Source organism: Cyprinus carpio, chromosome B15 (genome assembly GCF_018340385.1).
Source record: "Cyprinus carpio isolate SPL01 chromosome B15, ASM1834038v1, whole genome shotgun sequence".
NCBI lineage: Eukaryota > Metazoa > Chordata > Actinopteri > Cypriniformes > Cyprinidae > Cyprinus > Cyprinus carpio.
Genome location: NC_056611.1, coordinates 12,328,143 through 12,452,027, shown reverse-complemented (window position 1 = coordinate 12,452,027; position 123,885 = coordinate 12,328,143). Strand labels below are relative to the sequence as shown.

Sequence of the window (123,885 nt, the reverse complement as noted above, 5' to 3'; positions counted from 1 at the left end):
AAGGGCCATGAACATGCATGCATAATGAGGATACACTGATGTGTTTTAAGTGCACGCAAATAATTTTCTGACCATTTTGATGTTCAGGGGGTCAGTTTGACCCACTTTTTTTCAACACAACTGTACAGACCCAAATTAAATATATTTCTTGGGTATATGTTGTTCTGTTGGTGTTTTGCTACCTTGGAAAGGGAAAAAAATAGCTTTTTCTCATTATTTTCAGTGCTGAAAAAGACTTTCTCAGACTCAGATGGTAAGAGAGTTATTATTTCTATTTTCAATGTAGGCTATGAAATATTATTTAACATACCCTTTTCTTCCAGAAATTTTGTAACTTTTTCTCATGAAAGCGCCATAAACATGTCTAAATAAGTTGTGTTCCAAATTTGAAGTTAATATATAATATATTAATATATATAAAGAGGTTCCTATGCAGTTTTGTTTAGGAGTTATACTAAAACTAGCCATCGGGTGCCATTAAAACTCCATTGATTTAATTTTATTTTATTTTTTTATTTTTTTGATGCAATTTTTCTCTCACAAATGTAAACATGTTTCCCTCAATATTACTTCTTTCACAAGATACCACCAAATCTGGAATCTTGAGACTCAGACCTTTCCAACAATCTTTTGTCAAGATTATAAAATGTTTTGATTTTAAAAGGCCATAGTAAATTTTGTAAAATGACACCCACCACTAAGGGGAGGAGCCTGCTAAAAGATAAAAGAAGTACCATTTCCATGGTAACACAATGTCCGATTTCAAAATAATATATAATTTATGATGATGACTAAAACATGTGACAGGAAAAAATGAAACAAAAAAGAATTTTTGTGACAAAGGTTATAATATCTATTATGATGTAGTATATGCACTCTTTTCATTAATTAATCTTTTACTGTTCCTACATAATTTATAACAAAAACAGTGATAAAATATCTATTTAGGAGTCTTAGACCTTTTCAATGATATATAGTTTGTCATAATTAGATTTAACAGTAATTTAATATTTAACTGTAATATAGAAGACTAGTATAGAATATAGTAAGAAGTAAACTTCTACCAGCAGGATGGTAACAGTTAAGGGGTTAAAAATGTGGTTAAACACATTTTTAAAAATCATACCTTTTTATATTAATTCTTTGCACTGTGTAACAAATACTGAAATTAAAATATTTCTGTTCATACCTGATTCCTTCTTGTTTTTAATAATGTGATATTTAGAGAATTGCATTGAAGGCAATAAGGGTCAATTTGACCAGCTCCATCAAAATCGTCACCAGAAATCGAACATAATACAATTATTAAAAATCTTAAATGTATATAAATATAAATGCAAATTTAGGACGTAAACTAATTAACTGTATAAAAAGTGCATATTTATTAAAAACATATCCATTATTAAAAAACCGTCCATACAAAGGCAATAACTGGACTCCTGGTAACGAAAGGTTGCAGAGAGTTATTTGTAAGGCAAACGACTCCCTCTATCGGTGAGAAGCTCACGCGATACGTGCAAGAGCAGACATAACGTCAACAACAACAGCACAAAAGATAGAATTAGAGTTAAATAGTTTATTAGAGTTAGAATATTTTATAGTTCGGCTTCATTTAAACATATGAAACTCTCGTCAGTGTTAAATATGTTCTGCATGGAAAAGCGTGCGCTGCATTAGTGACACGTTGTGAGCATCACGTATTGCAAAAGAATTACATCATAGCATGATGGACGCATGAGCTCTGTGCATCCTGCCATGTTGATGACGGTATTCATCTGAGGATAAAACATGAGTATGCTTTTTGATATGCATTAATATTAATATTTATTGTGATTGTGCTTCTCGCTATAAAATAGTACAGTGGTTACACTGTTTAAGGTCCTTGTTAATTTTGCGTAAGCGCTGAGTAATATAATTAACAATGTATTTAGGATTAGTTGCACGTAATTATGCATAATTTACTGTTATTACCACAGTAAATGTGTGACAGGGAGATTGTAAAATAAGTGTAATAGTCAATGATTCTCAGTGATTATAATTCCATTAACAATTAAACTATTATTTTTATTAGTAGCAGTGGTGATATAAATTTACATTTACATTTAGTCATTTAGCAGATGTTTTTATCCAAAGCGACTTACAAATGAGGACAATGGAAGCAATCAAAATCAACAAAAGAGCAATGATATGCAAGTGCTATGACAAGTCTCAGTTAGCTTAACACAGTACATGTAGCAAGTGTTTTATTAATATTATATAATAAAAAGAAAACAGATAGAATTATTACTTTTTAAGAAAAGTCATAGCATTATTTACAGTGCTACATATTATTATTAATAATAATAATAATAACAACAACATGAAAAATATTTTTTTTCCAATTTTATTCTGAATAACACTCAATTAGGCATTATTTACAATGCTACATATTAGTATTAGCAATATGGTGAATATATTATCTAGACAATGAATACATATTGATTACCAAAGCTTTTTTAAATCATTTATTTTTGTCCACAATTAAGAATGTTTACATAGGATCTGTCATAATGTTGAGGCACATGTTTATGATACACTTTGGAATTTATGTTTCAGCTTTAAGTTATGTGGAAACATAAGCAGCACTTTGTTATCTTCTTTAAAAAAATTTTTTTATATTTTCTTCCAGACAGTCTGATCTCAGTGAGGCATTATTTACAATGCTACATATTATTATTATTATTATGAATAATAATAATGACATAATTCAGTCAAAAAAAAAAAAAGATGTAATACTGCAAATACAGAATTTGAACAATTCTGTTGTCATAAGTTAACAGGCACATACATTTGGTCAAAAAAGCTTTACATATCTGGAAATCATGTTACATTATAAATGCAACTGCATGAGTTAAATTTCTCAGTGAACACACTAGTGTCATGTATAAGAGCTGAGCGGCTCTTCTGCTGAGTGTGTGCAGTAATTTGGGCAGTGATGTCACTTCGAAACCGGCTCTTCAAAAAATGCTGAGGAGAGAAATGATAAGCGAGAATATAGTCAATGTGTTTTAACAACGACAACAACCTTTGTAATGCCAGATCAACAATATATAATTACAATAAATACATTAGATTAACATTCGTAAAAGAAATTATAGCTGCACATTACGTTTCACAGCCAACAGTGTGTTTCCATGGCAACAAGCCACTGACGTGACAGTGTAAGGGTGGCTCTCATCGAGCTGCACTGCCTTTGGTTTCCCAGAATCCTCTTCTTTCCGTCCAAGCCGACCACGTGCGCCTTTACCCCAGGTGTACACTTCCCCCTCTGCCGAATCAAGGAACAGAACATTTACTTACAATTCTGAACATCATTTGGCTGAATAACATCTTTGTGCTTCTGTTTCTTTGCATGTCAGATCCTGTGAGAATCATGAATGAACAAAGACAATATGAAACAATAAAGGTCTTCAGAGTCTTCTAAGTCTCTAGGACACAGTCGGGGTTTCATGCTGACCTTTAGCCACATGTCACATTAATTAACCCACCTGCCCCCACTAAAGCACATTCTGTGACTGAAGCAGTTAATGGCGTGATAGCAGCCTTGTCTGAACTGCATTGCCATTCATTTGAGTGCTGCTGTTTGTTATAGTTTGGTTGCCAGATCAAATTTCATCCCAAAATGTAAAGAAAGAAGAAGAAGAAGAAGAAAAGCAATACATAAGCTATTTTCATGCGTAGACATAAAATAGTATCTTAAATACTTTTTTGCCTATTTTTTAAGACATTACATTTCTTTGTATTGTGATGTAATTTTCCACCAATTGTCATTAAGATATACATTTATTATATTATACTATATTATATTACATTATACTTTGTTTTTGCCTATTTTTAGGACCATTACATTTGTATTTTATGAAATTTGTAGTGTGACATTATTTTCCTCTAGTTTCCGTTAACATAATGCAAAAGAATTTAGTATTTTTTCAAGGTAATTGCTTTTTTAATGTAATCTTATCAAGTAAGCTAAAACAAGAACAGAATAAATTCTCAATTTTCTTATTTCCCCTCTAAATCATGTAGGCCTAATTATATATTAATTTAGTTACTGCAATATATAATCGTAAATAGTACAGACGTGCAGTACCTGGTTAATTTTTGCCAGGTTTTTGTTATATGTATACTGTTAGTAATAAAAAAACAAAGCAATATAGAGACTAGAGTCATGAAGAATGACAGGTAGAGGTTAAAATAACACTGTATTTTGTAGATTTGTTTTTACAATTTTCTTTTTTGCTATTTGTTTTTACTATAATAAAATAAAACACTATATTACAATAATTACAATAAACAAAATCAGGACCATCATGAATGCAATGCAATAATGATATACTTTATTGTCATGAAAATAATTTTACACTACTAAAAAAAAAAAAAAAAAAAAAAATTAAAAATAGGCTTAATTTAATTTCTTTTGATTTTGGAATGAAATGTGACCTGTTTTGTGAGATTCACTTGTACACATGTCTTGTTTACCTGCTCCGATAGCCAGAGTGAACGCATCACCACACGCAGCCATGGTGATCCCCTGCAGTCCTGACACTTGATAGGGCACTCGACTGCTTCGGCGGGAACTGCAGCCAAGCTGCCCGTGCTGGTTACTGCCGAAGGTGAAACACTGACCTTTCTCTGCATTTAGGGCACATATTCATAGTCTGTGAGTCGGTCCTCAGATTAAACCAAAAACAGCACACTGAACTCTAAACAGTGTAAATTAAGTTCTCTGACCTGTGACTGCAACAGAGTGTGCTGTGCCGATGTCTATATACACAATCTTCTCAACATTGAGAGGAGCGGACTGGACGGGCTTGAACATGTGGACCTCCTCCACCTGACAGTGAGACGGGGGCTCCTCTGTACCAGAGACCTTATCCAAACCCAGCTTGTTAAACCTACATTTAAGATGGTTATTTATTCATTCAAATATCACTTTAGCAGCCCTATGTGAAAAAGAAGTGCACTTAATTGTAATGAATGTGCACTTGTAATGTACATCAATTCATAAAAGTATACATTTGAGCGAAAATTTATAAGTATAAAAGTATAAAACTGTACTTGCAGATGATTTAATATTAATAATGAAATAAAAGGATGCTTAAGTGCACTGAAAGAGAGTACAATTTCATGACTATTTGTACACTTCAGCCAAAAATGAAAACTGTCATTAATTACTCACCCTTGTGTCGTTCCAAACTGTAAGACTTTCGTTCATCTTCGGAACACAAATGAAGATATTTTTGATGAAATCCAAGAGCTCTCTGACCCTGCACAGACAGCAAGGGAACTACCATGGTCAAGGTCCAGAAAGCTAGTAAGGACATCGTTACAATAGTCCATGTGACATCAGTGGTTCAACCATAATGTTATGAAACCACAAGATACTTTTTTGTGTGCAAAGAAAACAAAAATAACTTAATTTAACAATTTCTTCTCTTCCGTGTCAGTCAGAATCACTGTTGTCACATGGACTATTTTGACAGTGTCCTTACTACCTTTCTGGGCCTTGAACATGTCAGTTGCATTGCTGTCTAAGCAGGGTCAGAAAGCTCTCGGATTTCATCAAAAATATCTTCATTTGTTTTCCGAAGATATGAACAAAGGTCTTACGAGTTTGAAATGGCATGAGGGTGAGTAATTAATGACAGAATTTTCATTTTTGGGTGAACTATCCTTTTAAGTACTTTTTTTAATGCACTTTGTAATAATGTTAAATAAATAAAAAAAATTAAAGTACATTTTAAATCATTGTTTTAATATTTTTTTGCTTTGATTTAAAGTACATTTCTTTTGATGTGTTGACTAAGATCTTAAGTATAATTTTATTACATTTAAAGGTAATATATTTTAAATTAAATTGCAATGTAATTACAAATTTATATACATGACATAAAAGTTTCAATAGAAATTAGAATTAGGAAATTACATATAAAGATGTACTTAAGTCCTACTTAAGTGGGTCAAAAGGCTAAAGTTCATTCCAATTAAGTGTCTGCAAACATTACATTCAGTTTGCATTTAAAGGAATAGTTCATTAATTCTGTCAACTTGTCGTTCCAAACCTGTATCCATTTCCTTCTTCCGCTGAGCACAAAAGAAGATATTTTTGAAGAATGTGAGTAACCAAACAGATTCTGGTCCCCACTGACTTTCATTGTATTTTTCCATTCTATGCAAGTCAATGGGGACCAGCAACTGGTTGTTTCCCAACATTCTTCAAAATATCTTCTTTTATGAGGTTGAGTAAAAGCTGACATAATTTTCATTCTTATTATATTCACATATTTATTTCTATAATAAATACTATTTTATATGCTAAAGTGTACTTCTTTTTTACAACCACATCTGGTAAGTCTGTAAGAATGATAAAAAAAAAAGATATTTAACACTCAGTAGGATGGTGTGACTGACAGGGTGTGGCTGTTATTCAAAATATGGACATTGTGTTGGTCATTTCCTGTGATGAAATATCTTCAGCATTCAAAGTCCTTTCAAATGCTAGAGCAGGAATGAGGAGTGTGAACTCCCTAAACTGGTTTGGCAATCTGTGAAAAACTGTCTAGACAGCTAAGAAAGTATTTCATTGAGATATTGTTACATTTTGGGATTCATTATTATTTATAATTGTGATTAGATTCAGCGCAGGTTTAAAAATCCACTTTGAGGCTCATTAACCAGCAACACATGTCAAAATTCAGCCTCGTTTGGAAATCTGTGACAGTCAGCCACATGCTCTCTGAAGTTTCTGTAAATTATGCTGCCTTGTCATCATTACAAATCTGGGTTTTCTGTGAGCCCTGTTTTTCCGAGCAGTTCATAATGAACTGTGAGAGTTTTCCGAGCAGTTCATAATGAACTGTGAGAGAACATTTTGAGTACCTGTTGTTCCCACAGGCCAGAATCTGGTGCTGTGTGCTGATGATCATGGAGCAGTCGATCCCACACAGCACACGCTGGGCTTCAAAATCAGCTGGCAAACTCACCTGCTGTGGGCAGTTGTGGCAGTCATGAGTGGCCAATCCCAGCCGGCCTGTCGGACAGAGAGATAACAGAGAGTGAGTGTGATAGAGAGAGAGAAAGAGAGGGAGAGGAGGATGACGGAGCGCAAAATGCCAGGTCTGCCTGGAGGCGATGCTGCTGTCTACAAGAGTACAAAGAGAAACCCAAAGAAACACAGTGTTCGAGTGACGAGTGATGTTGTTCATTTACCGTTGTCTCCTCGCCCCCAGGAGAAAACCTCTCGCTCATTGGTGACTGCCAGGACGTGGGATGCTCCACAAGACACTTGAACCAGTTCATAACCCAGCAGAGCCTCCACTATCTTGGGCTGAATACAAAGACAGGAACATGAAGAACCACGAATACAATTAAAACTAGATTTGTACATATTGTAAAGAAAATGAGCGGTGTCTGTACAAACTTGATTAGACGTTGCTAAATTAATAAATATACATCTAGTATAATTCTAACATCAAATATTTAATATGTATTTGAAATTAATACTAATTATTTATTTATTTACTGTTATGCTTTTTAAATATATAAGTTCATAGTTCATCTTTCTTTACGAATAAAATGTGCAAAGCTGTAAATTATACAGTTAACCATACAGAAAGCTGCAAAACAGCAATAAATGAATGGGTAAGTTTGCTGGAAAATGATGTCACACATGGCAAAACATAGGGTGGGTGATATGAACAAAATCTTATATCACGGTATAATTATTTTTGCTTTACATAAGGTCTTTATGGTATCAAAATTCAATATCACAAAAAACTACTACTAGCTTAAATAAATAATTTTAAAAAATCAAGCTCACTGAGGACAAGTCTTGATTAAATAAGAATAAATATCTAACTACAAGCAATAAGACAAAATATCTACTGAAGAACAAATAAATTATAAATGCTACATACATTGTATAAAGTAATCAAATGTATAAAAACACTGCATATTCTTTGCTGTGTAAAGTTTCAAAAGTGATTTAGTCAAGAGCAGTGAGAGATTTTCTATCTTTTGTAATTTGATTAACATGAATAACAGAGAGCAGTAATATTAGACTGCTGTCACTTTAAGAACTGCCCGGATCCAGTATACACTTACACGTTTTCTTTCTCAGCTGTTTGCTTTCACTTAAGTCCTAAATTACTGTGTTTACGAGGATACTTGCAAAGACAGGCATCTTGACACATACAAGTGTGTGTATTTAACTGTTCAAGGGCTATAAAGCGGCAAAAATAACTCCGTTCAATACTCCTGCTCCCACGCATACAGCAAAATTAGTTCTCTTTCGCTGCTGATTGCGTTTCAACAGCTTAAAAACACTTGTTTTTTAAACGGCAATGCAAATGATACATTTTTGTGACCACGTAGTTTATCAATGTCATGTGACCATGTAACCACAATACAAACGATTTTCCAAAATCTCTTCCAGTTGACAAATTTCTACCAATTATTCGTGTCTACCGGTATATCGCCCACACCTAATTGATTTCTTCTTGATTAATTTCCAACCTATTCACAAGTCATCCTTGCAATGTCGTAAAAACTTTATCAGTATTTCCCAACTACCAAATTTCAGTATTTAAGAGCTTAAGAAAAGCATAAATTGCTTGTACATCAAACAATGTAAGACCCTAATGGTCAAGTGAAAGCTCTGTTAACTGGCCCGAAACTCTGCTGTCTTTTATTATTATTATTATTATTATTATTATTACTACTATTATTAATTTTATATTATTAAAGTATATTGATATTTTAAATTTGCCTTTATTTTATATTTTCAGTTTACTTTTTTTTAGGTTTTAGTTTTAGTTTTTTATGTAAATATTTTTAGCTTTTGTAATATATATGTTTTCCTTAAATATTTCTATTTATGCGGCACAACTCCTTGTTCAAGCTCTTGTTCTGTCCAGGCTAGACTATTGCAACGCTCTCTTGGCAGGTCTTCCAGCCAATTCTATCAAGCCTTTACAATTAATCCAGAACGCGGCAGCAAGATTAATTTTTAATGAGCCGAAAATAATACACGTCACACCTCTATTTATCAATTTGCACTGGCTACCAATAGCTGCTCGCATAAAATTCAAGGCATTGATGTTTTGCATACAAAACCACCACTGGATCTGCACCCCTTTACCTAAATTCATTACTTCAGACTTATGTGCCCTCTAGAAGCTTGCGTTCTGCAAGTGAACATCGCTTGATTGTGCCATCCCAAAGAAGCACAAAGTCACTTTTTCCGGACTTTTTAAATTAAATGTTCCCTCCTGGTGGAATGACCTTCCCAACTCAATCCGAGCAGCTGAGTCCTTAGCCATCTTTAAGAATCGGCTTAAAACACATCTCTTCCATCTTTATTTGACCCTCTAACTTTTTCACTCACTATTCTAATTCTATATAAAAAAAAAAAATAAAAAAAATAACTACCTCTTTAATCTTTTTTGTATTCTATCTATTTTCTTTTCATTTATTATACTATTATAAAAAAGACCTCTAACACTAGCTTACTCTATTCTTTTTCTATTCTATCTGTTTTCTTTTTATTTATTATATTATTTAAAAGTCCTTGCTACGTATACTGTGTTTAGGCTAACTGAGACTTGTTATAGCACTTATATATCATTGCTCTTTTGTTGTTTTTGATTGCTTCCATTGTCCTCATTTGTAAGTCGCTTTGGATAAAAGCGTCTGCTAAATGACTAAATGTAAATGTAAAATGTAGCTTTAATTTGTTTTTATTTAAGTTTTAGTAATTGCAGTACTGCAACATTTCTAATTTTGTTATTCATCTAATATTCATAACTTTTTCCTGCTTTATTTTAGTTAACAAAAACCATTTAAAAAAAAAATAGTTTTAGTTAACAATACCAACATCATAGTGATCCCAGGCCAGCAGGTCATCAGGTCATCTTTAGTGTTGAGCCCTGATGTCAAAGCTTGAGACTAGTTTGTTTAAATCCTTAGCCTGCTTATCAAGCATACAAAATACACCACTGTAAAACAATAGACCTCTATATATTAGATCATCTAAAAACCTACCTGTGTCACATCGTTGAAGTTCCCATGTCCAAGACAACCATTGCTTCCACTTCCAAATGTCATGATTATACCTCTGTCTGCAAAACCGAAAGCAAATTAAGCAGATTATGGTGGCTATAGCTGATAAACAAAGAATTAAACAACAACTGTTCCTCCGTCAGTGCAAACCGCTGGACGAGAAAAGCAACTGAGCCGGAAGTGAGGACCTTTAATCCTCTGTATCTGCTGGTGACTAATGATTCCCCCAAAGAGGCGAATGCTAACAGCATATCTTTTACTTTAGAGCAGACAAATGTACACCGCTGTGCTACAGTGTCAGAGGACAAGAGATTAGCATTTGCAGTGTGAACAATGGTGCTTAATGAGCTCTGTAGGAACGATAGTAAAAGGGATGATTACATCTTCCTTTCATCCTTTTTAAGCTTTATTGCAAATGTTTAAATTACTCATAGACAGGTCCACTTTGCAGCTTCAGGCCAAGAATTGCCTACTTAGGCAGGAAAAGGGCATCTGATGGACGTGTCAACTTTTGTTTTGGTTTTGTGGTGTTAGGGATGAAAAATCTCACGCCTCGACAATATGCTGAGACCTGCATGGAAAATTCTGGATGGTAAGAAGCATACCTGTTAGACAGGTGGTGAAGAGATCACCACATGAGACCGATTTGATCGTGACACCAGACTGTCCCTCCAGGAAGCGGGAGATAAACTGGGGCTGCATCTGCTCAACGGCACCAGGCAGAGTGGGCTCACCGGATCCAACCGAGGGGGCCTGGCATGGAGTCAAATCGAAATAAACACTGAAAACTGAAATAAAATATCAGTGATATTCAATTAGGATGAAGAAAAATGATCATCACACCTCCCATGTGATTAGCTTCCCAGATTTGGTGACGCCCATCTTCTGGGTGCGGCCCAGGGACACTTGAATAACCTCTGTGTTTAACATGGGCAGACGCAGAGGAGTGGAGATGCCACTGCCCCAGGTGTACACGGACGATAACGGCAATGGGTGCATCATCTTTGTTGAAGTTAGACCGGACAGCCCTCCTAATGGAACAAACCACACCAGAAAAGCTTCATGCAGACAGTGAAAACAAAAGAGCTAAATAAAAACTGACATTTAATATGCTATTAACTCAAAGGCTGTATTAACAAAAAAAGTATGGTGCTTTAAAACTTATAAATAGTAAATAAAAAACTACATAAGAAAAAAACATCTCACCTCTTGTTCTGGTACCGGTTACACGCCCACCAGGTCTTCCATGAGGGCCTGTTTGTACAGTAGAAAGTGGCTTTTCTATTCTAAAAAAATAGAACAATTTAATAAAAAAAAGGAAGACCAGCAAAATACATATAAATTGTTTAGCATTATAGATACATAAACAAAAATAGTATCTATTTAGCGGCTAAACAAAATGTATTTGCAATACATAACACGACCAAAAACAATACAGTTAAATACAGTACAAAACAAAAAGTGGGCAAACAAAGTGCATTTCTAATGCTTAACACAAGTCCTAAACAGGACAATTAAATGTGGTAGGAATAAAAATAAAAATAAAATAAACAGTTCTAAAAACAGTTCTATTTAATAAAATACACAAATCTGAAACAGTTCTATTAAATAAGGTAGAAAAATAAAAAAATTAATTAAATAAAATTAATGGGCAAACAAAATGCATTTGCAATAATTAACACAAGTCCAAAAATAATAGTACTATTAAATGCAGTGAAAAGAAAAGAAAAGAAAAGAAAAGAAAAAATACAAAAGTCTAAAAAACAGTTCTTTTAAATAAGGTAGAAAAATAATCAAATAAAACTAAATAAAATAAAATAAAATAAAATAAAATAAGTCTGAAAACAGTTCTATTAAATAAGATAAAAAAATAAAATAAACAAGTCTGAAAACAGTTCTATTAAACAAGGTAGAAAAAATTAAATATAAAATAAAATAATTAGTGGCCAAAATAAAATAAATAAAAGCATTTACAGTACTTAACACAAGTTACAAACAGTACAATTAAATGCAATCAAAAATTAAATAAGACAAAATAGTCGTGCCTGCGCATTTTGACGTTGCCTATGTCAGTGTAGAGATTGAGCAATGGCCTGATGCAGATGGGATGAGCCATTATCTCATTGAGTTGGGGTCTTTTGGATGGGTCCAGATTCAGCATGTTGAGAATGAGTTGTCTCAGTTCTGGGCTGTAACGGTCTGAAATGGGGGCAAATGTGCCACTCATGATCTTCAGCACCAATGCTGGCAGGTTCTGATAACAGAGAAGCAGCTTTGCTTGTCATTCAATATTAATTTAAAGAAAAACTGAATTTGTGATGTTCAGGTTCTTTAAGATCAAGAGTCAAATCAATAAGAAGATTCATCTTACTGCTGCCTCAAAAGCTCTTTTGAGACTAGCAAGCTCATAAAGCACACAGCCCAGGGCCCAAATATCACTCTTCTGGTTGTATGGCTTTCCTTCACACAATTCTGGAGAGATATAACAAGGTGTCCCCACAACCTGTCATGAAAAAGAGAATCTGAACTGTAACGAAATCCCATGCTGTCAAATTCAAATAATTGCTGCAGTACTTACAGTATAAGCTTTGCTCTTGCTGACAAGAATTTTTGAGATTCCAAAGTCTCCTATTTTTACTATCATCTGGTGCTTGTCTAGGAGTATGTTCTGGGTTTTGAGGTCCCGATGTAGGATGAGTTTATTGTGCACATGATAAAGAGCCAATAAGATCTGAACAAAGAAGTGTAATATGGTGTCTTCATCTAACAGGGAGTTGCAGCGCTTCTGTATGTAATCAGCCAGGGTTCCACCTACAATAATCATAAAAAGATAAATGATTACAGATCCTAAGATTACTGAATACATGAGAACATTGTTCCAAATCATTATTCAAAGTGCTTACAAATTAAATTCTGTACAACAACTGCGACCACCTTATAATTTAAATAATACATAATTATTTTTGCATCACAATTTTGTTCCTGATTAAACTGTAGGAACACATTAAGTGACCATCTAAAATGAGTGAAGAAAGTCCATGCCTGGAGCGTATTCCATTGCGATCATTAGTGCCTTGTCCTCAAGGAAGTTTTCATAATACTCGATTATGTTGGGGTGGCTGAGTAACTTGAGGACTTGGCATTCATTCTGAGCCGCGAGGCGTTCATCACGCGTCATCTGCTCAACTGGGATTTCCTTCAAGATCACCAGCGCGCCATCATTGCGTCTGCGACAAAGGTGCACTATCCTGTGACAGATACAGAAATCAGGATACAAGTGGATTTGTTCCATTCACAAAATGTTAAGAGTTTCAAGTTTAACAGCTGAATTTAAAGTTTTACGCATTCAGTTCTTCACTGTCTATTTGATCATACTTTTAAAATGAGCACTTTTTGTGGAAAAAGCCTAATATAGACTACTTTAAAACAATTATTTTAAGTATAAACTGAATACAATTTTCCAGACATGTAATTGCAAGTCAGTTGCAAATGAATGAAAATGTATTGTAGTTTAAACTGACAGTAAACGCAATTAGATCAACTTTAGTGTGCTTTTTGACCGACTTAAGTAGGTCTTAATTACATCTTTACATGGAATTTCATAATTATTTCTATTGCCTTTGAAAAACGTTAAAGCCTACTGCTGAATATACTTATAAGTAGGCTATTTATGTGCTTGAAATATGTCATAATAACATTACTATTGAAACTTGCACGTCATAAATGTACAAATATTTGTAATTACACTAATAAAATGAAAAAACAATATAAAAAATTAAAATCAAATATAAATACAAGCTACTTAATAATAAACAAAACAAAAAAAAATATAATTAAGAACATTACAAAACACTATTAAAAATTAAAAACATCAAAATAAGTGTACTTCTTTAAATCACGACAAAATATTAATAAAACGTAAAGATTTAAAATGTACTTTAGAGTAAAGCTTTTAATTTGACGTTATAAGTCCTTAAAGTGTACTCTCGTGACTCTTATAGTATTTTAAGCTTGAAACTTTGAATTTTGAGTAAACATTTCACACAGAACCCATACTTTAACTTACAAGCCAACGTGAGAAAGCTTCATTTCTCAGTATTTTTTTTTACACCATCTGGACATTCCGGTTAAGGTTTCAAATTTCGACAGAAATTCCAATGAGAACGTTGTAAACATTGCTGTTTTGACAGGCAAATTTAAAAAGAGTAGGGCGAGCTTTTCCCTTTGAAAGGAACAGTGTCGAACTCTTATTCGAACTCTTAATGCAACTGTAACTCGTTGATAATGGCTCTGTAACAACTATACTGATGGAATGCGGAAACGCGAGAAAGTGATGCTCCGTGTGTTCCGTTAGCTCGCGCTCTGATTCTCAGAGGAGCGTTGCTGTTCTTCAGAGTTCCTCAAGTAAAACTTTTACCGAGTTCAAACGCGTCAAAAGTTATTTTGTAAAGCAGCTAGCTCAAACAAACAGGTACACGTTACTAAAACAATTTCTCGAACTAAACAACGCGTTTGTAATTGTATTTACCCGAATGCTCCTCTCCCGACCACTTTTATCTTCTCGTACTTCTCCATGTTTGCTGGATTCTAAACGCGCCCCGTCACTAGGCAACACTTCCTTCACCTCTACAGAGTTCTAGAGGGGACAAAATACAGCAAGTAAGAAGAACTGACTCTGACCCCATCATTTTGTCAAGGGTTATGCTATAATCAAGGATGTGAACACCTGAGGGACGAGATATAGTTATTTATTATCGAACTACTGAAAGTGAAGTATTGAACGAACTCCTCAAAGTGTGTGTGTGTGTGTGTGTGTGTGTGTGTGTGTGTGTGTGTGTGTGTGTGTGTGTGTGTATTTTACAGCTGACAAAGTAGGCATTGACAGAGAGTATCTTAATAGTGAAGTTTGTAATAAGTTGTTGTTTATCTGTGATGCTGAATGGACTATTTTGAATGCTGTCTCTCAAAGCTAGAGATAAGTAATCTTAAAGACAAATCGTGTCAGGGAATCTTTCCTCAGCGTCTGCACTATTAATAGGCTTCATTTTATGCTTTGTAAGCCTATCTAGACCAGATATTTAAAGTGGGTTGAATCACAGATTCTTTTCAACACCATAATACAGGTAAAACCAGTAACTGTGAGCTTGGACTAAAGTTTAGACTGCCTCTCCACCACCTGATTATTATGATGTCAACTTCATTCTCAGTAAGATTGGTCAGTGGTGATTTGATGGCCTACATCTGAGACAAAATATTTAAAGTATGTTTTTGGTGATCTAATGACCTGATTAGACCTTAGCTAGATGAGAGGTTTAAATTTCAGAAACACATAAAGGGCCCTTGTTTGCAAAATGTTTCTTGTTTCTTTTTTAATTAAATTTTGAAATAATTTAATATAATAATTTAATATAATATTTTGTTTGACAATTTTGTTGGATGAAACAATGGATGAAATTTTAAAGTGATAGTGTTTTTTTATTATTATTTGAAGAAATAATTGACGCTAAAATTTTACTTCTTTTAAGGTCTTTGTAAACTGGTGTGACTGACTGAAAATTAGGTATTTATAGCAAAAGACCAAAAAGTATCAAAAAAAATTCCTTTAAATAAAACAATTATTTCTGACACATTTCACAGCTGTTCACACTTTTCATGCTGACAAAGTTCAGTGTTATTTTAGACTCATTTATATACTATTATAGTTTTTGTTTATATTTTTAATGATTTTCATATTTTCTGTTTTCATTTTAGATAAAGTTTTAGTAATTTTGTTTTGTTTTTGTCTTTTTTATTTGTCTATAGTTTTTGTATTATTTAATTTCAAGTAATTAATTTTTAATGGTTTTAGTTAGCTAGTCAGCTTTTAGTTAGTCATGGTTTTGAATTTTTTCAATTCAATATATATTTTTAAACAACCCAAAAGCACTTCATAAAGTTCCTGTAATAGTATCAGAACAGTAGAAAAGTAGTAGTAGTAGAACAGTAGCAGTAACAGTAAAATGACAGTAGCTACAGATATTAATAGCTATGTTAAAAAGAATCAGTTTCTGTGAGAATAAGTTTCGACAGTGCCCTTTCGGCTCATATTGTTCTCTTTAATTATAAACAGTTCCGGTGAGTGCGAACATTGAACATTCCTGATCACTGACTGTCACATTCTAAGACAAGAAACATTTCAAACACGGATTACACTGTAGTTTATGGGATGAACCAAATATGCAACCAAGCTGGTTCTAGAAAACTAAAATCAGTGTTTCAGAGCAGTGCAGACAGCAATAAAATAGGTAACAGCCTAAGGTTCTTTTGTTTATAAAGTTCATAATTTTGCTGTATTATATGACTCATATTTTCAGAAATCCATGTATACAAATAACTCAGGCTGGTCACCACTGACCAGAATGATTGCATGGAGGAGGACTACAAAATACATTGACTGATGTGAAGCAGCCTTAGAGGTTTGTGTTGTCATGCAAATTACTGGTTCGTTTCTATGAGAATTTCTGTAGTATCAGCCCTGAGCAGTTTCTCAGTTCTCACGCTTCAGTGAGAATCAATCAGACTTAACAAATTCAAAGACATACAAGTTTGCTATACAGACTGTGGTTAATCTGAATGAATTAGACTGAATTAACACCATCATTCTGAATCAGACGTAATATCTTTAATAAACCTTTCAAATAGAGTATTCATCATACTAACACTTGTTTGTAACATAAAGTATAAATCTGAATAAATTTGCATGTATTGATGTAGCATATTAATTCATAAACATGGCAATAACTAAACAGAACAATGAGACTGTGATTTAACAGAATAAGAAGTTGTTTAAAAGGTGAGAAGTTCACAAAATGATCTTTTCAAATTGGCTGAAGCCTGACATATTAAAGTGCATTTTTATGTGCTACACATCTTGGCATTTAAATATTAAATTATTATTTAAAAATCTTAGCTTCAGGCTGCCAGAATATTAGAAACTGCAAATGCAAGTGGCTGAATAATGAAATAGCTGCATATAAAAAATACGACATTATGTAAAATAATATTCATTGTTTTGAAGAAACAATGATCAGTTACACAGAAAGAGGAATTACTTATAAACCTGTATGTTGACTGAATATGAACTGCAAGTCCTATTTTTTGCAGAGTCATCATGATTGATAGCCCATTGCAGCACATACTCCTACATTATATCTCATAACACACAGATATCAAATTTCATGTGATATTAAGAAGGAACTAAGAGGTTACTGAGAATATTTCAACTATATCTTTCAGTAACTGAGCAGGTTATTGTAGATGTAATGACAAGCGACTGGTATTTCCTCCAGTTCCGAAGCACTGATTACTCAACATCCTTCATTCAGCTCAAGCTAACCTTGAGATTTGTTAAAAGACTAAGGTTTGGGACACCTACGCATAAAGACTGCTCTATACACCAAGACAAAGAATCTAAGAATTACATAGGAGAGATGTGACCTTCACTGATTGTTCATTTGATTGTTCAGATGTGTGTACAATAAAGAGAGAAAAAGGACAATCTGATGTTATTTCACCACACTGTAACTGATTTGGTCTGTTAGAGCTTAAAAGAGCTCCTACCATGACGGGTCATTTCAGGATATTATTATTTTTATTTTATTTTTTCTGTGGGTTTCTGAGGGTGTGCTGCCCTCTTGTGACTGTTAAGGGGAAAATTGAATGAAATTCAGTTTTTACCACGACACAAGATTACAGAATGATATTGTTAGGGTAAACAATTCTGAATGGTTTCGTTACTCTTTTAGAATGTGTGAAAAGTTTTTGCAGTTTCACTTAAACTCATTGGACTGTTCTTAAAGGTGCGCTTACTTAAGTTACTTAAGTGCACATGTTGAAATAAGATGGGCTGAAAGTGTGTGTTGCTCGTGGGAAACACGGTATAGTTCAGGGGTAAAGTAATCATAAAAGCACCGACTCTGGTGGGACTCGAACCCACAACCTTTGAATTGCCCCATTCATTAATCTAGAAGTCCAATGCGCTATCCGTTGCGCCACAGAGCCCTGCGACACAGTTGCTTGGAACTCGTAATAGCTTTTGGCGTCTAATTGGCAAACCAGGCCCAATAGTTTCTGTGCAATGCCCGGTTAAAAATGCGGAGGTACTGTCACTTCTGTCCAAGAACGAGCCTAGCGAGCAGAGAAGACCAGACCACACCACAGTCAGAGAGGAAGACTGACTGAAACCCCAGAAGAACTTTACGTCTGTCGAAATGGAGGGCAACAGGTGGCTGTCGTTTTTTGATTGCTGTTCACTCCCAGAAAAGCACACATTACATAAGGCACCGCTGGGATTCGAACCCAGGATCTCCTGTTTACTAGACAGGCGCTTTAACCAACTAAGCCACGGCGCCAACCTGCGCGTACTTTAGCAGGGGAACTCCTTGATACAATCTTGGGATACAATCTCAGCGCTTGAACATGGTCATTGTAAAAGAGAATGACAATGAAAGAAATGGCATCCCTCGATTGCTCTTTCCCTTTTCACCTTCATTGTAATCACATGGTAATCACATGGGCATTAAATCTATTGTATACATTTATAATATTCTATCAATTAAATATGTCATATAAATTATATAAAATTAATAAATTAATAAAAAAATATATTCTATAAATGATTTCTATATTTTATAATTCAAATCTATAGTCAATAGTGTTTCCAAACAGACTATTCTCTTTCCATTCCTCTTCTCCTTAACTGTTCTACTTTTCTTTACACTTCAACTAATTCACACTGACAGTGGTTGTCCAGCAACCGCATGTTCAAAGAATAGAACTGAAAATACTGGTGGAATTGAAATGGGTCATGCCAGAGAGTGAAGCTCCTTCACCACTCAGTAATGCGAAAAAAACTCTCTACTGTTGACAATCAATGCAATGAGTGAGGAAGACCACACAACAGATGTTTTCTGCCAATAGTATAATTTTAAACATTGACCAGTTTAGACCATTACTAGCAGGCTACAAGCAAACAAACACTTATTACAAAAAGGGACATAAACCCAGAAGGATGGATGGATGGAATGGAGTATGCTTTGCAGTGGTACCCTGCAGTCAATGTGCTTTCTCTTTCTCCTTCACATTGACATTAGTTCATGGATTGGTTCAGATCATACTTCTGCCCAAAGTGGTGAAACATGATGACTTCCACTCCTGGAAGTGGAGGAACCTCTGTCTCTGCTGGAGGACAGCTTCTCACTGCTTGGTTCATTCTTGAAAGGTGTGCAGAGCCAGTAAGTTTTGCAATTAAGGACAATATCTACATACATTTGTGGAGAAGATGCAACAGAGATTCACAAAAAGACAATACAAAAGATTTACAGAGCTTTGACATATCAAATGTGCAACAACATATCAGCGGCACTTTTCACAAAATAGAAAAATAGAAATAGGCCTACAATAAGGTAATATAAACTACTCTAACTCAAACTTTCAAACTTGTAGATTTTAAGTAAAGACTGAAAGTATTGTAGGCAGCTTGTGATATCGTCAGGGTGAAGCTATAACTTCCAGACTGGCCAACAAAAATGTCAGCCCTGAAGCACTTTATTACCTGAATATAAACCTCCTTGTCAGCCTTGTTCATGCTTTGAGGAAAACTCCTGACAATTTCTTCTAATTTCTTATGTGACTGTGACAAATGCCTAATCTAGTGTGTGTGTGTGTGTGTTGTGTGAAGCTTACTATTAAGCAAACTATCTGCAGAAAAGTGGAGAAGAACTGCTGACGTCTCAATCTGGCGCCCTCTGGTGTCTGAGAAGAAACAACATGTTTTCATAGATAGAACTTTGACAGAACTTTGAATAGTTGCCATATTCTTGTCTAAATCAACTCTGAACAATGAAAAGAGAGGTTAAGAACCAGCAAACTTTTGCTTATGAATGTGAAATTTAGCTAGCAGGAAACACAAATGTATTATGCAAACCTTCCCTCTATTCTTTTTTGACTAATTCAACAATCCCAAGAAAGCATCTTTATAACAAAAAGAAAAGTCATTTAATAAATAGGCTGGATGCACAGCTCTACACTAGAAAAATTGCTAATTGCATGCTAGTTATGAACATATAGTGTTTTATTTACAACCTTTTATTTTAACTGATAAGGTCTGAGACTTAAGGTTTAAGAAAAAGTTAATATTGTTAAGCGTTTGATCTTACAGTAAATTAACCTACTGCAGTATGGCACTAAGATGAAATTAGTAATAAAAGCTATTTTCTGTAGTTATTTTATTTTATTTTTTTAAACTTATGATAAGGATTACACTCAAAACAAAGCATGACAAACATGCATTAATGCTGAAAAGTTTGGGGTCATCTATTTTTTTATGTTTTTAAAGAAATCTCTTAAGCTCACCAAGGCTGCATTTGTTTATTTTTTTTATAGACAAACAGTAAAAGCTGTGACATTATTAAGTATTATTAGACCTACAATTTAAAATAAATTTATGTTTTCTATATTAATATAGCCTATTTTAAATTTTCAATTTCATCAGCCATTACTCCACTCTTCAGTGTCATCATTCAGAAATCGTTCTACTGATTTGCTGCCTAGCAATCATTTCATATTATCATTAATGCAAACAGTTAATATTCGTGTGGAGACATTTTTGGTTCAGGAGACTTTGTCAAACAGAGATCAAAAGAACAGCATTATAATTTTAATATAAATGTCTTCACCGTCACGTGCATCCTTCCTGAATAAAAGTATTAATTAATGTCTCATATTTATGTAATAATATAATAATTATTATTTAATAATAATAATAGTAAATTTAAGCAGCCAATACTGAGCACAATTTTTCTAAATTCATTTCGAAACACAATATGCTATATAGCCTATAGCCTATTCATGACTTAAAAATCTATATTCTTGCTAAATCTGCAGCGTTTGCGAGTTTTAGTCCTACCAACAAACCCGGGCATAACATCAGTAATACCATTTAGTACTGTAACAACCGTATTATATCTGCTGTGAACGGTCGAGACGCTGGGGGCTGTAGGGGGCGTTTACTATCCCTCTTTCCTGGTTTTTGTCGGGAGAGACGTGGGATTGGACTGGAGACGAATCCATCTGTATGCAGTTCACAGCGCTTCCGTCTGTCGGAGTATCCTGCCGTTTCCTTCAGAAACTTGGAAACTGCACGCGATGGATGAATGCTAAAAGCGCCTCATACCCCCTCCTTTTTTGCTTTTCCTTTATATTCTCCTTTCCTTAAAGGCGTTTCAAACGTCTCTGTCTCGGGGAAACTATAGCGCTTTATATTTGAGGTAAGAAGCACACGTTTGTTTGTTTGTAGCAACAGAGTTCCAGTGTTACGAAGCACGGGTTGAGATCGACTAGAAAGGATGAGCTGTCGTTTGTTCTTAAAATGTGCTTTTGAAATGTTTATATAGCCTACTAATCATAAAACTACTATACTTAATACTGTTAATGTAATCATGCACGCGTATAAGACGCACACATTATTGCACCAAAAGTAGATAAAAAGAGGCATCACAAAAAGGTTTAACCACAAATTAGGGGGTTTTCTTTGTTCTCAGATTTACTTTGGGATTAACAGATACAGATTAGTGAGTCATCCATCACCCATGCCGCTCTAGTGACCAAGTAGGCAACTATTTAAACTAACCCGTTCCTACATGTTCATGATCGTTGCATTAACACACAAGTAACATGCTAAAGTGAAAAACAGGCCATTATTTTAAGTCTCTAGCTAGAGCCTCATCCTGATCAGACCTTATTCATTCCTTCCTGGTGTGCTATGTTACAAAATGCCAAGCTGTGATTCATAACTTTGTGTTTTTCCTGTAGAAGCATCATCATGAGCGTACTGCCCCCTGTACGGAAAGACCGCATAATCGGCCAGCTTCCTAAGGTACATGTTTTACACACAATGCATTGATGCTCAAGGTATTGTTTGTTCTGAAACCCATCCAAACCAAACCATCTGAAATCCATTTCCTCAATTGAGTGTTAATATTCGCTCCTTTTGTAGTGCTTCAACAGAGGTGCTGCTTTGAACACAGACGATGAATTCCACAGCAAGGTGAAGACAGCCTGTCAGCAGCAGAGGACAGGAACTGTGGGGTGAGATGTTCGCTTTTGATGAATCAGTGGTTTCGAGAGATTTTCAGAACTGTTTGGATGGATTATCCAGCATTGTTTTATCCAGTGCTTTTTCTCATTGTTGTCCAGTAGGTTTAAGATCTCCAAGGTCATTGTAGTGGGTGATCTGGCAGTGGGGAAAACCTGTTTGATTAATAGGTGAGCAAATCTGCAAAGTTTACCAGTTAATTTTTAATACCTGTATTAAAGAATTCAGCTTGCTTTTTAGTTATTGTTTGGCTTAATATAGTAATTTATTCTGTTGAAACTTTTTTATTTTTTAGATTTTGTAAAGATGTCTTTGACAAAAATTACAAGGCCACCATTGGTGTGGACTTTGAAATGGAGAGGTTTGAAGTTCTTGGGGTCCCTTTCAGTTTACAGCTGTAAGTGAATTCTATGACAGTCCAGCTTTCTATAAACGAGCCATTTCTATAGTTATTTCAAATACGTTTTTGTTTTAATTGTTCAGGTGGGACACTGCAGGACAGGAGAGATTTAAATGCATTGCCTCAACATACTACAGAGGAGCTCAAGGTATACGACTCACCAGAAAATAATATTAAATAATGCAAATAAATATGTAGTTTTTAGTATATTGTACAAGTTGTGTCTAACAATAGTGTACTATAATGTATAAACTATGGTAATAGTAATAAAAGTATAATTATTGAGTAATTAGATCATTAAATTGAATGTCTTTTAATTATTATTTAAAAAAAATGATTTGTAATTATTACTTTTTTTAAAGTACATATTTTTACCATTTATTTATTTATTTATTTTTTTACATATTCTTTTCCCATTCCTGTTTTACAGCTGTAATCATTGTGTTTGATTTGACTGATGTGGCTTCACTGGAGCATACAAGGTAAATGACATCATCACTGTAATTCAATACACAGCGTGCTTCACACATTGAAATGTATCGTCCTCTTCTAAAGGCAATGGCTGGAGGACGCAATGAAAGAGAATGATCCTACCAGTGTATTACTCTTCTTGGTTGGCACAAAGAAAGATCTGAGTGTGAGTAACCATTTTTATTCTTTTTAATTGACATTATACTTACAATCAAGCATAATCCAGTACAATCTCCCTCCATATTTATATATGTCCTACCAATGTGTCTTTCCTCCAGTCTCCTGCACAGTATACACTAATTGAGCAGGACGCCATTAAACTGGCAGATCAGATGAAAGCAGAGTACTGGGCTTTGTCAGCCTTGTCTGGTGAGTTGCTGACTAGAGAGATTGGTATAGTGTGTTAGTGAAAGTGAAAGTGACGTGACATACAGCCAAGTATGATAAACAAAACATTGAACACACACACACCCTTAAAACCATCCAAACATCTAACACACAGCAGTGAACACACACACACCCGGAGCAGTGGGCAGCCATTTATGCTGCGGCGCCCAGGGAGCAGTTGGGGGTTCGGTGCCTTGCTCAAAAGCACTTAAGTCGTGGTATTGAGGGTGGGGAGAGTGCTGTACATTCACTCCCCCCACCTACAATTCCTGCCAGCCCAAGACTGGAACTCACAACCCTTGGATTGCAAGTCCGACTCTCTAACCATTAGGCCACGACTTCCCCCCATATGTTTAATATGTTAATGGGTTTTGTAGCAATTTTGTGTAGTGTATTACAAAGTCATTTTGTGAACCCTAGATAGAAGTTGCTACTGTTTATGTTGTTTATGGACTCTTTTTGTCACTGTAGGGGAGAATGTGAGAGAGTTCTTCTTCAGAGTGGCATCTTTAACATTTGAGGCCAATGTACTGGCAGAACTGGAGAAAAGTGGATCCAGACGTATTGGGGAAGTTGTTCGTAAGTACATTAAAGATCACCCAAAAATGAAAGTTTTTGTACTGACAGATTTGGAGAAATTAAGCATTACGTCACTTGCTCATCAATGGATCCTCTGCAATGAATGGGTGCCGTCAGAATGAGAGTCCAAACAGCTGATAAAAACATCACAGTAATCCACATATAAACATCATAAATCCAGTCCATCAATTAATGTCTTGTAAATGAAAAGCTGTGTGTCTGTAAGAAACAAATCCATCATTATGGCATTTTAACTTGAATTCAAAATGTCAATCCATAATCTACAACAATGCATCCTCTAATGAAAATGTTCATCCCTAGTTATTCTCTTACATCACCAGTTTTTTCATGTAAATGGTGCTTGTTCTGTGCATATTTCTTAAAATGTTTTTCTTTTGCTGGAGAAAGCCATATTACGGAGGGATGACTTATAGATAGAGGATGTGTATTTTAGTCAGAAGCTAAACATGTTTTAATAATGGATTTGTTTCTTACGAACACACAGCTTTTCACTTCACAAGACATTAATTAATAAACTAGAGTAGTGTGGGTTGTGGATTATTGTGAGGTTTTTATCAGCTGTTTGGACTCTCATTCTGACGGCACCCATTCACTGCAATGGATCCATGTTGGTGAGTAACTAATGTAATGCTAAATTTCTCCGAATCTGTTCCAATGAAAAAAACTCATCTACATCTTGGATGGCCTGAGGGTGAATATATTTTCAGCCAGATTTCATTTTTTGAGTGAACTATTCCTTCAACAACATTATTTAATCCGCTGGGATTTTATTGCATCATGAAAAGAAGGTAATTATATTATTATCTGAGTGACCTGAATTCATTAATAGAGAAAAGTCATTTCAGAGTTAGGAGTTATCACAAATAAAAGATCACGAAGCAGTGATTTTCTGTAAAATAAGATACACTGATGAACAGTATATATATATGATGTTGTCTTTGAATTTAAATGAAACTTTTTTTCTCCACACAGAAATCAACAGCAACTCAAATAACCTGTATGCAACTTCCAAGAAGAAACAGACCAACTGTTGTCAGTAAAGACTGGCCATGTAAAAATGCAATCATTTGCACCAACATATAATGGTACCAAAGCAAAACATACACACAAATGTACATGCACAAACATAGGGAGAATTTACTAGATAAGAAAAGTAGGATGGACAATATTCCAATGTGACTGTACAGAGAGCAGCGTGGTTTGTTATTAATAAGGTGTAACTGAATATCTGCTGGATGAAGGAAAACATTCCTTTGTTGGAAAACTTGAGGTTTGCATTTTTGTGGCAAAGCCTTACTCTGTTTTCCCAAGAGTTCTATGCACAATTTATGCACAATCATTATCAGTGATTATTACATTGTGTTGATTAAAAATACATTTTGTTTCACATTTTGCTTAGTTTACATTCAGTAGTGATTTTAAAAGGTACACAGGAGGATCATGCATGAGTTGCACAAAAAGCAATAAACAGTGATAAATATATTTTTCTATATCAAAAGTCCTGTTTATTAAAAGGGTCATTTTCCTTGTAGTTTTTTGATTAAGGTTCAAATTCTTCCTGTAAAGATTTTAAAATAATTAGGGCTTATATACTTCATTATCTGTGATTGCCATTTTTATTCTAAATAAAATGTTTTTCCTTAATTGAGCCATTCAATTATTTTAAAACCTCTCACAATAAATATAAATAGGTATTTTTCCCAAATGTGTTGATATATCATAGTATATTATTATTTTGTTATTTTGATTAAATACTGATTTTAATACTGTTAATGTTTTGATTAAATCTTTCATTTACATGAAATTCATCATTATTGATTATTTGTGACCCTGGACCACAAAACCAGTCCGCTGGGATATATTTGTAGCAATAGCCAAAAATACATAATATGGGTCAAAATCATTGATTTTTCTTTTATGCAAAAAAATCATTAGAATATTAAGTAAAGATCATGTTCCATGAAAATATTATGTAACTTTCCTACCATAATTATCTAAAAACATTTTTGATTAGTGATATGCATTGCTAGGTATTCATTTGGACAACTTTAAAGGCGATTTTCTCAATATTTAGATTTTTTTGCACCCTCAGATTCCAGATTTTCAAATAGTTGTATCTCGGTCAAGTTTGTCCTATCCCAACAAACCATACATCAGTGGAAAGCTAATTAATTCAGCTTTATTTCAGATGATGTATAAATCTCAATTTTGAAAAATTGACACTTAAGACACTTAAGTCCAGGGTCACATTTGAGCATTTTCATGTTAGTAATAAGTTAGAAATCTGAGCTACAACCTGATAGTGACCTCTATTGGTATTTTAGTGTAACAACAACAACAACAGACGTATTTATGACCAATATGACAAATGCTTAGAACATGCATCAAATTCATTCAAGCTTCAAGAGATCAGTCCTCACAAGATTCATACCTCTTCACATACAATAATACATGTCACAAACTGCAAATGATTCAAGGGCCGATTCACCTACTATTTTTTTCCCCTGATTTCTTAATGTTTAGCCACTAAAGTTCTTAAAAGACTCCAAGTATTGACTGTCTATCTGAGACTGCATCTCATTTGGAATGCAGTGGGAATATTTATAGTTTTCCTTTAGCCACTTTCCTCCCTCACTGTTTTCAATGGCCACAGCGGCAATGCCTACAAAGAACAGAGAAATAATAGCACTGATTTTACCATCTTAAAGGGATACTCCACCCCAAAATGTAAATTTTGTCATTAATCATTTACCCCCATGTCGTTCCTAACCCGTAAAAGCTCCTTCTTGTCTCCTCTGTGTTTCTCCATATCACCGTATGCTGCGTATGCTCTTCTGTATCATCGGCGCCACAAGGGTGCACTGTTTTCTTTCAACTCACAGCTAAATACATGTACAGCGCATCCTTGTGGTGCAGATGATACAGAAGAGCATACGCAGCATATGGTGATATGGAGAGACACAGAGGAGACTGTTTACAAAGGAATTGTTGAATAAAGTCGTTATTTTTGTTTTCTTCGCTTACAAAAAGTGTTCCCGTTGCTTCATATAACCCAGATTGCACGTCTGATGGCAGATGGAGTATTCTGACGATGACTTTCATACCTTTTAAGTCATTATTTTTGTTTTCTTCGCTTACAAAAAGTGTTCCCGTCGCTTCATATAACACAGATTGCATGTCTGATGGCAGATGGAGTATTCTGATCATGACTTTCATACCTTTTATGGACCTTGACACTGTTATTTACTTGGCAGTCTATGGGACAGTCACAAGCCTCCCGGTTTTCATCCAAAATATCTTAAACTGTGTTCCATAGACGAATGGAGCTTTTACGGGTTTGGAACGACATGGGGGTAAGTGATTAATGACAAAATTTTCATTTTGGTGTGGAGTATCTCTTTAATCAAGTCTACTGATAAGTTAACTAGAGCTATTAAACCCTCTCACAGAAAGAAGCTGTCCAAATCCCTTGTTTTCGATCTTGCAACAACAAATATAACAAGAATGTCAATAAACTCTCACCAGTCATATTTCAGTGACATCATTTATTTTAACCTTTTCAGTGGTGAGTTTAAAATATTCTAGCGGTCCCCCCAGTTTTTTTAAGACGACCGTTATTTTAGACCGTTCCCCTTACTGTTTCCATGGCGACGCGTCAGGCTTGTCACGTGACACACCGCGTCTACGATAACACTGTATGACAGATGGATCGCTTTTATTTCGTTTTTCCTTTTTTTAATTTCAAATATTCACAAACTTGCATACCATGTCATGAACAATCTGATATTCCGATTCATAAATATGTGTAAATGAGTGTGTTTGGTCGTTTAAAAACCTTTCTAAATGATCTTGATCTGTAATGTGAGACGGGCGCCGCCATGTTTGTTCGCGCTGCAGTTCAGAGAGTCCTGTCAGTCGGATTTACAGCACGTGAATTCATTAATTTCTCCCGAAATACAGGTAATAAGTGTCCGCTGAACTGGGTGAAGAATAGAGTGATCTTTATAGTTACTTACAATATGTGTATCTGATATGAATAAAAAACATCTGCAAATTAAATTTGAATGGATTATCATTGTTGCTTCCATAGACATATGCGTGTATTTTTCAAACTCTAAATGTATTGTTTTACTAGTATTTATGTGTATTTAAATCTCTGAAACCTAAAATATGCATTATGTGGTTAATAATACTGCATAGTTCTGATAATATGACAAGAGCACTGCACGTCTCTCTCTGGCTCAGCGCCAGCCAACGCGCGAAAACGCAGTTTGAATTAGGCAGTTATGCGACGTCACCGAACGTTCTAAATCCCATATGTGGGACCATACGCCCAGGGGCACGGAAATAAGAATCCCATATGTGGGACCGTACCACTCAAAAGGTTAATAGCTCCCTAAAGGGAGAATAAACATCGAAGAAAGATATAAAGGTTTTGGGTGGAGAGGGGCAGTGAATAAATAAAAAAAAATCTCTCAAAACATTTCTTTGCTTTTATTATTTTAGCTGTTTTATGCTTACCTACAACAGTAGCTCCTTGATTCTCCACCAGTTTGATAGCTGCTCTCATAGTTCCTCCAGTCTCAATCCACTGGTCTACTATAAGAACCCGCAGACCTGAAGTACATCATAACATACCTATAATTTCCCATTTTGTGTTACTAAGAAGTAGATGTGTTATTAAAAACATTTGAATACACATGGCTCTGGTCATTATGTAATACAGTGGGATTATGTAGTAAGACTGGACACCTGAGCTGATTGTAAAAATCACTGCAAACTTTATAAGTAAAAATTTATTTGATTGAGGTGTCTTTTAACTTTCAACTTGCCCTTTTCCATTTTAATATAGCCCTCAACAACATTATCAACCATTATAGTGACAATATACGAGTTTACATACATCAGAAGGCCCACCTGGCTTTAACACATCAACGCGCACTTCCATTAGTTTCTCTCGTCCAGAGTAGTCGCTGTAGTCTTGAGTACGAGTTTGAACACATAAGTGTCCTGCTTTTCGAATGGCCAAAAATCCTTTTCCTAAAGTTATGGCCACAGCTGACCCTGAAATTGCAGGAGAAAGTACAAATAAAATCCCCAATACAATCTATTTTTCACATGGAACAGAAAATTACATTTAAATTTATACTTTTCATTAAATCAGGCTTTAGAGATAGTCCCTAAGTTTATATCCCACTCTATATTTAGCCTGTTTGCAGAGGTGTTATATATAGGTGCAACATGTGAACTGAGCTGAAAAAAACTCTTGAGTTCAGACTGTCTTGCTCCACACCAGCTACAAAAGAGAAAGTTTTATACCAAGGATGAAGCCCATGGCATCTATTCCAGCCACCAGGTCAATGGTCTCATTCTGGAATGGTTTGAGAAGATCTTTTACGCAATCTAACAGTGCCTGGATCAGTCAAGAGTGACAGAAAACAGTGAGCAGAGACTATAAACTAGAAAAGCCATGGCAGTCAAACACATTCTAACATGTCTTTATTATTCAGACATCGTAGACACAGGTTATTTAAAAACGTACTGGGTCAAGTTTGACGTGCAACAAGAGCGATTGTTTACCTGTGAATTGCAATAGAGTCTTGATGGATCAAGCCATGCAAAATTTGGACCCTTTGTGTTTGGTGCCATAAGATACAAGTACCAACCCTCTTCTCTCTTTTGGGGAACTGCTAAAACATCCATTCTGGAAAGACCGTTAGACTTCTGAAAACTCACCCCGGTAACGGTGGGTAGCCTATTTGGTGTCGAGTTCAAGTAGTGGGCGTTTCCATGTCTCTCCCAGACTAATCGGTTAACCATTAGCCACAAACCAGAGCTCTGGAGACTCTTTGCTTTTACTCAGTAAGACTGTCACAGATTTTAAACACAAGCATGTTTTGGTGTTTTTCTCCCCTTATAAACGTTTAAAGGGATATCCTAATGCGAACAAAACTGTAACTGTTACTAATGTTTGATAACGCCCAACAACGCACTTACAGCCTACTCCGTTATATTTGTATGGACTGAAGCAGCCTAGTTCCAGGGATGACAAAAATATTCTAAAAAGTTTTTCTCGATTCTAAAAACGTTTATGTTCGATTGTCTGCACCACTTTTCAGGTTTGAGATAACCAGTAAAATCAAAGAAGGGTTGAGCTGTCTAGTTTGGCAGCAACTATGTTCTGCGAGATGTTTTTTAGGCTAGGAAATAAATAAAGAAAGAAAGAAAGGACCCATAATTTTGGTCATTGAGACGAAATGGTGTTTAAATTGTATTTTATATCCCCGTACCTTACTCTAACCCTACACATCATCAGTGTTGGGGAAGGTTACTTTTAAAAGTAATACATAACAGTATTGCATTGCTCCTTAAGAAGTAACTAAATACGTTACTTAGTTACTTTTTATGGAAAGTAATGCGTAATTACATTACTTTTGCGTTACTTTTAAAATATGAGCAGAGCTTGATTGTTTTTAATATAAGAAGTTCTATTTATAGCAAATGTAAAAGCCCTTTGACACCAAAAGTGTAATGAATAAACCTTAAGCTTAAGGAAAAATAAATTCACGTCTGTGCTGTAGAACACAGGAGAAGAAGATTCAACACTCTTCAGCAATTAATAAAAAACAATGAAGCACAATTGTTAGTTTATCTAAAGTCATTTTTGCTTATTAGTATGGCTAAATTGGATCATCAAAGGTCAGCAGCAGAGACACTGGTTAATAAAATGGGATTAGATACATTTGTGTTATTTAACATATTTAATGATTGCAGGTTGGCGTCATGTTCTGAATTTGCATTTCAGTTTTAATTGATTTTGATGAATACTAAATCTGTTTTTTGAGAGTGGGGTGAATTAATGCACATTCACATTTATTTTTTGAAAAAGTAACTCAGATATTTTCTTTTAAATTAAAAAGTAATGTGTTACTTTACTAGTTATTTGAAAAAAAAAGTAATCTGATTACTTAACTCGCGTTACTTGTAATGCGTTACCCCCAAGACTGCCATCACAGAAAACTTTCTGCTATTTTATATTTTCTAAACAATTCGTTCTATATGATTTATAAGTTGTCTTCCTCATGGGGACAAAAAAAAAAGTTCCCATGATGTCAAAATTTACTGGTATTAGGCTACCATACTTGTGCATGGGGACATTTGGTCCCCATAATGTATAGGGAATCGTAGGGAATACACACACACACACACACACACACACACACACACAAACCTAAATTTATTTGTGGGGCCAAAATAAGGTCTTGTTATAATTTCATTGCATTTTTTCAAACATTTTTTATTTACCTGTGATAAAGAAAACCAAGAGAACTTAAACATGCTGTTACAAATTCTTATAGAAATCACGTATATTGGAATACTGAATTTGATTTTGGAAGAATTCACTATGATGTTTTATCTTTACCGTAAAAATGCATTTCGATAAAAATAGCTAGCCTATATTATACGGTCGTCATTACAAATAAGGTTAAGAAAGCATCTACACACTTTTAAGATGGAAGCATATTAATAGATATTTTATAATTGCTGAATGAACGGCGGTAACTATACCATGGAAAATATATAGGGAAACCAAGAAAAAAAAAAAAGCCTAAGCAGACGACTATAAGCATCTTTATGTGCAAGAAGTAGGAGCCCGTTTCCACTGAATTGCGCCTTATTATGCAGGACTCGCCTACGCATCCATAAAATCCACAAAAGATCGAAATTATGATGCTATGGACCATTTTATTATTGAATCTTCTGGTATTTTAACCTACGTTTTATTTTCTGTAGAGATTTCTCATAGTGACATCTTGATTGAGCAGCTCATTTATTTCATTGTTTAATATAATACGGAATTAGTGTTCCTTTTTGACCTATATCCGAAAATCATTTGAAATTAAGGGTAATGGATTCCTCTGTACATCAGATATGAGCAGTCATGCAACGTTTTATGTTTTCATACCTCCGGCTGTAGTATTTCAGATTTATGCTCCAAGAACTGTACTATTGTAGATCATAAACATTTTAAAGAAAAGGCAGTGTTTCTAAATTACAGTATGTTGTGATGAAGTAACAGTTCGTCAAGTATGTGGATCACGCAGTGATTAATATCCTGGCAAAAGCTTTTAATGAGAAGCGTATTAAATTAATACTACATCGGATTGATTTTCCAACAATGTCGCATGTTGCCTCTGGTGATTTTACATCATTTGTTTCCTCCCCCACCAATCCGATTTCTTTGCCAAAGCCCACTGTTGGACTCAGTGGGGGCTCTTTGAAAGCCGACCATAAATATTTTGCTTTTGGACTTGCACATACCCAATTCCTGATTTATCTGGTTATTTTGTTAGTTCGTTGTTTTATACCCTTTTCAGCAATGTTGTGCCAATTGTTAAATAGTCTAAATGAGTTAAAATAAATTTACTCTGGGATGGACAATTTTAATCATATGATATTTTTCTTAGAAATAGGCTACAGCACTGGAAAGGAACATATTTAATAGCTTGAAAGCAACAGCCACGAACAATTGCAAATTTATTTACATATGGACAAGGACAAACGTGCGTTCTCTTCTCAAATTACTCTTTTTCACTTTACTGGCGCCTGCGTCTGTTAAAGTCCCAAAGTTAAGACCCATGTTACCATAGGAAAAGACACTGATGTTCATTAACTGCATGGATATCTTCATTGGTCTGCATTGAAAAAACCCACTGTTCCAAATTAGGTCACTACCCATTCCTTTTGTGAAATTAGAATGCCCAATCTCGTTGGGTCGGAAGAATCACCCCATCTCTTGTTACTATGGAAAGCGCCAAAGGAACCTCCTCCTTGCTGCGTCACCCAAGTAAATCTCGAGGTGTGGGGAGAGATGGGGTTACTTGCGGTCAAAACACACATATCCATTACACCCTACATTCATTATTACAAATTCCGATGCGCGTGCACACAACAAACACAGCTTGATTAAAATAACCTGCATTTAAAATAGCCTATAGTCCTATTGTATTTGTAGAGATGATTGTTTTTACTCTGAGGTTTTAGGGGGTCGAAAGTCATTTATTTAAATATATATTCTGTAAGTATGTTCTGATTCAACGCCCCTAGTGTATTAAGCTTAACTCAAATAGGTTTTAAACAAAATACAAACGTTTGTGATATATTTGTGACGTGTAGGCTAAATAAATAACAAATTGATAAATAATTACTAATTCTGACGTAAAGCTATCAAACAGCGTTATATTGCGATCCTTGGGCTACCTCAGAAATCAGTTGTAGGCTAATCTTTTGTTTAGAAGGTCTTTGTAGAATTCATACCTAAATTTGCCTTAAATAGCCTACTTGTAGCCTAATTCTGTCTTATGCTTTAATGCCATGCTTCATTTTGTCATATAATGTAATAAAATAAATAACAATAATACAAAATGTGGTTTCAACAAAGCATTGATTTACTTTTAAAAATAAATAAAATAAGAATTCACTTTTGCCTTGCAAAATTTCCCTCTCGCAAATCAGAGAAATACGAATTTGCCTTTTGCAAATATATAAGGTCCATTGGAAATGAGAATCCATTGGAAATCATTGCACATTGTTCGCTTGCCACAGGGACGCCTGGAGGAGGAAACAGATGCACATTAGGGTATTCAAGTTCATTGGAGGAGGAAAGGGTTAATTAAATGACAGACCCCTCCCATTATTGACCGGCGATATATTAATACCCACGGCAGCCGGTGAGATAATCCGGTACTCGTTGGACAGGAGAGGTTGAGGTGCTGTCTGAGACTCCGTGGTGCTGAAAGTGCCGCCCGCCGCGATGTGGTCCGTGTTTTTCGTGTTTCTGTCTTATTTAGACAGGAACTTTGTTAAAGGCGAATTCTTAAGCCAAGCTTTAGATGCAGAAAAAGAGAGCAAAGAGCTCTTTTACATGCTCAACAACACTCTTTGCGCCAAAAGTTCGGTTGTGGGACAGCATCACCTCCATCAGGTCACCGATGGGGCTGAAGAGATTCGCTCTGTGCATGACTCTGAGGGCCGCCTGGTCGACTGCTCTGTGATCCAAAACGAAATGCAAGTTAAATCCTTCATGCACGTGTGCAGACTTGGGCTAAGAAACCAAATGAGCTCCGATTTGAAGATGAGTTTGACTGGGGTGTCCGAAGCGAAGGCGAACTGTGACAAGCTGAAATCAAAAGGCGACAGGAATGTGATCACGACAACAAAACAAGCAAAAGAGCCGAACTCTGATGTTGCGAACAATAAAAAGACGCGAACCAAGCGAGGCTTCACGTATCCCGGGACACTTTGGTGTGGTGCAGGAAACATCGCAGATCATTATGATCAGTTAGGTCAGTTGATTTTAATTTACTGACTTTAGTAGCCTATTATTTTTCATTTTCATACTGTAGCAGGTGTGTTTAGGCATTTTGTGCATGTGATTTTTTCCCCCTCAGGCGAATTCGAAGAGACCGACAAATGTTGCCGCGTTCACGATCACTGCCCATATGTCATCCATGCGTTCTCCTCCAATTACGGATACACCAACTTTAAATGGCACTCCCTTAGCCACTGCGACTGCGACAATGCGTAAGTTTGATGTGGTCCAGATTTGAAAATATGATAGATGATAGCAGCCTGACATGCAATACTTCATTTAAAGCTACTTTAAACACTTTTTAAAAATCCTACCTTTGTTTATATGCCGTTTTTACAACTTTATATTAATTGTGAGACAGTTATGAGAATTTTAGTGTTTTTTATTTTATTCTATTCATTTTGAAATGTGACTAAAATGATGGGAAAATTTGAAAATTATGAAAAAAAAAAAAAATGTAACCTGCAAAATTTCGATATTTGTCAGCTACCTACAAAACATTAACATGTGCTTCATTTGGAGAGGTTACAACAATCAACACCAATTCATTTTACTGAAAATTATTTTTTATATAGAACCATCATGAGGATAAAAAAAAATCAAGTTAATGTCTGCAGCAGGTTACGAATTTTTGCAGTGTATGTTTTCAAACGTTTTTCTCAACTGATGTTAGACCTGCAGTCAAATGTAAATGCTGAAAAAAATAGACATTTTGAAATCATCTCCAAATCTATTTAAGCTAACGAACATTTATACGCTTACATCTGCATCTTACAGCTTAAAGGAATGCCTGAGACTTGTCAATGACACTTCATCCCGAGTGGTTGGACAAGCCTTCTTTAATGTGATCGAAGTTCCTTGCTTTGAGTTTTCATTTGAAGAGCAGTGTGTTGAGCGTCACTGGTATGGGGTGTAAGTATCTAATTCTATCCTTATACTCTGGCGTACAGTCTACAGTAGCCAAATTAATAACCAAATTAATGCAGTTTTTACTCTTCTCTCCATCATAAAGGTGTAAAAAGTATGACAGAGTTCCTGTCGCAGTGATTAAAGAATCAATCCCTTATGACTTTGGAGGCGTTGATGTCATTGATGTATTGACTATCGCTCCTCCTAAGAAGAAACAATCAGATGAAGAAAAGCAGAACACAACAACCTCTGAAAGCACAACGCAGTCATCATTCTCTGAATCAAAGACCGCCGCCCCTGAAGAGCCCTCGCTCACAAACGTGGTGACGGCTGCAGAGGATTTCATTAAAGTGCTCGCCACAGTCTCCACCTCTCAAAGCTCATCCACAGACACAGGTAAAGGAGAAACTCAGACGTCAGAGAAGAAGAGGAAGAAAAATTCCAGCAAGAAGAAAAAAGAGAACAAGAAGAAAAGAGGAAAGGGTAAAGGCAGGAAGAAGAATAAAAAACTTGGAGCTGTGTTAAAGGTCGACGAAGGAACGACCGGAGCACCGTCGACCAGTCAGACCGAGGAGGTCATGGGTAAGAACAACTTTGCAGAGGAAGCAGCGAAGATGAATCAGTTTAGAATAAAAGAAAACAATTTCATGAACATCGAGCTAGACTCTGAAGGAAATTCTAATAAGATGATGAGAGACGATCCTCAGAGGACGGTGAATGATAATCAGGATGTTGTTACCATTACCACCTCAATAAAGACAGATAAAGAACCAGAGATTCTAGAGCATAGACAAGCAAACCACACAGAGTTAGTCTCCACCTCGCCTACAGCTCACATTACCCCAGCTGTCCGTGATAAGACCAGAGCTAAGCTGAGACAAAGAGCTGGAAAGAAAAATCAAAGAAAAAACAACCCTTCCACGGAAGCCAAGGAAGAAACTCTCTCGACTAGTCCGTCTGAAGGTGTCAGCCTTGTAACCTCAAAACCTGAGCGTCCAGCTGCCGCTGTAAGAAACGAGGTGATGCAAAGTACAATACACACAGAAGAAAAGGGACCTGTAGTCACTACTACACAAAAGACACCCATTGTTAGAACCAAAAGGCCAAGTTCGAGACAGAGAGAAGGAAGAAAGAGAATGAGGAAAATCATTGCTTCCTCTACAGAAGAACCTCCTCGTGATAACCGCTCTCAGGAGCCACTGTTGTTCACAGGTTCTGCAACTGTCAGCCCAACCGATGTACTAGAGCGACTGGGATTGGACCGACTTGAAAACCCAACAGAAAGTTTGAAGGACACCAATGGTAGGAAGAAAAAAGGAAGGCGTGTAATCAAAATCTGCTATGAAGCCGTTTTGCCTGACGTTGCAGACACCACACCCCTCCCGACTCTGATCGAAAAGGACACTGAGTTTCAGTTGAAGGATCCTGAGATGAACACAGCACCAATGTTTCCTCTCCTACAGACTAACACTGCATCCACGGCAACCCGCAGGAACACGAAAATGAAGAGAAGCAGGGAGCGAGGAAATCGAGAAAAGCGTGGAAAAGTTAAGAGAGAATGAAACTCAAGAAGCTCCGCATGGTGCGACCAAATGGTTTTTTATCTTCTAGGCTGCCATAAGATATTGTTTTAATAAGCAGCATGTTTTTACCTACTCTGTTTTTATAGCTCTGTTGATGGTAGACTGACAGATCAGATCAATTTTATGAAGCATGTGTTTCTCAACGTGATTGCTGAATAAAGTATATAAGAGCACTGGTGTTCTTTCCAATAGCATGGTTTGAGAAAACATTCCTCTTCTTCACAGTATGGGTTTTGTTTTTAATAAATGAAAAGTTAAGTGTTCCTCCAGGTAACCTGATTATTTACAGCATTTGCCCTTCTGTATAACCCTGGGGGGGCCATGTTTCTGCAGTGCACTGAGTCCATTTATGATAGTCTTTGTTCTTGCACAGACTTTGGCCTTTTAAGGCCTTTGCCAGTGGACTTAAGCAGAAAGGGTCACATTCTTCTCAAAGGATAATCTGCTTTAGGTACCTCACCCTCTGTCCGACATTAAATGAGTGTTGTAACACTGGACTCAAATCTCCTATCAGCTGACCCTCACATGCTCTTGTTAGAAAGCAAGGCCTTAGTTTGCTGAATCGCTTGTCTGAAGTTCTGATTCAAGCCACAGTGTTACAATAACACATATGAAGTAGGAATTATTTAGGTTTGGACATGCATAATTGGGGGATCTGACCTCCTAATCAGAACTATTAAAGTTTCAACAGGGTTTTCAAACATGTTCTCTTGGAACATACACTACTCAAGGGAGCCTAATGTGACATTTCCTTTATTCAAGTGAGGGACCGCCCAAATTTATTCATATTATGGCCTGAGCAAAAATCACACCATTTTGCATCACACCAACTTCCTCATCCACGACCCCGCTGTACTCAGCAGTTTCAGAACGAGTGTGTGAAAACAATGTGGAGTCTTATACCAGCTCCCTGGTTCCCAGACATGGAATTATAATCCAGCATTCAGAGGGTGTAGACGTTATGAAATGATATACATTCCAAAAACAGTACAATAGTATCATTTTACAAAGCATAAAAGACAATTCATGATTGGTTCTGCAGCGTTTCGTGCTGTTACGGTCATGGAAATGGGGTTAAGAGGGCGGGACCGTGTTCCCATGAGAACAAGAGGCTTTTGCTGAGTAACTGCACACACGTTCTGTCTGTATGCTGAGACGAGACGTGACAGGTCATCTAAGACCACAGAGGAACTCCAATGAATGTCAAGCGGGTAAAAAGTATGAAAAGTGGCTAAATAACTAATCTGACTATGTTTGGTTTAAAGTTTATGAGCTTTACATTTTTAAGCAGAATATTTTATTGGCAAAACAATGCTTCCCTCACAGCATTAACATGTTTTATACTCAGGGCTGAACATTTCTGGTTGCTAGGCATTTTATCTTGAGTTGCCAATCATGCATGAGGAGGAAACACTGGACCGTGAGCAGCTATAGAGTCTAAAACTGAAAGCAAGTGGAAAAATCAATTGAATGATTGTCATTTACACTATAAATACACAGAAAAGTAACACTTGTTTTTATAAAACGTTTCAGTACTACACTATGTTTCTAGAGGAAAACAAGGCGTCAAGACTGTTTTACTAACCTCAACCATGTTTGACAAGATAATTTAAGTTATTGTTTTCCACTCTTGGCATGAAACGCTGGCAGTAGTTTACTTTTCAACTTTCAATAGATGTCATCCTTGGTTTCAGAGAGAACCAGAAGAGCTATTTGGTAATAATTTCCTCACACACCCACACTTTAGGAATAAAAACACAATTTATCAAAAGTGAAAACTGGGTCTAGTTATGGATATACTCAGTTTAAATGCACATGATTTTCTTTTATCCATGAAACCGAGGTAAATGTTTGAATAATATCCTTGCTGTTCTTATAATTAAAGTGAATTAGGATTGAAGCAGTCAGGCTCCAAAATAACACGAAAGCATCATAAACTTATGTCATGAAACACTGCACTATAGTTAGTCTTTAGAAATAAATGTGCTAAGTCAATAACTTACTTAATCGTGAAGTTTGATCAAAGCCATTGAAGCCATGTAAACCATTAATGCTGTGCTGCAAATTCAGAGCTTAAGTCAGCACTGATTCTTTGTAAATGTTTATCAATGTCAAGCAAAATAAATGACAGTAATTCTACATTTTGCAGACTGAATTTTTATTTTTAAGTAAAACAAAAACAAGAGTATTTAGAACTTTTTAAAAAAATCTTTATTTTTGTATGTCTTGTAACTTTTACAATAAATATAGTACAGTTAATGTACTATTATTTGTAAATGTACTTGTAAATTGAGCAATAATTATTTTATAGATTTATTTCATTTTGTACTTCAAATTCTGTACTGCATCACCGTCACAGTGTGTCGATATGCTTGATCCCATTTATCTTGAGCCTGTTACATCGACTGCTCCACTGGTGTGATCTCAATGTCACCAATCTACACAAAAGGAAGGAAAAACTATTATATTAAACAATTCAGCCATTAAATCAAGATATTACCTAGAAAATACAATGCAGAAATTTTCCAGTGCTCCTCAAATTGATTCTACAGCAGTATAAACCAACAAAGAACAGCAATTATTCTAATTTCTGACTAATTCTCATCACCAAAATATCCCATTCATCTCATAATCAGAATATTGATTAAGTGATAGCAAACATTAACAGCACAAACAGTTTCTCCAGTGATGGATGATGCTTACTTGAACATGAGGAGGAGCACTCAGGACATACACCACTGAGTTTGCGATGTCAACTGCTTGTAGGCACTGTAAATATGATACTTAAACACATAAATGATGACCTTCAACATATTGTATAGTAAGGAATCAGAATTTGTCTATACCTTTACACTTGTGTAGGTAGCAACAGCTATTTCTGGGTTTTCGCTAAAGAGTCGGTAGGCAAATTCTGTCTCCACTAAGCCAGGAGAAATACACTGTTAAAGAAAAAGCACACTTAATACCAACAAGTCTTGCAAGAGGACATGCAGTAATCATATTACATAAATCAAGTGTTCAACAGAAGCATATCTTGATCGTTCTGCTCTTACTGTGGCACGTATGTGGGTTTTGGCCTCTCGTAACTCTTGCCTCAAACCTTCTGTGAGAGCCGTCACTGCATATTTGCTGGCACTGTAGAAGTGTGCATCAGCATGGTTGACGACCCGGTGTCCACAAATACTAAAACATGTATTTTAAGACACTGAATGCTTTTGAGTCTGAACATAGACAGGAAAATGAGTACACAGAACAAAGGTGCAATAAAATACACCGGTACCTGTTGATATTAATGATATGACCATCATCAATTTTTCTTTCTTTCATGGACTGGTAAGCCTCACGGGTGCACACTGACAGGGCAATTACATTCACCTGCAAAATGTGAACATTTGGCCATGACTAGCATGACTATGCATGTTAGATAAGGAAAACTGCTTATTTGAGTTACATACATCCATCATAGTCCTCCAGCCACTAGTTTTGCCACTCAGTAGAGGCTCTGGGAGAGCCAAACCAGCATTATTAATGCACACGTCAATGCCCTGATGTTGAACTTTGATCCAGGAGAACATGGATATCATGTCGTCCTCTACAGACAGATCACATTTGTACGGGAACAGAGTGCCGCTGAATCCACTACTAACACATTCTGCTGCCAGTTTCTGTGAAAGGAAAGAACACTTTGAAATTCACATTTCACAAAGCTCAAAAACCATTGGCAGAGGGATAAAAACTTATTATTGCTACTGCTCTTGTATCATGATTTGTCAGAATGCTATATACACTGCATTATTCTTGTTAACAGGGATAGTTCACCACAACATGAAAATACTCCCCTTCAAGTTGAAACTAAGTCTGTCTTCTGTTGAACATATTTTGAAAAATGTAACCAAACAGTTGATGAACCATTTGACTTCCAAAGTTTTTTTTCTTCTTACAATAAAGTCAATGGGGTCCATCAAACAACTCATATTCTTCAATAAATAAATAAATATATATATGTTCAACAAAAGAAGGTTAGGAACAACTTTCTACAGAGGGATAGACGCTTCGTTCACAGCTTGAAGAGATATATATAAATGCTGATTTATTCCTCATAGCTGTATAATTACCTGAATTGTTCATATATATATATAGATATATATATATATATATATATCCTTCATGCCATGCTGGAATATATATAAATGCTGATTTATTCCTCATAGCTGTATAATTACCTGAATTTGCTCCACATTTCTGGCGCAGCCGATCACCTTCATGCCATGCTGGACAAGAGACTTTGCGATTGCAGCTCCGATTCCCACTGAAGCTCCAGTGACAAGAGCAACCCTACCTTTCCAGCGATCCATGTTACAAGTTCCCAAAACTCCTACAGAAAATCTGCTGCCAGTGATCTTCACTGCAATCCCCTTTGTAAACGAACACTCCCTGACAAACTGGCCAATAGCAATGCACTTCCTATTCTACTAGCTATGATGCATTTTTATTCCAAGATTTCGCAGTCGCATTTAATCCAACGACCCCGCAATATTTGCAAGAGCTTTAATTTTGTCTTATCACGAAACAAAATAAAAAATAAGAGCAAATCAAAATAAAACACTTCTTGCGTGTTTAGATATTCTTGCAGTGAATAGTGACAGCGGTTAGGCTACTTCTGTTTGAAATGACCCTTAAACGTCCGGTCTCCACTTTCCCTCTAGGTCAGTACTTAAGAACTCTTGAAAGGGACAGTTCACCTCAAAATAAAAATTCTGTCATCATTTACTTACCATCCACTTGTTTCTGCCAATTTCTGTGAAAGGAAAGAACACTTTGAGATTTGCATTTCATGAAGGGTGCAAAGCTCCAAAAAAAAAAAAAAAAAAAAAAAAAATTGGGCAGCAGGACAGCAAGTAATGGCTGCTGACCAAGTACAACTTGTGAAACTGGCACTTGCTCATTGTTAATTATTATACCAACATTTAGAACTTTGTCCTCATTAACTCATTGTTCCCTGTGACATGAAGAAAGATGAAATTGTAAGGCATTTCAAACATTAAAACTACATTATTAATATGTGATCTAACAAAGATCTCAATAACTGGTGTGTAAATGATGACAGTAATTTCTGACACCATTTACTTACCCTTATGTTCTTCCAAACCTTTATAACTTTTTATTCCTTGACACATTAAGTGAGAATTAATGTGCATGCTGCCTTTTTCCTCAATATTTAAAGCATTACAATGGCACTGTCAAACTTGATAAAAGTAAATAGAACTTCAATAGACAAAATAATTAGAAGTATGGGGCATTTCACAAGGTGCAGTCAAGTAAAGCAGCTTATATAATGAATCAATGGTGACCAACACAAACTTTAGACTATCTTTAGACAGATATTTCACGTTGTCTGACCGTGTTTTGTTCTATGCTCATTCATTTTTTCTTTTTCTGCAGCATAATATTCTGATTTATTCCTATTAGCTGTATAATTAGCTGAATTTGCAACATTTCTGTCACAGCCGACCACATTTATGCCATGCTGCTGGACAAGAGACTTTGCGATTGCAACTCCGATTCCCACTGAAGCTCCAGTGACAAGAGCAACCCTGCCTTTCCAGCGATACAAGTTCACACACCTCATACAGAAGAGCTTCTCCAGTTTGCATTCTTCTCTCAGGCACAATGACAGCAATAACGGGAACTATGTAAGGCTGCTATTTGTCGTCTATAGCTCAGCTTTCAATACTATAGTCCCCATAAAGCTAACTTCTAAACTCACAGACCTCTGCCTGAATTCTTCACACTGCAACTGGATTCAAGACTTCCTCACTGGCAGACCTCAAGTGGTGAAAGTAGGCCAGTTCACCTCTATCTTCATCACCCTGAACAATTATTCAAATAAACTGTAAATCAAATGTAAAATATTGCTACTTTTCATTACCGAATGGGCTCAAATGTAAAATATGCCATACTTTGAAGCTCAATAGCATTTGAACAGAATGATTTACATGTGACTTACAGTTTATTTGAATAATTATGAAAAATATGAACGGTGTGCGTTATAGTTGACACCTAGATGAACACTTTACAGTATGTTTTATGAAAGTCAGTCATTCTGTTCAAATGCTATTGAGCTTCAAATTATGGCCTATTTTACATGCCCCATCGGTAATGAAAAGTAGCATTTTTTTACATATGATTTACAGTTTATTTGAATAATTATGAAAAATATGCATGGTGTGCATTACACCTAGATGAACACTTTACAGTATGTTTTATGAATGTGAGTCATTCTGTTCAAATGCTATTGAGCTTTAAATTTGTGTTTAAATCCATTCGGTAATGAAAAGTAGCAATTGATTTCCATATGATTTACAGTTTATTTGAATGATTATCAAAAAATATAAAAGGTGTGCATTATAGCTGACACCTGGATGAACAGTTAACAGTTGTTTTCATGGCTGTTAGTCATTCTCCTTGCATGCTATTGACGTTAGAGAAGTGTACAGTAGTTTCGCATGTAACTTTAGAGACGGCCCCTAGATTTGCGAATGTCTAATGTCCAACGTCAAGCCAACTTTATGCCAGTGAGCTGACTCACATTTCACTGCTGGTTATATATGCTCTATATAATCGTGTATGTTACGAATAAAAATCTTGAATCTTGAATCTCTTGAATCCCCTTCTGTCAATTTATAGCTACTCATCTAGCCAATAGCAATGCACGCCCGATTCTGTTACTGTGCTACATCAGCGCACCTGTATCCTGTCAATTCCTCCGAGATTTTTGCGGGTTTGCAGTGAGAAGAAATTATTGTAATTCAAACATTGCAACAGCTTGCTATTATGTACTACTTCCGTATTTTCCAGTGTAACAGTAAAATTCAGTTCAGTAAAACGTGTTTAACCGTTAGGAGTGTTGCTGCGAAAAGCACGTCTGCATACTCCCTTGAGTTTCGAAGCGTCACGTTCCTAAAATGCTCTTCGAAATGCATGTAAATTAAACATAAATATCAATACTCAATGCAGAATATGGAAATGATATAATTTTGCCTGAAACATTCATGCTAACTGTATTCAATTTCTATGCACTAAAATATTTAGAGGTTCCTGTAATGTCACTATACTACATTATTGGTGGGCTTCACTGCAAAAGAAGAAAAACATTCATACATCTCCTTGACTTGAAAAAGAGCTGATTTGATAGTTTCATCACAAACACCTCAAGAAGATAAGTGCAACATTATTATTTATTAGTTAATACCTCATTTAAAACATCACAGTTAAAAAAAAATGCAGGCACAGCACTGAAGATAAACTAATAAAGAAGTATCAAATTTCCTTAACATTCAACAAAATATTTATGTTTATCTGTACATTCATTCATTATGATGTCAAGCAAAATAAATTACTCTGATTCTGCCTTAATACTTAATGCAAAGTACCATTGGTGCTTATTACATTATTTCTGTAATACTATTTTTTTTTTTTACAACATACGCAATAATATTCATTATAATAATTATAAAAATTTAACAAAACTTCATGATCAGACAGAGCAGTGTTCTGTGTTCTTGCTATTTGCATTTCAAAGATTTGGAGTGCAGAAATTGTTTATGAGACATTCTTGTGGCTTTTGTCGGCTCTACAGTTCATTTTTTATACCATTCATGGGCTATTAAGAATAAGATGATAAAGATGTCAGAGATTCTTCATCCTGTTTGTTTGCTGTTTATGTCAGCTGCTCCACAGGCCTCATCTGAATGTCACCAATCTAGAAGTGGGAACGGAAAACCATTAAGAATTTAATCAAGAAATCTTTTAGTAAATTCCTACCATACACTGCTCAAACTGATTGTAAACTGCCTGTATAAATGAACAATGTTAGCAAACACTATCACCACAATATTTTCTTCTCCAGTGATGGACGACATTTACTTAAACATGAGGAGGAACACTCAGGACATACACCACTGCATTTGTGATGTCAACTGCTTGTAGGCACTGTAAATATGATATTTAAATATTTAAACATTAAATGATGATCTACAACAATGTATAGAAAGGATTCAGAATTTGTCTATACCTTTATACTTTTATAAGCAGCAGCAGCCTTTTCTGGGTTTTCGCTAAAGAGTCGGTAGGCAAATTCTGTCTCCACTAAGCCAGGAGAAATGCACTGTTTAAGAAAAAGCACACTTAGTACCAACAAGGCTTTGGACATTCAATAATCATATTACATAAATAAAGTGTTCAACAGAAGCACATCTTGATCGTTCTGCTCTTACTGTGGCACGTATGTGGGTTTTGGCCTCTCGTAACTCTTGCCTCAAACCTTCTGTGAGAGCCGTCACTGCGTATTTGCTGGCACTGTAGAAGTGTGCATCAGCATGATTGACGACTCATTGTCCACTCATGCTAAAACACACAAATATATGAAAATGTTTTGTTTGAAATCTGAATACAGGCTAAAAAGTCTAATAAAACATTCCTATACCTGTTAATGTTAATGATAAGATCATCATCAATATTCCTTTCTTTTATGGACTGGTAAGCCTCACAAGTGCACACTGATTTATTTCATAAATTGTTTAGTCTGAGCAGTTTCAACAACTCAGACTCACTGAACTCAAGATCAATTTCTTTTAAAAACCAATAAGTGAACTGTGAATAAGAAATTATAGAGCATTGGAGTAAACTTAGTTCTTTACTGATAAAGTGAAAAGTTATGTTATTTTTCAACAGTGTTATCAATACACATACAAATACATATATTTACTTATTTATCACACATATTTGGGTTGTCTTTTTTATAAATTTAACAAACTGAAATGCAATGACAAAAAAAAGAAAAAGAAAAAAACCCTTATTTAAAAATCTCTAACAAAAAACAGCAACGTAATATGCACGTCTTGATGTCAGAGAGTGATGACTAATTAAATGAATCACTGACTCGGCTGATGGCAGTAACGAACCTCTGTCTAAGCTTAGAATCAATTTGCTTCGCAAAATGATTAACTGTTTTGACGCGCTGGTCAACATATGCATAAAACAGCTTTTACAAAGCCACTGCAAATGATTTTTTGAAAGTATAATTAATGCAAATTAACAGATCATCAAATACCATTAAATAAGAGTCTGTCTATACCCTATGTGTTCTTCATTTGCGGGGATAGTTTTGTTTTATGGATGCTCGTCTACGAGGTCGCCGCTAGGGGGCGATCTCATTCATGGGTTCACAGACCTCTTGCAGAACTCGCCCCCCAACGGCAAACCATTGAACTTTTGAAACATTTCAGAGCACTCCTTACTGAAATCATGTGATTTTGACAGTTGCTACGCGCACCGAACCATTGGTTCGAAACAAATGATTTCCAAAAGTTTCGAAGCTTCGCGAAACAGGGATTCGAAAACAGCCATCACAGATTGAAATGAGCTATTGGAAAGAACCGATTCACAAAAATGAATCGATGGCTTGCGTCGCTAGAGTGTTACTTACGTCCATCATAGTTTTTCAGCCACTGGGTTTGCCGCTCAGTAGAGGCTCTGGAGGAACCCAACGCGCATTATTAATGCACACAACAACGCCTTAATGTTGAACTTTGATCCAGTTGAACATGGATAACATGTCGTCCTCTACAGACAGATCACATTTATATGGAGTGCTGGACAGCTGAATGTGTGGTTGCATTGATCAGGGTTGCCAGGTCCAGCTAAATTTTCCAGTCCAAAGCAGTTTTAAAGGGGTCATTTGATGCGATTTCAAGTTTTCCTTTCTCTTTGGGGTGTTACAAGCTGTTTGTGCATAGATAAGATCACTAAAGTTGCAAAGACTAAAGTCTCTTACCCTAAGAGATATTTTTTATAAAAGTTAAGACTCTCCAAGCCCTCCTAAAACGCCTCATTTAAATACGCCCCCACATGTCTAGTCATAATCATTGAGATTTGCATAACCCCACCCAAATGTTCATGCAAAGAAAGAAGGCGTAACTTTGATTATCGCTGTAGTATTGTTGCTGCCGGCACCATGTCGTGGAGACGCTGTGTGTTTCTTTGCGAAAGCGAAAATACTCTGTTTAGCCTTCCAAAAGAGGACACAACTAGAAATCAGTGGTTAAGTTGTATCTACAACACTGTTCCAGAACAGTTCAACCCAAATATCTGAGTGCGTGCACCTCGGAGAGTAGCCTACAATGCCAGCTGTTCTGGCTCACAGTCATTTTCATATTTAAAGAATTTGCCACTGATGATTCCACTGTGGAGTAACTGTTAGCGCTTGTTGTTTGTCGTTTCTCCAATCACAAATGCAGACATGGTTTTATGTTTACGTGGCTCAATATGCAACACAACGCGTAAAAAGACAGTATAAGTCATTATAATCAGTAATTATGTCCTCACTGGATGCAACAAATGCCTAGTTTGTAAAGGATTTTATTGGTTTAGTCTCGTCGCACCGGGACACAGCATCACAGTATGGCAAGGGGTGTAACATTTCTGTCACACGCTTGAGGTATTCAGCCAATCACAACACACTGGATAGCTAGCTAATCAGAGCACACCTTGCTTTTCAGAACGATGAGCTTTGTAAAAATCAACGTGTTTCAGAAAGGCGGGGCAAATAGGAGAAACAATAATGTACAGTATGTGGAAAAAAATGTTTTTTTTTTTAAACCGCATAAATACATATAATTACACCAAATACACAAAATAGTGTTATTTTTTAGCAACGTCATATGACCCCTTTAAAACCAGCTCACTGGTAAACGCACCCTCTCAAAATAAAGTTTTTATTCTTTGAATTTAAAATTCTTATCCACCTTTTTCTTGTCGTAAAAATGGGCGTGGCCATTTGTAAATTCTATGGATGTGGCTTCCGGTCTCAAAGTTGGTGTGTCTTATCATATTATTTTCATGTATTATTTTAATTATGAACACACTGGTTTGTAGTGCAAACAGTTTTACCGTTTATTGCACATTGTAATTCTCCTCGTTATTCACCTATAGTGGCTAATGAACCGGAAGTCTCACCCATAGACTTACTTCTACGTTGAAGAAAAAGGTGGATAGTTCCCTTTTCCTTCTCTCCATCTCAGTTCTCCTTTCGGTTGCCATATATTTTGATACCAATAAGAAATCGCCCAACTTGTTATGTCATTGAACAATCTGTCTTCTGAGAATTTGGCCAATGAGAACACACTTCCTTCTTATCCCATAAGGCTGTAACAGGTGCAATAAATAAAAAAAAAATGTTCAGCCTGTAAAATTTTGCAGGGTAGTTATTCATTACAATCATTGCATGACTGTGTGTGTGTTTGTTTGTTTGTCAAATTTCTTTTTATTGTTTTATAATTTGGATTGAACGTTTACAAATACAGAAAAACAAGAATACAGTAATTAAAATGATAAAAATCACCAAGACCAGTTCTCAAAGTATTGTCTAATAATATCACATGTGCAGCCATGTATGCTGTATAATGTTATACAATGTTGTTTTGTGCTTGTTAATTTATACTTTCCACAAATCAAGCATTCCACATTCTTGTAACAGGGAATATTGCGCAGTAACAGTTACACGCACAATTTGGGACAGAGTTAAAAAAAATAATTTTTCACAACATTTCATTCAGTATTTTTTATAGAATTAATTTTCATTAGGTACAGATAGAGAAATTTGAGAAGACCTCAGACGTTGGATGTGGAGAGGGTGCATATGTTTGACTACCTGCATGCCTTTCATACTAGATCATTTTATGTTACATACATTTTGATGGCACATATGGCTAAACAATTATAAAGTTTGATTTGCCATGAATTATTGATGAATGATAAATAACTTGCTTTATAACTATAAATTAGACAGTGAGAACATAGAGGGATGTAAAAACAGAGCTGACCAATAAGGCAGTGCTAACACAAAAAACATAACTCCTAGAATAATACACTTCACGTCCAGACCGCAGCTGAATGGGCCGGTATGTGTTTACCATGGCAGTCCCATCAGAAAACATCAGGTTTGAAAATGCAGAAAGCTGCGAGACAAAGATAAATGCATGGTTTTCTTTTATTCTTATGATGTGTTAAACTTTCATTTGTTTATACACAAAACAAATTACCTGTTCCTTGCTGAGCGGTATTGCTTTCTCAAATATTGTCCAGACCACAGCTTCAGAGCAGCCTGGTGTGGTGAGGGACCCCTGGTAGCGGAAGTACCTCTCCAATTCATTATGGGGGAGAATGAGCATGTCTAATGATACAGCTGGCAGTGTTACATTGGTGCCTAAAAAAGATGTTTTACAAGTTGTCATGAAGTTCCTGTTCTTTGTTCTAAGTATAGCCTGTCAGAATAATAAAACATTATCAAACAGGTTCCTCCCATATTAGAGATATTGCGACCTTGCGTGACTATGTTTAACACTGCTGTATATCAAACGAAAAGCAATAAATTAACATATTTATTAAACCTTAAAGGTATATGAAATAACCTTACCAGGATGTGTAATATTTTTCAGAGAATTTATGATGCCATCATATTTTTTATTGGCACTTTGTGACTCCTGTAAGATAAGATGCATGTGATAAAATGCTGTTTTATTACCTGCAAGTTACAAACATTTAGAAAATGTGGTTTTACCTCATAAAAAAATCCAAGAACAGCAACTCCAGACGGGTCAACAATGGCCTGTTCCACAGAGTTGTAGTTTTCTTTTATATGTACAATATGAAGCTGTTAAAGATACAAAATGCATTCTTAGTTTCTTATCGATTCACAGATAAGTGTACGAATAACACCTGTCTGTCCACCTTATTTTGCAATGTGGAAAACGCTATTTTCTGTGTGAATTTGCACGATTTCTGATTCATTAACCACTGACGAGTAGAAGAATCGCAAAGTGCAGTAACTGGTAACTATTTGTGGTATAAACCAGAGTGTTTATGAATATGTTAATAAGTTAAAATAGTATGATAACAAATAGCACTTTGCAATATCAAGCAGCATAACAGATTATTTTTGTATAGGTAAAACGACTGAAAGCAGATGATACCGGAAGCCATGCACACTCAATTACCAAATGGACATCCCTGCCCTTACATTAAAAATAAGATGGATATCTCAATAGCTTGTTACCTCCATAGGATATTTCTCTCCATCTATAGTATGTTCTGATCCGGGTCCACCGTTCTTGCCCCAGTGCAGGTGAAGCTGCTGAGCTTTGTAATTTGCTTCTAAACTGGCTCCACTTATTGTTGCTCTGTCTGGCAGATTAACTTGCACTACAGATAATAAAATATATGGCAAAAATGGTTTATAAAGTGAAATCGATATACAGTTGCCAATAATTGGTAAAGGATATAAAAAATTTAAATGTAGGCTATGCTTAAGAGTAACTCACCTGTGTGGCCATTGTTTGTAATGACAGTAGTGATTGTATCTTGGTAGCCTTTAAACTGCACTGGGCTTAGAAGACTGTCAAAGACAGTTTTCTTTGTTACAATGTTAATGGGTGACTGTTTTGTATTTCCACAGTCTGTGGCTACTAATGCCCAGTCATCCGGTCCTATAAAAAAAGTCATGCTATATTAATATAAATCATACAATTGTTCAAAAGTTTGGACTGTTTAATGTCTTTCAAAGAAGTCTCTTTTGCTCATCAAGGATGCATTTTAAAAAAAAAATCAAAAGTATAGTAGAAACAGAAATTAAATTAAAATAACTGTTTTCAATTTGAATATATTTTAAAATGGCATTTATTTCTGTGATGTTAAAGCTGAATTTTCAGCATAATACTCCAGTCTTCAGTGTCACATGATCCTTCAGAAATCATTCTATACGCTGATTTGCTGCTCAATAAACATTTCTTATTATCAGTGTTGACAACAGTTGTGCTGATTATTTATTTATTATTATTCAAAGACCCCACTGTCAATTTTGAGCAATTTAATGCATCCTTTTTGAATAGAAGTGTTTAATTAAAAAATATATAACCCACACTTTTTGAAAAAAAAAAAAAAAAATTCTCTAATAATAAAATAAACACTGAACAAGGCACATGCTCACCTATGCATGACTGATTGTTGCAAGATACTTGAGATTGATAGCACCAATCTGAAAGGAAACAAAGTTGACTTATTGCAAACTAATTTATATGTAGTGTAATATATTGATAATGAAATCTAATCACATTTAATTGATTGCACTTACATGTACATGAAAACAGACAATAGCCAATGTGTGTTTTCTATATTTAAGTCAGTCAGTTAAGAAGATTTTAACTGGTCATCTAAACCCTTCAAAGGTGTTTAATCAATGTGTTTTAAATCTGCTTATCCACAAATGTATGCAGTAATGTTGTATTAATTTCAGTCTTACAAATCAAAAATCAACAACTCTCATTATAAGATTCTCATAAATCTTGATGCACTTCGTAAACGTATCATTCTTGCAGGTCTTCCACTATATACAGTACTAAAATTATTATCTAAAATGATATATTGATGGACTACCTAAATTCAGCAGCATCAGGTTTAACAGTAAATCTGTTTTTATGATAAATAAGATGACATTTACTCAATTTAACATACTTACCTGCACTTGAAGCAAACCTGCATAAAATAGCAAGTAGAGAAAAACAGAGCACATTCATCCTTAGTATTTGGATCGGAAAAAAATCCACCTGAATGATCAATCCAGCTAAGGAACAGGGGAATGTATTTTATGATAGGATACTTTGGAGGTGCATTTTATAACAGCGCAATGACCCTCCCTTTCACGTTTTACTGTACAAAACCCAGTGACCATAAAGCTCATTTCTATTAGAATGTATCATATATTCTTCTTACTTATGAGTAATTTAGTGTGTCCAATCTACTCTTATCTAGTCATGATTACAAAGATCTTCTCCACCCATAACAAACTTTCACTTATCAGTTATTATCAGTTATCACTAACTAATGAATACTAAAGTCTCTCCCTTTGGAGCAGCAAGCAAACATGACAACAGTTAAATGAAGTGACTGACAACATAACAAAAAAGTTACATTTCATCACATGGATATACAGCACAATGTAACTTTTAAATACACCTGTGAATAAAATGTATCCCAGATCGCTAGTTACAGACTCTGATCTGAAATAGTCACGCCATCTAGTGGTGACTCTGAGACTGCATATTTGGGGTCATAAAACATTTAGACCAGTGGTTCCCAACCACGTTCCTGGAGGCCCCCCAACACTGCACATTTTGCATCTCTCCTTTCTCTGACACACCCAGTTTAGGTCTTGGAGTCTCTACTAATGAGCTGATGATCTGAATCAGGTGTGTTTGATTAAGGTGACATGGAAAACATGCAGTGTTGGGGGGTTCGGGGGCTCCAGGAACGTGGTTGGGAACCACTGATTTAGACTCTACGTAAAATCCTGACTTGGCCGGGATTTCCATATTGCCCTAAAACATTTATTTATTTATTTATTCATATTGCAGTTCTCATACTGTAGGAGTATTTATAATGGTTTGACTGAAGGTAGATTCCACATTCTCACACGCCACAATAGGTTGATTATATACAATACCTGCACGCTATTGGTCAAAACAACTTTTTAGTCATTACTATCACCAAGCATGAAAAAGATAGGAAAACAAAGCCAAAACCGGACTTTTCAACCAGTTTTGAAATCCTGGTCAAGTCATGTAGGCCTACTGAAAACAAGGATATATGGCAACCCTATAAAAAAATACAGCAACAAACAGAAATATAAAGATTAAGCTAATAGTGATGTAAAAGTTTTCTGTTCAAACATAATTTATGGGAACTTAAATGACAATTTATTAATCAATGTTGATGTTGATTGTATTTTAACTGTCTGAAATCTTTGACTGAATCTTCATAAATTAAAATAAAAAATAAAAAATGCAGCAACAGTAAAGGCATTTAGCTTGTCTTACAAACTAAAGGCAAAGATTTTAATTGAATTAACCCTAATCTAAACCTGTCTGGACAATACCCATCTTTTCATGCAATTAGTTAAAAGACGCTATCTATGTCATGGTATTTATTTCAGGACTTAATCTTGTTTTGTACAGAAATAGGTGTAGAAAGCATGTCCTCAGCCCCTCTTGCTTGAACAGTGAGAATAGATTTTATTGGACGCAGTTGTTAGCACAGAAACAGCTGTAAAACACTATAAAGTTCATGGTGGAGGTGATAACAGATCCACTGGTCTCAGTGGATTGCATAATGAGTGATTTGTGTGTCTGATAAAAGGGAGGCAAACAATGTCCTCTAGATTTGACCTTTAGATGCAACCTTCAGCTTTCATAAGCTCTGACGTTAGTGTATCACACACACACACGCTGGATATGCAAGCCGCTGCAAATGTTTTGAAATAAAGTGCTTTACTTTTTTTCAGCTTCAGGAACTTTTATGTCTCAGGTATAGGTTTTTATTACAACTGACAGATCTTCAAATTACAACTCTTTTCTTTTTGATAGATGAAGGTCACATATAAAAAAAAAACTGGCTTCAACTTGTAATTATGCCACTATCACTGAGGTGCCCAAACTTTGCATTATGAAGGGCCAAACATTAAAATGTTGCTTTATATCCAAATATATCCAAAATTCAAAACATCTAATTCACTTCCGGTAAATTCTCTAAAGTTCAATGCAAAAATAAAACAAAAAGTGCTAAAACACAAAGAAAAATTAGAAATGAAGATGGCATTGTCCTCCCTATTTATTTATTTATTTTTTTTAAATGACAAAGTGACTTTTATGGCATAAAATGGCATGGAGAGTCAAATCAAAGATCATCTTGGTCCAACTTTGGTCCGCAGGCCCTAGTTTAGGCATATCTGCACTCATTTTTTTACTATGTTTGCATGCCTTTTATGTGTAGATTTTATTGTCTTACCCTTGGAACAGACACGAATGTGCAATCATAAAATATTATATAATTTAATAGTTTAAAAAAATATGAATTTATGACTTTTTCAGTAAACTGCTAATTTGCTGCTCATTAATAGTTAGCAAGATAGTTGTTAAGTTTTGGTATTGGGTAGGATTAGGGATGTAGAACATGATTATGCAGAATATGTGCTTTATAAGTACTAATAAACAGCCAATATGTTAATAATAGGCATGCTAATAAGCAACTAGTTAATAGCGAATACTGGTCCCTATACTAAAGTGTTACTGTGAACTGCCAGCCACGGAATAAGCAAGCAGGAAAAAGGCCATTTTGCTCCAAAAATGTTTGAAAATGTTTTTCATAACAGTCATTAAGAACACTATTGAACATAAAACATTACATGAGATGAGCTGGACACAGTGAAAATGATCATGACTAGATTAAACTAAACTAAACTAAACTAAACTAAAATAAAGACAGAATTCTATTGTGGTTCATGTATTGGACATCATTATCAGGCAAATTAAATGAACTAGTAAAAATGTAAAAAAAAAAAAAAAAAAAAAAAAAAAAAAAAAAGGATGTGTACTTTCTAAACTTCACCAGAGCTAAAACTGCCAATATTTGAATTATCACCCAGTTACATATCATGGGATGTCTGTAAATCATGTTTGACTTGTTTTTTTACAACACTAGGTACATTGTACATCACAGAGAAGTGTCTGCACATCCCCCACTTCCTTCTGTGTGTGTCAAACGAGAGTTTGAGGTTTGGGTTGTCTAGACAACAAGTCCATCTCGTGTACATCATGTTCAGGAGAATAAGAGAGCGGCCTCCTGTTTATCAAACTACCGCGTACTCAGGGGAGACTGAGACAAAAGTGTTTCATTCAAGCATCGGAGGAAAGTGACACAGAAGTACATTGTATTCGCTAATCTCATTTCAGGTTATGCATATAATATTTCAAAAGATCTATAATTGTTTTACTTATCAGTATCTTAATGTACAATTAGCAATCCATGCTTTTGAATTTAACTCGTGTGACATTTATATGACACACAATACCACACCCTCATATTGGACTCAAATGATATGTAATATGCTGATGAAACAGTGTGGTTTTGCACAACATAGCAACCACCCCTCCCCCTCAGGAAAGAGCTCGACAAGTGCTGCAAACAAGATTATGCTTCAGATATTCAAGTTAATATGAAGCTACTCATAAACACACACACAAAACAAGTGTAACATCTTCCACCGTTGATATTTTGTCACCGACCAGCACCGCTGTTTTAAAAATGATGGAATATCATGTTTTTAAAGCCTCACTGTCAGACTATGTGGAAGCCTGATGCAATCTGATCACATGTTAACTAGACTTCCTCTTTATTTCTTTGTGTGATTTTTATGTATGCTAAAGACCAAGGGCTTTTTCTCTCATTTCTGATCTGTCTTTTATCGGTTAAAATGCCCTTAAAAGGAATTGATTCGAGTCCGTCTTCGAACGAAACTCGCTGTAGTCCAATAGGCGTGCATTCGTGCTTCTTCAAGACAGCGACTGCAGGGCCTCTTCCTGTGGTTTGCACCATGTGGCCTAAAAAGTGTTAAAAGGCGACAACTTCTTTCTCTTTTCGCTGTTGTTTCCGGGATCAAGCAGGCGGAGAACTGGTAAGTCACTGCTCTTCTGTTTAATCTAAAATACTGGATAAATGTGACTATTTTTCTGGTTTTATCAACTTGGTTAAACGGTAAATGATGGTAAACTGCTTGATGTAAGTGAATGTAATTAGGTGAATTTGCTAGAACTTACTAATAGAAATTAATCATTGCAAAAGTGAATACACTCATTTTTTTTAATTAAAACATCAGTTCTTTTTTTTTTTACTAGATCAAGCTTTAATAGTAAATTCCAATTGTTCACACTGAATCCATTTCACATACATTTTTTATACAAAGCAGCAAAAGTGGATGCATTATACGCACATTTTTATTTTTATTTTTTATTTTTTTAGATTAGTTAATTACACGTGTAATATCTAATTTTTAACTACAGCACAGGCAGAAAATAATGATTCTAAACTTCCTCATGATGTACAGTGACTCACTATGAACAACTGAAGCTGATGCAGCTGAACATCCAACCGCATTAAAACATGACCTGACTTATTTAATTACATCATTTTAATCTAATTTTCATTTTAGGTTTAACAAAAAGCTGTAAAATGAACATTCGGAGCACATGGAGATAAGAGGAAGCGTGCAAAGAAAGGATTGGAGCGCGAAGAGAAGAGGCGGGAACATCAGTGCAGTCACTCATAAAGTAGACAGCACTACTAAAGGTCTCTACACAGTGTAGTGTTTCCTACTTTATGGATGAGTGTACTGTTTGCTGCGAAGGATGATCTTATGGAGAACCAAATGATGCTGGATCTGAATGCCTTGTTTATTAATTATGAATAAAGATGGTGTTTCAAGACTGATTGTAATGCAATAATGTTTTTAAGTGCATTTGTCTTTATATGTGCATGTCAACTTTGAATTCATGAAACAGTAATAAAATGAAGCTGAACTGCGTAACTGTGTGTAAAACATTTTGTGCTGTTGTTAAACTAACTGCGTACAGGAAGGACATTACAAAAATAGCTCAAATCATATAAAGACATCAGTATTGAAAAGAAGACACATAAATCAATATAAAACAATAATTCTTAACTTACCATTATCAGTCTTTTAAGGCTATGATGCACTAGCTGCTTCCAAAAGCTCTTTTATAAATCAGAAATTAATTTCCTTTTATGTATTTAATTGATGCTAAGCATAGTGCATACGTAGTGGAAAGGTCAAGTGCATTTAGAGACATGATACATCATGTACATTACAGGAAACAAGATATGTTATATGGTAAAAAATTAAAAAAAAAAAAACTGGAGCTGGAGTTGAATTCAGTAAAGTGGGTTCTATTCACAATCTGAGGTCATGCTCCTGTTCCTGATTTTTGATTGCTCAGTTCCTTTAGTCCCAAGGCAGGGGTTGCAAAAAGTTTGATGGCACAAGACCTCGGTAACCATGTAGATCTCCCTGGATCAATATAAAACAGTCATTCTTTAACTTACAACCTTAATAAAACTCATGCATGGTAGACAGAGTCATAATACTTACATAATAAAATCCATCACTGTCCATTTCTCCAAAAACATATATAATGTCTCCTGCACGAAAAGGAAGCTCATCCTAAAGAAGAAAACAACCAAAACACACAGATTTAAAATGCTATATGATATTTTAAAATTCAATTATTGTATATGGATTTAATAGTCTCATAGTTCAAGCGACTTGCTATCAATAAATCAATACATAGCTAAGATGTGTGAATGAATAAATGATAGATAGATAGATAGATAGATAGATGGATAGATGGATAGATAGATGGATAGATAGATAGATAGATAGATAGATAGATAGATAGATAGATAGATAGATAGATAGATAGATAGATAGATATTATCAAACAATTTTGGTTTTACAATTTGATTCTATTTCAAAAGGTCTATAATTGAACTTTTATCAGTGTGTATTAATTTGCTAACTATTAATAAGCAGCAAATTAGTAGTTCATTGAGGCAAAAGTTGTAGTTAATGGTTTGTTGATAGCGCAAATTGGACCTTAAATTAAAGTGTGACTATACTTGTATAATATATTATTTAATTTAATAAATTATTTATAAAATATTAATACATATTGTTTGTATTATATTATAATATGCTGCCAATTAACAAACTAGATTTTTTTCGCATTTTGTATGCATTTATTGGAAAATGCAATAACCTCAATATCCATGTTTGGAGAACTCTCCCATGGGTCATAATCAAAAACGGCCACCATCCTGTGGACCTTCACATCATCCGGCACACTAGACGTTTCACTGGGTGCTAAAATTAAAAGTACAAAGTAGTCACGCCTCAATCCCTAAATCCATACAAGTGTACTATTTTTTTTTAATGTATTAAATATATGGCTAGTTTAATCACACAAACAGAAAGAGATATAAATGTAAATGCTTGCCTATGGAAGGCGTCTCCTCTGGTAAAAACCCCTGCTGGAACAGACGAAGTTTGAGCTCTCCGTCTTCCACAGGAATCTCAGAAACCATGTTGCTTGGCACAAAACCGAAGCGACCACCCGTCTCTCCGCTATAGAAGCCGTCCGCATCTTTATCTCCATATACCTACAAAAGAGCACATCACAGCATGAGCTAAGTAGGACAGAAATTATCTAAAGGTCATGCGTTTCATTTTTAGTAGATTCATCGAAGATGTGAAAGTTATATTTGACTTGTGGCGTTCTGAATAATTGTTAATCAAGATACGAGAAGATCCCAAAAAACAAAAATCTTTACTTTAATGATCTGTCCTTGTTCAAAAGGCAGTTCCTCCTCCATTGTTTCAGGGTTTGGTGACATTACCGCAGGGTTATATGAGAACAGAGCCACAAAGAGACGCACATTCGGTTCAAACATTTCTCTCTCGGATTCCCACTTCTCTATATCTTCTGATGTAGCAACCCTAAGACCATCTGGATACAGATAGACATCCAGCCCAATCATTCCAGTCTTCTTCCTCTATGCCTGCGGCTGTCCAACTGAAGTCCCCTCAGTAGGCAGACAGGTGGTTAGCAAACACCCATATGCTCACTATAGCTTTAGCATTAAGAGCGGTAGCCAGGCTAATCGGCCTCAGACTAATCCTCTTGGAGGAAATGAATCAGTTTTACCTGAGACATCCCCAACTAAAAACCTGACACTTCAAATGGTTATCAAGTCCATCTTTTTTTTTAAGACAGTCTACAAACCTCTTTAGTGAATGAACAGATTTCACATCATGGTGTGAAAGGGACTTGAAGCATTGAGGAACTGGAATAACACTCTGCCAGTGGATTTGGCCCAGTCCTGCTGCGCACAGTCCTGCCGATTAGCTGAGCCATCCGTTTTGAACTGTGCCAAGTAGAGCTAGTTGTTAACCACATTATCATCACGGAAGTAACCCTGCAAGTCCCTTTCACCTTTTCAGGACAATCCTTCGCAGTCAACAAAAGGTTTGCATGGGTCAACCTAAGGAAATAAAAAAAATAAAAAAAATAAAAAACACTGTGGAGATATTGTATAAATGCTATTCTATTGTATTCTGGAATTCTCTATCGGTATTTACTATATTCTTCACTATTCCATATTCTGACACTTATTGAAGTGTTCATAACACTAGCTAATAGTTTATTAAAAATTTAATTACTCCAAACATTTTTTAGTACTGTTTCCAAAAGGAAGTGTATGGTAGTTCCAAATGTTTGCCAGTTTTACTTTTATCTATGACGCTTATTAAATAGTTATAGAAAACATTGAAAAAGAAAAAAACTATATAAGGGATACAAATTGCTAGTTTTGTAAAATGACTCATATGAAGATCCTAGTTGCTTGTCTGCTCCATAAGTCTGATATCTATAACCTTTCTAAGCATAGACAAAACATGAGACACATTATCCTAAATGTTACAATAATTGTGTCATCCCCAAAATCCACCACTCCATACAAGAGGGGTGCTAGATATGGTAATAGGGGTGACTCATTCTCCCATATTGCATTTGTTCTTAGAAGACCTCTGATGTGCCATCAACATCACTCCTGATATGTGGCCTCTTGACTCCCATATAAGGACTAACACAACAAGAGAGACACACACATATCAAAACACATTAAAATCAATAACACCTACTATATTATGTTACTAGTTAGTAGTATCTACTGATAGTTTTACTAGTACTTTTACTGCAAGTTATTTAATAGTACTAGGATTAGACAAATATATATTTATGTGACACTCATAAAAGTATATATTTCAATTGTTACTATAAGCATTTAGAGAAAAGTAAACACATATAAGATGACAAGACATTGACAATAAACATCTCCCACTCCAACTTAAAGATTCAATACAACTAGGTGGACTTAGACCCAATACAATTTCTTATACTGTATGTACGTTTTTATATGTAACATTTTATTATTATATGCAATCACTAATAAAAATTTTACTTTGTCTTTCTAGTTTGAACAGTTTTCTTATAGTAAGATTTCAAATGTAAACAGATTTGCATTATCTAATACTGTAAATATGTTGCAGTGTCTATTAACACAAGAATAAAGAGTATAAATACTCATTACAATTTCAAGTAACATATATATTACAAGTAATATTATTATTATTATTATTATTATTATTATTATTATTATTTTATTATTACAAATAATTAACAACACTTACTAAAGGAAATATATTCTCACCAGTGTACCATACCAAATTCTATTTTAAAAAATATTTAATAATTTAAATGAATTCTTTATGTAATATATATATATTGAAATAAATATATTAAGTTTAGTCCAGAGTTTTTGATTCTCTTGAATGAATGATTCAGACATTTAAAAGTCACTGTTCACCACCTACTGGCATAATGTAACAATCTTTATTACCTTAAAAAGTGCTAGTAATGTACCAATAAAAAGGCCTAGTTAGTTTTAAGGAATAAATGTTGTCCCAGCTTGCCATAGCACCCACGTTTAGAACCCTGACGTAGCCCTCCAGCGTGTGAGGAGGGGTGAGGGTGGCCCGTCGGCACGAGCGCAGACAGCAAGGAACAGCTGCAGAGAGGCTCTCGTTCATTGAATTACACCGCATAGCTCATACAATATTACTGTTTTTCCCCAAAAAACAAATAATATCGTCCAAACCATAACCATCCAACATGGTTGACCGCGAGCAGCTGGTTCAAAAAGCCAGGCTGGCTGAGCAGGCAGAAAGATATGATGATATGGCAGCAGCCATGAAATCGGTAAGTCATTCTTTCAATTTACCCTTGGGGTTTTATTTGTTTGATGATTTAGTTTGACCAACGATCACTAAATCTATCTATCTATCTATCTATCTATCTATCTATCTATCTATCTATCTATCTATCTATCTATCTATCTATCTATCTATCTATCTATCTATCTATCTATCTATCTATTTAACAAAATACATAATTTAAAAAGATGATATAATTTTTGTATTATGCATAGCCTACTATACGCTCGTAGGCTAATTGTGAATGATCATATAGGTTGAGTTGCAGTAAAATATGGCATTTAACGGGAGCCTTTAATATAGTGTCGTAATAATTAATTAAAAAATAAATAATTTTTGGGGTGATGATCTATGATAAATCAGTTCTTTATTAATGAGAGTGCAGTGGATCGGGTGTAGACTGTCTGGATCTTGGGCGGTGCCTCCTGTCTTACCAGAGCCCACAATCAAATGAATGAGACAACACATGACAAATGAATAAAGATGTTTCAACATAGCTTTCAGCATTAATAAAAAAAAAAAAAAAAAAAAAAAAAAAAAAGGTTAGGAAATCAATATTTTTTCACAGTATTCTTTTTCAGATTGTTGCTTTGTGTAACATACTGCATATGCATGCTCATAACGCAGTGTATAGTATTTGATTTTACACTAGAAACAGGCGTTTTGTCATTGCTGTTCATCACCTAAGCATAGTATTGTCATAAATGCATTAGATATTCACCTTCCATCATCAGCATATATAAATTCCAACTGCCTTTGTTTTTTTTTTCTCTCGCATCCTCACAATTTAGTTAAGCCTTCCCATATACATTTCCCACATATGGGAGTTATTAAGATATTTCCTCTAAACCAACGTTAGAGGCAGCAGCATTCCTTCTAGAATCTTCCATCCTTGTCATATTGCAGTAAGGTCCATGATTCAGATTGGATATTCCTTCTTGTTTCAGACCCATCGATTTATATATAAATAAAGGCAGTGTATCTCTTGTACAGTGTTAATTCGTAGTGAATATTATTTCTGTGAATATTTTAACAGTATTTGAGAAGATGAGCATACAGGGCAACATAATGAATTCAGTCAAGGCCTTAGGGCTTCTCGGGGTGGGGAGAAGGGGAACATCTGCATCTCTAACGCTTCTTCACCGTCAGCATCCTGACTATATTCCCATCTGAGTGAGGGCATTTAGGAGACTAGTCTTACACAGGCTTATGGAGATTGAGGAGGACCCCTCCGTTTCTGCTTTGTCAAGGGTTGACATCATGCTTTTTTTCTGGAGGGGTGTCATCTAGCATCTCTTATTTCTTGAGTGACTGAATGGTTCTTACCCCTGGTAATACGTTTCTGAATTAATTAAAAATGACCCGTAGATGTATCTGCCTTAATAGTCTTTATTCTTAGACCGCCAATAAATCATCTTCATATTGAGCAACTGGGTGCAAAATATGTTAATTTACAATCTAGACTGGATGTGTTGGCACTCATTAGAAGTGTTTTACAATAAAGTCTTGATTTAATACCAAAATGTGCAGTATAAGATTAAGTGCATAGATTGAAAAACAGAGTAGTGACAGACAAGATCCACCTGATCAGTTTTGCCAAAATGGTTGTATTATCTTACCGCCATATTACCTTGGTCTAAATCCCAAATGGCTGTTAAAAGGGAAGGTTCCCATCCTTGCAATGATTGTTGTGTATGCCAGACAGGCAATTTTAGCTTCATGGATCAGTGGGGGAGATTTAAAAGCAGTTTGACTCTAAAGTTACTTCAGTCCTTTAGATAAAAGCCCATTTAGCCACAGACCTGATGGGAAAGTGCCCACAGGCCTCCATTATCTTGATGCGTCCGGCCAAAGAGACAAGCAGCAATAGGCCAAGCTTCAAACTTCACATTGGAGTGAGATTCTCTAGTTCTAAATTTAAATTTGTGAAAGGCTTCCTTCCATGTAAATATTTGCATGCGATTGCAACATAGCTACCTAGGTAACAAGGTTACCCATCACCCACCACAAATATCTGTTACTATCTGTGAAAGGCATGCCAAATTAATATTGCAAAGAACCTGTGTACCCGGACGTAAATAGCAATAAGTTTGTTTAAATAAAACCCTTTCATATCCTCCTGCCTCTGTTTCGTTATGAGTCCCATCTTCCTGTCTGAGCCAGTGTTCCTGTTTCCTACTCTGAACTTTATGGATCTGTCTAAGATGTCTTTGAATTCAGTTCTCTTTGTATTCTGAGGACTTTGAGGGAATAATTTTAGCTTTTGTGGCTGGTAGCTAAAATCATACACCTTGATCTGAAGCACATGCCATCTGAAAAGTGGTACACTTACAAAAATAAAGGTCCTTATTGGCTTTGATGGTCCACAAAGAACCTTTAAAATTCATGGAACCATTCCATTCCGAAAAAGGTTCTCTATAGTGGAAAATGTTCTTCACACAAAGACTCTAAAAAGTTCTTTGAGGAACCCAAAATGTGCTAAAATGTGCAAACAGTTTTGAAACCTTTATTTTCAAGAGAGTACAGAAAACAATTTAACCCATGATATTATGTAATTGCACCACAAAGAGGTTCTGACATTTTGACTAGAAGGAGATCTGTAGTTGACATGAGTGATTTATGACTTACCCTCTTGAAAATATGGAATCAAACTCATTTTACATACGTAGTATAGCCGTCCCAGTTTGGCAAGAGAAAAGGTCAGCGAGAAGGTCACTGTAACACATGAACTGCTGCACAGCGATCATGTTAACTTACACTGCAGCTGCCCTGGAGGTTATGTGGGAACATTTTGCCTCCCGCCCCTGTCCCCTATCCTCTCCCTGCCCCCACTCTCGGCTGAAGTGACTTCACCTCTAGTGTATTGTGTAGCGCTAGCGCTCTGTCATCTCACTAGATAGAGTTGGACTACTGTACAAAATGAGACGATTGCCATGGAAACTGCACTTGGCATATAGCTCGAGCTCATGGCTGCACAATGCATTCTGCCAGCTGATGAAGCTCTCTGTGGAAATTATCATTATGCAACTGAAAAATTAGCTGTTGCACATTCATTTTATCGCTTAGATAAATTAGTTGCGTAACAAGAAAAGCTTGTTATTACCTTGCTGGATGATGTACGTCTCTTTCCTCAAACAGCGTTCTATTTCCTTCCTTTGTAGGTAACCGAGTTGAACGAGGCCTTGTCCAACGAAGAGAGGAACCTCTTGTCTGTCGCCTACAAAAACGTCGTAGGCGCTCGGCGCTCATCCTGGAGGGTCATCTCCAGCATCGAGCAGAAGACGTCCGCGGATGGCAATGAGAAGAAAATTGAGATGGTGAGGGCCTACCGCGAGAAGATTGAAAAGGAGCTGGAGGCCGTGTGCCAAGACGTGCTCAACCTGTTGGATAACTTCCTGATCAAGAACTGCAGCGACACCCAGCACGAGAGCAAGGTCTTCTACCTGAAGATGAAGGGAGACTATTACCGTTACTTGGCCGAGGTGGCCACGGGCGAGAAGCGCTCCACCGTGGTGGAATCCTCCGAGAAGGCCTACAATGAGGCTCACGAGATCAGCAAAGAGCACATGCAGCCCACTCACCCCATCCGGCTGGGATTGGCCCTCAACTACTCGGTCTTCTACTACGAGATCCAGAACGCTCCGGAGCAGGCCTGTCATCTCGCCAAGACGGCCTTCGATGATGCCATCGCCGAGCTCGACACCCTCAATGAGGACTCCTACAAAGACTCAACCCTCATCATGCAGCTCCTCCGAGACAACTTAACACTGTGGACGAGTGACCAGCAAGATGACGAGGGTGGGGAGGGCAACAATTAAAAGTAGACAAGTTCTCGATCTAGAAACATAAAAATGGCTGGTGGACTTTGGCAGCAGCTTTTGCCATGGTTTCCTCTGCAGCAGCAGTTCTTTATTTTTCCACGAGTTAAAAGAAAAAAATATCAAGGGTGGTAAAGGGGGGGCTGAAGTCCTAGTTTGAATATATACAGAAATATATATAGTTGAATGAGCCTCCCTCTTCTTGGTTCTCTTTGACATTTGCCAAAACCACTGAAATGTCAGTCAATCAGCCGGAAACGGTCGTTGTTGGTTGGGAATGGCAGCCTCACACTGGCATATGGACTGATGTATTTCAAAGGGATGCTGCTTATATATGTTTTGGGTAGTAGAAAAGCATTTCAAAAAGAGGGTGTGGTGGCGTTCGAAGAGTAAAAATAGTATTAAATGGTTCCAGTATTAGTCACGAGTTGATCTGTTTGAATCGTCCTGTATGAGCTCAATTAACTGAACTGGAAATTCGATTTAAATATTTATTAGATGGAAGTGCGTTGAATAAAATTGTGTTCTTTTGAATGCACCAAAACAGGGAAAGTTTAGTCATTGTCATATATTCATCACAGTCTGACACTACTGGAACCATTGATTTTTTTGAAGGACAGGTTGGGGAAAAGGCAGAGACTGATCTGGTTTAAAAAAAAAAAAAAGGAAAAAAAAGAAAACAGGAAAATATTGCAGCTTCAAAGTTTGTGGTTTACTTCTGTGTTTAATTTATTTTTGCACTTGCCAAGTATACTGTTTTGTCAGTGTAAGATAATTACAAAGATACTATCAATGATTCAATATTGTGCATGCTGGTGATGTATTTATACAATAGCTTGACTTTATTAACTTATATCTTGGATGTTATGTATTCCTATAATTGAAAAGTAAACTGGCTTCATATTGTTTATTTATAATTGATCAGTTTTCGTTTTGATTTGCTATTCCAAAATTGTGATTGTTAACAATAAATCAATCTGTTATGGGCGTTGCCGTTGTGACATGGAATGTTTTTTTCTTTAGCTAGGCTGACTTTCGAAAAACACTACTGATCACTTAAATGTACCGGTGTGTTTCTTGGTAAATTGTAACCATGACATTGTTAAGCAATGTTTTGCTCTTCGAACAATATATGAGTGTCATATTATGCACATTGAACGTGTGGTTTAAACAACAGTGGCGTTACCGAATCAGTGTTTCCGTGACCGATTCAGAACATGGACCATAAATTGTCTTTGGCAGTAATTGGCAGTATTTTTAAATTAATTTCTTTGCCTTTTCCTTTCTTTTTCTTTTTACTTTTAGCTGTATCCTGAGTGACGATATCTTGAATGTGAATAACTATGTAGCAGTTGCACAAGAGCCAAAATAATTATAACAATAAAAAGACAGAAAAAAGAATTCAAGTAGTCATAGATGCATCATGTCAATCAATGCTGGTCGTGTGTATTGTTTTTCCATTATTAACTCATCCAAAAACATGAAAGCAAACAATCACATAAAATACTGAATTACAGCACGAAATTTGCAATGTGCGCTCAAATCCAAGTCCTGTTGTTCTTGTCAACCAATCTAGAGTTATATATAAAATCATTATATGTTTTAAAGCACAAGATGCCAACAGGTTCAAACACTGTGGTCAATCCATAACTGAATTTAAGAAGACCAAAAGGTTCTTCTCTGCATTGCACCTACTCTCCATGATTAGTGCTCAGCACTGCATTGCAGAGCTCACCTCTCCACAATATAACAATGTGCTTGACATACGAATGTGCCTTGATAAGGACCATATTACTGGCTTTAGTTACAGCATGCCTGCATTAAAAATTCTGTGATGATTGATGAGGGTAGAAACTGCAAAGAAATGGCTTACTTTTTGTCATTTGAAGGTCACATGACAAAGCTGCATGCCTGTAGACATTTCCAATTGAATTCATTATCAGCATGACTAATTATTCAAATAATTATCTCACTGATGCTAAACTCGGATCTCTTCTGCTGTCTGAAATGTATGTGATGTGTGACTGCCACCTAAAATGCACGAGCACCATCTAAACTCACGCTTCATTCTAGTACCTTTTGCGTTTGTCTCTATTTCATTTTCATATTATGGAGGTAAAACAAACTTACACACTGAATTGTAAGCTCTTTCGGCATTCTGCTGCAGCCTCCTACAGCAACCCACACCCAGTAGAGCAAGAGATGAATTTCTCTGCTCAAAATGGTCCACAATAACAGCCAATCGCAGGCACAGTGAGCTGTCATATCCACCAATCCAGTGCATGTTGCTAGGGCTGGAGAAAAAAAACATCCCCTTTCCCATTGGCACTGTTCAGACATCTAGAACAACCTGCAAAGAGATAAACATCAGAACATCTGAGACACCATTAAAATTCAAGGGAAACCTGTCTCCCCTCGTTCACACCGAGACTGTCATGTAGACAAAAAGAGCAAGCCACCATTTTCTGCTGCATTATGATCAGATGCAAGATAAAAAGATCTGAATATGTTTGCCCTGGTTAAACTGTTCAGATAAGGCTCCTCAGCTGAATATTTGTCATCTCAAATATATGTGCTGCATTATTTCTTTCTGTTCTATTGTGAGGCTTGTTTAATTGATTTCATACTTGATCGTCTGATAAACAGGGACATTCTGTCTTACGTACAATTGCTGCCCCTTAAGGGTGTTCACATTAAAAGCTTAATCTGGAGAAAAATAAAAGGAGAAAATTCATTAACACATTGTACCATCTGTATAAAGCCGAATGCCAAGGATTTGTGATGTGCCTTGGTCTAAGATCCCATCTGCTTAAAATTACTTCCAAATCAATAACAAAAATATGCCGAGATATACGTCATTAAAAACCACTGGTAAATGAATTGTGCCTCTTGCGGTTACAGATGTACAAGTAAACCTATAGACATATTCAGATGGATAATTCACCCCAAAATTAAAATTCAGTCATTTTTTACTCACACATGTTGTTCTAAAGCTGTATGACTTTATGTCTTCTGTGGAACACAAAGAAAGAAGTATGAAGAATTCTGGCTAACAAACAGATTTAGTGTACATTAACTTCATTGTATTGGCCCATTGTATTCACTGTATTTTTTAATTAAATTAATTAAATAAATGAAAATAAATAATACATCTAACAGTTCGGCACTATAGTAAGTAGATTTTTTATTTGACATAATAGAAACTAAATATTTTCCAAATTATATTTAATGCATATTTGAAAAATATTTTTTATATTTGATTTTTTATTTTTTTCACAGTATACATTTGGTCTGGGCATAAACTGGGTAGAAATAGCTAATTTTAGGATAGGGGTCCATCACACCAGGATGATCAATATGTATGCGGCAGCTAACAACTAACTTACTTATTAAAAACATTAAAAACAGTAATGACGTTGTAAATTAATTGAAGGTAATGTCCTATTGCCATATCACTGATCCCTTAAAAATGCTATGTTAACGCAATAAGGCATTAGAGACGATTTGACCTTCTGTAAAGTTGCTTTTAAATTATTTGTATTGTGAAAAGCACTATACAAATAAATCTGACTTTTGATTTGACTTGATATGACTGTGGCTCGTGTAGGCCTATACCTGTTCAAACAGTCACCAAAGGACATAAATTTCACTCGAGGCCACAATTAGCATTTGAATATTTCACACTTACGATGAGATAATGATCTGAATTTGTTACAGATGCAGCAAATATGATCGGATATGAGAGATTACAGTAACAAAAAGAGATAATTCTGTACAAATGAGAAAACAATTAAACCACATGTTTACATTTTAGGAACTTCATTTAAATAAAAAGGGGTCTTTTAAGTTTACTTATACATTTAGTTATTTTTGTAACAGCTTTTACATTGAAACGTTGAAATAAGTGCAGTGGTAATATTAGCAGGAGTGTCTCTGAATAGTCCAGAGGGAAAAGGGACACTTCAACACTTCCTTCATTACGTAACAAAGTCTATAAAGAGCACTCACCAATGGTTTTGATCTCTCCATCCACGGTTTTCACAAACTGCCTGTCTAGTGAAAATATACCAACCTGGAATGAGTGCAGTTCTAATTCTGTAAAGAAATATGACACTGGTGATTTGAACATTGTGTTTTCTGAATGAGGAATTACGTTGTTTTTGATTGTATCCACTGTTCATCCAAAGCAGAAGTTATTTGAATATATGAGACTCGCAATTCAAGAATAACAAAGTACAGTAAACAGTACAACTATTTCTGCTACAAACTAGTGTTTAGAATTACAGCAATACATAAAAATAGTTTGTTAAGAATTACCAGTGATTTCAAGGTAATATAATTTGCTCAATGGGCTCTTACACTGTCAACAAATGTAAATTGTACAAGCAGTGATCTGTGAACAGTGACTAACATTATGTTGAGTACAGGCACCAGCAGGCAAACACATGGATGCTTACCATATGTTGAGTAAGTAATCTGAACATTGATAATGTGAACTGAGTCAACGGACCGCTGTCTGATCATTACGTGGTTGAGAACATGAATAATAATTATAATGGTGAACCCTGTTCATGTGTTTTGTCCTGAATAGCTCATGTGACAAACAACAGATTAATTATGAAAACTGAGTGTGGATTTGAAGGCTGAAGGTTTTGTAATGTTAAGTGCCTTCTAAGGATTACCAAGCAGAAAACCATTGTGTTGCACAGTTCTGTTATCACAATCTTTACTACATATTTATGCTGTGTCCCTTTTTTGCAAAACATTTAATTGCTGCTGAATACCATGAACAAAAATCAGCTGGCTACATAAAAACTGGACTCAATTAAGAGAAGTTTATGTGCAAAATAGAGCTGCATGATAAATTCTGGATAAATTGAATGAATCTCTTGAATGAATGATTCAAAGACAAATACATTTTTAACAGCCCCCTTTTGCCACCTAAAAAAAAGAGAATTGCACACAGGAATTGATAGGTGGAATTTAAATTTAAATTTTACAACAAGTATCCGATTCTGGAATTGGAATTGATTTTCAATTCCCAACCCTACTCTTATAAGAGTTATTTAATGCATTACAAAATATGCAGTAATTACAAATATTGGGAATTTGAGAGAGGAGCTTGATTTTGTTAAATATAATTTAAAATGGGGTGAAATGTGTGTAGGTCTTGGACACATTTTGTGAGATTTACCCTAGAGAGCTAAGGCAAAATAAAAGCTTCTCCAAAAAATTGAACACACTGGGATTATCTGTTCTTTACTTTTCTATGATAATTACACTATTTTAATGTTTGCCAGGTTTTTGCAGAATACTTTGGAGAGACACCACAAAGTGGGAGTCTAAATATGAATCAAATTAATATGCTCGCATCCTGTGTCCTGAATTACCCATGAGGCTGAAGCTCTGATATAAAAAGCCACATTGTAAAATCCAGTGGCCCATTTTCCTTCATTATCCACCGCAATCCCAAACCTCCTTACAGCTGCCAACAGCTTCCCAGCACCGCAGATACCAGCCTACAGACATACACTCAATTGTAGTAAGACAAAATGATGTTTTCATTTCATTTCATTTAATTTTGTTTTCTCTTCAATGTTATGGACTGACAATGTACAGATAATAAAGATAAGAACCACGTCCTTTTATTTGAGGACTAAACTGTTGTACTGTTAAGAAGATAAAGGATAAACATCCTGGAATGTCCTGCAAAGCCAATAAATGTGACACACATCAACTATACGTCAGTGTTTGTTTAGACCCCTTGAAACTGCATAGCAAAGGACAGTAGTTAAACACCATTCACATTTTTGTCAGAAAAAGTACTTATTTAGATAAAATGAATGTTCTTTGACAGATAAAAATACACTTATGCCATATATGTAATTAAACTCTATAATACATAATGAAAGTGCATTTGTAATGAAATAAAAATGATCGTTCCTTTGTGGACTGTCATCATAATTTTAAAGAGAAACAGCAGTGACGTTCACTGTGTTGACACTTGTGTCTGGGCCATAATGGAGCTCTTATCCTGACATACTATCTCCCTTAGACGGTTATTTTTAAAAAGAGTGGCATACAGAGTCCCTAGGGTTTGTGTTGCTAATCAGAGAACAACCTCACAGAGGCACTAAAGTACATCCGTAGTGATTAATAATAGTGCACACTAAAGGAACCCAAGGGGCTATATTCAGAATGCAATATGTTCTTAATATTCTTATTTTTATATGATCACAAATACTTAATTACAACAGATGTTTAGCCAGTGACTATTATTAAAATATATATTAAATATAAAAAATTATTTATTTATTCATAACATTTTTATCCCATCAATTTAAGTCTATCACTAAAAAATAAATATATAAATAAATTAAATATATATTATTAAAATGTCACATAAAATAAATTCTTTTTATTTTACATTTTATATTTGTGTGTTTCCACAGATGAAATGCACTATACAATATCAAAACCTCAAAAGGACGATGAAACGGCAAACAGACCTTTGATAATACATGGACTTCTAATACATCTCATCAAAATGATCACATACTTATCTGTCAAATGCACCGATGCACTCTTTTTATACATGCAATTAAATCTAAATTTCATTGTTTTACTTTAAATTTGGCACGTAAATGCAATGAAACACAAATATTACTCTAATATAAAGCAGTAGTTCCCAAACCTGGTCCTTGAGGCACCCCAACAGTTTTGCATTTCTCCTTAATCAGGTCCACTGATATAAAGTATTACCAGATTCTGCATTATATGTTAAAGGTACCTCCAAATCTAACCTTTCATCATGCAGTTTGTACAGTATACAGAAGTTAAAATGTAACACATCATGGTGATGCTCAAAATACTCTAGTGCAGATGGGAAAAAATGTCTAATCCAACAACTTGGCCAGTCTGAAAAAATGATTTTTTCAAATTTAAGGAGAAGTTTCATCCTCGATAAGGTTTTCCAGCTCCCCCTCTCTGCTTCCGTTACTGTTACTCCCTCTGCTGTTGGAGACACAGACCATCAAAATATGAATATGTATTGAACACACACACATACACTGAAACATATGCACTGAGTTGAAATACTAAATTTAGCTGATTATCATGGCAGTGAGGTCTATTGCGAGATACCTTAGAGGGCGAAATAGCGACATATCCCTGCAGAAATTATTGAGAGAAAGAAGAACAAAATATCAGTGTCAGTGAAATCACAGGTATTATGAGCATCAGTATTGAGTACGATGCAGTGATGTGCATTCTGGACTTACACAGTCAGACCTCCAGGGGCAGACATGGACCTGCCCTGCCTGCGGCTGGGACACTCGAACGGGTTACTGAAGGAGCGCTTTCGCAGCATGGACTTCACCAGGATCTTAAAATACAGCGCAAAACACAAATTCACTCTATTTAACTTCTCGATCCACAACATGGGACTTTTTTTTGTGCCACATAAATTAAATAATTGACGGTAGCCACTGACATTTATTGTATTATTGTTTTAATACTATGGAAGTTAATGGTTACTATGAACTGTTTGGTTAATGATATTCTTCAGAGTTTCTTTTTTTGTTTTCAGTAGAAGAAAGAAATGCATACAGGTTTGGAATAAATTGGGGTTGATCAAACATTGACAAAATGTTCATTTTTTGGGGGGAAATACATTAAAATAAAAGATAAAAATTTAAATTAATTAGCATTTTTAAATTAAGTAGCATTTTTGTGACTAATTGTGTCTGTGTGTCGCATAGTGAAACTAAGGGAGAACTATTCCTAGTGAAAAAAAAATAAAAAATCACAATGCACTGTGTTTTTTTCCCCTTTCATATGTACTCACCACAGCTGAAAGGCTAGGAACTACTTTGACAGAGTTCTGCACCTCCTCCTCAGTGACCTCCACCACGGTGCAGTGCTCCTCCTCCAGAGGCAGAAGATCCTTGCCATCAAGTGTGACCCATGGGTGCAGCTGCCCACAGACTCAATATTAAACACACACCCAGAGCAACACTACCATCTACACTTAAAAATACTTCTCAGCAATCTTTCAGTATGATTTCACCTTGATTTCTGGTAACATGATTCTAGTGTCAGGAACTTTGTCCAGCATTCTGATGATGAGATCCTTCAGCCCATCACTGATCACAGGCCTGTGCAAACAACACAATAACAATTACACCACCTATCTATCTATCTATCTATCTATCTATCTATCTATCTATCTATCTATCTATCTATCTATCTATCTATCTATCTAATCTATCTATCTATATCTATCTATCTATCTATCTATCTATCTATCTATCTATCTATCTGTCTGTCTGTCTGTCTGTCTGTCTGTCTGTCTGTCTGTCTATCTATCTGTCTATCTGTCTATCTGTCTGTCTGTCTGTAATATAGTAGAACTCCAGGTTTGTTTTGTTTTTTATAAATTAGTTACAATATGATGAAAATATTAATATTACTTTATTTGAATAAGAATATTCATTAAGTGCCATTTTCCACTAGGAGATACAGTTCCTATGTCAGTTTCAATCCCTCTAAATATTATACAATTTAATGAATACTATTAATTAATATATAATTTAATATTATAGCGTTTATTTCTGTTTTCCCATCATGGTTTAGTACAGCGCTTGCGACTCACATGTCTGGGAACTCCACTGGCGCAGTCCTGATCTTTTCATGCAGGCCTAAGATATATTCATCATGAAAAGGACACTGTACAAAGAAATACGAAGAGATTAGTATTATATCCACAGATGCTCTTAACCAAATTCATATTTTAAAAGGGCAATGTCTTACCCTTCCAAAGACAAAACAAAACAGCGTCACTCCCATTGCCCATATGTCCACAGCCTGAATCCAACAAGAGTCGTTTGTAAATAATAAGGAATCAGTGTCTTCACTGTATGGAATATTCTATAAGTCTCCTTACCTTTCCGCTGAATCTCAGGTCCTGGTCAGTCAGAGTTTCAGGTGCCATGAAAGCTGGTGTTCCTGCACTGTTTGATAGGAGAGCATCATTCCCCTCAAACTCATAACTGACACCAAAATCTGCGATCTTGATGTGTCCGTCATCCCCCAGCAGCAGATTGGAGGGTTTGATGTCTCTATGTATGATTTTCTGATAGTGCACTAAAAATAAAACATGAAACAAAAACTAGCGCCAAATCCTAAAGTTTATAAATGACATTGACAAATACAAAACAACTTAAAATACCCTAGACTAGGAAAACGTACAGTATTCAATTCCTAGGATGACATCTCTGAAGTAGAATCGGGCCATTTCTTCTGATAGAGGACTGTCTGTAGGGATCTCCATCACTGGACTAGTACCGGGTGAAAATTAGAGAGATAAAAACAAACTAAAGAAACATCCAATCTGTATATGTGGTAATGACCTATAGTTATAAATACTCACCCTTTAGGTACCAACTCAAAGACTATGAAAGGGACACACGGAATAAATAGAAAAAAAAAATAGATCAAAGAGTAAAAAGCAAAGTGTTTATATCACAGATTGCTGACTAACAGAATTTCTTACCCATGTGCAAGTTATCCTCAGCCGGATCATCAAGAACTCAGTTAAATATCACAGGAAAGATGCGTTTTAGTTAGTTATGGCAGAGTTGTTATTTAAATTAAAAATGGCTTGATAAAATAATAACATAAAATAAAATAGATTAAAAAACTAAATAAAGAAAATGTAAGCTAATTGCAGAATAATAATAAAACAACACAGGGTTATAATTTATAGTATAACATATTTGACTTGTATGGTAATAAATCGAATAAAATCTAAGACACAGTGTTTGACTCACCTCAACTAAATTAACAACATTAAGATGGTCAAGTTTCTTCAAAATAGCGATTTCCTGATAAACTCGGTCCAACAGGCCAGAATGCTTTAAAAGATTCTCTTGTGATCCATTGGATTCTCTGGAAGGAGGTCGCCCTACACAACCATCACAACATTAATATTAATATTCTGCAGACAAACTTCACAAGAGAAAGTCACAAGCCTAAAATGTACATTTTTATTTCTTACGTGGGAATCCACACTGCTTCATTAACTTCTTTTTGGATACCAACTTCATAGCCTGCAATAATAAAAATAATAATTATAATATATTTTTTTTAATAATAACTAAATGTTAAAAATGATCAATATATGGCTAAATCCTTACAGAAGGTAAATATAATTTTACAAAACATATATGCTTACATAATACTGGTCATCATCTTCATTATATGCTAATTTGACCACTCCATATGAACCCTGGGTAAAAACCAGAAGATTACCAGACATAGCCAATCAATCATAAACATGGAAAACAAATTAAGATATTTAAGTAGAATTACCAACCTTTCCTATCTCACTCTTTAACTTGTACTGGTTCAGCTGGACACAGTCCTGTGGGGAGAAATGGGAATGTATTATTGTATGTATAAGAAATATGGCAATATTTTAAAAAAATACATATTGACATTTTATTACACTTATATTTTGTGTGTGACTCAGTTGCCAAAATCATAAAATAAACATATATATAAAACCTTTTTTTGCAAGAAAATATTTCAGTGTTTACTTCAAAATTTCATATTTAATGTAATGTCTTTCTTGACATTTCTTTATAATAATTTGTGAAATTTACAAGCAATTGTGTCAAAATGGTAAATCCCACACCTAATTCATGAATTCTTTTGGTCTTGAGAACCCTGCATTCTACAGTCTGATATTGTGACAGCTCTAAAGAATTCCACGTTAATTTTTGTGAACATACTCCACTGATGCTCAACAATCCGAGGAAACACTGCTGCAAAAGAATAAAATCTCCTGCCCAACTCACATCCCCATCAGAGATGGACACCCGCTTCGATTCAATAGTGGGTCTTCTGGCTGTTCGTGGGGTGACGCCATTCTGGTAACTGGATCGCTCCTGCAGTGACAGCTTGCGATCGGAGAGATTGAGGCGATGTGGGGTGGTCCTGTATCCATTAGGAGGGGTCAGTCTGTTGGCAGCCATGTTCATAGCTGCTACCATGTCGGCCAGTTCAGAATGGTAATCAGGGTCTAGATCCACCCTGTTGGCTGTGTCAGCACTCATGACTGTCCTGCTTCAGTCTGAGCTGCTTAGAACAAAGTACTCATCTCAGTGAACACTGCAGAGCCCGGTGTTCTTCAGAAGCTCCATAGGAACATCAAACTGTAAAAGCAGAATTGCATAGTTGAGTTTGACAGCAGTAAGAAGCACACATTACTGACATAAGTTCAAACATTTAAGTGATGCATTGTTCTCTTTAGACTCTAGAACTTTTCACGTTTCAGGTTCAATATGGTTTTATTACTGCTATTATGAAAGCACACAAAATGGACCACAGATAAAGAGAACAACTCATAAACCATCTGTACTAACATGCATCAACAGAGAAAATAATGGCTTCATAATGGCTTAATTAACAGGGAAGCACAAAAATAAAAGCTAAAATGGTTCAAAATTATAATTCAGTTTATGGCCCTGACTGATGCAAGGTTTAATATCATTAACTAAAACCATTAAAAACCACACAATTTCATTATTTGAAATAAAATAAACATTAACTAAAAAAAAAAACTTAATTTATTCATTACACATTTGTTATTATTGTTTAGTTTAATCTGAAGAATAGCATTAGAGAATAATTCAAATAGCTAAAACTAAATCTTTATAAAAATATCTATATAGACATTAAACACAACAAACTAATAAAAATAATATATCACAGCAAAAATACAAAATTATTGGTAAACAGTATCAAATCATTAATCTAAATTTACTGAAATAAAATCTAAAAACTTATTTTAGCAAGTTGCTGAGGCAACATTTGTCAGTTAATTAAAATATGAAGCAGTATTAAAATAACAAACTAAAACTTAATGAAAACTATTTGTACAAACCTATAAAAATGACTAAATGAAATTGCTAAAACTTTAATTATAATTACAATAAAATCTAATAAACATGAACTGAAATAAAATAAAATATGAAAAACTTTTTAAATTGAAGTATTAAAACTAAAACTGAAAGTTTACTATAAATGTAATAACTATACACTATAAACTTAACTATACAGATGTATAAAAAATACGAATGAAAAATGCATAACAAAATTACTAAAACTTTAACAAAAATTACAATAAAAAAATCAAATTCAAAATAATAATAAAAACTAATAGTATCTCAGTTATACTAAATAACACTGGTCGGATTTTCACTATGAAAAAATCATTAAAAAACATTCTGGGATAAAAAAAAATCAGTCTAACCTCAGACATCATATACCGTCTGAGTTATATCAAATAGGATGTGAAATATTGATATCTAATTTAAAACATACAAAGCATTTGACGTGTTAAAAATCATTGCATAAGTGCATGGCCTCAATCAAAAAAGATTTCTAGTTTTTGCTATAGTATACATAGTTGTTATTACTTACAGCAGCAGCAAGAGATTGAATTGCCAGCCATAGTGTTGCATGGTCTTCCACTCATCAGGCAGAAAACACTGTTGTGCCTCTGAAGCCCAGAGGACTCCAGACTCTTTGGGATCACTGAAGCAAAGAGGATTAGCTAGCATAGTCACATTTAGTCCAGCGTGGCTATATCTGTTCCAAAAGACTGTTTACGTGAACGGACTGCAGTCAGTGAAAGGACATGAACAGTGATCAATGAGTGATACGACGTCATTCTGAGGGCAAGTGCTGTAAGGCACCTATGGTGTGAACACACACAGTATGACAAGTTAGTCCTGTTGCAGGGTGGAAAGGAAATCATGGCTAAGTGGCTAAGTTCTTGAACCTTGAAGTCAAAGTATAACAGGATAACACTTTAGAGTTAAAGTAACATGCTCTTGAGACAATTTATCAGGAGGGAAAGAAGATCAATTGTTACGTAACCTTATAGGACATGCTACTTGACAGCAACATTGGATTTAATCCAAAATAAAGATACTTTTATAGAATGTCAAGCTATTTATAATAGGTGCATTGTCAGTTTTGTCATATTCTTGGAACTGTTCGGAAAATAATCAGAAGGGTCATGTCTCAGATGTCCTTTCCATTTTAAAATGATATATTTTAATGGTATGTTAATATATTGATAAACAACATGTTTGAATATGACAATGTAATGTAACAGGGTTGATGATAGCATGTTGACAGTTTTATAATTCATTTGGCCATGTTCATGATATTATTAGAAAGAGTTTAATGCTGATACTTCTAAAAATATCTCATTTTAAAAGACAGGTTTTTTCTAGAAAATCACAGTAACAGGGTTGACAATTTATTGCCATACTGTTTTTCTAAGATACACAACATTAAATAAGTGCAAAAATGAGGACATGATAACTTGTTCTTGGAGCATTCACTTCCTGCAAGGGAGATGATGTCATTTTGAGTACCTTATTTTTCCCATAAGAGCGGGCGTGGCCATTTGTAAATTTTATGGGTCTGGCTTCCGGTGTTATCAGCTTCCAGCTATTTTTAGTTGTACAAAACAACTTGGTTTTACTGTTTCCTGCACATTGTTATTCTTGTCTTTATTTTCTTAAGTTTTTCTAAGGTTATTGTAACTATTCTAGAGCTGTCCAAGGTGCTGAAGACCCTCATACATTTTGACTCATGTTTTTGTGCTTGTCCTTGTCTACATTTATTAAGGGTGTTGGTAGAGAATGTGTAGTTCTTTGTTGGTATGCTGGCTCCAATGAAAGCTCTGAAATCCCTAGTAACCAACCTCTCTGGAGCTTGTGATCATGTTACAAGATGCACAAATGCAGCATGTTCTCACAGCATCAAGTCCTGGGTGAGAGACAGTGTTTTCATAAATGGGCTGCAATGCCTCTCGAAGGGGATTCAGTGCTAAATTTGGACTATCTCAAACGTTTGAACACTGCTCAACTTCTGGAGCTCCTGGAAGACGAGGAAAGGATGCGAGAAACAGTCAGACACAATTCAAAGGTACTGTTCCAACACCTAACTACACAGTCACGAATGACAAAAAATGAAGACAAAAAAATTCTGGTTGTCAAAAATGTTAGTTAAACTAAAAATGATATTAAGATTAGCTGATTGCAAAAAATGCTCAGAAAAGTTCTAGTTCTGAGAAAATGTCAGGTAGCATTTGTTTGCAAAATGTCTAAATACTTTTATAGTGTAAAATGGGTCTCGCCTTCAGTTACAGCATCTTCAGAGGTGTGAAAAGATCTTGACGGCCTCCAATTGTTGGCTTGCAGAGCAGAACTTAGCACATCAGCCACATCTGAACAACTCTAAAAAGCTTTTAGCTGAAAAGTACCAGATTCTTGGTCAAATGGTGTCTTCAGTGCGACGCAAACAGAGAAAGCTGGGTAAGTTCTTGGTTGGCTTATAATATAATGCTTTTTTCTAATGTGCGTCACTGTATAACTGATCTAATGCTTTTGCAGAAACTTTGCAGCAGGAACTCAGCCTTCGAACGATTCATAAGCTTCTTAAGGAGAAGACCAATCATTTCTTGAGTCAGTCTGAGGTACAGCTGATATATAGGTTTCATGAAATGCAGATTCAGATTTCAAAGACTTGAACGACTGGTTTCAAAGTTTTGACTTAGATTTCTGTATTTCACTCTCCAGAATCTCTGGCAGAAGTTCATAGAAGGAAAGCTTCTGCTGTCAGATTTTGTGGAATCACTTCAAAGCTCTCAGATGTTGTGTCATCGACGCCTTTATCAAGCTGAAAAGATCCATAACCTCATCATACATGCACAAATATACAACCAAGATGCTGATTTTTACCGTTTTGGGTATCATCCAAACTTCCTGCACTCATTAACCACAATCAATGTTTTCAGTGGCACGGCTCCTGTTATCTTGCTGCCTGGTTTCCAGTATCCTGATTTATCTCCAATATCAAATCTTCCTCCTCTTAAGCATCATGGCTGTGTTGCCACATGCTCGACTTTGATATCCAAAAATGAATCGAGCACTGAGACTCGCCGATGGTCTCAAAGACATGCTGCTTTACATCCACTTAACAAGATTCAACCTAACATTTACCAGACTCCCAAGTAAAGGTGTGCTGCTGATCTGGGAACTTTAATTATAACTTGTAATAATACAATTGTAATTATAACAATTTTATCATTAAAGCCTCCTCCTCCACTCTATGTAGTAAAATGGTTAATAATTGGTGATGGTTCATGGTTTTCATCTATTATATTTAGCTTAATTTGCTGCCATCTTCTATAGCTCAGAAGCTGTCAGTTGATTCATCTGGTTTAGAAGAAGGTCAACACGAGGACCAGTTGCTTGATCGGACTCATCTCTCTAATTAGAGCTCATTAAACAGGCTGAGAGGGTAAAGGAGAGCTTTTGTCAGGCCGTTGGCTTCTTTTGTCTCTGGATAATACTTTGGTTACATCACTGTCAGTATGTGCCATTGTCTGCAGCAGCTCAAATTGGGCAATTTTCTCATCTGTCAGCTAAATGCTTCTAGCCTTTGAGCAGCTCAGCCTGACAGACATTAACTGCCCCAGACAACTGACAATGTTTATAAGAGGTAAAACTAAATAGTGAGAACAGGACCTTCAAAAACATTTAAGCGTAGATGATGGAAATACAAAATTCTTTATTACAAAAATAAATTCATTACTGTAAATAAACAACTTTTTTAATGCTCACATTATTACAATTACTGTTAAAAAGTATATACCATATTGCATCATGTAAGAAATAAATAAGGATCCCAATCACATACCTTAAACATAAAAAAAAATTAAACCTAACACAGAAATCTTGAATGAATGTATTAACTTTCTTCTGTAAATTTTGAGGCAAATATTTTTGCAATTCTTCTAGTCTCTTCACTTCTCTGTGATGGAGGGATGCTTGGTCTTGATCGAGGCATTCTTCTATATAGATTTCCAGGATTTCCAGTCTCCTAAATGAATGAATTTTAATAGATAAATCATGACAGGCTTAAAAACAAAGAAATAATTTTACAAATAAGAAAGCGTACCACGATTCATGAACTTTGTAGATTGTGCTTACAAAAATGAGTCAATATGGACCACATTTAAAAATGTAGTCACTCATATCTTCTGAATAACGCCAATAGACTAGGATAAGGTTAAAAAGTAGGTTTTTCCAAAAATAAAATAAAAAAATAAATAAAACCAGGTGTTAAAGGAATATATATGATTACCAGATCTGAGAGGAGGCTTCAGGAGGAACTGACAGACAGAACAATAGAATGATATATAAGAACAACAGATACAAGGGTAGATAGATAGAACGATCTTCAGTGTTTTAACTATAACTGAAAATGTTTTTATATATAAAGTTATATTTATTTTTAAGGGTGCAGTATGTAATATTGACACAGCTAACAGTTGAAATGGATAGTGCGGGCCAAATTCAAAATACAGTATTAAGAGTTTTTCTCCCACCACTCCTTCTCAGACTCAACGCTCACATGGGTTGCCAGATTGAAAACGTGAAATAGGAATGAGCGCACTGAAAATGGAAGGACATGAGCCTTACACTCTAAGTTGGTGAGGTGATTTATCCGTGTTTTAATATGCGCTGGTCATAGAGCTTTTTAAATGGATTTTGAGGCTTTTAAGGTCGGGTAGAATCTGCGATCCCTGACCCAGCTCATTTCTTGGCTTCCATGGCTGCAATACACAGTGTTTTCCGAACAACTTGCAGCCAAAGGTGTTAAAATACTATTGGGTAAGCTGGCAGTGGGCGGGGTTACACAGACCAAAACAAAAACAGACATTCTGACACAGAACACACATTTCAAGGTCAAATAACTGGCTGTAGCATTGTTTTTCAGAGAAACAAGTATGTGAACTTAGCATGTTTCCTAAATATCTGCAAACATATTACAGTATTTTTATGCTTTAGTACAGTCAAAAAAAATACATACAGCACTTTTAACTTTTTCAAGATTACCAAACAGTAGCAGCAGCTTTCTTATAGTTTAAAAAAATTGGAGAGTACTCACAGATTCAGTTGTTGCCGATGGAAAGACAGGTGCCATCCTCAAAGACCTCATGGATGCCTCCAGATGGTGAGCCGACAGGAAGAAATTTGGAATCGCTACAGATTCCAAACTGCACAGGGGTGTTTAGATAAAAATAACCCAGATATGGTTTAATAAAAGCAGAAGTTTAAAACATCTGTCCCACATACTTCCATTTATAATTGACGGCTATGGGGGAAGTGTCAAAGTTTTTTGTTGGTTTTTACAAACTGAGGCAGATAATTATTTTATTTTTTTTTGGTAATCAATAGCATGCCACATATTCTGTCAAAAGAACTAGAGATAAAAACTGACATTTTCGGGTCATACAAAGCTTGGAAGGATACGGTTTTGCTGTCCTCTCATCACTTTTTTCATCTGTTTCAGAACCAGACTCTGCAGAGGCTTTCTGCAGATCGCCTTCTTCAGGTGCACTATTACTCTGTTCATAATCTTCCACCTCACTAATACTAGAAAAAGCTCCATCTCCATCCAGACCATCCAGAGAAGGTTGCTGTTCCCGATGATTTGTGGCAATAGCACCGTCACTCCTACATGTATCAAGATCAGTTTCAGATCTTTCACTGATATCTGAATCAGAATCAACAGCTTGTGATTCTGCAGTCAATGACTGCGGGTTAAAGTCTGGAAGAATTTCTCTGCTGTTTCTTTCCTCTCCTTGAATGTGGATGGTGTCATCATGAGCGTGATGCTGCACTAACTCCAGACTCTCCAGAGATCCCATATCTGGGTCAGACAGTAGGCTGGTCCAAGGGCTGGTTCTGTCTGTGACTGAAGTGACCTCATTGAGTGTTCGAGGCTGTATTAAAGTTTCCTCAAAGTCTTCATGCTCATCCTCATCTTTACACTCCTCTTCCTCAGATGAGTGATCGCTGGAGCGGTGGTGGAGCTTTTCATCTTCAGCAGCAGCTGGTGACTGTCTGATCTCTGCAGGAGCAGGAGAGCTGATGGGCGAGACTTCATCTTCATCCTCCGACATCATGTGTGATTCTTTATGAAAGCGTGGCTCTATCTCACAGCTATCAGACTCTGATAATATCAGCTGATCTACTCCTGATGTTAAGTGCTCCTCAACCACATCAAGAGTAGCAGAGCTTTTATGGCTAGTTGTAGCCTCTTCTGTTTGGGGTTCACTTAAGCCTGATTTAAAATAAAGAGTTAAAAATGGCTTTAAATAAACAGGAATCACACTAACAGTTACCAGCTGACTCACCTTTTATGATGTTATTGACCTCTCCCACCAGCTGACTGGACTTCAGTAGCAGTTCAGTGGTGTCTGTCTCTGAGTCTCTATGCTCGTCCAGCCTGGAGGTTCCTCTCAGCTCACTCAGCTTTGGGAAGGATGGAGTGGACAACTTTCGGCTGAAATACCTTTGAATATCATCCAGCTCACTGAGGTTTTTCCTAAAAATGCAACAAAAAAAATTCCATTGACAATAAAAAATGAAAGCCAAAGTGGAACAAACTGTCAATCCACATAAATACCTAAATCTAGAAAAAAACTAAAAAACATATCAGATTGTGTTGAATCTAGGGATGGGCAATATGGGGTTAAAAATACATCATGATATTTCTGGTGTAATAACGATATCAATGACGATAATTCAGGGAATCCTGTTTCTTTAGAGAAAAGTATTGTCTTTCCTATTTTTACTCATAATAATTTGCGCAGAAACTTCACACGTGCATCGCAGAAATAATACGATAACTTTTGACAAGTGACTCAAATGATAAAAAGAGCACACAATTTACAAATAAAAATTACACAAAATGAGAAAACCAAAGACACCTAGCAGTACACATCACAACACAACACAAAATACAATGGGTAATTTAAAATGCAGGTAAAAAAACATAAAAAAAAATAAAAACGGAAAATTCCTTCAAATTAACATAGTAGATTGTGGCATATTTTTACAGAGTTTTCTTAGAGTGTAGCATACTAACTAACCATTAATACACCGCTTAAAACTATAATTGTTCAGAATGTGTAGTTTTATTAGTTTATTAGCTAATAAAAAAAAATTTAATAATTGTAATAGTTTAAAAAATGTGTAAGTGTTCAATAATTCCATGTTGTATTTAAAAAATAGTTACTTATATTTTGATATTATATAGTTTCTTTATATTATTTAACGAACAAATCTAAATTAACATATAAAATATATTTTTTGCGGAGATTTGATGCGTTTTTGGGTCTTAATTCCATAATTATGTCATCGCGCAATGACATCACAACGTCATTTAGCAACTTTTAGCCACAAATCGACCTTCCTTTAGCAACTTCCCCTGAAAATTAGTTGGCAACACTGGTTTCACGTCTGCCTTCTGTGATGTCACTCCGCACTGTCGCACATAGAAATATGTCAACAACTAGACTTTATCTTTATTATCGCGGGAAGACTAATTCTTATCATGGGAATAATTTTCACCGGTATATCGCAAACGATAAGATATCGCCCATCCCTAACTGAATCCATAATATTTGTTATCTTAAATAATCTTTTAAATAACAAAGTAAAGTAAACATTAAATCTGACAAATAAACTAATGTTCTACTGTTCAGGTCTGATTTGTAATGTTTTTGAAAGAAGTCTCTTATGCTCATCAGGGCTGCATTTATTTAATCAAAAATACAGTAAAAATGTGAACAATTGTGAAATATTATTACAGTTTAAAATAACTGTTTTCTATTTTAATACATTTTAAAATGTAATTTATTCCTGTGATGGCAAAGCTGAATTTTCAGCAGCCATTACTCCAGTCTTTTGTGTCACATAGTCCTTCAGAATTCATTCTAATGCTGATTTGCTGCTCAAGAAACATTTCTTATTATTATCAATCTTGAAAACACTGTTGATATTGTTTGTGGAAGCTGTGATAGAAGACTAGAAAGTTCGAAAGAACTGCATTTATTTGAAACAGAAATCTATTGTAACATTATAAATGCCTTTACTTTCACTTTTGTTAAGGAATAGTATTTGCATATGCAGAAGTTCTATTTGGAATACATGTGAAGAACAATACTTTGGATTTCGTATGGAATCTGATCATAATCTGATGTTACATCTTAATCTTTCATCCAGTGTGGGTACCTGAGGGCAGAGAAGAGTGCCGAACTGGATGGGTGGGAATCTCCAGCTACGGAGGACTGGGACGCTTTCTCTTCCTCATGCAAACTCTGATGGAACATTCTTATGTTGTCCATGTGCTCATCGTGGCGATCCGTCACACCGTACCTGAACACACATCCTCACAGTTATTACTTCAGACAGTAAATCTGACAATAAGGCAGGGTTTTTTTTCCCTAAATAGATACCTGTCAGAGAGCAGTCTTTCAAACTGATCAGGAGGTGTGCTGTTCCTCTGCTCTGAGAATCGAGTGATGTGGCTTGGGAAGCTGCTGTACGAAGCTGTCGTTTGATAGCAAAGTGGAAGTGCGCTAAAGAGAGCCTGCAAAAGACACATAATCATCACCACAGGTGACAACTGTGTAGACATTATTAGGTTTTTTTATACACTACCAGCCAAAAGTTAATAAAGAAATATAAACAAAACACCAATACTTCATTAACATTATAAAAAACACATTAAAAACATTAATACAAAGCTGAATTAATGCAATTTAAAATAACTGTTTTTATTTTAATGTATTTTAAAATGTGATGGCAAAGTTGAATTTTCAGCATCATTACTCCAGTCTTCAGAAATCATTAATATGTTGATTTGCTGCTCAGTTCGGCCTCAGTTCGTAATATTTTTGTGGAAATCAGGATCAATCTTTTCAGAATACTTCAGTTCTTTTGTATGGTAGCATATGGTTTCCAAAAAACATAAACATGTACACAACATAAACTTTTTCAACATTGAAAATAATAAGAAAGGTTTATCTGTAAATGGCTTACACTTGAGTCTGGAGCAGCAGGCTCGTGGGCAGGCAGTCTTTGTGTCCGGAATTCCTGCACTGCCCTCAGAGGAGACACAGACACCTTGAGCTGCCCCTGACACTGCCCGCTGAAATCAGTGATGTTATACCAGCCACAAACTGACTGAAATCCTGACAGAAGTGGTGACAGGTCAACAGACACGAATCCAATCACCCGCTCAACTTCTGCAAACCAAAACATAATGCAAAACTTATCTTTTATACTTTCTGGTGAACATATGACGGAATATGGTGCGAGGGTGTCATTACCTCCTTTATGCCAAACTTTGAAAACCAAGGACTGCTGGGGATCCAGAAGTAGCTCCTTCGACAGTCTGAAAACAAAAAACAGCCACGAGTTTAACATGGGTCCTGTTTCCACCTTGTATGACCACTTCCATCTGGTCTTTACATACATCTCCTGTGACCACTTGTGATCGGATTTCATCGAGATCCTCCCTTCTTTAGTATAATCTGTCACAATTCACTTTCTGTGAAAGGGGCCCAATGGAAAAGTATGATGAATGTCAAATGGGTTTACCTGCATTCTTGCTGGTGGTCCCACACGGGGCAGTCACTGTCTTTGATGAGTGCGGTGGTCACTGTGCCCGGGGCATCGGCGATGGCGTAAGAAACACAGCAACTAGGCAATCCTCCACCACGCTCAGCGAGAGGACAACCTGAGGATAACAACAGCGTTAAAACATCATAAATGAGAATGAAGTCAAATCAGTAATCCCTGTCCTTGTATTTTACCCTTCAGGCTCAGATGCATGGCTCTGTCCACAGTTATGTTGGCTATGAAGGTGTCTTCATTGTTGATTTCTTTGGATGGTGGAGCTTCAGTGGTCATGGTTGATTTGATCTGCTGTTTGCTGGGGGACTGAAATGGTCTTGACAGCACTGTGGTGGGGAGGCCTCCATCCTCCTCATCTTCTACTGAGCTGTTGAGTTCCTCAGTGGCTTGAGGCTCATGTGGTTCAGAGTCTGTTGTGACTGTGATATGGACTCTGAGAGCAGCGCCACTCAGGTTTACAGCAGAGCGCTTGAACAAAGGATACACGCCTACCATGAGAGAGAACCATGTGTTAGTTCTATTAGTAATGAGCAGAGGACACATCATTGGAAAGTAAACTAAAAATGTGGTTCAGAATAGGGAATGAAATTTATTAAATTAAATCAGATTTCTGTTCTTCAACAAAATGGCAATGAAAGGAAATGCTTAACCTTCGGAAATCAAAAAAATCTCAAACTAAACTATAAATATACATATTATTTTATTTTACATTTATTTGATATACAGTTAGCAGTTTTTTCAACCCCACTGCCAAATATTTCTCTATAAATAAAGTCTTAATAGATTATTAATAATAAAAAAGTGCCTTAAGTTCGGCTCAAAATATTGGTTAGTAATTATATAAACTTTAAATTAAATGAAACTAAATTAAAATATACACTATCATTTAAATGGTCTGTAATAACATTAATGCTATAGAAGATTTCTATTTAAAAAAATGGTGTTCTTTTGAATTTCTATTTATCAAATGCAGCCTTGGTGAAGATAAAAAAAAAACGTTTAAAAAACATAAAAAATAAAAATAAATCTTACCAAGCCCATACTTTTGACCGGTAGTACATATAGAGTATGCACTTGTCTTGCAATATTCAGTTTAATAAGGGTGAAATTATCATGTGGTTGTTGCATAACGATTATTAAAATGAAAATATTATATTAAAATAAAAATCTAAAGTGCACAAATAAGCCCTTCACAGATAAATAAAGAGAGCAAATATCTACCGCTGATTGTTTGATGGTGCTTCAAGGTCCCAGCAAGAGCAGAGAGATCCACAAAAGCAGAGCCCACCAGACGGTCAGCGTTATGAGGCCGGACTCTCTTCTCCTTCCCAAAGGCCACCCACACCTGCACCTCCAGCTTCTCCTCCCTCAGGAACCAGCGCAGGGGTTGAGTCCTCCTCAGCACCACTCTTTTGCTCCCCTGAAATGCCACGGTGGCTAAACCTTCTTCTCCTTCACTCTCGTCTGGAACGGGGTGTCTCAGTTCAGAGCAGAAGGTCTGCTGGTTGTAGAGTTTGTATCTGTAGTAGCAGTAGGTGGAACGCTGTAAGTCTTCATGTCCTGGAAGCAGCAGGCAACGGATGGGCAGCCACGCTCTAGGCATGGATAGTGATAATGCCAGAGACTTTGCGCTTTCTTCCAAAGTGTCTTCTTCCTCTGTATCTGCCTCATCTTGACTGTCTTGCCCCATTTCCCATCCCAGTCCACGGGCTGAACTTACGACTCGCTCTCTATCTGCATGATGGGAAAAACTGATGGAGACTTCAAGTCCTCCTGCTGAGGTCAGACTGTGAGATGAAGTTGTGCTCTGAGGTAGAGAGAGACTGTACCAGCCAGATATGCCTTTAAAAAAGATAAGCAATTGTTATATTTCTATTAATTTTAAATACTTTCATACCCCAAATAAATAAATACAGAAATAAAACTAAATACTAAAACATAGCCAAATAGAAGACAAAAGTTTTTTAAAAGTTAAAATGTAAAAAAACAAAAACAAAAAAACAACGTAAATAATAAAAAATAAATAAAAATAAATTACGTAATTAATTTTAAAAAAATTACGTAAATTAAATTTTTATATGTATAAACTAACAACACTATATATATATATATATATATATATATATATATATATATATCTATATATATATATATATATATATATATATATATATATAGTACACACACTTTTATTTTGGATAAAACAAATACAACCTTGCTATTCATTAAATTCATTAATTATATATATATATATATATTAATGTTTTTTTTGAAAAAAAAAAAAAAAAAAGACAAATATATATATATATATATATATATATATATATATATATTCTGATATATATATATATATATATATATATATATATATATATATATATATATATAATAATATATATAACAATATATAATATATATATATATATATATATATATATATATATATATATATATACACAAATAATGTAATAAAATTAACAAAACATTTCCAAGTAAAATAAACAAGTTTTTAAATTCTGAAAAGTAAATATTGTAAAGATAAATAAATAATAATATAATTATATATCAATTAACACTACAACATACAAAATAAATAAAAAACTTAAATCCTATTAATATTCAAGACTTTCATACCGCTTCTTTTATGAATCAGATCTGCAAGTCTAATTTTCACAGTGCCCAAGACAGTGTCCTTCGATCTTATGGTATCAGCCACTACAATGAGATAAACAAAACACGCAGTATATAGTATTTATAATGCTGGAATGGAGTGATAATACTTAAAACTAACAAGTAAATATTAAATGATTCTAAACAGTAAGTGTAAAGACATAAAAATACACAAAAAAGTAAAAAAAAAATATCGTTTTTGTGTCTGAAAATACGTACAGTAAACAGGTAAAACATACTTTTCAAACAGAACTAAAAATAAAATAATAAAAATAATAATCTGAACCACTTATGTAATGTAATAATACTGAATCAGCAGACAAAACTTAATCTACCCACTCATTAAAAGCCCTTTTTTATTCCTTACAACACAGATCTACACCTACACACATTTTTGGATCTTTAGCACGATGGGATTATGCAATAAAGGGCTGCATGTTTTTGTGGAGTCATTTGTAAACCAAAGATATCCAAACATCCTTTACAGAAGTGTGTCATGTGAAAAAAATTCAAATCTCCACATGTCTGTCTACCTTTCCAAGTCGGGTAACTCACTTTTGCGTGTGTCTCTGTTGTAAATGGTGAAGACGGCCACTGCCTCCTGCAAGAGTTCAGCCAGACTGACGCTCTCCCCGCTGTCTCTCTGCACCAGCAGGTTACAGCAGAACTCAGCGTGATGTTCAAACTCTGGGCAGAAACTGCGGGCCACCACACGTGTGCTTCGAACTTCACTGTCCGGCAGGAAGGACAACTGCATAGTGATGAAGGAGTTAAGCCCCACTTCAGAGTAATACAGCAGTGAGCTGTCTGCATCTGCAAGAGCTCTGAGAAACAAAAAGATGGCAAATAAAAATACAATTTAGATGCCAAAATTATACTCCATGTAATGTTAAATCAGTTTAATCAAGCTAGATTGCTGTTGGGGTAATAGGTTGAAAGCTAAAGGCAGATTTGAGGCAGATTGACTTACTTGGCTGCAGCTTGTAGCCCGGCTGCTCTGTGCACCTGCACAACCAGCATCACTCTGCGGGACGGCACAACCCCACTCTTCACTCCCACACTCCTCATTGGTCGAGACTTGTATTGAACGCTCACTTCAAGCAGCCCTACAGGTAAGCACAGATGAAAACAGGTTTTACTTTATTACACTGGTTTAATATCCATAAAACACTGTATATGTTATCTGCAGTTTTAAGATAATTAGATATGCAACTACCTGAGGGCTGAGGCTGGTCGGTTCTTGGTACCAGAGGAAGGGAGAAAAGCTGTGCATCGGTTTGACCCTGTTTCTGCATGGTTACCATGGCACACAGTTTGGACATAGGCAGCAGTCCTCTGGCTACTAGCTGATCTCTAACATTTGGATAATAATACCTGCAAATGTTTCAATAGCGTTGTAAAGAAGTCATATTTTCCCAAAACAAATATTAAAATATTACTAAATATGAGACATGTTTTTCAATTATACAAATAAAATGAAATAATAATAATATTGCCAAATAAAATATTGCTAAAATAAAATAATGCTTTAAACTTTTAAACATAAAAAGCAAATAAATAAAAATATTTCCAAATTAGACACAAATAGGTATATAAATAAAAAAAATGTTAAAGAACAAGCTTTTAAATGCTAAAATGTAACAAAATAAATTAAAATAAAAAATTTTAATGCTAAAAAGTAAACAGCAAATAAATAAATAAACAGACATGTTTTTTAATGCTACAATGTAAAATTAATTAAACAAACAAACAAACAAACATTGGCAAACAAAAAAAAAGACACATTTTAAATGCTAAAACGTAAATAAATAAAATATTGCCAAAAAAATGTAAAAAAAAAAAAAAAAAAGTAAAAAAATGAATAAAAACATTTAAAATATTGCTCTCAATATAAAAAGAAACTAACTAACTAAATAAATAAATAAAATGTGTCTCTTTTACTTGGTAACATTTCTAAGCACTAAAATATAGTAATAAAAAAACATACATACATACACACATATAAATGAAATGATTGCCACACAAAAGAAATACATTTTAAATGCTAAAATATAATAAATAAAATTCAGGACTTAACTACAATTTCTGCATTTACTGTACCTGCACCAAACCTCAAACTGCACCCCTCCTCCGTTCCTCAGCCCTTGTCTGGCCAGTGAGCTCAGCAGTATTCTTTGCACTGGGACGTCAGGAGGAGCCAGCAGGACATGAGTCTCATTATGTCCAAACACAGGGTCAGGCACACAGAGAGTGGTCTCAGTGCGGTAGGCCTTGAGCTCCACATCTGTGGAACAGAACAGTAGTTGAGCTGAACAGAAAAAAAAAGACTTTTAATACAGTCTTTTAATACAGAAAACAGCTTACTGCTCTCAACGACATGTGGGTCTGTGTCCTCTCTCGACTCATTTTGTGCAGGGAAGGAGTACTGGATGTAACAGTCAGCTTCTCCCCACACCGTGAACTGCAGAGGCGTCAGACCCTTTACTCGCTCTACACGGACCATGAAGACATGCTCACGCAGAACATCCACAGTGGTACTGGCCTACAAGAACATTGATTCAGAAACAAATTAAGCTTCATTCTTTAAGCATCAGGGCTGCTTTTGGGAGTTTTAAAGAGAACTAGCCTTGGTTTCTACATGTGGCCGGTGGTCTAACATGTGCGCCGGTCGATGCAGTGGTGATCCGTGGGTCAGCTCATCATCCCTCATTCGCTGCAGTGCAGTAATCTGCTGTGCTAGACCCATTGCTAGACACACCCTGAGGTGTCCACGAGTGCTGCCGCTGAACACATCAACCACAGGCATAAAACTGTCCACTCCAACCACTGGATACTGAGACTGCAAGAGCAGCTCTGTGATCTTGGGGTCTCTGGAGACAAAGTAAAAAGAAAAACAAATTGTTAAGCTTACACGTTCCAGTGTTATTTTACTATTCTTTTATTTACTATTAGAGTACTTATTAATGTATTTAATTACTTTTATTTTTATTTCAGTTTGATTTTTACAATTTTAAGTTTCAGTCTTTTTTATGCAATATTGTCCTTTTTTTAAATAAAAATATATTTATATATTATACATTTCTTTTTATTTTCTATTTCAGTTTTTCATCCCAACTCAATCTGAGCAACTGAATCCTTAGCCATCTTCAAGAATCGGCTTCAATCTTTAATTGACCCTCTAACTCTAGCACTCTCTATTCAAATTCTATTCTTAAAAAAAAGACTTTTACTAACTGCTTGTTTTCTTAAAAAAAATTAACACTAGCTTCTTTATTCTTTTTGTATTCTGTCTATTTATTTTCTTTTTATTCATTATACAATTAACAAAAGCAAAATAAGCCTCTAATACTAGCTTGCTCTATTCTTTTCTTTTTATTTATTATATAATTAAAAAAAACCTTGCTATGTGTACTACGTTAAAGCTAACTTAGACTTGTCATTACACTTGTATATCATTGCTCTTTTGTTGATTTTGATTGCTTCCACTGTCCTCATTTGTAAGTCGCTTTGAATAAAAGCATCTGCTAAATGACTAAATGTAAATGTCATCTAATATTTACCCGCAACTCTACAGAGAATAAGCAGTTATGGATTTAATATTTACATTTTATCTTTTAGATTTATTTCAATTAATAAAAGCACTTTTGAATAATTTTTGATATATTTAATGATAACTACACTGATATACTTGATATAAAGTAATTCATTATATAGTGTTACTATTAATATAAAACTTATACTCATTAATATACATTACTAATATATTACAATACAATATAATATAACATAATATAATGTTAATATTAATATATATTGTTGCTATTATGCTATTCATTATTATCATTGCATAATATAAGAAATACGATTTTATTTATAACAATAAATATTTAATTCTATGCATATTTAACATTTATTTTAATAGGAAATGCATAATAATAAATAAAATATACTGCAACTACAAAAATACCACAAAATTAATATACTGCACATAGAGTTACTAATGTTATATTTATGTTATAACATGCATACATACATACTGTATACATTACATTGACAGACAGACAGACAGACAGACAGACAGATAGACAGATAGATAGATAGATAGATAGATAGAAAGATAGATAGATCTACCTGAAGGACATGTAGAACTGGTGAAGAGGTAGTTTTACCAAACCAAGAAGTTTATCATGGTCTGAACTACTGGCCCTCAACCAAACTTCAACGACCATCATGTTGTTCTTCATTCTCTCCAACAGTTTGCCAGTCAGTGTGACTGGAGCCACCTATATCATATTAGAAATTAGATTAAAAACAAATAATAAACTATTATTGTATTGTATTACTAGTATTGTGGGAACCCTGACGATTTCCACCACAGAGTAATATGGGTAAAGCTTGTGAACTTTCCTCAATTCTATATTCAGCACCAACCTGAATAAAGCCGAACGATGGATGTTTTTGACCCCAGCTCACTGTCGATCGAGCAGTTTCATCGGATCCGAGGAGCTTACAGTTCAAGTAGATGTTGGGCTGCATGGGTGCACAGTTAAAATCTTTCCCATCAGGCACCATGAGCAACATATGCAACAAAATCTCAGTGTCCTCCACTTCCTGCTGCAGAGGCTCGTGAAGAGAGCTCTGGTATCTGACGTGTGGTGATGTGGATCGTGATCTGGTTGGAGGTATCAGGATACTCTGGACTTGATGAACACTTGCACTAGGAGACGGGTCTCTCCTGTGGTCAGTCACACATAAACCCTTTGGCCCATCATACTCTTCAGTCAAACGGGAAGGAGGAGGTCTTGCTGGACTCAGCATTCGTTTCGCAGCTCTCTTTTTGTTGGAGAAATCATTTTTGTCTGCTGCTAATTCAAATGAAACTTAAAAAACATAATGGACAAAGAATGAATCACTTAGATCAATAAAATCTCCCAAATTTGGTTCTTATGATCGATTCTTTACCTTCAGAGGACCAGCTGCTTGTTTATCAATGTTTCCATCCGGTCTTTGAACAGGAAGGGCTGCAGAAATGCTTAGCGATTCACTCTGCATCAGGGAGCTCAGTGGAAACATTGCTGATCCAATGAGAACGGGCTAAACAACAAATGAAAAGATCAGGTCTCTAACAGATAAAACCAAAATTTGTTTGATTTTGTGATTGGAACACACTGCACTTACTGTCTTTTGAAGGCTATTTCTGGAGTAGATCTTGAATGTGACGTTCATCTCCCACCATTGTTTAATAGATGACCTACTGAACCTCACTGGAAACAAACTTTGGTGCTGAAACATCACGACTGAAACAAAAATGAGTCACCAGATTATTACACTACTTCTAGTTTCTCGTAATTCTCTAAAACAAATGCACTCACCGCCCTCTGTTACTTTACTAGAGACAACTTTAGTAATCTCCGAAGGCACACGTTGAACATCCTCAAACCCAGCAGAGACCAGTGGAAAAAGGTACTCTACGATATAAAAGCTAGATAGACAAAATATTTACATCAGGTTGGTTTTTAAAAAATGGACCACCACCATCTATGAATATTATCAGATGTGAAATATCATGAATGTCACACCATTTCTTTGTGGTGAGGGGACGAGGTGGTCTTCCTTTTTTAGAGAGACTTCTTGAAATACTCTCAGTGGAAACTTTGAACTCACTGATGGTGACCCTGGCAAAACGAATATCTCCAAGCAAAGCTATTTTATCCATGCTAAGTCCAGAGAAATCATCTCCTGCTTCTGAATGCTGCACAACTTCAGAATCAAGTTCAAAAAAACAAAAAAGGCAGTTTACACAACAGCAGATTTGAAAAATGTATTTCAAAATGGAACTATTTTTTATTTCTCTGTACCTTTACACATATGTGAAAACATTTACATATATGTTTGTTTATTTATTTATTAATACATTTTTAATTTTTAATCTATTTATCTTAAGCATTTCTTCTTGCATTAGTGTAACTGACTGGGCATTTTTAGTTGGCCTTGTGTGTACTGGCTTCTCTGCTGGATCTTTCTTTTGATGCTCCTCTTCCAAACATTCATCTGATATCTAAAAAAAAGGGGAAAAATGATTTACAAAGTTATATGTTCAAGGAAACTAACCTACATATAACAGTCTGCTGTGTTACACTATATGACTTACAGGAGCTTTGTAGAAAAGGTTCTCCAGAAGACTCTGATCATATTGAGGATCGTTGAGCTCACTGTCCATGAGCACACTACTGTGATCAGAAAGAGAATCTGGGAAAGAACCCTCTCCATCCCAGAACTGCAGCACAGATCCATTAACACTGAGGAACAGAGCCATTACAAACATTAAAGCATATAGATTCCAAACACAGACAAAATCATTCTTTCCACATTTCCATCAAGTATTTATGAGCAAAGTTCCATTTTCTTCACTTAATCTGAAGCTATCAGTAGCCTTGACTACCTTCCCAGCAGCAGATCCACAGCCATGTCCTCTGGGTTGACTCTATTCTGACTTGGTTCTTCAAGGTAGTGAACAGGACGTTGGTGTTCTGCTTGAAGGATGTTCTCCAGAAACTGTCCTGAGGAGGGCCTGGCTGGCCTTTAGGAGGAAGATGTTGTTTAACACTATTTATAATCATCAACATTCTGCCATTGTATCTGTCTATTTTGACCCCTCATAGGTATGTGAAAGAATAAGTAGAGTTCATACAAGGCATCAGTGTTGTCTTTGGAGAGAGGCAGGGGAATGTCCTTCAGAGGAACATCTGACTCCACATCAGATTTTAAGGCTGAAACCACCATGGCATTTCTCAGTTTGCTGCCACGCTCCAGAAGAACTGGAAAAATACAAAAAACACAAGTAATATATAATTGAAATAAGTTACTAAATAATGGACAATATAAGTGAAGAATAAATAAACACTTGACATATGCATCACTGAATAGTGTTACATGAGTGTAAAGAGCTGTCTGGTCTTTTTGTCTACAGATCTGCCAACAGAACTTCCACAATGACCTCAAACATCTTTAACGAAAAATGTGTAATTTGTATAGTGCTGTAGAGCCATACCAGCCGAGCCCATCTTTTTTTTCTTTTCATTCAGTTTATTACTACTGTTTCAGCTATTAAATTAGTTCACTTTTGTATGTAATGGCAAACAACTTAAAATACACCGTCATTTTTGGTCATAAAGGTTAGAGTAATACATCATTCGGAATGGTAAAGGGTCTACTTTTATTTGTGTGCACTCACAATATCAACAAAACTTTGTGCTTTTATAAAATAAAGAAAACACATGATGTGCTTTCTGCCGTCTCGGTCTTCAACAGGAGCGCTTCACAAAAATGAACTTAAAAAATAAACTCAAACTCAGCGAATACATGCCTCACAGACATGATAAATATATCTATAGAAAGCTTTAAATTTCTGCTTAACGAAATAAAAACTGACCACCTCAGTCGTGGTATTGCTGGCCCGAGACTCGAACCCACAAACTTAGGGTTAGGAGTCAAACTCTCTAACCACTAGGCCACGACTTCCCCACTTGTTTCCACCAGCGCAATTTTTTTTTCAGCACTAATTGATAGAGGTCTAAAATATAAAAAAAATGGAGAAGCCTACAACAGGCCCGAGGCCCAGCCTGGCCCGCGTCTGAACTATAACATGAAAATTGGCCCAAGGCCCGGGCCTCATGGTGTAAAAAAGTCGGGGCCTGGGCTGAAATGCAGGGCTCTATAGTGCTGTACTGACACAAAATAAGGTTTTAAAACTAACAGAATATACTAAAGTTTAAAAAGAACTCAAGATCAATAAGCAGATTTTGGCAATATACAGATTGTGATTGGCAGACAGTTCTTTAATTTGACCAGTTCTTAAAAATCATAGATGACACAAAGTATTTCAGCCAAAATGTTGCGGTGTTCATCAATAAAGTCAATATAATGAATTCAGTAAATAAAGTTAATGAGGTTTACCTGACAAAAGGTCAACAGGTGCGCGGCTATTTGCTGAAAGAGTTTGGGTGGTAGCAGGTTTATGTTTTCCAGTAGAAGAATCTGGTATGACGTTATTGTTTTCTTGAAAATACAAGTAATCCTTCCCTCTAAAACAAGAATATTGGACAAAAACAATGTTTTATTTTTGATGTTTATTGAATTAAAATGAAAAATAGAGCCTTTAGAACTTAAATAGAAACTAAAAGAATGTAACTTAAAGTTACAGTACTAAAATTACTACAATTGAAAATGCTTTAAAATTAAAGTAAAGCTAAATAAAAGTATTGAAATAATACAAATGACAAGCACATAACTTCACTTGAACTAAAATTAAAATGAAAACTGAAAACATAAGTTAATTTAAACATTAAGAAATATTACTAATAAATAGCATATAATAATAAACAACTATTATTATTATTATAAAGGAGATATTAATATTAAAATAATAATATTAGAAAGTTAATAACATAGTAAGTTAATAGATAATTAATAGATAAAAATAATAATAAATATTATATAAATAATACTAAAATAACACTAGGGAAGAAGTATGAACATTTTTCAACTAAAACAAAAATTTTAATAAGACCACTTAAGACATTTTATCCAAAATCTTTAGTAATTTAATTTAACTTGTCCGTTCATAGACCACAGTCAAATCTGCAACTAATTACAAGATCAGTCATAAGGATGAGTGTTGTGAACTTTATGCTCTAATGAGTTTGTTTCACATTACTCATTCAACACTCAAACTATCCAAAATATAAAAACAAACCTGGGCATGTGGCCAGAGCTGCTGCCAGCTGTCTCCTTCACACTCGGGAAAGCCTGATCCAGGGATGAATGTGCGGGCATGTTCTGGTCAGTTGTTACTCCAGGAGCCTGTGCGTCGAGGCTCATATCAGTCGTGGGTACTGAACTACTGCTGTCATATCCCTCTGTTAACGCTTCCAGGGCAAGTGTGACCTACGGTACATGTGAAAAAACACATAATTAACCCTTGTGCTGTGCTTGGTGTTCCCAGCCAAATTCGCAGAACTTATGTACCTCAGTTTTTGAGTGGGGAAAAAAATGATTTGTGGATAATTACGGCAATGTTCTCTCACAAACGGAAGTGAATAAGCTCAGATAAATAAGTCCAATGATCACTCAGTTCCAAAACGAAATACAAAACACAGTGCTAATTGAAAGAAAACAAGATGACAAAGAGATTGAATACAATATTTGGTTATAATATAGCATTATGAGAGATTTAGAAGCACGTTTTTGCAGCCAATTTTGCTTTTGACCGGGAACTCCATAAATGTAACAAGGTGGGGAAAAAATAAGTACAAAAATTAAACCGTTATTTTTGGATTGTTGCTATACCCTGTGTGCGGTAAGTCTGATTCCAGTGCGATAACATTAACTAAGGTTTTCAAAAAAAAAAGAAATTCCTCTCTGGGTCAGAATGAACAGAATACAGTTAAACTGAGAACTTAAAACCTGAGAAAAACAAAAACAAAAAAAACATTTTCACAGTAAATTTGATCAGCTGAATAAATGTGAATTCTGCTGAGCATCTCACCAACCTGTAGCTCTCCAAGTTTTTCTGATAACGGGGAAACAAGAGTGAAATATCCATTTATGGAGTGAGACAAAGAAAGCCGGGCAATCCCAGGGATTTGAGCTCGAGCTATAGGCAAATGATCAACCTTTGTAAGCACATCCAGCACCAATGAGCCCATATCTGTGAACAAAGAAATATTATATTCAGTTATGCAACACATGAATAAATCTAGAAACCCTGAAATCCATGCATACAGTATGTAAGGTTAAATATGCCTCTCTAAAAAGGAATTGCCAATAATCAGGCATCACCTACATAGCCATCTAACCTGTCAAATATGAAGTCAGCTGTTTGGGTCCACATCGAACTGGAAAGCGGGCAGTCGATTTGACCCCTTTCTGTTCAACATGTCCCTCTCTAGGCCCGAAGAAGGTGCCACTGGAAGACTCCCCCCACCATCTGAGCCTGATCAGAGTCACAGGAGGAGGTCTGGTGATGGTCCACAGCACTTTACTCACGGTCACTCTCAGAAAACATCTCAGCTGACCCTCCACCAGAGGAGGAATACTGGTGGATGGAGACACATCGCTGAGCACTGCAGAATGTGGACAATAAGAAAGACACGAGATCAAACAGCGTTTACTAACTTTCAATACTTGGAATACAGCTGTTTATTTATTTTCACCTAATAACCCAAGCGCAGCCAACAACAATTTACCATTAGTCTTCGCTTCGCCTGTCTTAAAATACCGTGAGCCCTAAAATGCTTTCTAGGTAACGTAGGTAGACTAGGTTTTGTCCTCGCAAAGGTTACGAGATTTTAAATCTCTTTAAAAGACTCTCGGATTTGCGACGAATACAAGCTCCAAACAAATGTAACTTACCTCTTTTTCTGTTGTTTACACCCTTTGAGGGTTTCACCTTTTTATTCTTCATTCCTCACATCGAGAGTGTACTAAATAATGTTATTAATGAAACAAAGCTATCATACTTTGTTGACAGTTGCATTAACAAACATAATACCGCTGAGCAACGGCTCGACCAATCAGAGCCCGGAATGACTTCTTCTCTTAGCTTTGATAAGTAGTGTGAGGGGTTTCTAGCGCCTCCCAAGGAAAGATATGAAATTACAAGGGAACGAATTGATACTACGAACGTTTTACTACGAAAGGATTACTTATTATACAGATTATACTTTTCTTCTTCCAATTTTAGTGAGCCCTTAAGAGTGCAGGTCATCAATGAAAAGAGGCTGCTTCATGATAAGTGATCGATTGAACTGTATAATCCACTCAAAAGTAAATTTGTGTCAAATGATCTCTATTCACATATTTATTGGAGAAGAAAAATGCAGATTTTACAGATCTTAAAAGAGAAGCATGAATGGAGTACAGTAAAAGTGCTAACCCGTAAAAAAAGAGTGTGGTTAATGCTGAAATGTAAATCATTCAAAATAATTTCCCTTGATTCAAATAAAGTGGAAATTAAATATAATCATTGGATAGAAAATGCTTAGATATAATGCCTTGGCAAATGACTGAAATAAAATAAAAGTTGAAATGCTAAATACTACAACAAAAATTTTAATAAAATGTAGTTAAAGCTAATCAGAATATTAAAAAAAAAATCTAATAAAAATGACAAGACATAAAATTACACACACAAAAAGAAGAAAATAAAAGCCAATTATAAATATGAATAAATACTACTGAATAATATTAACCATAGTATATAAATAATACTAAAATATATTTTGCAATAGAGTAGAGAGAACCCTTAAGTAGCTTGTTAGATAAAAAAAAAGTATATTATAACACACACACAAATTTATTTTCAAGAATATATAAATTTAATTGCACGAGTAAATTTTTTCACAAAAGTAAACAGACAAAATATATATATTCCTCAATCAGCATCAAAGCTATGTAAAATAAAAATAAAAAAGCAAACTAAATACAGTTGGCAGCTACTAATTACAAGCTCCTTGAACCTTCCCAGCAATCTTTTTTGAACACTCTAAGAGAGCATTATGAATGTCTTTAGCACATGAGATCTGTGATTTTATCATACTGAGATACTGGGAGTAAGACAGAGACTCTGTTTGCACAGTGTCCGGCTTGGTGGCTGTGGGTACGAGATTCGGAGAGTGCTTTGTGCTGTCGATGCTCTGAGACAGGCACTCGTGAGCCAGCCGCTGAAAAAATGAAATGTCAATGTTAATCGAAATCAAACAAGATCTTTCAATAACATTTTTTTTATCAGAATCACAGCAGGTGCTTACCAGGCAAAGCTCCAGTTGATCACAGAGAGCATAAAACTCCTCTAAACTTTTGTCAAATCGCTGAACTGCAGCATCATTACCTTTCCTATATTTAGAGAGGGGAGATATATATATATATATATATATATATATATATATATATATATATATATATATATATATATTTTTAAATATTATTTCTTGGTTTAAGCATTCAGAAATCTTTCTACTGAAGCTTATTTCTGTCTCAGTATTAAAATTGAGACATTTTATCTCACAATTCTGAGAAAAAAATAAATAAATAAAAACCTTGGAATTGTGAGAGAAAAAAATTACATTTTTTTTTTCATTCAGTGGAGGAAATAAAAACAGAATTGTGAGATTAAAAAGTCTGCAATTATCTGATTTTTTTCCCCGTGGCAAAAACAGCCTTCCATATATTTCCATACATTTATGTACATTAATAGACAGCACAGACAGACATGTACATACACACAGCATACAAACATACAATTTGTGCTAATTACATATTCATCATGTACCATGTTATTTACATAATAATAAGGGAATCTTACTCTGTTGTGTTTAAGCCGTTGTCAATAGCTGCATTGTGTCCAAAATTTAGCGAAGCAATGGTCATTACGTTCTGAAACCATAAAATAGTAAATTAATGTTAGTATTGATTTCAAACCCGTCCCTTCAGCTCCCATTTTCAATGAAAGGCACCAAAATACACCTGTAAACTATCTTTGAGCAGAGGAATCAGCATTTTGAATCTGTGAACGGGATCAAAATCTTGTTGTTGACTGAGCTGTTGTTGAGCTTGCTGTTGAGCTTGCTGTAAAACCGCCGCTTGCTGAACGCCCATCTGAGCACTGCTCGCGACCATCTGCTGCGACGCCATCGTTGACGCAGAAGAGTACAGACCACTTCCGCTAGAGGCTAGCAAACGCTGCTAGCTAGTAGTCAGTGATCATGAGACAAAAATATCGTCTTCCTACAGAGGGAGCTAGAAGACGGAGAGCTGAGAAGAGTAACAGGAGCATCATTGCACTACTTTGTAACTTAACGTTACTTTAAAAACGGGCAAACTTAAGCAAATAGGGTCCAATGATCAAAATCAAAATAAACATTTAATTATGTAGTTATGTAACCACATACGTATTTTTTTGTGTTGAGGGACTTTGGTCAAAACTATAGGCTACTTAATTTTCTTTACATAAAATATCCCTCAAAATAATTCTCATAATCATTAAAATTACAACCGGCCTGTAACTATTTTAAACATCACAAGCGTAAGGTAGCTGATATTAGTATCGAGCATGACGAAAGAAATAATTGAAAGAATATTTGAGGATGTAGTCATTCGTTCAGGAATCATATTGGTCTAGTTCAGAGTGTATAGGCTGTCAAATTTTGATTTCTCACAATAAGTAATAAAACTAATGTAATCAGAATCTGATAAATTGCAGTTTTAGATCCGAGTGGGAGGTTGAAATGAAAACAAATGGCGCCATCTAGAGGAATATTTGTGGCACTGCGAGCTATGTTATAGGCCTAAACTTTCTCTGAGAATCGAGGCTACACAATCTGCCTGAAATAATTAATCAATAAACGAGTTCATTATTATTTAAGTTTATTATTTGTATCTAACATAGCAATGCAATACGCCTAATGCTTTAAGAGATGTACAAATCAACATTCCTCAAAAGCCTGCCCTGCTGTATCATGTTTTATATTCATATCTGAACAAAAAGACGTATGGATAATCAAGTAAATCTAAGTTGCTTCAGTCCAATAAATATTAATCTTAGAATATTACCAACAATATAAAAGTTATTCTTACATTTATTTCATAAAAATCTGTAAAGAAAAAAAGATTAAGCACAACCTGAAGTGGGACATTTTTACATAAATACCAAAAGGACTTTTTAGATCAGATGGCCTAGTCTAAAAGTTTTTTAAAAAGGGTATAACAATGTCTGGAGCTCCAGAGATCCAAGATTTTTCATGTCACATGATAATACATTTTGATAATATTTTTACGCTTTACAGTAGTTGTGTAGTATTTGGGTATTTATGGTATTTTTAATGTTTGTATATAACTGGGCTTATTAAAAATAGCAAAATTTTATGTAAAACCAGAGACAATTTATAAATTAAATATAAATAATTTAAATATAATATAATATAAATAATTTTGTTTAAATAATTTAAACAATAAAAAAACAGTCATTACATTCAGTTTGCACACACATAAATATATTATTTCTGTGATAAATACTCCTTTTAAATATATGTTACTTCTTTTTCACCAGGGTCAATAAATAAATAAACCTAGACTATTAAAAATGGTTCAAACAATCATTCATGCCTAAGAATAAAAACACACGATATTAATATCCAGGGGAAATTTTAACTTAGAAGTTTGAACAAAATGACTAGTAGTGTAACTTATATCGTAATCGTTAATATACGAACCGATTAGCGAAAACGAGTCGTACTTTTCATCACTACAATAAACACTGTAGGCATCTAAGTGTTAAAACGGTCATGAATTCCATTTAAAGAACCATTTGTCTTTCACAATGTAATACATATTTGAGCCTAATAAATAAGCTTTATTCAAATAAATATTTGGAGAACCCAGAATCCGAGTAGTTCGGAAAGGAAGTTGTCACGGTAACCCGGATGTACACAAAACCACGTGACGGTTCTTTCTTCGCACGTGTAGGAGAGCGAGAAAAATGTAAGTACGCTGTACATTAATTTGAAACGCGGATACTGTAATATGCTTCTAGGGGATGTAAACACTAATTTCTGTCAGCACTATGATCAGTTTTCTCATCTGACAAGATATGCAAGCACATAATAGTTAGCTTTTCGTATAACTCACTGTGACGATTTACAGTGTTTATCCAAAATTAACAGCGGTTCCAAACATGTTTGCTGAAGAGGAATGGACTGATTCTCCATTACCAGATGGATCTTCTCGCTCTGTTAAGATGTCTCCTGGCTCTGGCAAGGTATTATGATTCCCCCCCCCCCCCCATTAATTGAATTTTTCATCTAGCGTTTTCTCCCAACAGGATAAGGTTGTGGGTAAACGAAGTCTTTTGAGAACCTTGCAAACACTGGGTTCAGTTCCAGACTGGGGAGCTGGGAATGTGTTCGAGGATAGTGAAGAGGAGAAAGACACCTCCACTACAGTCAAGACAGCAAAAAAGAAAAGGTGCAAAAAGCGTAAAAGAGCGTCTAATGCTGAAAATGAAGCGAAGCAGCAGGATAAAGGGGATTCTTCTGAACCACCTGTGAACAAGAAGAAGAAGACCGTAAAGAAGACCATTAAAGAAACAAGTGAGAACATGTTCTAGTCATTTTATGTCTACACTCTTAAACATTATTAACCTTTTTTTTTTTTTACATCAATTTGTGTTTGCAGATTCTAAGGTGTCACAAGAGTCCAGAAAAGATAAGATTGACAAAGGAGTCGGACCTCAATTGGAGAAAAATGAAAGTCAAGCAGACAACAAGCTAAGCAGAAAGCAGTGGAAGAACAAGATGAAAAACAAAAGAAGGTCCAAGAACAAATATCTTCCAAAAACGACAGGTGTTGATCATGCCATTGCAAATGAGGAACCATTAGTTCAAACACAGGATGTCAAAGAATCCAAGAAAGTGGAGAAACATGACAAGGCATCCAAAAAAACGAAGAAAGCTCATAAAAAGAATGGTGTTTCTTCCATCACGGACAATGCTCGAAATTGCAAAGAGTTTAAAACAGATGAAAGGCCTAGCACAGGAACTAGAATAGTAGATGACTCCCTAAGTAACAACACAGTCTCACTTAAAGTGGAAGAGAAAGGGAAACCTTCAAAAATGATGAATAAATCGCAGGCAGAAAAATTGCGTCGCATTTTAAAGTCGCAGCTTCCTGATGACAGCAATAAAGCCTCAGAGGAACTAGAAGAACCCAAAGGTACAACAGTAAGCTTGAAGGGCGATGAAGAGCAAGTGGCTCCTGACCCCTCGACTGCTTTAAGGACAAAGATGGAGAAGCAGTTAGAAGCCGCTAGATTCCGCTACATCAATGAGCAGCTTTACACGTCCACCAGCGGTGAGGCCATACGCATGTTTCAGCAGGACCCAGAGGCCATTGCAATTTACCACAAGGGCTACACGGCACAAGTTCAGCACTGGCCTACAAACCCTGTGGATTCAATCATTTCCTATATTTGTAAAAAGTGAGATGACCTTCCTTTTGCAGTTTCCTTTATGCAATGTTTTGTTGTTGTTGTTTTGTTTTGTTTGTGGGTATGCAAGCACACATTACTTTTAGACACACAAACACACACACCTATATATATAAATAAATATATATATATATATATATAGATAGATAGATAGATAGATAGATATATTGCTTTTAACTTTATGTATTTATTTATTTAAAAAAATATATTACAACATGCTTTTATTTATTTATTTTTATCTTTATTTTAAAAAGACCTGATTAAGAAATTTGGCACAATAATAACAACAACAACAGTAATAATAATAATAAATTATCAATAATAATTCATTAAAGTAATAATAATTTTCCATCCAGTTTTGACATGGCTGTAGTTTCCTGAACTACAATTTAATTTGTTAATTTTTTTTAAAGATATATATATATATATAAAAAAATTAACTGGCTTGTCTTTATTAAATAACAGTGGTCATGCACACAATAATCTTCCATGAATGAATTACAGAAATACAGCATTTTTGGAAGGCACTGAAAGTTAATGATTTTCTATTTCCTTTTTTTTCCAGACCAGCTTCTTTAGTTGTTGCTGACTTCGGCTGTGGAGACTGTAAAATTGCTCGGAGTGTAAAGAATAAAGTACATTCTTTTGATTTGGCTCCGGTTTGTGATCTTGCCACTAAATGTGACATGGCAAAAGTAAGTTATGGTTGTTATAAAGCTATAATTTGTAATGCAGCCGAAAGACTCAAGGCAGCACTGTTTGTGACTTTTACACAGGTGCCGCTTCGTGATTCTACTGTAGATATTGCTGTTTTCTGTCTTTCTTTGATGGGGACAAATCTCGGAGACTTTTTGGCAGAAGCAAACAGAGTCCTGGTGATGGGGTAACTGCCACCTTCTTCTTCTTCTTCTTTTTTTTTTTTTTTTTTTTTTTTTTTTACAGTTGGCATTATTTTAATATTTTTTTTTTGCAGGGGTGTTCTCAAAATTGCTGAAGTGGCCAGCAGATTTGAAAATGAGCGTTCGTTTTTTAGTGCATTGTCAAGTCTGGGCTTCAAGTTAGTCCATAAGGTAATGTGCCATTCATTCCAGTGAACATACACTAACATTCAAATGTTTAGATATATATCACCTCAAAAAGCTGATGATTGTGCAAAACTCACTGAAACATTTTCTGCAGACTTGCTGTTAAAAACTGACAAACATGCAAGTAATAGAGGACTGCTATCATAAATCTATTAATCATTAGAATAATCTCCTCCTTAATTCTCATAAATGATTGTTAGTTGCAGGTCTAATGCTGTACTAGAGATGGAAAGTCAGGACAAGTGTGCAGTGTTGCAGATTAGAATTGTGCTGTTCTGCAAGTATGGAGATCAATAATTGTATATATTAACAGCACAAACAGAAAATGTTCTTCATTCTCAGTTTTTCAGTTAAATGGGTCATAATTTAGTAATCAAAATGTAGTTTAATTTACTATTTAAGGATCAATATCGCCATAGAGTGCATTTCAACACTCACAATACTCCAAGATTTTGGTTTTAATTTCCCATCTGCTTTGTCATGTCATAAATAGTAGACACTCAAGTACTATAGAAACATATTAGCTGAGCTCCCACACATTTTTTTTTTGGATAATTATGGGCCATTATTCGAAGCATAAACCATAAGATATGTCCACCCTGTCGTGGACATCTATATTACTGTTAAATACGTTTCATTGCAAAATTAAGATGTAAATTATATTTTCTGAAAGGTATGATGTCCCTCCTAAACAGGGTTATTTGTTTGCTTTCAAATTATAAATACATAAATAATGTTAACCATGTGTTTTTAAAGAAACTCATACAATTTCGCACATGTATTTTGTCTTATTTGGAGAAACTGTGATATTTGGATGCAGTTTTTGTTTGCATGTTATTGCCCCCACACCTAGCTATTGAACACTGGATTATATAGATATGAATGAATTATTATTTAAAATATTATTGTAAAATATCAAGATGACAGGGTGGACCAGAACATGACGGGGTGGACACATAATGCAGAACACACAAAGCATGACAAAATATGACAATGAAACATTTATTTAACTTCGAAAAAAATAAAATAAAAATAAAATTACAGCCTTAGTCACTTTGATATGTGTTCATTTTAGTTTTTAGCAACATTAACTACAAATGAATGCTGTGTCCACCCTGTCATGTGTATGTCCACTCTATCGAGTCTTAAGTGGCCGACAGGGTGGACATTTTGAGCTTCAATTAGCGTATTAGCTTACAACAAACTGTGGCTAGCTAAATATTTAGTCTGGTTGTTGAAGAGAATTTGGTATATTTAAACTGACATATTTTGAAAATACTGTATTCTAATCACTTCTGGCATATTTTATGCCGACAGGGTGGACATGATAAGCTTTGGTAAAGAAAGTAAGCAAACTCAAGGAAAATTTGTCAGTTGAAAAGTCACCAACTTGCTCACCTCTGTGGTAGAAATCCCTGTCACTGAAGAGACAAATAATCTGTTGTCCTGATGTCACTAAAGTGGTTGGCCTTTTCTTAAAGGGGCGGATGCCCCAATATGACAAGGTGGACAACCATTCAAGGGACATGGACAAACTCTTATTTTTTATTAAAATAAAAATATCATTTTTATTACCAAATGATCAATACATTCAAAACGAGTAATTTCTTATTTAACAAAATATCAATAGGAGAACAGCATTTTATAAATTTTATGATTTGACAATAATCTACTATCATTCAAATTGAATGAGCAGTGCATGGGACATTCTTACACAAAACTAAAACAAATCTAGAAAATATATCTAAAGAGCCAAGTTATGCTTTTTTTATGATTATAAAAACTTAGCCTAATATAACACACCCTTTCATAGTCATTTTCATGTTATCATGGCAAATGAGTTATTTATGTACAGGACGCCAAAAGGCAACCTACAATGATATTGACCCTTAAAGAAAAGAGCTGTTTACAAGCTATTTATGTTCATCTGTTTTTTTTTCTAGGACACTAAAAACAGCCACTTCTACTCCTTTGAATTCATAAAGACAGGAAAAGCACCTGTGAACGTGAAGAAAGTCAGTCTTCAACTTAAACCTTGTCTGTATAAGAAACGATAAATGTACATAAAGTAATTTTTTTGCTTCTTTATGTATGGACTGTGTATGAAAGGTTTATGAGCAATAATTCAGTTTAACTCAAGGGTCAAATCTCTTCTTAACATTGTATGTTTTGTAAATCCATGTAACAGGAAAGTGCATTTTATAATGTGATATACAAAGAATTTTGTCCTTTGTGAAAACTGTATTTGTCATATATCATCTTATGATTGGAATAATATTTTTTTTTAACCTGATAAACAAACATAATCAAATAAACTAAACAAGTAAATTATTTTATTTTAACAATACAAACATCAAAAAAACAAAATACACCCTGGAGATGCCTAGGTATCTTACAGCAACACAAATATAGACCAGTCGTCATTCAAACAAAGACTGTGAAGGGAGTAAAATCTCATAACCAAAATATCAGACTGGACTCTCACTCTACAGGCACAGATGTGGATTCTCCCACTGTATACTGCAGGGTCACCAGAGGGCGCTACAAATTCAGTCAGTTTGTGAGCTACAAGTACAAATGGAACGAAAACAAGATCGAAGACACCAATCTGACTTAAATTACATTTATGTGTAAATCAGAACAAAGCAACAATCTTAAAAAGTAGTAAAACAATAAAAATGTGCTCATTATATTTATAAAACAATGCTACTTATTGAAGTAAATCATAATGCTAAAAGTAATACCAAGCTACTCCGATATTTTCCTTACAGGTTGTATTTGTAGTTGAGGAAAAAGAACAACTACATATTAAAAATACCAACTGCATTGTGTATATACAGTTGAGTCCAAAACCCTGAGACAACTAATGAAACATTTATATTAAATGAATAGTTCATACCAAAATAAACATTTGCATCATTCTTAGGCCATTCAAGATGTATATGAGTTGTTTCTTCATTGGGATGGATTTGGAGAAGTTTTGGAGAAGCCTGATTAATGTGTTTATTAAAAACACACAGATTTTCAATTGACAAGATTTTAATTGATAGACGGGAGTCATATTGGATTACTTGTGAATTATTGGGATGTTTTTATCAGCTGTTTGGACTCTCATTCCGATGGCACCCATTCACTGCAGAGGATCCATTGGTGAGTAACTAATGCAATGCTAAATTTCTCCAAATCAGGGAAGTCGTGGCCTAATGGTCAGAGAATCGGACTTGCAGTCCAAGGTTTGTGAGTTCGAGTCTCGGGCCGGTAGGAATTGTAGGTGGGGGGAGTGAATGTACAGCGCTCTCTCCACCTTCAATACCATGACTGAGGTGCCCCTGAGCAAGGCACCGAACCCCCAACTGCTCCCCGGGCGCCGCAGCATAAATGGCTGCCCACTGCTCCGGGTGTGTGTGTTCACTGCTGTGTGTGTGCACTTTGGATGGGTTAAAAGCAGAGCACGAATTCCGAGTATGGGTTACCATACTTGGCTGTATGTCACATCACTTTCATCTGTTCTGATAAAGAAACAAACTTATCTTAATCTTGGATGGCCTGGGTACAGAAAACTTTAAGTAAATTTCCATTTTCTTTTTCCATTACATATCATCAGCAAAACAGTCTGATTAAAAATGAATGAATTTCTTAGGCATGTTCCCTTTTTTAAAGCATGCACTCAAGCTGCCACAAACTCCACAAGTATGTGCAAAAACTGATATATTACAGTCGTAAAACCCAACAGGTGTGTCACACTGTGCTTTTAGCATCAAAAACAATGGAATAGTCTCCAGCCATGCTTGGAATCACCGTCTTCTCTGCGCAGCGAGGATCCTGCATTAGAGCTGCTAGAGACTCACGCTCTGTCCTGTTTTTCTTTTGGGGAAAAAAAATTAAATGAGCCATTGCTATTTCCTGGACAAAATGTTGAAATGATTATATAACACTTTGTTTACCTTTTGGCCATTTTCTGATGAGTGACTTCTCCCACTTTTACTAGAAAGAAATAACAATAGGAAATTTACGTGTCAAGGTTTTTTTTTTCTTTTTTAAATCAAAGCCTCAGATACGTATGCAATTTAAATTGACACCATTCTCCGCTGCTGAGACATGAACATGAATCTGTTTATGTCGCGTGAAAGTACAGATGTGGTAGATGCGGTGTTGTTCTATGCCAGCCACCATGTATCCTGTTTATGAACACGATGCATGTCATTGGTCTAGGTAAGCTACCTTGCTTCCTGTTTGCCTCCACTGATCTCACCTGTATGGTAATATCCAAAAAGAAAACAGTAGAATTTAACCTAAGTTTGTTAGAAAGCGAGTCTACTCACCAGAGGACAACCAAAATGATAATCAAGATGAGGGTGATTGCAGCAGCTGACGAGAAGCAAATAATGATGAATATCACTGTGGAAAACAAACTTTCATTACAAATCAATTCACCACACTTCTAAATATCAGTATTGATAATCTAGGCCTGATATGTGGAAAACTCACTGTGTTGAGTCTCATCACTAGTTACATCCACCCGAATGAAAACATTAGCCGTGTGGTGGTGGTACGAGACATGGCATATGTACAATCCTGCATCCAGTTCAGACACCGGCACTGTAAAAACTAATGCCATGTCCTCTGTGTCAGCTGCTGACCCGTCCTCCCTGAGATGAGAAAAATTCAGAGGTGTGTCTTAAATAACAACTTGTCAGTCTCCTTTTCTCTAGAAACTGCTAGATGGAAGATTTAGAAGAGTTTTGATCAATATGTCTGAAATAAGCACAAAAAAAACTACATTACAATGGATGTCTGAAAAGTTAAAGGGATAGTTCACACGAAAATAAAACTGTCCTAATTTACTCATGATTTTCTTTCTTTCTTTCTTTCTTTCTTTCTTTCTTGGAACACATTATCAATACAATGAAACTGAATGTTGGCACATTCTCTCAAGCTTTGAGTCTGAGCACAAAAAGTGACATTTTTTCAAAAAAGTGTGTTTTCATCTTTATTTTATTTATTTACATTTTGGTTGTGGTTTTGTCATTTTTATTAGTGTTTAAATATTTATATTTAGCTTTATTTTTATTTTTAGTATTAATATTTACTAGTTTTAGTAATTTTAGTATTTCAAAAATGACTCAAAAATATTTAATTTTATTTATTTCATTAGCTGCAGTTAGCATTTCTAATTTTCAAGTTTAAATGTTTTTATCTAATATATTTTATTTTCATTATTATATTTTTATTTTAGCTTTATTTCAATTACCATAAATTATTTTTTATGTTTAATTTGAGCTTAATTTTAATTAACTACACTATTGGAGCTTGACAGCATCTGCCACCATTCACTTTCAATGTATGGAAAAGAGCAGCACGAACATTCTTCTGAATATATCCTTTTGTGTTCCACGGAAGAAACTAAATCATAAAGGTTTGAAACAAGATGAGGATGAGTAAATGATATATAGAATATTCATTTAGGGTATGTGTTCTTATAGAATGACAGATTTAAGGGATCTACTGTACTATTTCTGGACTAAGCCGCATAATTATAGCTATTAAAGTTTTTATATTATTTTAAATATTTTTATATTTTCTGTTTTCACTTTTAGTAGTTTTGTTGTGCTTTTGCCTTTTTTATTAGTATTTAATCTGTATATATATATATATATATATATATATATATATATATATATATATATATATATACACACAAGTTTTGTAATAAGTTTTAGCTAATTTAGCTTTAGTTGTTTTAGTACTTCAAGTTAAACTGAACAAAAATGAGAAATGTTCCTGCATTTATTGTCAAGCAAAAATAATCCTTTAGAACTTTCCAGCCTGATGTAGTAAAAAATTCATGTGAAAACTTTAGCTAGCCCTTGTCTTTTATCCCTTTGGGTGTCTGAAATGAAAGAAAATCAGTGTGCTGCATTTAGGTTTTGATAGTGATGCAGAACTGTTTAACAGGCCTTGATACAGTCATGACGTTTTTCTGTAACTTTAAATTCAACATACCTGTAACATGTTGTCTTGTACGATGGAACATTGCCGTGGGCTCTGAGAAGTATCTTCTGATTCGAGAGGTTTTCTTGCAGTGCTAAACGATGCTCATTCTGGCCATGACTTCTACGATCAAGTGTGGTTTTGTTTAAAACCTCAATAGATGAGATAGCTAAATAAAAGTAAAAGCAGATTGCATTTACTGAATGAATAACTAGAAATCATGCCAGTCAGTATTTTAGGGTTGAAAAAAGCTTACAGTATTTTGGAACATGTATTGTCCGTCTTTCATCCCTGCCGAGCTTGTTCTGGATCAGACATATCAAATCTTTCCCCTCATACTGACTGAGTTGAAATTCATGAGTTAAATTGACTTCTACTTTGATTCCATCATATCTGGATTCAGTAGTCACCAGTATTACAGTGTCTTCATCGGGAAAGACCCAGGAGATGTTGGGTTTCACCCCATCGCCGCTGTACTCACACACAGCATGCCAAATAAGAGTGTAACTCTCTTCACCCAGAAACGCACGGCTTACAGACGGCCCTAAAAGCAAAGAGATTTTCATTACTTGATGTGTCGATTTTGTAGTGGTCATTTTAGGGTTAAACTTAACTTATATTGAATGCAGATTATTTCTTTAAATTCAAGAAGCAAAGCAGTTTCACAGTGATAATTAGGTCATTTAAAACGTATGAATGGACTGACATTTAGCTTCCTAACGCAATCACATTCATTAATTTCTAAGTCTGGCTCAAGCGTCAAACTACTTTTGGAGTTAATGTTATAGTAAAACTTACCTAAGGATGGGAGGACGATGCTCTTGTTCTCTGGTTTCTCTAACCCTTGATGCTCAACCACACAGGTCACAGTGCATCCGGCATGTGAGTAAATAGGAATATGTGCCACGCTCTGAGCGACAACCATATGACTCTGCTGAAGCTCAGGTTGAGTCATTACAAGTTCACTAGAGTTATTATTAATGCCATGGCACTCTACAGCCCAGGTGATGGCCGCTGCTGGGGTCTGGCTCTGCACTGAACACACCAGCGATGCGTAAGCAATGCCACTGTCCCATTCAACACTAGACTGCAGGGTAATATTCGGTGGTGCTACAACCAAAAAACATAAACTACATGTCAGAATGTTTGATAGATAGCTCTGTTTTAAAACCTAGTGAGCTGCCTATGTCAACAGGATCCATCCATCCATCCATCCATCCATCTGTCCGCTGTTCTATTACTATCATTGCACTATCCATCAATGCATGCATGCATCCATCCATTGTTCTAGTATCATCATTATACTATCCATGCATGCATGCATGCCTTCATCCATCCGTCCATCCATCCATTTTTCTATCATTATCATTGTACTGTCCATCAATGCATGCATGCATCCATCCATCCAACCATCCATCCATCCATGCATCCATCCATTGTTCTAGTATCATCATTGTACTATCCATCCATCCATTCATCCATTGTTTCATCATCATCATTGTACTATCCATCCATCCATGCATGTATCCATCCATTCATCCATTGTTCTATTATCATCATTAATCTATTCATCCATGCATCCATCCATCCATCCATCCATTGTTTTATCATCACCATTGCACTATCCATCCATCCATCCATTCATCTATCCAACAATGTCTTACCACACACAGGAAGAGCAATCTGCCGCCTCTCTTCTTCCGTGAAGTCAGGATGGTCGACTACACACTCAATTACATATCTGCGGGTCATGCAGCTAGGCACAGTCAACACACTTCTGACAGAATTAGATCCATTATAGTGTGTTTCTTCAGACTGAATTGTACTATTAATCTCTTTTGAAAGAACCCAGGACACATTTGCAGCAGGTACAGCATTGGAGGCCAAACACTCAATGTGAATGTAGTCTGAATTCTCTACATAATTCACGCTGATATTTGGGGGAAATGTCACTGAAAGTGAAATTAAATCAAGTTTATACTTTAGTTGACTATCTTTAGTTGTAGAGTGTAGAATATCAGTACAGTGTGATGATATTGTGAAAGCAAATATAGTACCTGGCAGTAGGACTTTTGGATTTACTTTAATTGTAAACTGCAGGGAAACTTGATGTCTACGGTAAGAGGCCTGGCAGAGATATTGTCCAGCAAGGTGCAGCTCAACAGGTCCTCTGACTAAGAGTTTGTTGCCAACCAAATCCACATCCTCAGGTAGTGGTTGGCCTTCCTTGATCAAGTGATACAAAAGTGCAAAGCAAGCTTTTTACAACTTGTTTCAGTGTGCTTATTCTATAGTCAACACACCATAATACAATATTTGAATTTTTAATTGAGGGTGAAATTGACAGTTTCATGTTGTATCAGTGCTCATTTAAAATGTTCATTTTATGCTTATATTCAAGGCCTTCAGGGATGATATTATAACATCTTACCTGGAACATTTCACTTTATAACTTGGTACATTGCCTAAAACATCCATCCTGATTGTAATGTCCATGCCACCCTCCACAAGTGACAATGAAGTCTGATTCTCACTGTTAATGGCATAATCAACGTTCTTCAGCTGAAGTGAGGAAAGATCTAGATGGAAAAAAGTTTTACAAATTAGATGCTTTAAATATTCTACATATGTGCATCTATTCAGTTTAAATAATGCTGGTACTCACAGTAAATTGGCAAAGTGATTGTCCTTGTGTTTATGAATGGGAGAAACGCATAGCTAAATACACAAGAGATATTTTCTCCTTCATAAGGATCTGATGGGAACTGATATGAACTGATAACTGAATCTGGTTTGGAGACATTTCTCTGTAAAGGTGGTGTGTTTTTGAATTCAGGCAGTATCCATGTGATATTTGGATGTGGCCTCCCTCCTGTTGCTGTACAGATGACCTCTTGAAAGTCTTCTCCTCCTTTTTGGACCAGGACGGTCTTCATGCTTATAACAGGAGAAACTGTTAAAAAGAAGAAAAGTGCCAATAAGAACAAGGGAAGTTCATGACAAAGAGACCGTTCTTTTTAGAAAACTGAGAAGAGTATCTGTGAGTTTAATCTTAAGGTTAAACAAGCATACATTTGAGTTTAGAGAAGTTTAAACAGCTGTTCTGTCTGTTTACCAAGCTGTTGGAAATGCTAACTATAGCTCCAAGCAAGGTATTTCTCAGTGAATGAAAGATGTTTGGTTTAGATGTCATGATTCAAGAAAAGATAAAAAGTGAATTCACTTAACAGTTGTGCCGACTGCAGTATTCTGAGTGCAAAAACACTTGCAAAATGGTTTAGCATTTAACACTTGAGGATTTCAATTAAGCTGTTGTTGTTCATTTCAGCGCCAACACTACTGCCATAAGCAAACACTTTATATGACAATAAGGCCTTTACTGATTGTCTTATAAACAACAGTTACAAGTAAAATGTCAATCTCGCTCTATTACTGTACAATCATGGGTTAAGTAGCTGAACAAATGATGGATAACAGATTTATAACTGTTATAACTTTAACAGACTTAAGCATTTAAAAAGCCTGGATAGCAGTACAGAGATGTTGTATGGTTCCCAAAATTATGCTAGATTGTTGTAGACTGCTGCATCTTATATAACATAAGCTCCTAACAGGTTTGCAAGATCAAGAACTGCACTGTGCAAATTATGTTCAGAACTACATTTTTGAACTGGTATTGTTCTCAATTTGCAAAACTGTTTTTGTGAATCAGGCCTGAAAACAAGCAAATAAACTGCTAACTGTGAGAACAATCTTGCTGAGTTCACCAGTTTTCATAAGTTTTCTTTATCAGCCATTTTTTTATAGATTTTTTTTTCTGTAATAATTAGTAAAAAATAAAGAACTACTGATGTTTACTCTTTGCAATTTTGCTGTTTTTGTATTATAAAAGGAACACATCTATACTGTATCTACACATTATGCTACGTTTGTGGTCAGGCAGCCGCTACAAATGTGATGGTACCACAGGAAACACTTGCAACCTTAGTGCAAAGAGCAGGCAGTAGGAGAATACCAAATTGATTTCTCAGTTCTTTCTTTTAGGTTTCATCCTGAACAATCGTAGCTATTGCAAAACAACAGAAACATACTGTAGCTTATGTGTCTTGCACTCCCTGGCTTTTCCTAAAAACGCTACAGAACAGAACTTACCAAATGTGTCCACCTCTATCTTGGCTCTTTTGGGTTCAGTAAAAGCTGGATGCTCAACCACACAGGTAACAGTGCTCTCATTATTCATAATTAGGGGGAAGCGAAGTACACTGATCGAACTGGTTGTGCCATTGGGATGAACCGGATTAATCATGTTCACAGAGAAGATGTCATCTCTTGGAAGGGCACCAGAGATCTCCCATCTAATCACAGCCTCAGGCTTGGCACTGGAGGCAGAGCAAGTGACAGCATGGTAGAGAGTCCCATTCACAACTTCCTTTTTCATAGTTATGTCAACATCAGGCCGAGCTTAGAGACAAAACAGAGGTATTGATGAATTTGTCATCATTTATTCATTCTTCATTTCATTTGAAACCCATATGAGTTCCTTTTTTTCTGGGGGGAAATACATTTTTGCATACTCACCAATAACAGTAAGAAACATGGTTTCCTTGGTTTCATCCTCATCAGAGTCAAAGACACATGTGTATTCTCCCTCTTGATCAAAACTTGTCACGTTCACCTTTACAGTAAGGTTTGTAATTGATGCTGGGATGTCAAAGTTTTCTCTTTTGAAAGAGTTCTCATTGGATTTGTAGCCTGCCATTTTCTTTGCCTTGTTTGAAGAATCGATACGGTTCCAGGAGGAGAACGTTATGCTACTTTGTCCAGTGTACAGACAACGCAAGTAGACCTCTTCCCCCAAAATCCCTGTCACTGTTTGTTGAAGAACCAAGTCTCTGGTTTCTGAATCTATAATAAAGAGAGAGGGACGAATATTACTCAAAGATTTAATGACATAGTTCATTACAGTAATCATTAGAGCAACAACTAATTTTATTTGTTGTTTACGTCAATTGTGTCCCCTTCTAACCCCACATATATAAATCACAGTCAGGGGAAGTGTCAGCACTTGGCATTCTTAATAAACTCTGGCAGATTTCTTCATTTGTGGCAGGGCGGCCAACAAAAGCATTTCTTGACGTCCATTTAAAATCCCATAAACATTTTGTGAAATTAATCCTGAAGGGCACATATTATGTAACCCAAAGTACATTAAAGAAACCATTTTCTTAAAAGGAGAGTTTAAATAGAAATTCTGTCATTATTTACTCGCCCTCTTGTGGTTCCAAACCTGAAAGACCTTTTTTCCTTGTGGAAGGTAAAAAAGAGATTTTGAAGAATGTCCTGGCTGCTCTTTTCAATGTAATTTAAGTTAATGGGGACTGGGCCTGTCAAGTTCCAAAATAACAAAAATCACCATAATAATAATTAAAAAGTCATACAACTTTTATGGCTGACTACTTTATGATGCTTCTGCATCCTTTTTGCATGCAGTCCCCTTTCATTCTGATGTAAAAGAGAGGCCAGCACAGTATTCAAAAAATCTCCATTTGTGTTCCAAGGAAGAAAGAAAGTCAAGATTTAAAAGGACATGAGGGTTAATAAATGATGACAGAATTTTAATTATCTTAAAAATGTATTACTTAGGCAATATTGCTTGCAATGTTTAAAGAATATTCATTTGGTCCTAATAGCAAAAGTGCCATCACATGCAGCTTGCATAGAATCTGGGATGGAAATTTAGCTGCTTTGCACAAAAGGAAGCAGATGTTTTTGGTTTTTCAGTCATGTGACAAGACTTTTCAGCACAGCTCTTTTACACACATGTTGCGTGCTGCTTTAAACCACATACATACCACAGTACGTCATTTAACTGATTACATGCAAACACAGTTCTGTGTTTAAAATCACAGCTGTTGAATGCGTCATTACTACCCTGATTTGATGATGTTACAAGTCTTAAAATAATGGCTTGAGCATGAAAAAAATTAAAAATGAATAAAAAGCCAGCAGAAAACACATTTGCAATAAGCATATTTTATTTTTTTGCCATCTGAAAAAAGCATCTTGCATTCTGTTGCTACTGTGTGTGTACTAAACAATTTAAACCACAAAAGAAAATAATTTTATGTTTTCTAGGAATCTAATTACATCAGTACTACCAAGTTAATACAAGCCAGAATTGATTTTTCCCATGCCCCAGCATTTATTGGTTTCAGAATGAAAGGTTAAATGGTTAAATGTTTTTCTCAAATAAGGATGTCTGGCAAAGGACAGTGGAAATGCCTAAAGCAGAATTTGTGAAAGAATCTTTGTTCATTGCATGCAGCTCTTCTCAATGAGCAACAGATTCAACAGATTTTTATCATTATTATTATCATCATCATCACATTACTTAAAAAGCTCAAAAAAGCTCAAAATATCAATAGCAATAATTCAAACAAAAGGCTAATATATATATATACATATATTGCACAACTGCAAAGCCTGCCAGAAATGCTCATTCCCTCCCTTTTCTCTGGAAATGTCTTCTCAGTGTGAGCAAACTCACAGGCTGAAATGAAATGCACTGATTGTGTTCACATTTTTTTTTTTTTTTTATCAGATGCTATTGATTTACATTATTCCTTGTAAAATCTGTCTTTTTTGTATCTAGCCTACCAGAAAATATGCAAGCTTTTCAAAAGGACCAGAAAACACAACAGCATCATCTGATCAAATTAAGCAAAAAGAATTAAACCTGAGACAATATAAACCTACCTTGCATGTCCCTGCTGTGAGCAAAATTCAGAACCATTGCTAAAATAAAAAATGTTTGAAGGCCCATGTTGAAGTCATTAAAGAAGGCAACTGGAGCAAAAAACACTTGGATGTGTGTTCCAGGGTGTGTGTGTGGTTGAATCTGTTAGATTGTGGGGCAGAAGAGGTCATAGTCAGCTGCCAAAGAAGTGTGTGCATGTGTGTGCGCGCTTCTCACCCCAAACCCCAAAATAGTCAAGCTTTGAATAACCCACAAACTGCTTGTCTACACTATACATTTTTATATAATTACATCAAAAATAAATCTCTCGTCCATTTATTATAGTCATAGATATGATATAACAGCTTTTTCCAGCATGTTTTGGTATGAAAACCTGTAATGATCTTATGATAACGAGATTATAATAAGATAAGTTGTTTGTGTTTTTTTTTTTTTTTTTTTTTTTTTTTAAAGATAAAACCACAAATTGAGAAAGATATGCCACAAAAGTTTCCATTTAAATGTTGTTGACATTTTACTACCAACCATTGAGACCAAAGTCATAGGATTAGAGAAACTAGATCGGTCCTAAGATTGATCCTATTAAAATAATTGTGTTTTAAATATGAATCATCAAAATTACATTACATTACTAGATTAACAGATTACATATAACAGAGAAAAAGAAATCATTCTCATTGTGTAGAAGCTGTCAAAACAGCTTTTAGTCCGTCACTTAAAGTATAACCTCTATTTGCTACAACTGTCAATTTGTCAGTTATCATTCTTAGTCATACATCCTCTTTCAGTCCTGTTTGACAAGTAAGTTGTAGAGAATGGAGGTCCCCGCTTTGGAAACTACACTAAAACTGTTGACTCACTGGGTTACGGGGTACTGAGGTTTCAACTGCATTTTTTACTCATTCACTGAACAATGAAAAAGCAGTTTCAGTGCAAGGCAGACACTTCACTTGAGGTTTCTCAGTTTCCTATTTCAAATAGTAGGTGTCTGGATCGTTTGCCATCTGTTCTGTTAAGATGTAGGAGTAACTATAACTTGCTATGAGTATTACTGTGTGCAAAAACAGTCTCAGATGGGCACAGAAAAACTGACATGTCAATCGTAGACACATACACATATTCTCACACGTTTACACCACAGAATGACGGTTATCAAAGTAAACAGGAAGACTATGAGCCAGACACCAACCTCAGTGCAGGGTTCCTGTTAGTCACTGTTAAAATCTCCTTTAAAGGCAATCAGTGGAGCTTGTGCAAAACCCGCTGTATTCATCAAATATTCACTTTCTGCTGTTTCCATATCAGTTTCTGATTACTAAAAAATGAATGTTTGAAATGTCATTAGATTGGTCTTGATACTGTATCATTGTCACACCTTATATTTTGGAAGGACTGTAATGCAATTGAATACTGTAGCTATCACTTCTAAAAATCAAAGGCAATTACATTTACAATGATTACTTTTGGGGATAAAGTGTTTATTGATACAGAGTCTGCTGACATGGACGATGCTGTGATTTACTTTGATAAAATGCAAAGCTCACAAATATACAGTAAAATCTTTAGCACATAAAAAGTGTATTAATGTTACAATAAAAACCTGTATGCTACTGTATCATTTACAGCAATAAACTATATTTATCAAAACAATGTATGTAATTTGACTGTAAAACAATTGTTTTTGGAAGTAAATCGATGAATTATGGAAGCTTGATTGATGCTTTATTGATTAACTGATGCTTTATTTGTCATTTCTATATGTTGCATAGAAACAAAATTGTGTTTCACACGTCAACAGCTTACAGTTCAGTACATTATAAAAAACAGATATTTCAGTAAAAATGATTTAGAAATACTAAAACATAAATACTCTAGTAAAATTATTTCAAATACTCTAAGTGTATAAAAAAATAAAAAAAGAACCACAATAAATTCACAAACTCTGATTTAGCAGCCTGACTGCTGTAGGAAGAAAGCTGTTTAACAGCCGAGTTGTTCTTGTTTTTATGCTGCGGTATCTTTTTTCCTGACTGCATCAATGTAAACAATCCATAAAATGGATGTGTGCAGTCTTTCAGGATGCCACCAGCTCTCTGCACACAGTGCTCGGTGTAGATGTCCTGTAGCTGTGGCAATGAGACACCAATAATTTTCTCCGCGTTTCTCACAATCCGGCTGAGATTATGTCTCTTCTCCACTGTACAGCTGCCGAACCAGGATGAGATACAATAGGTCAACAGGCTCTTAACTGTCCCTCTATAAAACAAGGTCATGGCTGGAATAGGAAGTTCCACTTTCTTCAGCCTTCGAAGACAGTGAAGACGTTGTTGGGCCTTCTTGATGACAGCTGATGTGTTTTCTCTGGTAGTCAGTTTGTCAGTCAGATGGATCCCCAGAAACTTGGTGCTTTTGACCCTCTCCACCTCAGAGCTGTTTATGGTCAGGGGGAGATGGTGATGTTGGCTAACTCTCCTGAAGTCTATGACTATCTCCTTTGTTTTATTGATATTGAGGGCCAAGTTATGCGTTGTGCACCAGGCTGTGAGTTTCTCCACCTCTTCCCTGTTTGCTGACTCATCATTATCGGTAATAAGGCCGACAACAGTGGTATCATCTGCGAACTTGATGACATGATTGCTGTTAAAACTGGCAGTACAGTCATATGTCAGCAGTGTGAACAATAAATGACTCAAAACACACTCTTGTGGTGTACCAGTGCTCACAGTTACTGTTTTAGATGTTAAACTGCCAACTCTGACTGTCTGTCGTCTCTCTGTCAGAAAGTTCATAATCAAGATACACACAACTGAATCCAGGCCCAGCAGCAACAACTTTTCCACCAGTTGTTGAGGCAAGATGCTATTAAAAGCTGAGCTGAAATCAATTAGTAAAATCCTGGCGTAGGTGTTCTTGTTCTCCAGGTATGTCAATGTAAGGTGGAGCAGGGTGGAGATTGTGTCCTCAGTAGAGCGGATCACTTTATATGTGAACTGAAGCGAGTCCAGATTTATTGGGAGACAAGACCTGATATGACTCATCACTAGCCGCTCAAAACACTTCATGACAATGGGGGTCAAGGCTATTGGACGATAGTCGTTCATTGATGATGGATTGGACTTTTTTGGAAGTGAAATAATAATGATGCTTTTTAGACAGGTGGGTACACTGGCCTGGCTGAGAGAGATGTTAAATATATCACAAAAAACATCCTTTAATTGCTCTGAGCACCCTTTTAGTACACAACCTGGGATCTGGTCAGGCCCAGCAGCCTTCCGTGGGTTGATCTTAGTAAAGAACCTCTTGACGCTGTCTACTGTCAACTGCAGTACCTGTTGAACAGAAGACTGTTCCTGCATTTGTGTGGAGCTTTTTTAACTGTCACATCATCAGTGCACTTGTTTATAAAACCCAGCACAGCTTCTGTGTATTCATCCAGGTCGATACAGTCACCAAATGTTGCAGCATCCTTAAAGATGCTCCACTGTGTGCATTCAAAGCAACCTTGTAAAGATGGAATGGCCTCCTGTGTCCTCACACATTATGATTTCCTTTACTGTGGATTGCTTTCTTCTCACCCGCGGCCTGTACACAGACCTAAGTAGTACAGTTAAGTGGTCAGAGCTGCCAATGTGAGGTAAGGGGGCTGCAGTGTATGCTTTTGTGATGTTAGTGTAAAGATGGTCCAGTGTATTTTCACCTCTTGTTGCACATGCAACATGTTGATGGAAATTAGGTAGAACAGACTTAAGGTTGGCCTTATTAAAATCCCCAGCAATGATGCAAATTGCATCGAGATTAGAAGTCTGTAATTGACTGACAGTATTATAAAGTTCTGCCATTGCCTGTTTGACATCAGCACTTGGAGGGACATACACTGCTATAATGATAATAGCTGTCAGTTCGCGTGGTAAGTAAAAGGGTCTGCACTTGACAACCATTTGCTCTGCATCTGGAGAACAGGATTTCAGGATCACTCTCGCATCCGGGCACCATGTGTTGTTTGTATAACTTGTATCTCGCCTCCTCCGCGGAGTTTCCCAGTTGATGACATCACTCTGTCTGCTCTGTGGAGTGTTAGCCCCACTAGCTCAACTCCAGAGTTCGGTATTTTGTCTGTTAACCATGTCTCCGAAAAAATTTAAACAGAACAGTCTCTAACTTCGCACTGCATCGATCTCCAAAGTCTTAGATCGTCCATCTTATTATCAAGGGACCGAACATTCGCTAACAGGACTGACGGGATGGCTGGATTGTTTGGATTAGCTCTCAGCCTCGCTCTTACACCTGCTCTCTTTCCCCGCTTGCGTGTCCTGTCACAGCATCGCCAGCAGTACTTCTTTTCCGCAAGGTCGCCAGATGATAAAGGTGAGTCCTCTGTATAGCTTCGGTGTAGCAATCCAAGTTTTTCCAGCCATTCTGTTAAATACCGGTCTACCAGCCGACCACCGTGCTCTCTAATATCCATCATAAAGTCACGACTGTAAACAAACTTTCACCCATTAGATTTACAGGGTAATAACTGTTGCACTGAAGACCCGTTCTCCGAAGAGGCCGCCACAAGCGTCGGTTGCACCACCATGTTCCAAGCTTGTTTCTGCCATGAAAAAAAGTTAATTTGCGACAATCTCGACAACTCTTACTTTTCTATCCAACAACTGTGTGTATGTCCTCAGAATTTTGCAATCCTGTTTTTGTTTCTGCCACAGAATAAAACAATAAGAAACATAATTGCAACTTTTTGCACAGTTTTGACTTTTTTCCCCTCATAACTGCGAGTTTACACCTTACAATATTTTGGGAATTGCTGTCTATTACATCCATCCATCCATCCATCTTCTTATGCTTATCCGGGGCCAGGTCGCAGGGGCAGCAGTCTAAGCAGAGACGCCCAAACTTCCCTCTCCCTAGACACTTCCTCCAGCTCTTCCGGGGGGATACCAAGGCGTTCCCAGGCCAGTTGAGAGACATAGTCCCTCCAGCGTGTCCTTGGTCTTCCCCGGGGCCTTCCCCAGGAAGGTGTTCAGGATGCAACCGGAACAGATGCCCAAGCCACCTCAGCTGGCTCCTCTCGAAGTGGAAGAGCAGCGGCTCTACTCTGAGCTCTTTCCGAGTGGCCAAGCTCCTCACCCTATCTCTAAGGGAACGCCCAGCCGCCCTACGGAGAAAGCTCCTTTCGGCCGCCTATATCCGGGATCTTGTC

The 123,885-nt window shown here is 35.6% G+C and overlaps 14 protein-coding genes, 1 long non-coding RNA gene, 2 other non-coding genes and 1 pseudogene across 21 annotated transcripts; 6 read left to right on the top strand and 12 right to left on the bottom strand.

Moving 5' to 3' along the window:
- Positions 1 to 2,380: 2,380 nt before the first annotated feature.
- Positions 2,381 to 14,764, bottom strand: nek8 (NIMA-related kinase 8). 2 transcript variants are annotated; one of them, XM_019084145.2, is made up of 15 exons: positions 14,627 to 14,764; positions 13,141 to 13,346; positions 12,677 to 12,909; positions 12,470 to 12,601; positions 12,144 to 12,352; positions 11,305 to 11,384; positions 10,942 to 11,129; positions 10,704 to 10,851; positions 10,081 to 10,157; positions 7,249 to 7,366; positions 6,919 to 7,069; positions 4,771 to 4,934; positions 4,519 to 4,671; positions 3,149 to 3,307; positions 2,381 to 3,006 (listed from the first exon to the last, which is right to left on the bottom strand). In XM_019084145.2, exons 1-15 carry the CDS (start codon positions 14,671 to 14,673, stop codon positions 2,978 to 2,980), a joined length of 2,094 nt encoding a protein of 697 aa, XP_018939690.1. In that variant the 5' UTR covers positions 14,674 to 14,764; the 3' UTR covers positions 2,381 to 2,977. The 2 variants fall into 2 exon arrangements, with proteins under 2 accessions (XP_018939690.1, XP_042595192.1); XM_042739258.1 differs by lacking the exon at positions 14,627 to 14,764 and adding an exon at positions 14,165 to 14,560.
- Positions 14,765 to 18,048: 3,284 nt separating this feature from the next.
- trnar-ucu lies at positions 18,049 to 18,138 on the bottom strand. The gene is given in 2 exon segments: positions 18,049 to 18,084; positions 18,102 to 18,138. It is a non-coding gene; the product is annotated as a tRNA-Arg (tRNA).
- Positions 18,139 to 18,414: 276 nt separating this feature from the next.
- trnat-agu lies at positions 18,415 to 18,488 on the bottom strand. Its single transcript has one exon. It is a non-coding gene; the product is annotated as a tRNA-Thr (tRNA).
- A 2,679-nt stretch (positions 18,489 to 21,167) lies between these two features.
- On the top strand, positions 21,168 to 25,174 carry rab34a (RAB34, member RAS oncogene family a). Of its 3 annotated transcripts, none has more exons than XM_019084142.2 (11): positions 21,168 to 21,404; positions 21,949 to 22,012; positions 22,133 to 22,224; positions 22,333 to 22,401; positions 22,527 to 22,628; positions 22,715 to 22,779; positions 23,062 to 23,113; positions 23,187 to 23,268; positions 23,381 to 23,471; positions 23,961 to 24,068; positions 25,062 to 25,174. In XM_019084142.2, the coding sequence occupies exons 2-11, from the start codon at positions 21,959 to 21,961 to the stop codon at positions 25,127 to 25,129; spliced, it is 783 nt and encodes a 260-aa protein (XP_018939687.1). In that variant the 5' UTR covers positions 21,168 to 21,404; positions 21,949 to 21,958; the 3' UTR covers positions 25,130 to 25,174. The 3 variants fall into 3 exon arrangements, with proteins under 3 accessions (XP_018939687.1, XP_018939689.1, XP_018939688.1); XM_019084144.2 differs by having other exon boundaries at positions 21,170 to 21,404; positions 22,336 to 22,401; XM_019084143.2 differs by lacking the exon at positions 21,168 to 21,404 and adding an exon at positions 21,672 to 21,744.
- Positions 25,175 to 25,881: 707 nt separating this feature from the next.
- Positions 25,882 to 29,825, bottom strand: zgc:174895 (uncharacterized protein LOC100126024 homolog). The gene is made up of 5 exons (XM_042739257.1): positions 29,670 to 29,825; positions 29,409 to 29,502; positions 29,007 to 29,153; positions 28,611 to 28,706; positions 25,882 to 26,751 (listed from the first exon to the last, which is right to left on the bottom strand). The coding sequence occupies exons 1-5, from the start codon at positions 29,790 to 29,792 to the stop codon at positions 26,609 to 26,611; spliced, it is 603 nt and encodes a 200-aa protein (XP_042595191.1). The 5' UTR covers positions 29,793 to 29,825; the 3' UTR covers positions 25,882 to 26,608.
- A 3,918-nt stretch (positions 29,826 to 33,743) lies between these two features.
- proca1 (protein interacting with cyclin A1) lies at positions 33,744 to 37,126 on the top strand. The gene is made up of 4 exons (XM_042739253.1): positions 33,744 to 34,435; positions 34,541 to 34,673; positions 35,239 to 35,373; positions 35,474 to 37,126. The coding sequence occupies exons 1-4, from the start codon at positions 33,904 to 33,906 to the stop codon at positions 36,930 to 36,932; spliced, it is 2,259 nt and encodes a 752-aa protein (XP_042595187.1). The 5' UTR covers positions 33,744 to 33,903; the 3' UTR covers positions 36,933 to 37,126.
- Positions 37,127 to 39,146: 2,020 nt separating this feature from the next.
- LOC109067119 (dehydrogenase/reductase SDR family member 11-like) lies at positions 39,147 to 41,865 on the bottom strand. 2 transcript variants are annotated; one of them, XM_042739256.1, is made up of 7 exons: positions 41,729 to 41,865; positions 40,409 to 40,618; positions 40,234 to 40,328; positions 40,007 to 40,136; positions 39,800 to 39,892; positions 39,657 to 39,722; positions 39,147 to 39,391 (listed from the first exon to the last, which is right to left on the bottom strand). In XM_042739256.1, the coding sequence occupies exons 1-7, from the start codon at positions 41,729 to 41,731 to the stop codon at positions 39,350 to 39,352; spliced, it is 639 nt and encodes a 212-aa protein (XP_042595190.1). In that variant the 5' UTR covers positions 41,732 to 41,865; the 3' UTR covers positions 39,147 to 39,349. The 2 variants fall into 2 exon arrangements, with proteins under 2 accessions (XP_042595190.1, XP_042595188.1); XM_042739254.1 differs by lacking the exon at positions 41,729 to 41,865 and adding an exon at positions 41,177 to 41,631.
- Positions 41,866 to 44,172: 2,307 nt separating this feature from the next.
- LOC122139793 lies at positions 44,173 to 45,343 on the bottom strand (annotated as a pseudogene).
- Positions 45,344 to 48,259: 2,916 nt separating this feature from the next.
- Positions 48,260 to 51,662, bottom strand: ca4b (carbonic anhydrase IV b). Its single transcript, XM_042739252.1, has 8 exons — positions 51,526 to 51,662; positions 50,998 to 51,045; positions 50,333 to 50,497; positions 50,068 to 50,213; positions 49,573 to 49,665; positions 49,429 to 49,495; positions 49,055 to 49,218; positions 48,260 to 48,970 (listed from the first exon to the last, which is right to left on the bottom strand). The coding sequence occupies exons 1-8, from the start codon at positions 51,581 to 51,583 to the stop codon at positions 48,794 to 48,796; spliced, it is 918 nt and encodes a 305-aa protein (XP_042595186.1). The 5' UTR covers positions 51,584 to 51,662; the 3' UTR covers positions 48,260 to 48,793.
- A 3,559-nt stretch (positions 51,663 to 55,221) lies between these two features.
- On the top strand, positions 55,222 to 56,424 carry LOC109067138. Its single transcript, XR_002013772.2, has 2 exons — positions 55,222 to 55,515; positions 56,050 to 56,424. It is a non-coding gene; the product is annotated as an uncharacterized LOC109067138 (long non-coding RNA).
- A 91-nt stretch (positions 56,425 to 56,515) lies between these two features.
- si:ch211-105f12.2 (RIMS-binding protein 2-like) lies at positions 56,516 to 58,482 on the bottom strand. The gene is made up of 5 exons (XM_042739251.1): positions 58,245 to 58,482; positions 57,911 to 58,073; positions 57,674 to 57,777; positions 57,007 to 57,078; positions 56,516 to 56,925 (listed from the first exon to the last, which is right to left on the bottom strand). Exons 1-5 carry the CDS (start codon positions 58,449 to 58,451, stop codon positions 56,860 to 56,862), a joined length of 612 nt encoding a protein of 203 aa, XP_042595185.1. The 5' UTR covers positions 58,452 to 58,482; the 3' UTR covers positions 56,516 to 56,859.
- A 2,005-nt stretch (positions 58,483 to 60,487) lies between these two features.
- ywhag2 (3-monooxygenase/tryptophan 5-monooxygenase activation protein, gamma polypeptide 2) lies at positions 60,488 to 65,963 on the top strand. Its single transcript, XM_042739249.1, has 2 exons — positions 60,488 to 60,730; positions 63,906 to 65,963. The coding sequence occupies exons 1-2, from the start codon at positions 60,644 to 60,646 to the stop codon at positions 64,560 to 64,562; spliced, it is 744 nt and encodes a 247-aa protein (XP_042595183.1). The 5' UTR covers positions 60,488 to 60,643; the 3' UTR covers positions 64,563 to 65,963.
- Positions 65,964 to 70,960: 4,997 nt separating this feature from the next.
- On the bottom strand, positions 70,961 to 77,548 carry camkk1b (calcium/calmodulin-dependent protein kinase kinase 1, alpha b). Its single transcript, XM_042739248.1, has 17 exons — positions 77,049 to 77,548; positions 75,422 to 75,778; positions 74,938 to 74,985; positions 74,797 to 74,850; positions 74,620 to 74,671; positions 74,389 to 74,526; positions 74,116 to 74,151; positions 73,993 to 74,014; positions 73,812 to 73,900; positions 73,507 to 73,706; positions 73,374 to 73,427; positions 73,216 to 73,289; positions 72,631 to 72,718; positions 72,409 to 72,537; positions 71,843 to 71,946; positions 71,706 to 71,732; positions 70,961 to 71,576 (listed from the first exon to the last, which is right to left on the bottom strand). The coding sequence occupies exons 2-17, from the start codon at positions 75,677 to 75,679 to the stop codon at positions 71,504 to 71,506; spliced, it is 1,446 nt and encodes a 481-aa protein (XP_042595182.1). The 5' UTR covers positions 75,680 to 75,778; positions 77,049 to 77,548; the 3' UTR covers positions 70,961 to 71,503.
- Positions 77,549 to 78,374: 826 nt separating this feature from the next.
- Positions 78,375 to 79,660, top strand: LOC122139863 (vacuolar protein sorting-associated protein 37B-like). Its single transcript, XM_042740045.1, has 4 exons — positions 78,375 to 78,569; positions 78,787 to 78,958; positions 79,037 to 79,119; positions 79,223 to 79,660. The coding sequence occupies exons 1-4, from the start codon at positions 78,375 to 78,377 to the stop codon at positions 79,658 to 79,660; spliced, it is 888 nt and encodes a 295-aa protein (XP_042595979.1).
- A 536-nt stretch (positions 79,661 to 80,196) lies between these two features.
- c2cd3 (C2 domain containing 3 centriole elongation regulator) lies at positions 80,197 to 99,401 on the bottom strand. Its single transcript, XM_042739247.1, has 33 exons — positions 99,224 to 99,401; positions 98,668 to 98,934; positions 98,362 to 98,519; positions 97,566 to 97,756; positions 96,767 to 96,894; positions 95,502 to 95,628; positions 95,253 to 95,390; positions 94,962 to 95,109; positions 94,782 to 94,868; positions 94,390 to 94,583; positions 94,183 to 94,292; positions 93,989 to 94,107; positions 93,773 to 93,904; positions 93,242 to 93,691; positions 92,942 to 93,093; positions 91,437 to 91,680; positions 91,175 to 91,352; positions 90,911 to 91,094; positions 90,027 to 90,184; positions 89,781 to 89,916; positions 89,366 to 89,634; positions 88,775 to 88,855; positions 87,362 to 87,982; positions 86,320 to 86,628; positions 86,105 to 86,243; positions 85,834 to 85,898; positions 85,544 to 85,749; positions 84,958 to 85,091; positions 84,734 to 84,877; positions 82,852 to 83,042; positions 81,965 to 82,778; positions 81,600 to 81,708; positions 80,197 to 80,528 (listed from the first exon to the last, which is right to left on the bottom strand). Exons 1-33 carry the CDS (start codon positions 99,273 to 99,275, stop codon positions 80,397 to 80,399), a joined length of 6,567 nt encoding a protein of 2,188 aa, XP_042595181.1. The 5' UTR covers positions 99,276 to 99,401; the 3' UTR covers positions 80,197 to 80,396.
- A 255-nt stretch (positions 99,402 to 99,656) lies between these two features.
- med29 (mediator complex subunit 29) lies at positions 99,657 to 101,559 on the bottom strand. Its single transcript, XM_019092298.2, has 4 exons — positions 101,336 to 101,559; positions 101,175 to 101,245; positions 100,621 to 100,705; positions 99,657 to 100,533 (listed from the first exon to the last, which is right to left on the bottom strand). Exons 1-4 carry the CDS (start codon positions 101,501 to 101,503, stop codon positions 100,309 to 100,311), a joined length of 549 nt encoding a protein of 182 aa, XP_018947843.2. The 5' UTR covers positions 101,504 to 101,559; the 3' UTR covers positions 99,657 to 100,308.
- A 1,687-nt stretch (positions 101,560 to 103,246) lies between these two features.
- On the top strand, positions 103,247 to 108,176 carry rrp8 (ribosomal RNA processing 8). Its single transcript, XM_042739246.1, has 8 exons — positions 103,247 to 103,348; positions 103,531 to 103,625; positions 103,689 to 103,956; positions 104,042 to 104,843; positions 105,418 to 105,547; positions 105,629 to 105,735; positions 105,826 to 105,922; positions 107,881 to 108,176. Exons 1-8 carry the CDS (start codon positions 103,291 to 103,293, stop codon positions 107,992 to 107,994), a joined length of 1,671 nt encoding a protein of 556 aa, XP_042595180.1. The 5' UTR covers positions 103,247 to 103,290; the 3' UTR covers positions 107,995 to 108,176.
- Positions 108,177 to 109,408: 1,232 nt separating this feature from the next.
- si:ch211-149e23.4 lies at positions 109,409 to 118,957 on the bottom strand. The gene is made up of 14 exons (XM_042739245.1): positions 118,685 to 118,957; positions 116,507 to 116,833; positions 116,081 to 116,389; positions 114,594 to 114,881; positions 114,360 to 114,507; positions 113,986 to 114,155; positions 113,593 to 113,880; positions 112,727 to 113,038; positions 112,185 to 112,472; positions 111,941 to 112,097; positions 110,426 to 110,586; positions 110,260 to 110,335; positions 109,882 to 109,921; positions 109,409 to 109,801 (listed from the first exon to the last, which is right to left on the bottom strand). Exons 1-14 carry the CDS (start codon positions 118,749 to 118,751, stop codon positions 109,676 to 109,678), a joined length of 2,757 nt encoding a protein of 918 aa, XP_042595179.1. The 5' UTR covers positions 118,752 to 118,957; the 3' UTR covers positions 109,409 to 109,675.
- Between the last annotated feature and the right edge of the window lie 4,928 nt (positions 118,958 to 123,885).

Bases quoted from the DNA above. Each gene is read 5' to 3' on its own strand.
- med29 (XM_019092298.2), bottom strand. From the start codon at position 101,503: ATGGCGTCGCAGCAGATGGTCGCGAGCAGTGCTCAGATGGGCGTTCAG. The intron at 101,246-101,335 runs GTGTATTTTGGT...TTATGGTTTCAG, and splicing joins TGCTCAAAGATAGTTTACAG to AACGTAATGACCATTGCTTC. The intron at 100,706-101,174 runs GTAAGATTCCCT...CTCTAAATATAG, and splicing joins AACGGCTTAAACACAACAGA to GAAAGGTAATGATGCTGCAG.
- ywhag2 (XM_042739249.1), top strand. From the start codon at position 60,644: ATGGTTGACCGCGAGCAGCTGGTTCAAAAAGCCAGGCTGGCTGAGCAG. The intron at 60,731-63,905 runs GTAAGTCATTCT...CTTCCTTTGTAG, and splicing joins TGGCAGCAGCCATGAAATCG to GTAACCGAGTTGAACGAGGC.
- c2cd3 (XM_042739247.1), bottom strand. From the start codon at position 99,275: ATGAAGAATAAAAAGGTGAAACCCTCAAAGGGTGTAAACAACAGAAAA. The intron at 93,905-93,988 runs GTAAGTGCAGTG...TTTGTTGTTTAG, and splicing joins GAAATAGCCTTCAAAAGACA to CCCGTTCTCATTGGATCAGC. The intron at 86,629-87,361 runs GTAGATATTTGC...CTCTCATGGTAG, and splicing joins GCACCATCAAACAATCAGCG to GCGTGTATCCTTTGTTCAAG.
- ca4b (XM_042739252.1), bottom strand. From the start codon at position 51,583: ATGAATGTGCTCTGTTTTTCTCTACTTGCTATTTTATGCAGGTTTGCT. The intron at 51,046-51,525 runs GTAAGTATGTTA...GTTTCCTTTCAG, and splicing joins CAGGTTTGCTTCAAGTGCAG to ATTGGTGCTATCAATCTCAA. The intron at 50,498-50,997 runs GTGAGCATGTGC...CTTTTTTTATAG, and splicing joins CAACAATCAGTCATGCATAG to GACCGGATGACTGGGCATTA.
- LOC122139863 (XM_042740045.1), top strand. From the start codon at position 78,375: ATGCACAAATGCAGCATGTTCTCACAGCATCAAGTCCTGGGTGAGAGA. The intron at 78,570-78,786 runs GTACTGTTCCAA...TCTCGCCTTCAG, and splicing joins CAGTCAGACACAATTCAAAG to TTACAGCATCTTCAGAGGTG. The intron at 79,120-79,222 runs GTACAGCTGATA...TTCACTCTCCAG, and splicing joins ATTTCTTGAGTCAGTCTGAG to AATCTCTGGCAGAAGTTCAT.
- rrp8 (XM_042739246.1), top strand. From the start codon at position 103,291: ATGTACACAAAACCACGTGACGGTTCTTTCTTCGCACGTGTAGGAGAG. The intron at 103,957-104,041 runs GTGAGAACATGT...TTGTGTTTGCAG, and splicing joins GAAGACCATTAAAGAAACAA to ATTCTAAGGTGTCACAAGAG. The intron at 105,923-107,880 runs GTAATGTGCCAT...TTTTTTTTCTAG, and splicing joins GCTTCAAGTTAGTCCATAAG to GACACTAAAAACAGCCACTT.
- rab34a (XM_019084142.2), top strand. From the start codon at position 21,959: ATGAGCGTACTGCCCCCTGTACGGAAAGACCGCATAATCGGCCAGCTT. The intron at 23,472-23,960 runs GTGAGTTGCTGA...TTGTCACTGTAG, and splicing joins GGCTTTGTCAGCCTTGTCTG to GGGAGAATGTGAGAGAGTTC. The intron at 24,069-25,061 runs GTAAGTACATTA...TTCTCCACACAG, and splicing joins ACGTATTGGGGAAGTTGTTC to AAATCAACAGCAACTCAAAT.
- camkk1b (XM_042739248.1), bottom strand. From the start codon at position 75,679: ATGAGTGCTGACACAGCCAACAGGGTGGATCTAGACCCTGATTACCAT. The intron at 73,428-73,506 runs GTAAGGAGACTT...TGTTGGATTCAG, and splicing joins ACCTGAGATTCAGCGGAAAG to GCTGTGGACATATGGGCAAT. The intron at 71,733-71,842 runs GTAAGTCCAGAA...TAATTTCTGCAG, and splicing joins GCCCCTGGAGGTCTGACTGT to GGATATGTCGCTATTTCGCC.
- nek8 (XM_019084145.2), bottom strand. From the start codon at position 14,673: ATGGAGAAGTACGAGAAGATAAAAGTGGTCGGGAGAGGAGCATTCGG. The intron at 11,130-11,304 runs GTGAGATGTTTT...TTGTTCCATTAG, and splicing joins AACCGGTACCAGAACAAGAG to GAGGGCTGTCCGGTCTAACT. The intron at 3,007-3,148 runs GTAATGTGCAGC...TTCTCTCCTCAG, and splicing joins CACACTGTTGGCTGTGAAAC to CATTTTTTGAAGAGCCGGTT.
- LOC109067119 (XM_042739254.1), bottom strand. From the start codon at position 41,308: ATGGATCGCTGGAAAGGTAGGGTTGCTCTTGTCACTGGAGCTTCAGTG. The intron at 39,893-40,006 runs GTAAGAGCAGAA...TTTCTTTAACAG, and splicing joins AAACCCACATACGTGCCACA to TGTATTTCTCCTGGCTTAGT. The intron at 39,723-39,799 runs GTATAGACAAAT...TCATATTTACAG, and splicing joins CTACCTACACAAGTGTAAAG to TGCCTACAAGCAGTTGACAT.
- si:ch211-105f12.2 (XM_042739251.1), bottom strand. From the start codon at position 58,451: ATGATTGGGCTGGATGTCTATCTGTATCCAGATGGTCTTAGGGTTGCT. The intron at 58,074-58,244 runs GTAAAGATTTTT...GCTCTTTTGTAG, and splicing joins AACAAGGACAGATCATTAAA to GTATATGGAGATAAAGATGC. The intron at 57,079-57,673 runs GTTATTGCATTT...TTTCTTCTTTAG, and splicing joins CTCCAAACATGGATATTGAG to GATGAGCTTCCTTTTCGTGC.
- si:ch211-149e23.4 (XM_042739245.1), bottom strand. From the start codon at position 118,751: ATGGGCCTTCAAACATTTTTTATTTTAGCAATGGTTCTGAATTTTGCT. The intron at 116,390-116,506 runs GTGAGTATGCAA...TTTGTCTCTAAG, and splicing joins CATGTTTCTTACTGTTATTG to CTCGGCCTGATGTTGACATA. The intron at 112,098-112,184 runs GTAAGCTTTTTT...ACTTTTATTTAG, and splicing joins AATACATGTTCCAAAATACT to CTATCTCATCTATTGAGGTT.
- proca1 (XM_042739253.1), top strand. From the start codon at position 33,904: ATGTGGTCCGTGTTTTTCGTGTTTCTGTCTTATTTAGACAGGAACTTT. The intron at 34,674-35,238 runs GTAAGTTTGATG...TGCATCTTACAG, and splicing joins CACTGCGACTGCGACAATGC to CTTAAAGGAATGCCTGAGAC. The intron at 35,374-35,473 runs GTAAGTATCTAA...TCCATCATAAAG, and splicing joins GAGCGTCACTGGTATGGGGT to GTGTAAAAAGTATGACAGAG.
- zgc:174895 (XM_042739257.1), bottom strand. From the start codon at position 29,792: ATGGATGTTTTAGCAGTTCCCCAAAAGAGAGAAGAGGGTTGGTACTTG. The intron at 29,503-29,669 runs GTAAACAATCGC...TGACTGATCCAG, and splicing joins GACTCTATTGCAATTCACAG to GCACTGTTAGATTGCGTAAA. The intron at 29,154-29,408 runs GTATAAAACTTT...CTGCAATTTCAG, and splicing joins TGCCATGGGCTTCATCCTTG to GGTCAGCTGTGGCCATAACT.